The 139,348-nt window shown below is 48.1% G+C and overlaps 4 protein-coding genes across 8 annotated transcripts; 1 reads left to right on the top strand and 3 right to left on the bottom strand.

The window, feature by feature from the left end:
- Positions 1–43,368: 43,368 nt before the first annotated feature.
- Positions 43,369–77,059, bottom strand: CD2 (CD2 molecule). 3 transcript variants are annotated; one of them, XM_074598411.1, is made up of 5 exons: positions 76,898–77,059; positions 58,222–58,518; positions 54,914–55,156; positions 47,292–47,411; positions 43,369–45,324 (listed from the first exon to the last, which is right to left on the bottom strand). In XM_074598411.1, the coding sequence occupies exons 2-5, from the start codon at positions 58,493–58,495 to the stop codon at positions 45,116–45,118; spliced, it is 846 nt and encodes a 281-aa protein (XP_074454512.1). In that variant the 5' UTR covers positions 58,496–58,518; positions 76,898–77,059; the 3' UTR covers positions 43,369–45,115. The 3 variants fall into 3 exon arrangements, with proteins under 3 accessions (XP_074454512.1, XP_074454505.1, XP_074454496.1); XM_074598404.1 differs by lacking the exon at positions 76,898–77,059 and adding an exon at positions 70,074–70,181 and having other exon boundaries at positions 43,382–45,324; XM_074598395.1 differs by lacking the exon at positions 76,898–77,059 and adding an exon at positions 61,522–61,682 and having other exon boundaries at positions 43,382–45,324.
- Positions 75,632–99,648, bottom strand: LOC141747703 (uncharacterized). Of its 2 annotated transcripts, none has more exons than XM_074598373.1 (6): positions 87,357–87,551; positions 86,228–86,503; positions 83,993–84,241; positions 80,484–80,621; positions 79,746–79,865; positions 75,632–78,294 (listed from the first exon to the last, which is right to left on the bottom strand). In XM_074598373.1, the coding sequence occupies exons 1-6, from the start codon at positions 87,415–87,417 to the stop codon at positions 78,134–78,136; spliced, it is 1,005 nt and encodes a 334-aa protein (XP_074454474.1). In that variant the 5' UTR covers positions 87,418–87,551; the 3' UTR covers positions 75,632–78,133. The 2 variants fall into 2 exon arrangements, with proteins under 2 accessions (XP_074454474.1, XP_074454481.1); XM_074598380.1 differs by lacking the exon at positions 87,357–87,551 and adding an exon at positions 99,535–99,648 and having other exon boundaries at positions 75,645–78,294.
- Positions 99,649–103,197: 3,549 nt separating this feature from the next.
- Positions 103,198–126,269, bottom strand: LOC141737610 (uncharacterized). The gene is made up of 11 exons (XM_074572554.1): positions 125,580–126,269; positions 125,360–125,490; positions 119,741–120,024; positions 119,388–119,513; positions 114,058–114,348; positions 112,457–112,744; positions 110,557–110,856; positions 109,208–109,339; positions 107,803–107,907; positions 106,144–106,287; positions 103,198–104,953 (listed from the first exon to the last, which is right to left on the bottom strand). The coding sequence occupies exons 1-11, from the start codon at positions 126,267–126,269 to the stop codon at positions 104,565–104,567; spliced, it is 2,880 nt and encodes a 959-aa protein (XP_074428655.1). The 3' UTR covers positions 103,198–104,564.
- Positions 125,651–131,180, top strand: LOC141747691 (uncharacterized). 2 transcript variants are annotated; one of them, XM_074598351.1, is made up of 5 exons: positions 125,651–125,951; positions 126,772–126,991; positions 127,520–127,647; positions 128,793–128,882; positions 129,334–131,180. In XM_074598351.1, exons 4-5 carry the CDS (start codon positions 128,831–128,833, stop codon positions 130,251–130,253), a joined length of 972 nt encoding a protein of 323 aa, XP_074454452.1. In that variant the 5' UTR covers positions 125,651–125,951; positions 126,772–126,991; positions 127,520–127,647; positions 128,793–128,830; the 3' UTR covers positions 130,254–131,180. The 2 variants fall into 2 exon arrangements, with proteins under 2 accessions (XP_074454452.1, XP_074454460.1); XM_074598359.1 differs by having other exon boundaries at positions 128,796–128,882; positions 129,334–131,172.
- Positions 131,181–139,348: the final 8,168 nt, after the last annotated feature.

The following is a 139,348-nucleotide window of genomic DNA, read 5'->3' as shown; positions in this document are numbered from 1 at the left end:
ATTGGCTGTCTTCTTTCCTCTGTTTTGTTTTCACATCAGATGACCAGCTAACTAGCTATTGAGCCAGAAGAAAAAAAAAAAAAAAACAAAAACCGAAACAAAACCAAAAAACCAGGTCAAAACCTGCAGATGTCTCAGTGTTTGTGCCCAGGGGACATCAGATAACAAGCTGTTACAGTCTGCCTGCAAATCCACTGGTTGGCTTGTTATTCTTGAGTGTCTTCATAAGGCCTCATTGATTCTAGTTTGGCACTTTGCTCTTGACCCTGCAGCATTTTGGGGGCATCTGCAGTACAAAAGGCTCATCAGATCATCCAGCACTTCTCTGAGTCTTGGATAATGGTCAGGGAAGCAACTCAGATGCTAACATCTCAGAGAAAATTTATCTCACCCCAGACCTTCAGATGAACCATCAGCTGGGGGCTCCTGCAGTCTGCTAGGACGCTGCTCCATACATCTGTGCCTTTGCAAATCTTGCAGCCTTGAGGATGTTCACTTTTAGAAGGTGCATCTGTATTTGCAACACAGGGAATGTGCCTGCTGATCATGTAGTTTGCCAGGACAGACAAAAAAAGACCATCACAAGGTAAACTACAGCACAAAGTCTTCTTGCCTACTCTGTGGCCGCAGGGACTTCAAGCAAGGAAACACATTCACGTTCAAATCACGATATATGTGTCTCACTAATTTAGACCCAAAAGACTTCAGAAGAGGGCAGATTTTGGCTCTCTGTGAGAAAGCAGTGTCTGCATATAATGTCACTGGAAAATGCCCAATAAGGCTACATGTACTGTGTCCCTCAAAATACACTTCTGTGACTGGGGAGTAGTTGCTATTATTCATGAATTGCATGTCTTATAGCAGAATAAGAAGGTTTGGTAAAAACAACATGAATAAATAACCATTAGCATTGTTTTAAACAGACCTCCGACCTAGCGTTTGCACAGATGAGTGAGCAAAAATGGGCAGGGGAGGTCTGCATGGGGGCTTTAGCTATTTTCTTGTGTCCCCAAAGAAATCAGCATTTCTCTGTTGGTGGAAGGGATGAGAGCCTGTGCGTTCTCCGCCACTCAGACTTCCCACAGGCTTTCAGACCAGCTCTTCACCCACCACCATGGCAGCAGTGCTGTGGAGCGGTGTCTCCTGTGAGCAAGATGACCCAGGAGCAAGGGGGCTTGAAAAGCAAGGAAGGACTAGTGTGAAAGGATGTGTCACAGCATTTCCAGAGCTTGTCACGGAGGATCACGGCAGCTGGGTAGCCTTGGAGACAGAAATCGAAGGTGTGTTACGGGGATTTACATCCTGGGTTTGGAAGCCCTCTTTCAATTTAAGATGATTAGCAAAATCTGTGAAAGCCCTCAGGAAACTGACTCCTTTTGCGTTTTTATAAAGGCATCAGACAAGACATAGCCCCTTTCTTTTAGCAGGAATTCCCTAGCCAGTGACTGGAGAAATGTGTTGCTTTTCTTCTTGCTGAGACTAGGCAGCTGCTGCGCTCGCTAGATTATAACCCAGGCTGCATGAGAAGATTTGATTTAAGGCAAGCCTGGCTGATGACTCTCTGCATGTAAAACTTCCAAACAAGGAGGAGGGAGCAGCTGCAATTACAGTTTTCAATTCGGAAGTGAGAAAATAGAGATAATTTCCCTTTCTACAGCAATGTGAATAATTATCAAAAAGAAAATGGTTCACTGGCAGCCAGAAGCCTTGCTCCTACTACCTAGAGCAATGGGCCAACAACAGCAGCACAGATTAAATGCCTGGATGGAGAGGTCCACTTCTAAATGTTAAATCTCCTTTCCCCATTCTCACGTTTATTTGTTTTTCATTCTCACTTACTTTCAATTTACACTTTTCCCCCCAGAAAATACTATGTTTTACACGGTTTACACATGGATATCTCTTCTGTGATTCCATGTTGCCTCTGCTTACATCTCAACAGCCGATAGAACAAGACTGCAAGCCATTCAGGCATTAAGCCTCTATAAAACCCTGCATCTGTTTCTCGATTAAAAGCAACAATATTGATTCTCAAGAACATTTGAAAACCAGCCATATTGAGCAGGTGATGGGCACTCCCCACAGAGCTGCCTTCGTATAGAGCTAGTTTTCTGGTGCTGCCTCAGACAGGGACTCCTAGCAAATTTCCTCCAACAGGAGACTGACAAATCCATGGCAATAGCCTTCTGACATGTTAATAAAATGCCAAGCCAATTCTGGAATCATCTTCTGGTGTACGAATCCGGACTTCTTTACCTGAATGTTGCCAACACTTCTGCTGCCACCTAAAAGAAGGTGGTGCCCCATGTGACGAACACCAGCACAGCTGAGCTACCCGAATGAACACTGCAGAACAAGAAGTCCAGTGGTGCTCAGCTGGTCTACCTGAAAATCCACTGAAATCCACTTCGCTACCAACGCTGAAAATCCACAGGATCCGTATTAGAATGATCAAGCAGTCAACTTTAAAACATCAGGACAATCTGCTACTGAGCCCAAGGGCTCTCAGAAATAATGACTGTTAAAGAAAAAAACCCTCCTCAGAAAGGAAGGTCTCACTGATATCTTACATAGCAGGTAGTGCCTTTTGCATTTCTTGTTGAGCTTCTGTAGCCGGTCTTCTCTGACTGCTCCCGTCAGCACATGTTGGAGCACATCTCATGCCTATTCAAACAAACAAAAGAGGATGTCTCGTCTTTCACTTTCTCCTTCCTCCATACAGCAGGGAATTACTGCTCTTCTCCATTCTGCTTCTCATGTGGAGACAGTCATTTTTAATTTTTTATTGCAGTAAAAATAATACAAAGCTTCATGAATGAAGCTGGCAAAATACAGAATAGGGCTTTACTCTTCATGCACAAAGATAAAATGGTAACATAATATTTAATCAGGGAGTGAAAGAAAGAGAAGTGAGTTCATTAACTTTTCCCTTGAGTGAAAACTCCTGTTTTTATTCTTCTTTTATTTTTATTCAAATAATTTGCAAGAGAACACCATCCGTATGCAAATGCGTATGTGTTCTCAGAATACAGCTTTCTTTTATATAGACGATCGTGAACTCACTCCAATAAAGGGAAAGAGTCAGGATTTTTCTACAGAAATAATTGGCCAGGCAGCCAGCAGTAAAAGCTCTATTAACCTCCAATTATCTCTTCCACATTCCTGAGAGCTTGTATACTTCAGTGGACAGCATTTTACAGCACTGGACATCACAGATCCAAACTGCTTTCATCCCAGTTTAATTTTCCCTCCTCCCCTACCCACTAGTGACAGCAGAAGAGGAAGAAACAGCTTTTGCATTTAATTCCCATGCAGCAAGATTCATGGTCTTGAGGGCTTTGGAGGCTCCATGTTGGCTCTGTGAAGACCCATGTCTTCACTTCCGGATGCCAACAGGAGCTTTGGATTTTGCCTGGAGTGTGTTCAGAGGCAAGGCTGCCCGTGACACAGAAGGACAGAGGAAGGGCAAACAGGCTTTGATTTTGAATGATGGGCAAACATCATTCAAAAGATGATGTTTGAATTGTGCCCTCATGCACCAGAGACCTGGAAATGGGAATGTGATTCATTTTACAACCAGGGGCCAACAGCAGGGGAAAGGCTCAGGGTGACAGCTTCCAGACACAGTCTGGGGGGACTCTGAGCCTTGACGTGATTGCTCACCTCTACTACCCCCCTGACCTGTTTAACAACCACCAGTTACCAGCTTCCTGACTCAGATCGGGCATCAGCTCAGCTCTGACTCATTAGGAATCCTCATTATGGGGAGAAACATTCTTGCCGAGCAGGCATCCCAGTTAAAAGAAAGTGCTCAAGAAAGAACAGTGAAGTTCAGCAGAGAAGTGCCTGTTCAGAGACACTGATCTGGACCGTCCCACTGAACTCCACCCTGGAACTTCCCCGGACAGACTCTGATGGCAGCGCGCTCCAGCCCTAAAGCAGAGCACAATGACAGCATCGAAATAACTCCAGCGTTAATACGTCCTGAAGGTATGCTCCTTTCAGAGGAGCCTGTGTGGTGTCTTTTCCAAGTGATCCCTCTTATGGGTGTTGCCTCCAGATACACCCACTTGGAAAGCAGCTTGGTTGAGCGAAAGTTTTTAGAGATGCAAAACCAGTCATCAAAATAACCTAAGCAATTCCCACACCCTCTCTGTGACATAAAAACCATACTTGTCTCCCATCACCTGGGCCTGTTATTTCTGGATTCTGCCTGTTCTTGTTTCCCTTTAGATAACCACGCTATCAGAAGCTACAGATTTATGAGGAGCAGACGAAAACCAGGAGACCCACTCCCATCCTTGAAGACGTTACTTCTGTCAGATTAGTATGTGAAAAACAACCAGGAACTTCTCAATGAATCTTTCTGGAATATTTCCTAAACAGCTGCTGATTCTTTCTGAGTAATAACAGAAAAGAAATCTGAGAGGAGAAACTGCAGCTGCTGCCACAACAGAGAGAGCTTATTATGAGACATTGCGCTCTTTTGTTTTTTCACTTAATTTCTTTGGATTTTGGTGGGGTTTTTTATTTTTGCTGGAGTGATAAATTACTATGGAAAATCCACACCAGGAAATTGATATATACCCCTACCAACAGGCAGGTTCCCATACAACTGTGGATGATGTCAACTATTTTGGTTAGTAATGATTTTGTCCCCTGTGGCGTTTTCATTCCCTTGCTACAGGACTCAAATTTTGCGCTGGAGGCACCAAACTGGGATTTGAGGGATTTGCCACCAGTGCCTACCTCTTTCCAGCACCCACTGGCTCAAGTTACTTCCATTTACAGTGCCACAGTGCACCATAATCATAGGTATCTTCTTATCTGCCTCGATGCTTAATGTGTTTTGATACTAAACCTTTCCGAGAAAGGATCATATGTGCATTGGATTTTTAGGCCCTATTATAATACAATAACTGATAACAGGGAACACTGCCTACAGTAAAATACGATTCCCAAGGCTGCACTTAAGGCAACCTTTCAGTCCTTAATTAACCCACACAGAATCAGAGAGGAAAGAAAGAAAACACAGGAAAATCGGAGCTCCAGGCATCTGCTCCCACAGTCCCCGAGGAGGAAACCAGAGCTGCCAGCCCAGAGCACTTCACCACGCAGCGCTCCTCCTGCTCGGAAAGAGCAGGGATCTTATGCTTGTCTTATACCCAGGCCCAGTAGGAACCAAGGGATTATGAAATGCGATATTCTTGGGGCAGACCTAGCCCAGCACTACCAAGAAAGGAAATTCAGAAAAGCTCAGCTTTTTGAAAAGAATTAACAAAATTTCTTTGAGTTCCACAAAATGCCACTTTACATTCGTATTACAAAGCCATGTGTAGGCCAAGAACTAAAACGAGGGGGAATACCTCATTTTGTAACATAGATGGACTTCAGCGGGCATCCGGCCATTGTCCTGGTTTGAGCGAGACAGGACTAATTTCTCTTCTAGTGCTTGGGAAAACTGCACTTTCAGAAGGCTCTAGCGTCTGAATTTGTGAAAATATTTACTTTATAGCCAGCTATGGTATGCAGGTTTCAAGGTCTCAGTGTTTCAAGGTCTCAGTGTTTTCGAGCCTTGCCAGGTGCAGAGATGAGGAGGAGCAAGACCCAGGCACTTGACCCAGGCTGGCCAACAGGATTATTTCATACCATGAATGTCACATTCAATATAAATTAGAAAGTTTCCTGCAATGTTCTCTCTCCCTCGATGGCAGCGATCCAGAGAACTTCTTGCCCCCATGCCAGACCCCTGAGCCCTTCCCTTCCTCCCGAAGCCGTAGTGTTCGCAGTGTCCGACATTTGCTGTCCACTGCTGGGAGTGCACAGCTTCCTGCTGGTATGATTGGCTGAGTATAATCCTCGTGTATTTTATACTGGTAGCAGGATAAATATTGGTTCTTTAGTGTTATTAATGTTAATTTTCTAGTCTTATTCTATTAAATCTGTTTATATTTCAGCCCTTGGGTTTCCTTGTTTTTTCCCAATTCCCTTTCCCAGATGGGGAGGGGTCATTGGGTGATAGAATAATTGTCTAAACCACGATAAATTGTTGTGGGTTTCTCTAACCATAGCATACATGAAGGTGAAAAAACTTGTAGTCACCAGCAAGCTTTGCTGAAGCACCTCTGATGTTCCCCAACCTCCTCCTTCACTGCCAAGCACTTAAATGAAAAAAAAATAAATGCTACTGTTGAGCAAGTAGGTTATTTACCTCCTTAGATATTCCATGCTCTCCTCTGGAGGCTGCACACTCTTTCCTCCACCACAGTTCACTTGCTGTGCAAGTTCAGTTAGGCATTTGACAAGTCCTTTACAAATCTGGAAATACTGAGGTGTAGCAGAAATATTTCTTTGTTCGAGGGTTACTGGGTGGATTAGTTGCAGTAGTTCCTCAAAGGACAACTTAATCTGCATTAGCAACTCACCTGCATCTCTGCACAGCATGTGTTGGGAAGGATGGATGGGAAATTAGGAGGTTTTACTCTTCACGTCTCTTGATATGTCTTAAGCAACTTGCCTAAATGTCTGGCAAGCATTTGTAGTTAACTGTATTATGAAAGCAAGGCAACAGAGAACCTCTGGCTGGTTTGGGCATTTTTTAAAACTTTCTCAGGCAATCAGCAGCATATCCTTCTAAGCAGCTGAGTCCCTAAATTATTTGTTGATTTTAAAAAATGTAGTTTTAACCAGCAACGTGACTTTGCAAACAGTCTATTATATGTCTTGGAATCAAAACTGCTCTGTGCCACAGACATGTTTCATTATTGCTTCAACAAGTTTCAATTCCATATGGCTTCAGTTACAGAAAAACTAACTGGAGCCTTTCCTTTCTTGCACAAAAGCATCGTCAGCTAAACTCCAATAAGAGAAGCTTTATTTCAGGCATGTGCAAGGGGTGGAAAGAGCCTAATTGAATCTGATTTGATAGCTTTGCCAGTTTTAAAAATTAGTGTGGATTGCCATTTCTTCTAGATGAAGGCAAAAAAAAAAGAAGAAAAGAGGTCAGATTCTGAGCTGGTGCCTGAGTTGATGACCTAGTCCCATTTTATAAGTAGGAAAGCAGCAGTCATAGAAGGGTGACTTCCTAAGAATGCAACAGGATGGTGTGTGGGTAACTGATGAGAGTTACGGACTGGCACACAACTCCTCTACAGATCAGATGTGAATGGGAATACCACAGCATGGGATTTTGATAAATCCATGCTCCTAATTTTGGTAGCCATGGGCTCTCAGTTCTTCTGGCTCTGACACCAATGGCTTCTTACAGAGGCAAAGCCATCCCTTAATAGAGTCTTGTATGGGATCATGGCGATTCAGACTTCCTCCTGCAGCTTGTGGTCCTCAGCCAACGCCCACTCAAGTCAACAGGAATCTTTTTGTTGACTTCAAAGCACACTCACTAGGCCCTAATTTGTCATCAGATCCTTTGAGTGTAATTAAAGCCATATTGTGTAGAAATGGAGGGTGGACACTGTTCCTTGGATCATGCATTTTTCTATCATTGCTTGGTTAGTAGGACTGATGATGATAATAATAACAGTAATAGAAACATCCATTTTGCTTGTGCTGTGAGCCTGCCAGTGGCCTCCAGGTAAGGAATCACAGCCTTGCCTCGGTCACAGCTTTACAAAGATTCACAAGGAGAGAAGTCTAAACCTTCCCTGCCTTTAGCATCCCTTCACTTAATCGCATTGCCCCTTTCTTTTCACTGGATTGCTTGAGCCCTGGCTGTAAAGTAGGACTTTTCAAAAAGCTTGGTTCTAGAAGCCACTCTTTCGCTGAGATGTGACATCATTTGTCAGGGAGGCAGTGGGCTCCCAAGGAAGGGAACTGGGACCCAGATCACGCTGAGAATCAAACAAAATCTTCCTGTGGGGGGAAACAAGGTCTGAGGAGCTCTCTGCCTACAAGCTCAGTGTCTGCAAGGTTTCACTCCAGCTCTTTCCCCGATGACTCGTACTGCTTTTGACAAGTCACCAGGCAATCACAGATCAAAATCACAAGCGTAGCCCCAACTCCAGCTGGCAGTGCCTTAACTGAGACTGGCAGCAGCTGATTTCCAAACCAGTGAAAAGGTATAAGAACCTCACTAAAGTATTGCTGGGAGGGATGGGGCTGTGCCCCCGTCCCTGGCCAGCCATGAAGCATCGCATCTGTATTGCATGCAGAGCCAAAGCATGGAGAGATTCGTGGCCAGGTGCTGCTTTCAGGTCCTCCTCCAGTACAGAGCAAGCACGGTGGCAGCTCCTGTCTTCTAACCAAGAGGAAGCTCTTCTCCATAGCCTGCGGAATGGGGTGACAGCAGATCTATGCATCCTGCCTCTTGTTGTCCCATGGCAGAGGCTGCAAGATGCTATTCCCACCCATGGGAACTGAGCAGGGTGCCCATTCCCATGGAAGGACCGCCAATGGGTCCTGTGCAGCACTATGTTCATTGCAGGGACTAAATGGTTAGTTATCCCACAGCCTGTATACATTCAGAGATGACCTAAAAATGGACTGGATGTGTTTGCTGCATCTTTTTTAGCTAGAATTGCCTTGATACAGTAAAACATGACAGGCTGCTCCAGTTGCTCAGACTTGTATCTGTGTCTAATCAGCCCAGGTGCCCAGCTGTTTACTAAAGGAAATCCTCCTGGAAGCCACCGAGATGGGCTTTTCTTTATGAAATCTCATTACTGTGATAGGTGGTAGCAGTGTCTATTATGCAGGTTGGCATTATATTCAGTTTCTTCTAACGCTGCCTGACTTTAACTGGCTGGGCTGACATCTTCTGTGAGAGGTCTTGCCTGGGGCTGATGGATTCCTCAGCCTTTTGTACTACATGCTATTCAAATCCAGTTACTCTGGCCCTATTCATTTCCTCTTAGGTTCTTCAATAACACCATTATAATGCTGAAGTGCTTAAAGCAACTCCTGCATTTATATCACCAGCTCACCACCTGATGGGAAGAGGCAGTCATTTCCCATACCCTCGCGGAGCTGCCCAGGCTCTGCCTGCCCAGGGACCAGCACGTTAGCATAACGTGCATAGGTTCAGAGCAGGACCCTTGCTGATGTCCATCACTGCTGAGATCAGCATCTCCAGGATTTCAAGACGAGGCGCTGGGCAATGAGAGCACACAGAGGCGGTGAATACCTGCGAACACCTTTGTTGAAGTGATGTCCCACTGGCATGTGGCAGCGCAGGCAGGGAGAAAGTCCAGCTCTCTGGGACAGCACTCCAGTGTCTTGCCAATGACACAGTCTCTTCCTTCAGCCTCCACCTCAGCGATTATCCTCCCCCTCTGCTCTGCCCTGGTGAGGCTGCACCTGGAGTACTGTGTCCAGTTCTGGGCTCCCCGGTTCAAGAGGAACAGGGAACTGCTGGAGAGGGTCCAGCAAAGGGCCACCAAGGTGATTAGGGGACTGGAACACCTCTCTTATGAAGAAAGGCTGAGGGACATGGGTCTTTTTAGTCTGGAAAAAAGGTGACTGAGGGGGAATCTTATAAATACTTGAAGGGTGGGTGTCAGGAGGATGGGGACAGGCTCTTCTCAGTGGTGTCCGGGGACAGGACAAGAGGTAATGGGCACAAACTTGAACATAGGAAGTTCCACCTAAACATGAGGAGGAACTTCTTTCCTTTGAGGGTGGCAGAGCACTGGCACAGGCTGCCCAGAGAGGTGGTGGAGTCTCCTTCTCTGGAGACACTCAAAACCTACCTGGACGTGTTCCTGTGCAACCTGCTGTAGGTGACCCTGTTCTGGCAGGGGGGCTGGACTAGATAATCTCCAGAGGTCCTTTCCAACCCCTATCATTCTGTGATTCTGTGATTACATGCCTTCCAGCTTCTCCAACAAAAGTAGTACAGCCTCTTCCATTCTCATGTTTTGCCGTCCAGCCCCTCCACAGCTGCAGTCTGTGCACTAAGAGAGGCAGGGCTCCAGGGGCTAAAATAGCAGGCGAGTTAGACACTCATAGAGCCCAAAATAAGATTGCACAAAGCAACCATTATTCTGTCTCTCCTCCATTGCCTTTCTGCTTGTGGAGGGCTTGCTTTCGCAACCCTTAGCATTGTTCTTTTAGCAGCATTTTGCTGGGGTGTGTGTGCAAAATGTGTCTAACGGAAGCTGGCCAGCATCTGTAAAGACCTCTCAGTGGTAGCTCTGGGCCAGATGCCAGGATATATAGCTCAGGAGACAGGTATCGGTGTCCTTGGGAGGCCTGTCCTTCCTTGGGAAACCAGGGGGATGGAAATCTCAGCTCTTCTTCCTGTGAAACTCCAGATGAGATCAGGCTGCCAGAGCCCAGGCTGCCCAGGAGAGGTACTTGTATTTTAGAGCTGCCTGGAGAGTGCTTTGGATGTGTGCCGTGGCACTCCTCAGGGTCCTGGTGCACCATGTGGGTGAGCAGCCACTCAGAGCAACCACACCTCTCACCTGGAGCCGGCATGTCCTCCTGCATGGAAATCAGGTGTAGAGCAGTGGGGACCAGTAATCGCTTCTTACTGATAAGCTGGGACTTGGCCAGGATGAGCACCAAATTCAGGTGCCAAAAAGATCTTAGGCTGAAATAATAAAGATGTAGCCTCTGGTGCCAGAGATCATATGCCGAAAAGCACTGCTGTTTATCCATCCTGGCATCAGGGAGACTGGTTTTAATATTTAAAACAATGTTTCAAGCCTAAATTCTTCCTGTAGCCATGAAACAGCATACATGGAGGCTCCCAGCTGACATGCCATCTCTTCCTCCTCTTTCTGCTTGTGTCACAACTGGTCCTACTTTGTCAAGCCTAGCACCTTCACCTTCCACTTAGAAATGCCAGTCGGGATTTTACACTTATGAAAAGGCATCAAAGCGGATCTCACAGTCTATCAGGGCATGTGGTGCTCTGTACCCTATGAGACCATCTTCACTGCTGCGCTGAGCAAAATGGGCAATTCTCCTTCTGCAAGCCAGCTATTCAGATCTCAAACAGTTATTTTTTTTTTCCTGAGCTGCAGTTATTACAAGCTCTGTCTTTTACGGGCATGTTGTGGTGCTGGATCAGAAATAGCAATGCACGGCTGCTGAAGGTTGAGCCCTGTGTTTTGCTAACACTTTGGAAGACGATGCCATCTGTGACATGATTCAGATCAGTGGTTTAGTGAAATTCTGTTGGCAGGGAGTTATTCACCAGATTAATGTTTCAGAAGTTCTCGTGCTTCCAAAATGATGCTTCGCCTTCCCCCTCCCTCTGCTATTTTCTTTCGCATCTCTGTAGGTAGGCCCTGTCAGATGTCACAGGTGCCTCGTTAGCATGTCTGGATGAGGTAGGAAATAGAGCCTTTGCCGGCAAAAAAACCTGTGATGCACAGCTTGAAATGATGCACAGAGATGCTGCCCCTCTGGCTCCTTGAGCAGGGCATTGAGGTGCCGCCAAAGCCTGTATCATGGGCACAGAGCAAACACCCTCCCCTCACACGCCCAACGCATCCCCACGGCATCCCAACACAGAGGGGATCCTCAGAGCACAAGCAGAACACAGCGTGGAAAGAAAATTTGGTTCTTTCATGGGAACCGAATTTTGTCCATCTGGAGGCCACCATGGCAAGTTGTCATGTGACTGGGATGTGCCCCCTTCGCATAAGTGAGAAGAAATTGAAACCACCTCTGGCTTTAACACCGTGTCAGTAGTACAGCTCCCTACGTGCACCAGCCTTTTCTGGTTTACAAGCAGCCAAAGCAACCTCAAAACTCATTTGCAGAGATGGGCTTTGCAGAGGTCCCCTCAGGGCAGGAAGTCCCATTGCTTTAGGTGCTGCTCAAACACCCACAAAGCCAGTAAAGAGCTCACAGCCCCGTGAAACACCTCACAAACGTACACCAGACAATTTAGACAAGGGAAATAAAATTCTGCGGTGCTGTCGTGTGCACCTCTCCCCAGCTGTTTTCTGAAATACATTTTTTCCCATAAAATAGCTCTTGCGGTGGCAATTTTCTGCAGCACGCAAAGGTGTCTTCTTACAAAGCACCTGTAGTGTCAGACACTCTTCAGAGCTGCTACAGCATCTTAAGGACAGGGGGGTTGTTTTGCATTGCATCGGACCTTCTCTGGGTAAAATGATCTCCACATAGTGTTATTTGTAATCGAGAAAGAGATGTTAGAATAAATGAATTCTCATCACCATCGCAGGTCTTCATAAGCTGCCCACTGCCACAGTAATTGAGCACAACAATTAAGCAATAAAGACAGTTGTTTCTGAAGTACTTTGAACATCATAAAAATAGTCTTAATGGTTAAAAACCAAAGTGCTGGGAGCTATCACTGTGACAGCCCTGCAGACGAGAGCTACGTCTGGGCAGCGAGACGCAGTAAATTCACCCACAGCAACGTTGGATCACTTTGGAAAAAATAGTTAGGTAAAACAGAACATTTTTATACCTGTACATTTCTGGTTTGCTGTTGATTGGACAGTGTGTCTGATCATGTCGTGTAGCGGAGTGATAAATAACTTAAAAAATTATTTCCTTGAAACGGTTTGGAAATATACCTGTTCTTGCCATATATTTCATCTGGGAGGCAATTTTCCCCTGCCCTTCTCCACATCAGCCTGGAGTTTCTGTTAGAAAGATGTGGTAATACAGAGAGACATCAGCATCATTCACTGAATGAAAATACTGAAACAGCAAACAGTTTCTAAAAATAAAAATATAGTGAATATGTCTTTAGGTCTCTGAGGCATTATACGGTGACTAATCAGAGCAGTTTTCCTACGAAAAAGGGACAGAAGCAATAGAGATGGAATCAAATTTAATAGTACAAAATGTGAGGTCGTGCCCTGAGGGAGTAATAACGAGAATTTCTGCTACCAGCTGGGAGCTCATCAGTTGGAAGTGACAGAGGAGGAGAAAGACCTGAGCGCGCCAGCCGATCAAATGGCTGTAAGCTGGCAATAGCATGCAGATGTGAGAAAGACAAATGCGAACCTAAGACATGTCAGATGAGGGATTTCTAATAGAACTAGCAAGATTTTAATGCCATCGTAGAAGTACAGAATATCGTGTGCCCATATAAAAGATGAATTATTTTAAAATTGCCTTTTCTGTGCCTTTCTCTCTCAGGATGACCAGGGGAGGAGAGAGCTTTCTTCTACAAGAAGAGACTAAATGAGCTTGGTTTCTTGAGTCTAGCAAAACGCAGGCTGGGAAGAGATATATTTGTTGCTTACACATACCCCGGAGGGAAGTACCAGGAAGAGAGAAGAGCTATTTGAGCGAAAGGGCAGTGCTGGCACAAGAGCAAGTGCCTATAAATTTGCCAGGAATAAATTTCAGCTGGAAATTAGAAGAAGGTCCTGACTGTCCAAGAAGCGTATTTCTGGGATTGCCTTCCAGAAGGCTTTATCAGGACAAAAATCCCAACTTGTTTTAACACAGAGGTGAGGCAGTTCTTTACAGATACCACAGCTACCCTGAACAGCAGGGCATTGGGCAACATGATACAGAAGGTGCCTTCTTCAGTCCTATTTTCCACCATCCTCGTGTGTCTAGCTCATTCAACAACCTAAGATTTCACACCGATGGTATTCAGTTACCTTTGAGCTGTCAAAGCTGTCCGGTTTCCTTTGTTTTGCTGACTAAAAGAACTCACAGCTGAGGCCTGGTACTGTCCCCTGGCTACTTTCTGGCACGTTTCATTGTGGAAATTGGTGAGGACAATCCCAAGCCTGTTTCTAATGGACGCATGCCACATGAGTCACACTATCCACCACGTCTAGGGGGGAATGGGCCAAAGCCTCCAAGCTGCCTGTCGCACTGAGATCAGCTCTGCTTCTGCCCAGGGTGGAGGGAGATCGCTTATTATCCAGCCTTTACCGCCAACGCACGTAGAGACCTCACTCGGGCAGTGCAAGGTGCTACACGAGCACATCACAAATAACCCTCTGCATTGAAGAGCTAGAGATGAAGCTTGGGACAAAGGCATGGAGAAGGGTGGGAAACCATGATTTGCGAGCACCAGGTAGACGATGAGCAGCATCTTGCCAACTGCCCGGCACTCCATGCAGCACTCGCTCTAGTAAAGGCACCTGAAATCCCAAAGAAGGCCAGCCCACAAGTAAAAATTCAGGTGAACAAGTATGGCAGAGGATCAGGTGGTAGGGACTGGCTGAGGTTAGGCATGTGGCATTGGAGCACTCACTTGAGACAATTTAAATGGTGCCATTGGTGTAATTGAAAGCTGGGAACCTCAGCCTCAGCCTGGTGGAGGTTTGCGAGATGGCTCTGAAGATCAGTGCGTTCTGGCCACCCCTGAGGTGCAAGGAAGTTTGTCCTCCCTCTGCCTGTAACAGGAGACTCTGGGAATCAACAGATGATCTCAGAAAGTGTCTAGATGCAAAACATTAGATAAGGAAAGTATGTTTCTTTGCTTTCAGACCTTAATATATCAGCACTGACCTTTGTTTTCTTTAACCTTCTTCTCCCTGGCATATCACGGCCATCGGGCTGCAATACCATGAGGGCGATTGTTCTTTTCATGTAGCACTGTAACTTTACGCAGCAATTTGTCACTGCAGATAAACCATCTTTGCTGTCCCAGGCGGCATGCAAGCTAAAACAGGCATGGCATGCAAATTGAACTGAAAGTTAAGAGTTCAAGCGCGGAGGAGTCTGGAGGAGAGGAAGGAAGGGGGGAGTGCTTCAGAAGGACGGTTATGCCGAGCACTGCCAAGGAGGAGGAACAGTGCATGCACAGACAAGAGCAGGGAGGGCTCTCCAGGCACAAGAAACATGGCCCAAAAAGACAAAAGTGGGATGCAAGGACAGATATGGAGAAAGCCTAGAGAAATGCAGGGGAAGGAGGCTGGAGGAGGAATCTAGAGAGAGCTAACAGCCCTGCGTGTGCACTGCGGGGCTCTGAAAGGAGGAGAAGGAGCCCAAGGACATTGTAGATAACAGAATGGCTGCTACATCCCACCCCAGAGCTTCCCCTTCGTTGCTGGGCAAATGATAATATATACACACAGATCCACAAAGCATTGGGAGATGCTTGAAGGCGAAAGGCAGCTATAAAAGGACTTATTACGGTTGACGTGAAGAAGCTGTGGAAGTCTTCATTCGGAAATGCACCTGGGTTTTGTCTCTTTGCAGCACAGATGTTATTCAACTGCAAAGCTGCACAGGAGTTTCTTAAGTGCATATCTTTGTATTTAATTTGGACAGTTGGTTTGGTTTTGCAGCAGCAGAGTCCTTCCGGTGTGTTTGGACAGTACACACATAAAGCCCTTACTCTTAGCACAGCAGCGGAATGTATATGTTTAGTTCAGATTTATATTCCAAGCACTGAGCAAACCCTCAACAAATGCTGTCTTCAAAAATTGGCCGCACACCCACGCCAGTCAAACTTTCCATGGAGTCAGAACCTCAGAAATCCCTCACCAAGAAGGAAACATTGGCCTGGTCTGAATTCATTTAAGGAGAGGAGGGAAGAAAGAAAACACATTCATCAAGTTTTGTCTAGTCTGATGATACTGGCCTGAAACTCAACCTTCTGCTTTTGCTAGATTTTACACCCTTGCTGACCAGCTACATCTTACTCCAAAGCCCTAGACGGAAGAAAACTTGGAAGTAAGACTAAAAGAAATTATACTCTTACTCCATCTTTTGGGGTACAAATGCACCCTCCTGCAGTGACCACCCTGCGCTCAGTGCCCTGAGGAATTGGGGGGCTTCTGGGGGTATGTGAAACAAACCGGGATGGGGCAGCCCTTTGTCTCAGCAGGGCCTCCGGTAGCACAAAGCAGCTCTCTCCCTCCCTCTCCTCCCATGAGAAGGGAATTAATCAGAGAAGTTGTGCCACCCTGCAGCAGGGCAGGCGATGAAGAGAGAGGCAGGCAGGGTGTGCGGAGCAAGGCACGTTCAGGACATGGGTGCAGGAGCAGGGAGGGAGCCATGGGGCAGCAGGACAAGCAGGTAGCTGGCTGTGCATGGCTCCTTGCACCCAACGAGGCTTGGAAATCTCCATAACTGAGTACCCAGGGACAGCCCAACAAGCACAGCGGGGGCTTATGCTGCTCCATCCCTCTACTGCTCTTGTGACTCCAGGCTGATGGGGAGATACTTATGTTACCTTTTGGCTGGGGATAGGAGGAAAGAGTTGTACCACTGCCTTGTTGTTGATGCTATCTGCTGGTGAACCCACTGTGCCCTTGGAGAAGCCTCCGCTCTCCAGGGAAGGCGAGTTTTTGCTGTAAAGGCACTGTGTCAGGGGACAGAGCAGGGCTTCGTTTTCAGGCAGGCTACATTTGAATGATGCAGCGCAGAGCAGATGTCCAAGAGACAGCCAAGAGGTGGAACCCAAACAAGGCACGGAGAATGAGTCACCCACAGCTGAAGCCAAGCAAGGACTGAACATTGAAACAAATCGTATAAGGCGAGAACAGGGCCAGAGCAGAGTGGGAAAGAAAAGTCGTCCTAGCAGGGAAACGAGAAGAAGGAGGGTGAGCAAAAGCAGAAAACTGCAGAAAAGCGGGACGTAAGAATGACCACACTTCACCAGACTGGTGGGCATCCAGCTTGGTCTGCCGTCTGCAGCAGTGGCCAGGAGCAGACGTTTAAGGAAAAAGTGCAGAAAGGCCAGGACAGGCGTAGAGTGTGACTTTCCCCAGAGGACCCTCCCAGCCTCTGGCAGGCCACGACGCAGCAACTCCTCCAGCCAGGGGCTGCGCCTGCAACTTTAATAGCCTTCAGGGACCTTTTCTCCCCTGAACCTAATTGCTTTGCAAACCCCTCTGTGCTTTTGGCCTCCATCCTAACTGGCAGCAGTGAGCTCCACAGCCTGAGGGCGTGCAGGGGGAAAAGCACCGAGGGGAGGGAGGGAGGAAAGCTGCTGAGAAGTGAGGGAGGATGGAGGGGGATCCTTCTGGGAAAGGATCCACTGCATCAGCCAGGCCAGCTGTCTGCACAGCACTCCTAAAATGGCAAATTGAGGTCACATCACTGTGGTGTACTCCCAGTCTCTCATGCCAGTCTCTTGGAGGGTCCAAGACATCAGCAGTGCATCCAAGTGGACTGCCCCAAGCGTAGCACTGTCAAAAGGGACATTATTTCTGAGGAAGAAAATGCCAAAACCAATGACTTTCAGCATCAAGAAGTTACTTTCCCCATCCAGAGGCACAAGGAGCCCGCAGTCCATACAAGGCCAGTTCCTCTCCAAGAGAAGAGCTCCAGGCGCTTGAGCAGCCTGCACTGGAGCTCCTTTCTGGTCACCTCGGCACTAATCAGTGTTGGGGAGGCATAAACCTGCCCTGGGAGCTGCAAGAGGAGAGGACAAAGGCTTTTTTTTCTCAAATTGTAGAGCATTTCTTTTTTCGTCCAGGAAAGAGGCGGCAACCGAAGGTATTCTGTCCATTAAAAGAGATAGAGAGAGGAGGGGTCAGGATTTGAGTTACAAAAGAAACCGGCATGTTACAGCAAGGGAGGCTGCAAGGTACAAGGCCACAGTGTAAAAGCGAAGGGGGAAAAAAAAAGGTATTCAAAGCCTTTACAGCATCCATCAAAGCGATAACGTTATTGCACGATACGTTTATAGCTCCCTTGCAGCCGCAGCAGCAGCTTTTCAGTGGGGCTGGGCTTAAATCGAGACCAGAGCTGGTTCTCTGCTGCTCCAGCACCAGCAGACATGCACGGACATTTCCCGGCCCCTAGCAGTGACTCCGAAATTCATTTCGCCCTTTAATTGGATTTCACGGAGGAGAGTGAGGCAGAGAGGGGGGCTGGCCGGGGCTGCAGGGGTCCCTGGTGCCTGGCAGGCCAGCCGCGGCGCTGAGGATGAGGAGGGCTGGGATGGGGTTGCAGTGGCAGGGCGCTGCCTCCTGCACCCACCAACCCACACACCCGCACACACACACCCCCCGCCACGGTGGGCTCGGTGGCTGCGCTGGCCGGCAGAGCAGCAAATGCCCTATTTCTAGTGTCAAATTTCAGCGAGCGCTAGTCGCTTCCATTTCATCGCACGCAAAAACGGCTGGGCTTAACTAGGTCACATTTCCTAACTGTATCGGAGGCGAAGGCTTGTCTTGCTTGAGTGATTTAACCACTCTAGAAGAATTTTACGAAGCGGTAGTGGTGAGCGCCCGTGATGGGTGAGATGACTCCCCTTGCCTTGCTCTGGAGCAGTGAAAAAGACCTGTGCAGCCCCACTGCATGAAGATCCTAGATGAGAAACAGCCCCTTTTCAGTGTTACAAATATATGCAACTCTGAGACAAGCTATTTCAAACTCAGGTTTTTCTCCGTCAGCTGCCAATTCCCAACCTTTGCACGCTGCGTTTATCCCGCAGCCGTCTGCAGCGGGCAGCCAAAGCACCCACGCAAGGAGATGCTGCCACCCCGCTGCAGGGAGAAGACTGAGCCTCAGTCCTGGGTGCCGGCGGGGAGGTGGAGAGGCAGCGATTAGCAGGTGTTTTAATGTAAACCCCGATCTCTGCTTCTTTCCCCCAGCTTACGTTGGTGGCACGACCTCTTTTGTGAAGAAGCCAGAGGTGATGACGGCTTCCCACATGCTGGCTGGTGGCCTCGCACTGCTGGGGGGGCCACTCACCTGCCCTCCCAGGTCAGCATCGCCTTCGCACTGTGGCTGCTAGCGTGCCTCGGGGAAAAGCTGCAGGCAGCCTCGGGGGCAGCTCTTAGGAGCTGCGCCCCAGTGCCTGCTGTGCCGATTCCCAACCCCGACGCCGAACGTGAATGTCTTTGTGATTCACCTGCACGTCTGGTCCTACCCTGAATCACGGTGGACTCTTGGCATGCACAACGTATCTTGCACCATCTCATCCCCAGGGCTGATGATGCACGGCTGAAAAGAGTCCGTCCCTTTGCCCACATTAGCCATTTTGTCCATCAGTGTCAATGGATGTCTCTTTGATTGTGGTTTATTTAGGAGGATAAACTGATTTGTCTTCATTTTTCAAGCACCTCACCACAATCCTCCTCATACAGGTGGGAACAAGACAGTTGCTATTTTCAGTCTCGCTGCATTCATCATTTTCTTTGCCCATTTTTGCTCCCTGTTCTTCATCTACATTACTCGTGCAACAAGAGGATGACTCCAGCTCACAATTCACCTGCTCTGCTTAGACAGCAGAAAGGTGGTATTTTCAGCACGGGTTGTTTTTTTTTTCATCCTGTTCTTTATATAGCCAGCCATTTTGTTCTCTTTCGAGACGGCTGCTGCAGACTTGAGCAGATGTTCCCACTGAACTGTGTGCGGTGACACCCAGCCTCCCTCCGCCGTCACCCAGGCGGCTGTGGTCGATTGAGAATCCAGCGAGGCGGCGGCGGCACGGAGACAGTCTTCTCCGCTGTGTTTGTCAACAGCCAGGTTCGCCTGCCCCTTCGCCTACCTCGGGTAAGTCCCACCGGGTGCCTGCACAGTCTTCTCTACCCTAAATAATTTCTTGCCATCTGCAAAACTTGCTGCTTCGCTGCTTCCCCCACTTTTCCAAGTCATTAATAAATATTAAGCACCGGCAGCGGGCTCACAGCTCACTGCCCAGCCTGCTCTCCCCAGCCCCGCAGGGAGAGCGCATCCTCACCTCCATCGCTCCCACCACCCAGCCGGCCACCAGCGAGACCCCCGGCATCGCCTCCGGTCAGCCCCCACGTCCCCACCCCACTGTGGGGGGCTCCAGCCGGCGCACCCTGGCTCTGCTGGGATGGAGGGTTGTTTTGGCCCACAGTCTGCCAGCATTTCTAAAAGCAGAGCGCAGGCTGCCCGACCTCAGCTGGCTCGCTCGGCTCCTCCACGTTGCACAGCACTCAATAATTCAGAACGCTAAATGGCCCCTTTGGTTCAGATCGAGCTTCCCATCCCACGGGATGCCAGACATGGCACTGCCAGCTCCTATTACCCGTCCTGTCCTCCAGCCAGACCAGGACTGCAGCGCGTGACAGGGGCCTCCAAACTGAGCTCCCGAAGGTGTCCAGGTGCTCCCCAGCCCTCCGAGGATGCTGCTCCCCTTCACATGGTGTGGGGCATCAGTGGGCTATGGAGGGAAACAGAGGTCAAGTGGTCCAAAAGGACTGAACCTGGTAGAGATTTCTGTGCTGACTTGTTGGGCAGGAAAAATGTGAAGCAGCCTGCCTGGTTCTTGAGGGGGGGCACCGATGGGCAACCCACCTCCACTCCACCCACCGTGGCTGTACACACCTTCACATCTACAGACAAAGAGTGGGATGGGTTTGTTTCGTGCTGCTCCCTGCTGGCCTCACCCCCGTTTCTTCTTATCCCGCCTTGCTGCCCCCAGAAACCCCCATGTTGGGCTTGAGCCCCTTCCCCGCTTTGCCTGGGGGGCCGGCGACGGCCACGTGCATGAAGCTGGTGTCGGGGGTGGCCGGCAGGGCTGCCCGTGGGGCGCTCAGGGGCTAATGGATTTATCGCCTGTGGCAGATGCTGCCGCACCAGCGCTCGCCGAGAGAGAGACGGCGTGAGAGGAGGCAGCCTGGGGGAGACGGGCAGCCTGACAGCAAGGCACTGGGGTACAGCCCCAGTCCAGCAGCACGCCATGGCTCCGGCAAGTCCCTGGTACCCTACGGCTGCCTCCCCAACCCACCCTAGCTAGAAATCCTGCTTCCCATCCTGGAGCAGGCAGCCATTCCCCTCAGAGTCCATTTCTACAGTTTTCCCTAGATCGTGAAGAAGGGAAAGCTTGTTTTATTTTTGTCTTTAAAGAATAACAGAAGGAAAACAGGAGTTTCGTTCTGCAGGTCTCTGAGGCACTGCTGCCTGCCAGAAGTATCTGTGGACATCACCTCAGTTTGCCCAAAGAGCAGAACATCCCACGTGCTTTACCATCTCCCAGTGCCCTGGCTTTTAATGTCTCTTGCCCACCTCATTTCCCTGAAAGGTCTAGGAGAAGTCGTCCTCGACATCCTCCAGGACCACTAGCAGCTGCAGGGCTCCTAAAGCCATAGGGGAGGTTGTCTTCCCCAGCTGTCCTGCCAAGCCATTTCTGCAGCATGTTCTTTGACTCTGACAAGCACTAGGGAGCGGCGGTACAGGGTCTTCTGCCCCTCTCCAAGCTCTGCAGGGGGTCAGAGCGGGGCTCTGCGCGCATTTTTGCACAGCCCCGCGATGCATTTAACCGGACTCGTCACTGCGCAGGGAAATCAGCCACTCAAGCAGACTGCAAAGCCTTGTTCAGCTGCTCACTTTGAGAGCTTAACCACGCAAAAAAGTACCATGCACGTACAGTACATGACTTTAAAGCAATCAAAATGTGCTCAAAAGAAAGCCAACTTTGCAGGCATAAGCTGAGGGAGCCCTTCGTAGCAGAGGTTTACTTCCCTGACTAATTTTAGCCTTTCATTCTCCCGGGTTTTGGCCAAAAGGCTGCTAAGAACATGCGTACCCTCTTCCCAATAGTCGGTCAAACCCCATTTTTTCCAGTTTCCAGAGAAAGCAACCTTTCTGCACAGACCCAGACTGGAATTGTGGCCACTGCTTGAAAGACGAACATTTTGAGCAGGGGGCTAGAGAGAAAATGAGTGCCCCATCTGCCCCACAGCACCCTCCCCCCAGCTGCTGGGGTGTCCTCACAGACATGTCCTGTCCTGCAGCAGGGCACACGGTGAGCCGCTTGCAGGGGACATCTCTCTCTCCTTGGAAGAAGAACTGAGGGTGGAAGCCACGGTAAAGCCTGTTTTCCTAAACACAGAAGGGAAACAAAGGAGAGATTTCCCATTCACTGTTTCAGGCTTGTTTCCCCTAAAACTCTCTACAGTGGTGCTTTGATGTCTGCTTACATCCTCCTTTATCTGCTTCTGCGATATTTTTGTGGCTTTTCTGCACAAAATGATTAGAGCTCCCTCCCTCACTCCGCACTGGCCTCCTGTGCTTACACTCGGTTACTCTCTTCTCTGGTCACACCTCTCCTCCCATAGCTCAAATACCTGACCCACCTTTTGTACCGCTTGCAATTTGGATAGCAGCTCCTATCATTTCAGCTATGTATTTCATAAAGGGAACGTGTTTGGGTTTTTTAATATGCATCTCGAAAGAGAGTGGCTATTAACAACAGCTCTTGCTGACCTCCCTGCTGCATCCAATTCGTTCTTAAATAGCACAGCGAGCGGGACTAAAATCTATATAAAAATATTGCATGCTACCCGTTCCTGAACATTTGTGTCTAAGGTTTTCAGTTGTTTTGAGGTTTTTTTCCTAAGGTAGAGTCAGGAATGGAAGAAAAGCTTCTGAGAGAAGGTTTATAGATATTGCGTTATTTGCTTTATAACTACAAATCAAACAGGAGAGGGAGAGAATGAGTGAAAACTCTTTTTTTTTCCCCCCAAATCAATTTGTAGTGCAAAGGCATTCATTATTTCAGGGTAATCTCCTACTTACTATTAAACCTCACTATCAAACTTTTCCTAGACACATTCCTCCCTCATTGTTTAATGTTCATGAGATTGGCTCCTAATCTTATCACAGACTTCATGGCATTCCTTGGAGGAAGTCATGCCCCCATCCCATGGACCCCCTTTTCTACTGGTGACAGGCTGACGCTGCACCTGAGTACAACTGGTAATGTTTTTTCAACATAGATTCGGATCTGATGGCACCAAAACCTTCATGGGCTCATCACAGCCTGCATAGCTGTTTATGTAAAAACAAAAAAAGAGTGACCGACCAACCAACTCTTCAGGCAGCCAAGGGTTTTCATTTCAGTAGTGCCAAAATGAAGCATTAGGAACAATTTTTCATTCCTTTGTAAGCCAAAGTCTCAAATCCTCGTAGATGGAATAAAGAAACTGAAGTACACGGCTTTTCATCTTTGCTTTGCCATCCTTTAAGTTAGTTGGTGTTTTCTTAATTTATCGTCCTGCCGGGGGGTTGCCAGCAATCCCCAGTGGTAGCAGGCTCTGCTCAGTTTCCAGTGCGGAGGAATGAGGCGCTCACAGCTTCCCTCCCCATGGGCTCTGCTGCAGTCCACACTGCCCCATCCAGGCAGCCCCCCAGCTCTGCCCAAGTGCTTCTGCCCAAAAAGTGCCATTCTCAATCTCCCGCGGATGCTCTCTGCATCACCAAGGTCCGGCCCCTGCGCGGGGAAGCCCTTTATCCTGTGCTGCGCCGCACGCATAACTCTTTCCTGGGCTGGGGTCCGAGCAATGCAGGCTTCTCTCCTGCGCTTTACCAACGGGTCATTTCCACCAGAAGGCTATTCTAGCCGAGCAGCTTGCTTTGCTGGCCTTTTCCTCTGGAAACGACTAGCCATTTGGCAATACGGAGCTGGCCCTGGGATGCCTGGAGGGCACAGCGTTGTAGGTGCTGCCCCCAGGCGCGTGGTCCCTGGCCCAAGGCAGCGGAGTCCTCCTCTGGCCTCTCCGTTGCCCGTAATGGCCGAGCACTGCTGCCAGCATCCGAGTTGCAAGTTTAGAGCCCGGCTAAATTGCCGTCTGCTCCCCACAGATCTCATTCAGCATTTCCGCTATCACTGGCTATCTGTTTCAGATTAATTGGCCCGAAGATGGGGCAGCCTGCATTTGTCTGGATTATTTCCTGCCCAAGCTGCTAACCTCGGTAGATATAATTTTTTTAAAGGGAACACGTTGGCAAAGCATCAGAAAGGAAAACTCCCTGACGGTGCAATTATAGTTTAATGCGTAATAGCCACCCGGGAGACGCCAGGGAAAGCCCAGGCGTTTTGGGGCGTACGAAATACAACTTGCTGCTGCACACGGAAAAAATGAAAAACCCATCGGAGAGGACTCTGCACCAGCCAGAGGTGAATGGACTCTGTGTGAACGGAGAGCTCATTTCCACCTCCAGCCTTCGATACCGTGGGCAGGGAAGGCTGCCGAAGAGGAATGTAGGCCAGCACAGGGAAGGTGGGGACACCTGGGGGCAGGGAGAGATGTTCCTCTCGGCCACGGGCTGAGCGAGAAAATAACACCAACTTGCCCTGATCTTCGGTTCGGTGACATTGACGGAGGGATTAATTCAAACTGATTGACCACAACTTTACACTTCGCATTGCTGTCACATATGATTAAAGCTGATCAAATTGCTCGGTGCAGATAAATCCTCTGACAAACGCAGCCCCGTTATCTGTCGCCGAATTATCAGCCAGCAGCCTGTCTACTTACAGACGGGATTGCTTTTCGGATGGCTCTGACAAGCGCTTTGCGCGAAGGCATTTTAACATATGGCTTAGTTGGGACCCTTTTGCTGAAAACATCCTACCCCTCGCTCGCCCTTTACGTTATGCCATTGGTCACGTAAGTCATCCTATATCGCTTCTTGCTAGGCGCCATGCTTCATCCGCGGGAGAAACATCCTCTCCTTGTCGCGAGTTATTTGCAATCATGCTGAATTGTTCCGTGAGCCTATTATGCAACTGATAGGGCTCTTCAAAATGGCTTTGAGAATAACGCATTCAATTATATTTATTCACATTACTCTAAAAGATAGCTTGCTTTCGTGAACATCTTTGTGGGTAGGAATTTTTTTTTCAACAGAGTGTTTGGGAATAAAATGGGTCACAATCGCTAAGGAAGACAGTCTGCATGTTTTATTCACAAGCACATTTTGTGAACGTTTATTGCTACATACGCCCAGCTCTAGTGAAGATGGACATCCCTAGTTTTCCTCCTCATTTGCCCTCCCTTGGTTCTTATTTTTGTCTTCATGTTTTAACTGCAACCTATTGACATTTTCAGCTATCAAGTGGAGGAAAAAAAAAAAAAAGAGTTTCTGGGAAACTATGCAAAAGAAAAACTTTATTCTCTTCTAAATCTTTTCCTTAAATTCAATTATATTCCTCTCATCCGCAACAGGCTAATGGCCATTTCCAGAGTCCATATCAGATGCAGCCGCACAGTTTCTGCTGAGTGAAAATTTCTCTGGAAAAATGCCACTTCATTTACTGGCGAGTTGGTTTGCTCAGTGCACCTCAGCTTTGACAAATTTTCACCAGGCACCATGCAGGATGAGTCCCTGGCCCAGCAACAGCGCTGGCCCCATTCCTGCCTCCTGGGGGGGCTGCTAGGGGCCCTCTTTGGCACTGCTGACCCCAGGAGCTCTCCCAGCCATTTGGTTTCCCTGGCTGGGTAGTGGCCACCAGGGTCTTGGGGACATTTCCTTTGTGCAGCATCCTCACACTTCCAGGTTTTTAGGCCATCCTGAAATGTTGGGAGGCAGAGTTTTGCCCTGACCAAACGCAAACATCGCCGGTCACAGTGCAGCTCAGCCACCCTGCTGCTCAGGTGGCACCAAGAGGACTTCTTACAACCCCTGCCATAGAAGACAGGAGAGGAATTCCTTTGTTATGGGAGCCCAGGCTTTTGCTCTTGAAAGGTCTTGAGCCTCAAGCTCGTCACATCAGTTTGTTGGGCCCAGCAAGAGAAAACAGACCAAGAAAATATCAGCCAACCTGTGTGTGTGTGTGTGTCTGTCTGTCTGTCTGTGTGTGTCTGTGTGTGTGTGTCAGAGTCCGTCAATCAGGAAAGAGGACGGAGACAATGCCCTCCTCCCCAGAAACCAACGCCAAGAGCAAGGGATGGAGGGAGTGAGGACGCCGTGCCCTGGGTGAAGAGGAGGGAGGGGAGGGGTTTCTGCCTTACCCAGCCCTCTTCTCTAAAGGCTGTTCTTTTCATGTGCCTCAGGAAGGTCAGTATGGAAAAGGAAATTTATTTTTTAAAAACAGCTCTAAGATAAAGGTAAGTACTGCTTTGCTTGAAGGCAAAATAAAAAGCCCCACTTTTTAAAAAAGCAGGTGGTGGAGGAGGAAAAAATAAATAAATGGTCCCTTGACTTTTACTTTCTGTTAGTATCTGGGGAAATATTCTTATCTGTGGGGACTGTTTTCAACGCACTGCTCTGGGAATCAGCATTTGATGTAGAGCATATGTGTGCAAGGGCAGCTGCAGTTTTCCATGCGCACACTGAGAAACAGATCCAGAAAGCTGCGGGGACAGCAGGGCCAGAGAGACCATCCGACAGCCCCCCAAGTGGGACTGATCTCACCTCAGGTACTGTTGCCGCAAGGGCTATGGTGTGGCCATCGCACAGATGGACACAGGTGGGTCATTCCACTGCCATGTCCCCATCTGGTACAGCAGGACCCCCAGAGGTCCCCGTGTGGTCAGGGGCCACCGAGCATGCTGAGCACCCTATGCACCATGGCCTGTCCCTCAAACAGGCCACCCAGCGTCTCAGTTCCATCGGGTGCAAGGGAAGGAGACAGACAAGCAATGCTCCTGCAATTAAAAACACAACACCCTCCTGCTGTCCCTTCTGGATGAGGGTCTGTGAGCATTTCACAAATCTTAATTTGTTAAGCAAGCTCCACAACTCTTCTTTGAGGTACTGAATTATTCTTTCCATTTTACAGGCAGGGAAACGAGGACGGAGTGAGTGAGGGTGTTTGCATGAGATCCCATATGTTCTCCATTACCAACCACGGCGCTTCCTGGCTGCAGCATGACCTGACTGAAGTGCTAAATAACATCCAGCATTTGTTCTCTTCATACATCCAGACCAACCAGTAGCAGGAAGCACAGTCGCAAACTCAACAAACCTGGGAGGTCTGGGGAAGGGTTTGGGCCCCTGAAAGCAAGGGCTCAGAGACCCAGAGAACTGAAACACTGGGCGCGTTAACCTTCTGCACGACAAGATACACCTCCTACCAAGGGTATGAGAGGGCATGACTGCTTCTAGCTAGCAGGAACATCTGCTTTTTAAAGAGGCAGGTTTTTAAGCACCTTCATTTCTTCCCCTGGCTGCAGAAGGGTGGGAGGAGAGGTGCGTAGGACACCACCAGGAGAAGGGAGCACCAGCAGCAAGGCAAAACCACCAGCCACGTGAAGCTGCGGGACACCAAAGGTGGCCTCCTCCCAGCTGCTCTGCTTCTGGGTCCACGCATGCCTGCCCCGCACACCACATTCCTACCATCCTTTTGTCAGGGGGTCAAAGCAACATGTGAGGCACCCCTTGTGCTGCTTTCACTGCACTGCCCTATAGTCAATTCAGAGGGGGAAAGAGGCAATTATTTACCCAGCCAAAGCAAGGAGAGCACAACCATGATGACAGGGAGTGCTTTCCCAGCCAGATACGGCAGGGAACAGCGAAGGCAGCTGCGTTATCCATGATGAAGTGAGGGATTGTGCTTGGACCAGCCCCACCGCCCTTCTGGAGGGTGACATAGGCGTACAAGAGTCTGGATGTGATCCACAGCCAAGCCAAACCTCTGACCCCTCTTACATAACCACAAAAGTCCGGCTGAATCCCAATAAGCCAAGATTTATTTCCAAAGTTTCTCAGCTCAGCAGGACAACAATGCTTCACAAGCTGCCTGCTTCATTTGGGGGTTCATTGGCCTAGATGGCCTCCAAGGGGGTCTCTTCCAGCCTGAATTAAGCTTTGATCCTATGATTTTCCAATTTTGAGGGATGAGGTCCGAGCCAAAGCACCACTCGAGTGACAACACTTCTTCCAGCATAATCACTTTTATCCTCAGTGCATCTTTGAGGGAATTGTTCTTGGTTTCAGCTTGAAAAAACAACATCCCTGTGGAGACACAGCTGCAGCTGTGTTAATATGGCTGGTCATCCAGAAACTTCTGAGGAAAACTTGGACCATTTCAACTCACTTCACAAAGAGAATGCTGCCTCACCCTCTGCTTTGAGTCTCAAAGCCATGGCAGTGGTATGAGGGAGGGCTTTCAGTGTGTGAGTCCGGATTGCTCCCAACACGCACACGCAGAGCCTGACCAGATTTCATCAGGAGGCTAAAAAGCTGTGGCCTCCCCATTAGCACCAACAAATCACCCTGCTTATCACGTACATTTCACAGTATCCGTAGTCACATCCAGCCCGGACCCCAAAACATAGATTATGTTTGAAATGACCTTTTCGACCCGAATCACCTCCTCAGGATGCAAGGTGTTGTACAGAAGAGATTTTTCTCTCCTTGGGTAGTCTGGATGCTTATCTATCACACAATGTCAGTCCAGAAGCAACAAGGGAGGAGCTGTGCATCAGAAAGCACGTGCAACTGCCCGCTTATTGGGTTTATGTCTTTCACTGCAAAGATAAAACTGCAGGCGACAGTAAGCTTGTGCGAAGACCCAGTTAATGGTTACAAATAGAAATACACTGCACTATCAGCCTCCCGAGGCTGTGGGGTTTCCAACATCCTTTTTACAATAGCTGACATCTATGGCTCTTTCAGCTTGCCTTGGAGGTCACTCCTCAAAACGTGGCCGAGCGCCATTCACCCACATCCAGCCCGAGCCACTCATCTTCTCAGCCACAAGACAAATAACGTGCTCCAGCTCTGGCTCGCCTTTCTCCTCCGCGTCATCTGGGCTAACCTCTCGCCTTCCCACGCAGAACAGCTGGCTCCATCCGGGCTCACATGTTTCCTAAGGACCTTCCGGGGGCTGCACCAATTTTCCACTAACACCGCGCTTTGTTTATGCCCAGAGGCCTCCAGGTCAGCGAGCCGCTGGGGGTGGGAAGCTGGAGCCATTGCTCTACTGTACGCCAGATAGAGACTTGGCTCCTGTCTTTGGTTTGGCTGGGAACCCTGTGCAAGAGGCAAACCGAGTGGTGGAGCAAAATGAGCTGGAGATACTCCCCACCACGGCAGCACCGTCTGCCATCCATCCCCTGACTGAGCAGATGAGAGAGCTCGCTGAAAAAATAAAACAGCTTACACAAAACCTGCCTCTGTTAAGCATAAATAAAACTGTTGTGACTCACCACAAGGTTGAGATGAAGGGATGAAAAGAGTGAAGCAAGTGGAAGTAGCACTGGTGTCACTGGAGGTAGGAGGTAGGCTGTCCTGAGAAGACCATGCAGGACGGGCAGTACCTCTGCTGGACGTTGCTTCCTGCCTCATGTCTCTATTCTGAACAGAAAAGAATAAATAAGAAAGGGAAAAAAAGTGAAGGGCAGGTGGCTGATTTAGCACTCCAACCCAGCAGGCTGAGGCCGGTACAGGATGAAAACGGGTTCAGTATCAAGGGGGCTGCCGGCGCAGCACTGCAGGGACAAGCCAGTGGAGGCCAGCTTCTCAGAGAGACACCTTTGAATGCATTTCACGCACAGGTCTGCCACTAGTGTCACCTTCATGGTGAAAATACTGCTTAGCACAAGATGCGACCACCCTCAGGGGCACCACAGAGCCTGGCCATGCCTTCCCCAGTAGAGACAGAGGCATCCTCCAACACAGGATGGTCCTCCATCCTCCCTCCCACACCACCATCACGCCGCACCACATCCCTTTTTGGTGAGTTAGCATCCATTCATCCTGCTTCAGCAGAGCCTCCCACAACGCATGGATGCATTTAGGGTCAATGCAGACAAGGAAGAGGGAGAGAGGCCACTTGGCCCAGCTCCTTTTCCCGCACATGGCCTTAGCACCGGGACAGGACACCGTTAGCATTCAGGTGTGCAGAGCCAGAAGCTGTTTTCGCACCAGGCAAACCTCAGAGAGCCAACAATTCTCAGTGTTGTCTCCACACCTCCTGACAGCCCTGGTCCCTCAGCCTGAGGTGATTCACTCTGAGCAGCAGGAAGCTCTTATTTAAATGCAGAACGCAGCTGGGAAAGCACCTGAAATATATCTGGGGCTAAATCCCTTTCCCCAGGGCTGCAGGGGCAGGGGTACGCCACCCTACCTCAACCCTTGCAAAAGCCCTAGCAAGGCAAGGCTGGTCTTTGAGAGCACTGGACAAAGCAGGTGCAAGAAACCTCCGCAGGAATGGATGGAGAGCAGTGCTGAGCTCTCAGCATGGAGGTGAGGGGAGAACCTCATCACCTCACCTTCTCCGATGCTGCAGCACAGCACAGCACAGCCTGGCTGCCTGCTCCCCTTCCAGCAACAGGGACCCCCTACCATTAGCTGTGCCCTCCTAAAAGCCACAAGCCTTGGCTGATGACAGCGAGCCACCCTGAAACCCCTCCTGGCCACCCAAGCATCAACATCATTCACCACCACTGGTTGCACCCTGGCTTTCCGCTGCGCCCTCGACTCCGGCGTACAAGCAACCCATGTGTCAAATTAATGGAGCAGCAGCACATCACCCGGGGCCAAGGTGTGCGGGCGAGCCTAGGCAGGCTGGCTGCGGCCGCCCGGCCTGTCCTGGCACAGCAGGCTGTTTGCGAGAGTGGCTGTTCGGGGGTTTTGCTGTTGCAACAGCGACAGAAGAGATACTGCACCTCCCTGAGAAGGAGCCCGGTCCCTTTTCCCTACAAGATGGAGTGTCCCACCGGGGGGAAAATGTCTCCTCGAAATGCTGCATTTTGCATTTGTTACCCTAAAAATGGGGGCCGGGGTGGGGTTAACTGAGAGAGCACACGTGCAGCCCATTTTAACAAGCCTCATAACGCCCCTGGAAAAGGCCCTGGCCAAGCACCGTTTCAGGCGGCTCATCTGCAGCACCTCGCAGCTTAGCTGACATCCCACACACGCAGGAGAGACAAGCACGAGGGAAAACAGAGTCAGAAACAAGGAGGGTAAAAAGGACCAGAGGGGCAGAGACAGCCTTAGAACAACGGCTTTTTTGTTGCGGAAAAAGGAAAGTAAGCGTGCGCACGTGCGTCCGCGCAAAGCAAACGAGTATATTTGTACTTAAAGTTGTCTGGACTATGTGGAAAAGGTGCCCGTATATACACAGTCTGTAGCATGAATTTATTACAGAGCAGTCAATGTCCCTGTGCTTAAAAAGTGGAGATGAACACGTAAGCGTGAGTTATACGTGGGCTCTCTGGGCACTGCTATAGAGCATGAAATGTTTATTGTGCGCACGCCTTGCCTAAGAGAGCGGGGCGCTCACCTGAGGAAGGCAGTTGCAGGGAAGTGATGCAATTAGGGCTTAAGTGTATACAGCAAAGCCACACAGCAGAGCGTGTAAAAAGCATTTGTTGGTAGAGATTTCATGCTTGAATATGCAGGCACCGATGAGAAGCGAGGAGGAAACAGCACGCGTTTTAGGGGCTAGGGAGTGAAAAGAGTGCATCTCCGCCGACGTGAGAGAGGCAGAGGCCACGGGACGCTCACGCTGGCAGAAGGGAAGTGTGGCAGGGATGCTGCGCTGTGACTGCCTGCGTTAAAATTCACTCCGAACAAACCCCGGGAGCTTTATAATCTGGCTGATATTGGTGTTGCAGCCGGCCGCCCCTCAGCGCAGCTGGGCTCTGTACGTTTCTCAGGCCTGACACCTTTGATTTGAAGTCTAATGTGCAAGATCTCTGGCTCAATGTTTCCAGCGTTCGGAAAAACCAGGCTTTTCAAGGAGCAACATTCAACCAGTATTAGCACAAAGAGGGCCAGCGTGCAGTGACGTCTCAAAAAGACAGTCGAGCCCGGCACTGCTTTCAGCTTGACATTCTTGCTTGCTGAGGTGGCGTGCGTTTTTCCTTCCTCCAAAACCGTGGTTTGAACACAGGTGCTGTTTTAGTGAAATCTGCACGTTTCCGAGAGCTTTTCAAGAAAAAAAAATAATCCCGTTTTGGCCCCCGAATTGCTGTGTGGTTACAATACGCTCGCATGCGCCCGTGTGTTCTGTAGAGGAGCAGGTTGCTGGGCGCGGGCACGGGCATGTGTCTGGAGCCGGGGGAGAGAATTTGGGGTAAGAGGGGAGGGGAGCGGTGGCTGGAGGCTGGCAGGAAGCGGGGGGGGGGGACGCAACCCGCTGCTGCCCGCACACCGAGGGGGGCTTTGTGCTCTCCTTTCATGCCACAAAGCGGAAAATTCCCAGGAAGATGAAAACGGCTACTCAGGGGTTTGTCCAAAGGAAAGGCGAGGGCGGGGGGAAGAAAAAAGGAGAGGGGAAAAAAAAAAAAGAAAAATAAAAAAGAGGAGGAAAAGCCCAACGGCGGACACGGCCGTGCACAAAACAGTTGTTTGCAGGTGCCCTCTTCTGGCCTTGCTGGGCTTTCTCCTCGGATCGGGCCAGAGCCGCCGTCCGCGTCCGCTCCCGCTCCGCCCGGGCTGCCCCGGGGCAGGGGTGGCGCGGCCGGGGGCACAGGGGCAGCCCCGGACCCGGGCATCGGGCTCCCCTCTGGGGGCGGTGGGGGGGCTGAAATGGGGTCCTGGGCCGCGGGCAGGGGCAGGAGGAGGTGGTGGTGCCCTCACATGGTGTTCGTGGCTCAGTGCCGGCTGCTCTCTTTGGTACAGCACAGTCACGTTTTGGCAGCTTTCGCCAAAAGCAGTCATCCGGGGATGTTTAGCTTGGAGAAGAGGAGGCTGAGGGGAGACCTCATTGCCCCCTACAACTACCTGAAAGGAGGGTGTGGAGAGGTGGGTGTTGGCCTCTTGTCCCAGGTGAATAATGACAGGACCAGAGGAAACGGTCTGAAGTTGCGGCAGGGAAGGTTTAGGTTAGATATTAGGAAGAATTACTTTACTGAAAGAGTGGTCAGGCACTGGAACAGCCTGCCCAGGGAGGTGGTTGAGTCACCATCCCTAGAGGTATTTAAGAAACGTCTAGATGTGGCACTTCAGGGCATGCTCTAGTGGCAGAGATTGTAGGGGTTTGGGGTTTTTTGTGTGTGTATGGTTGGACTCGATGATCTCAAAGGTCCCTTCCAACCGTGAAGATTCCATGATTCTATGATCTATGATCAAATCTGTTTGTGGCTTTCTTTCCCTCTTTTTTTTTCTTCCTGACCCCCATTTCATCCCCATGTATGGAAAGGGAATCCCCCCAGGACCTTCCTCTACTTGCCATCAGCCTGCAACCCTGAGCTGCTGCAGCCACCATAGTTGACAGCATGAGCTGTAATAGTTCACCGCGGGGCAAGGAGTGCCTTACACGGCAGAAGAGAGTAAGAGAAATTAAGCTAGGAGCCCTTTAGAAACCGAATACTTACTGTACTTCAGCAGATGTAACCTGCAGGTTAATGCGCTTCCTGAAAAAGACTAGGAGAAGGGTAGGAAGGAAGGGTAGAAGGGTAGAAGTAAGGGTAGGAAGGAAGGGTAGGAAGGAAGGAATGGGGACCAACAGAGACACATACCTTCATAACTTCAGGACACCAGTTGAGATCATCCTCAATCACACATGAACAGAAGTGTTTCAGAGGTAGAAAGATGAAGGTTTTCAATCTAAACCACAAGGAAGCTACATGGAGAGGACAGGGGCCCATGGGTACAAATTGCACTGGGAGAGGTTTCATCTTGACATAAGAAATAAATTTTTTACAGTGAGAACAATCAATCACTGGCACAACCTCCCCAGGGACGTGGTGGAGTCCCCATCGTTGGAGGTTTTCAAGACACAACTGGACAGGGTGCCAGACAATCTCACCTAGGCTCCCCTTCCCACAAAAGGTTGGACCAGATGATCTCTGAGGTCCCTTCCAACCTGGCCTGTTCTACAGTTCTATTTAAAATACGGTTAAGAAATCCCTGCATCTTTAAAAACAAAAGCACGCCAGTGTTTTTCACTTGGGAGACTGCTTTCAGTTCCCTGTTACCCCCTGCCCAGGCTGCGGTTCGCGTTCCTGTTCCTCTGCCAGAATTAGCAGCATCAGCTTTTCCAGCACTCCCTCTGCTGCGTGCAGAACGAGGAGGCACTTACGGGACAAAGCCATTAGAGGCTGGGAAAGACGAAAGATGATCTGCAAGGCCCTACTCCCACCTCTGCCCTTCCGTTGCCACTCAGTCTTGACCACATCCCAAATCTGAGTCTCTGACATTGTTTTTTGTCTTCCGGAAGACAAGTCGTCTCAATATAACCTCTGGGAAAATTCGGGGCAGTTCACGGGGAGGTTTGCCACGTGTTGTGTAAGTGTCAGAACATGTCTGAGCGGCTGCAAGAGGAACAAAAACTTGAACCTGACTGCAGTGGAGATCACAAAGAGAAAGTAGTGACTGATGTTGTGTTTTGAATACAAATAACAGAAATCGCGTGTTTAAGAGAAGTCTCTATCCTTGACCATTCAGATCTTCTTGGATGCATAACAAGGTCTAAATTAGATGGGCAATTAACCGTTATTCTATTTGCACTGGGCTGATCCCTTTTACAAGCACAAAATACACTCTGCTGGGGGGAGGTACGTGAGGGCCATGAGTTTGGATGAGCTCCCTTCCAGCCCTGCCTGTGATACACAAGCCTTATAAAAACTGTGTATGAAGACTGTAACAATAACAGCTTTTCCGCTGCCTATTCTAGGGAAAAGCCTTACGGACCCAAAATACTCCCAGGCTTATTAGTCAGGATGTAAATTAGCGCAAGGGAGGAGTGAAAGGCATGGGAGGAAGGGCACAGGGCCATGGTCGGGCTGTGTGCATGTTGTCCCACTAGATGACAGCACCAACATGTTCTTGTGCACCCCGCGCTCACACCAGCACCAAGCAGGCTGCTGCAGGCAGGGAACCTGCTGCCGCCACTTGTCGCTGGAGACAGCCCGTAGCGCAGCGGGACAAAGCACTTGGGCCAAATCCTGCAGGACAGGGCTTTGTACAGGAGCTGCTCGGTAGTTCTGGGCTGTAAACTGACTTCCCTGCCCAGAGGCGTGCACCAGAAGCTGGCTAACAGGTGCTGCACTTAAATGAAGCATCCCTAAATTGTTGTCATCGTTGTATAGCTGGCCCACAAATTCCCCTTCTCCTCCAGTGACACCAAGCAGCCACCAGTTCCCTGAGCAGCAATGGGCTGGCTGCCCCTCGAGCACGGGTCCGGCTTTGTGTCCCCTCCTCCAGCCATGCTGTTCACCACCCAAGGTAGAGATTTTAGGCCAGGACGCCTGGAAAGGGCCGGCTCTGGGTGTAAAACAGGCATAGCACAAAATTCCCATGCTTATGCGCATGAGTTCCCCCAAGGAACATCTTCAGTGGTGTATTTTAGAAAGGGCATCCACCCTGGCCCACTCTGGGTTGTACCTGGCTAAAGGCTGAGCCTGAAGTGGTGGTAGCCAAAGCTGCCAATAGACCTATGGCAGAGATCCATGGGCTGGGTTCCTGACTGGGAGCTGCACCATCTGCAGACAAGTTTCTGCTTCCAAGAGGCAACTGCCCCATGAGACCATCCACTTGCTCTTCAGACACCTGGATGACACTTTGAGCTGGGAGAAGGTGCAGAGCAGCCAGGTCCCACATGAGAGATGAGCCAAGTGTCTCAGGCACAGGTAGCCATGCCTGTCCCCAGGCTCAGCCCGCAGAGGGTATCATCGGTATCATGTCTTTCACACCACCTTCCTACAGCAGGTTTTTGTTTTTTTTTTTCAAAAGGACGCAGCGTCTTCTTTTTAAACCTTTGAGAAGCAGAGTTTTTTCTTCCCCTCTGATCAATCTATGCCTGTAAACCATTCTTCTGTACAATTTCTTATTAGGCCCTCAGAAGCACATGTCCTTCAAAATTTCAGGAGAGGGAGAAGACCAACAGTTCTCACTGCTTAACATGCATGTGCCTGTGTTGAGTCAGTAGAGACAGCTGCTTTGGTGCCCACTGGTAGTGGTGCAGTTTTTCATCTCTAGATAAGATATCACACCTGGATTTGCCACAGGTGTTCTGTCACAGATGTTCTTCTCTAGCACAGATGCTTTGAGAGAAAGGAGATTCACAGCTACTTCCTCTACAGTTGCCATCTTGAAATGCCCTCTCCTCACTTGTCGACATCCCCTCTAACCCTGGCACCGTCTGTGGCTCTTCAGAGCTGCAATTTGGCCTTTCTCCTAAAGCTGACCCAATTTTCCTGATGTGATGTTCCCGACATCAACAGAGAGGGCTACTGCAGGTAACATCTGATATTAAGAGATGTACATATCCAGCCTCTTTTCCCTAGAAGATATCCCAGGCAAGCCATCCCTGTAGTACAGGGATGCCAAGGAAGAGGGGTGGGACAGGCAAGAATGAGTCTGGTAAGAGTCTGGTAAAGGTGTACTTCAGCAGCAATAGCCAGGGACACATTTGCTGTCCTCAGCAGCATGAGACCAGGCAGCCCATGTGCGTCCTGAATTTCTAGGAAAGGTGAGATGTCTGATAAAGAGATAGGATGGGGACACCATTTATTTCCATCCTTTTTTCCTTATTAAACAGACCTTCCTTTGGAGACCTGGGATTCCAGACAACTCCTCCAAACAGTATTCAATTTCCACTACAGGGCCTAAAGGATCCTACAAGACACTTGCTGTGCAGACATGTTTCCTTCCTGTCAGCTCTTTTTAAAAAAATTCACGTTACTCGGTTCCTCTTTTGCAATGGCTAACTTTTGACTAAGCTTGTCTTTTTTTAAATGGCTAAAAGAAAAATAGAGTCTAATAGATCCCATAGAAACTGTAAACTCAGCAAAAAGGTGTTGGAAGTTTTGCTGGTTGCATTTTGGGTTTGAGATACAGACATTTCCCCTGCAATAGGAACCACATCCTCATTCTGCCATTCACTCACATTGGCCCTGGCTACTGAAATCACACTGATGCCAACTAAAGTTGAAGTTTTGGCTACGGGTGACCAGTGTGCCTGCAGCACACGGGCCTTGCAATCACCCTTGTGTTGTAGAGCCTCTTGGCTGTAGAGCCATTCCCAGAGAGAGAGCTCCCTCAGGTGGTGCATTTAACAGCTGTAAAACGTTCAGGAAACGAGGTTTTGGGAGGTTTTTTGGAATGGAAGGACACATGTTCTTCAGGAAGGACAGGCAGGAGGGCGTGCCTCCCTCTATCTCAAGGACCAGCTGGAGTGCACGGAGCTCCACCTGGAGAAGGATGAAGAGACAACTCAGAGCTTATGGGTCAAGATTAAAGGGAGGGCAGGGACAAGTGACATTACAGTGGGGGTCTGCTACAGGCCACCCAACCAGGAAGGTGGGGTGGAGGAGGCCCTCTATAGACAGATAGGAGCAACCTCGCGTTCACAAGCTCTGGTCCTCATGGGGTATTTCAACCACCCTGATCTCTGTTGGAGGGACAACACAGCAGGGCATAAGCAATCTAGGTGGTTCCTGGAATGTGTCAATGATAACTTCCTTCTCCAAGTAATAGAAGAGCCAACGAGCAGAGGTGACATGCTGGACCTTGTTCTCACTAACAAGGAGGTGGGGAATGTGAAGCTCAAGGGCAGCCTTGGCTGTAGTGACCATGAGATAGCGGAGTTCAAGATCCTTAGGGCAGCGAGGAAGGCGCTCAGCGAGCTCACTACCCTGGACTTCAGGAGAGCAGACATTGTCCTCTTCAGGGATCTGCCTGGTAGAGTACCATGGCATAAAGCCCTGGGGGGAAGAGGGGCCCAAGAAAGCTGGCTAATACTCAAGGATCACCTCTTCCCAGCTCAGGAGCGATGCATCCCAACAAAAAGGAGATCAGGCAATAACACCAGGAGGCCTGCATGGATGAACAAGGAGCTCCTGGACAATCTCGAACAGAAAAAGGAAGCCTACAGAGGGTGGAAGTAAGGACGGGTAGCCTGGGAGGAATACAGAGAAATTTTCCGAGCAGCCAGGGATCAGGTTAGGAAAGCTAAAGCCCAGATAGAGTTAAATCTGGCCAGGGGTGTCAAGAGCCAACAACAAAAGCTTCTATAGGTATGTCGGTGACAAAAGGAAGAGTAGGGAAAATGTGGGCCAATCACCTCCTTATTTTCCATGTGCTTTAGCATGGTTTCCAGCAGGATCTGCTCCATGATCTGGCTGAGCACAAAGGTGAGACTGACTGGCACGTACTTCCCCAGGTCTTCCTTTTTTCCCTTTTTAAAAATGGGGGTTATGTTTCCCCTTTGTCCAGTCAGAGGGAAATTCACTGGACTGCCACCACTTCTCAAATATGATGGATAGTGGCCTAGAGTGATACAATGAGGGGTAATGATTTTAAACTGAAAGGGGAGATTTAGATGAGATATCAGAAAGAAATTCTTTACTGTAAGGGTGGTGATGCACTGGAACAGGTTTCCCAGAGAGGTTGTGGATGCCCCATCCCTGGAAGTCTCCAAGGCCAGGTTGGATGGGGCTTTGAGCAACCTGGTCTAGTGGGAGGTGTCCCTGCCCACGGCAGCAGGGTTGGAACTAGATGATCTTTAAGGTCCCTTCCAAGCCAAACCATTCTATCATTCTCTGATCCTATGAGAAGAAATGGAATAAAACAGTGATGCTGGTGTAAATCAATATCTCATGAGTACTTTCTTCTCAGACAAGAGGAGAAATCAAGTCCCTGTCCCCAGCAGGAACATGAACAGGAGCACCACAGTAGCATGCCAAGCCTACAGACTGCCCTTGCTCTCCCAGGTTTGGCATCTGCATAGTGCTCAGTGCAGGGAGAGCCATCAAGGGATGGGACACACCACCAGTGTGAGACAACAGGTCAGGAGTAAGAACAGAGTAAGCAAGCCCCCTTCCTCTGGCACAGAGCTCCTTTGCAGGGCAGGGTGCTTAGTGAGCTTCTTCCTAGCAGCACAACCCAGGTCGTCCAGTGAACCTGTCAGCAAACACGGGGGCGCTCTGGGACATCCAGCCAAATGGGGGAGGGACTGAGGCAGGCTTTGGGAAGAGCCCATCATGGAAGCAAGTGAGCTGCATGTATGTTTTGTGGAAGAAAAGCTGGAGACCAGGGCACCCTTACATAGGCACTTGTTGGCAAACAAGCACCCCTTTACTTCATTCCCATTCTTCACAGGAAAGCTCACCTTGCCTGCGACAGAGGAAGAGGGGTCTGTCTGCCTCCAGCTGCTGACAACGGCGGTCCCAGACTGTCCCAGCAGGCATTACATTTCAGCGTGAGGTTCTTCAAGGGCTAGTTGTCCTAATGCACTGGCCTTACTGCCTGTCCCCATTTCACCGGTGTCCGGCCAGGGAGTGGGAAGCCGAGAAAAGCAGTTTGGGGATGCTCGCAGACAGTTTTGTTTCAGAGCTGTTCGCTTCCAGTGGTCAGCAGTGCCCGTGCCACGCACATCTCTATTCGCACACACACCCCTGCGCCTTTGCACCACGCTTGTTCGGCTGCCCCACGGCACCCAGAAGGGCTGGAAATTGAAAGCGGGTATTTGTGTGGGAGGGCAGGCAGCAACCTGAAATGCTTGCCTGCTGTTGCTCTGTAGGCAGAGGAAGCGCGTGGGAAATGCAACCAATGAGCACTACTATGCGGAGAGCATCTCTGTTGTGGGGTTATCTCTTCCTGTTATCTCAAAAGCTACGTTTCAGAGGCACCGAAGGCAGAAACTGTCTAACAATATCACCCAAAACAAAGGCACGGGAGGCACCGTGTTGTGGTCACTGCTGCTGAGAGCCAGGTGGGCAAAACTAAACGCCGCCTTAGTCACTTGTCTGCCCTAGCCTTTGCCCTCTCCTCCCCTCTGTGTGTACTTCGACTGAACCGGCAACTTGCACCGGCGATGCACGTGCCGAGGGAGGGAGAGCAGGGCCTGATGGCACCACAGGCTCTGGGTGGATGGGGCTCACCGTGTGCCCAGCAAAGACGCGGAAAATGGGGAGTCAGCATCAGCTGTCACCTCCCGTGGCAGGAGACAGCAAAGAGGCGTACCCCTCTTCCATCTTTTTGGAGCCAGGGATCGTTCCCAATGGCACCGGCAAAGGCTGACAACAGCAAAGCAACCTGGAGAGGGCCCCCCGCGGCAGGCATGGTGAAAAGCAACCATGTTCTGAAGGCACAGTGGCGCCTTGGAAGTCCCCTCTCCTCCCTCTTGACAGGCACGCTGCCCTTAAGGCTGATGTGTGCATAGGTGGGGTACCGAGGTGTTATTCAAAGCGTAAAAATAAACCACCCAGAGTGGGTGTTTTGTAGGAAAGGAAAGCTAGAATAGAAAGTAACACTGCAGCAGTGCTGCCCAGGGAAATGTCAGAGGAGGTGAGAACAAGGCACCTGGTCTTCGGATCACAAAACGAGGGGGAAGCAGGAGGCCCAGCAAGGCATCCAATGCATGCCCCCTGCCCAAAGGGTAAATCGCAGTTCAGATGAGAGCTCTGCATGGAAAAAAAAGCCCCATCCCAGGACTGCAAGCATGAGAAAGTTACGTGACTCAAATCCTGCTTCCTGGTCATCCAGGCCCTCCTTCTCATGCAGCCATTTCTGTGCCTGCCCATCCTTCTCCACCTGCCCTGTTGTCCAGCATGCCACACGCATGGAGCCTGGCTCATTCCCTGGGCCAGCTCAGCTGGTCCCTGCCCTCCTCTGCCCCAAATCCCAGCTGGGAAGCCCTGTGCAGTAGCTGGCAGATGCTCATACTGATCCTGATTTGAGGTAGCTCCTCACCCACCTGCTCCCCACAGCTCCCCTTCGCACCTTCCCAGTTCCAGCAGAAGGTCAAGGGAAGCAGCAGCCATGTTGTGCTGCTCTGCCGCTGGCTTTGGGAAGGCTCCTTTACCCAGGTCCCTGGGGAGTTCTTGGGGAGGGAGCAGCTCCCCTTCACCAAGGAGGAGGAATTCTTATGAGGGGGCTGTAGGTTTGCACCCTCACCAGCTTGGGGTTCTTTGCCTTTGCCCTCACAAAGGGTGAGAAATTTTGCTCAGTTTCTTACTTTCACTGCAATCCTCCCCACCAAAAGGGAACTGGGAAGCAGTCAGGGTGTCAACTTCTTTCTGGTCTTTCAGGACAGATATGTCAGGGGTGGCTTCCTCCTTGGCAGAACATGCTTGGAGCCCAGCTGTGGCAAATCAGCCAAACGACTTCACCCGCTGCCTGTGGAGCTGCAGCTCTCCCCATCTCCAGCAGCAGAGCAGAGAGGAATTTTAGAATTTCAGGGAATTTCAGGATTTGGCATCCCCCCTCTGAGACGAAGGTGGGAGAGGAGGCCAGGAGGTCACTTCATTGGCACAGGGCCCCTTACTATGCTCGCCTTCAACTAATTCTTATCTTCCTTCCCACAGGATGAGATAAGACTCCCAGCAGGGTTATTTCACAAGCTTGATAGCTACTAGAAATTGATCTTATCCAAAAGTCTGAGGCCAGACCTTTTACATTATCACTTCCAGCACATGAACAAGCCCCTTGGTCCTTCTGGGCCCAGGGTGACCATCAGCCAGTTTGGGGATCAGATGGTGACAGCCAGCCTGCTCGCTGCACGGCCAGCACCTGCAAGGAGCACTGGTGGAGCACCTTGCCCACCTAGCTGGGCTCTGCTCCTGCCTGTTGCCCGTAGCACACCCCACGGAGGACTACAGTTTGAAAGACAAATCCAGCATTTCTTAAGCCTTTTGCAAGGCTTCAGCATGGCCGAGGAGACGATGTCTGCCACAATAGAGCAGGGAGCTGATGGGCAACGCAGTCCCAGCTGGGGTTTATCTCCACATCAGAGCCTGAAGATTTGTGGCAGAATAAGGACAAAATCAGTGTCTTTTGCCCGTAGCATTATTTTAGCAAGCATCCCAAGAAAGACATTTGAACTAACCATGGTTTCCTACTTGACCTTTTACAGGCTCTGAGTCTTATTTAGAAATGAAACCATCTAGCTGGCTGTAGCGCTGCCTGTGCCAGAAGCAAGCCTCCCCCTGGACTGGCTAATACCCAGCTGAGATACAAGCAGGTCTTGTCTACTTTACTAGAAAGGCCACGTTTAGGCAGCAAGTGCTGCTGATGCCACACGAGTTAAGACTGGGGTAGAAGATTTGCATCTTCTATACAACCAACCATTGCTCTTTTGGGTGCCTACTCATAACCGCATAACCAGCGAGCACTGCAGGACCACAGCACCGCTACTGACCTCCTTTGATCACGGGGCTGCACGTTCCTCTCATTCCTTCAGCATCAGCTCTGCAGCACATCGCCAAGCAAAACTGATCCCTGCTACCACCCGGGCAGCATAATCTCCATCTCTCCAAGCGGGGAGGACAAGGCAGCATCCTTACAGAGCACGGCTCAGCACGTCAGCCCTCTCGTCTCATCCCCCTTAAGAAGAACGGGGAAAAATGCTTCGTGTTGTGTGAATCACTGGTAGATGTGTCTACGAAAGAAGAACCAAGAAAGGTTGTAGCAAGTATCACCAGAGCCAAGCACTTACTGTTATTTCTCAGATCTTGCTGTCAGCTCGTTTTCCAGAACTGAAACATCCCCTACAGCATAAAAACCCGACATCTGAATGCTCCATGACACACATTCAGAAAAACTGCTGATTTCTCAAGTAGGCACAAAGTAGAACTAGGGACTGTACGAGTATCATCCGTTGCAGTGCATCAGGAACAAACACAAGACTTCGCACAAACAATGGTGACTGTATCAGAAAAGGCATCAATCAAAAATAAGTATTGCCCTGATGAGAATCCCATTGCGTGGGGGAGTGCTTGTACTCTTTCTGTGCTCCCTGTGCTCGTAGTATTTTCTTGTCTGCCTGACGGAGGACTCTTTTGGTGCAAATCCACCCAACAGGGCTAAACGCAGCTCTTCTTACTTAGCCTGGAGCCTCTTAGCACGCAAGAGAAAAACGTTTAGCTGAAGAGAGTCTAATAACCCAAAGGAGACCTCAGTGAATTGGGGGAGGCTCATGGTGCTTCTCTCAGCCCATGGTTACAGCAGCCAGGTGGAGGGCAGTATTAAAAGACACACCTCCACACTTCACTCATGCCCACTGTGGTGGCCTCTGGCCTGCCCTGTACTTAGGGTGCCTGCTGGCAGCCCCACTCCCCAGGAAGGGGACTCAAGGGCAGCTTTTGGGTGTCCTTTGGCCCTCACGTGCCTTTAACTGAGACAACAGAGGTTTCCACAGTTCACAGCCCAGTCTTGAGCCCAGTCTTGAGGGCAGGTTTGCACCCCGTTTGTGACCAACAGCAGAAAAGCTTCTTGCCTCCCGTTCCTATCCTGGGCATGACTTAGCTTCGTGCTGCAGTTTCTTGCCAGAAGAGCAAGCACACCTCTGTGCTGGGCCAGAGTCACCCTGGCACTACCTCGGGCACGCACTGGTGCTCCCCTACAAGGAGCTGTGGCAAGTGTCACCCCACCAGCACCAGCCCCAGGCACAGGAGGGCCCTGGGCAGCAAGCTGGTGGGATGCCCGGGAAGATCTCTCAGAGGTGTGACAGAAGCTCACCGAGCCTCAGCCTTGGGGAAGGAGCATCTCCAAAGCATTCCTGCAGCTCTGTTAAGCCCATGGCACAGAGAACGCTAATCAGTGGTGGGGGTGGGGGTGTCCCAGGAGGAGTCCACCCTCGTCTTCAGGTCCCAGTAACACTCCCTCTTTCCCAGGAAGGACCAGTGCCCCTGTAACGACAGAGGAGTCCCAGTGCGGCTGCTTGCTCTGGAGAGAGCACCAATAAAGCTCCGGCCATGCAGGAGAGGCAGAGTGTGCTGCCACAGCAGGCAGGTGGGCATGGCGGCTGCGCTCACCCACACCGACCTGAGCCCACCAGCACTCCGGTGGCAGCCGGTACCTCCCAGGGATCAGTGTGAAACCTCCTGCGTCCGTGTTTCCGTAGCTCAGGGACCAAAATGTTTTTCTTGCCTCCTTTGTACCAGAGATCCAGCTACTGAAGTACCAGCACAGGTGTGAAGTAAGATCCTCTCCACCCACTCTTACATTTATTCATTCACTACAGGGATATAGCATGTATTACAAAATAAACCATGAAACGTTTACTAAATGCAACTTTAAACAGCAAAAGCCCTAAAACAAGCTGCAAAAAGCGAAGGAGAGAGCAAGTACCACTCCCAGGGCTGTGTCCACCATCAGAGTTCAAGCAAAGTGACTGAGCTCTGGAGGAGGCAGAGACCTTCTTCCTGACAAGTTACTTCCCTGCCCTTGTACCAGAAGATAAAAATAGTCACATTTCTGAGGAGAAACAAAGGATGGCTGTTTTATCTGCACTGGCACGTGCAGGACAGTCAAGCCTGAAAGAGGTACTGCACGTTCTTCTGCCTAACACAACAACATGGTATCTGGATGTCTCGTGCTCTCTGGCTCTCACAGCTCTCTCCTCCTCCACCTGCGCTTCCTCTTACACCAGACAGGCCAGTATACCCATTTTGGCATTGCTCTAAAAAGGCCTGTTCTCTCTTGGCTCCTCAGCTGTCCTGTAGAGGCAGTTATGAACATCTCCAAGGACCAGAGGAGCGAGCAGAGTTTGTCCAGGACATGCAGGGTGATGCAGGCAGTTATTGTAGTCCAATCTCTCCCTTTGGGAGGGAGATCCCCCAGCAGTTCTCTGTCACCACCTGGTTATATATGAGGTGCTTACCATCAAAATCAAGGGACACGATGCCTCACCATCAGCAGGAGGTCCTACAGTGGAAAGTCACGACAACTCAGACAATGCCACTAGTAATCAGACTGCCTGGCATGAGCCAATGGATACCAGACCTCTTCTATGAAAAAAAAAAATTGTCTGGATAGCCATACAGACCTATGCTGACAATAAATTTTCATTGTATTTGCCAGCAAGGAGTTGTGGAAAACTGAGCTGAAACAGTCCCTGGAGAGGCCATGTAGGACGTTCCCCTGGCTCTCAGCAGGACGAGGATGCCTCACAGATGGCTGCCTCCTCTGCCCTTGGAAACCCCCAGTGCTGGAGATCCTCTCCCAGAAATCTACTTCAGTGCTTCGTTTGCAATAAAAATAAATCCTGGCCTAACTCTCATTGCTACAATTTAAGCCTGTGAGTCTTGCTCTAAACATGTTAGAGAAAGTGAAAAGTTTACTCCTTTCCCACACAGATGCTTCAAGGGTCTCACATCTCCTTTCAGTATTTTCTTCTCTCCATTAGATGACATCAATTCTTTCAAATTCAGACAAGCATTTAATTACATACAGCGATTTTTTTGATCCAGGAGGTCATGCATTTGATGCTGAAGCCAGAGGGCTGTCCTAATGTGTGGCAGGAGAAAGGAAAGATACTTGACAAAACCCTCTAAGATCCCTAGGCCCATGTTGTCTCACTAGAGCGTTAGCTCCTTCTTGATATAATCCATCCGAAAAGCACAAAGACAAGGTGTGGTAAAAACAAGTGAACCGCAGAAAGACACAGGTTTCAAGGCTCAATGCTCCATACCCAAACACGGAGACACTTGAAGAAAAATGGCCGCAGGGATGAATGCCCATCACCTTGAATCTCCTCCACTGGCTCTCTTCATCTCCATTTGATGCTCTAATTTCCTGCAACGAAAGCTGACGTTTCCTAGCTGAGCGTTACACGAGGCTGGGTGGGAGGAGTTCCTGACTATCGGAAACTTTCTTTTCCCAGTGAACGATGGAGCAGAGAGGCCACCGTCCCTCCCAGGGCAGATGTTCAAGGTCTTTCTCTCGGGTGGTTTGGAGTCCGCTGCTGAGTGCGGGGCCTGGGTCGCGGGGGCAGGGCTTGCTGATGGACCTGGGGCTGCGGCAGCGGCCGCTGCTGCACTCGCAGCTGCTTTGGAGTGGGATTGCACGGCGTCTGAGGGAGCTCCCGCACCACCATTTCACAGTCCACCTGGCGACCCCGCATCATTCCCTCTTCGTCTGCAAGGACAGAAGGATCACACAGTCAGGCACATGCTAAGCAAAAGTCGAGCAGACACGTAAAAGTGATTGGCCCAAGCAAGAAAAAGCCAAATACTGGTCTTACCTGGAAGGCCACTGTCACTCTCAGATGTTCCTGATACTCCACTGAACAACCAAAATCACCTCCACCTGCGCATCCCAGGCCGAGGTTAAGGTACCTAGGAGCATTTGGGGCAGCTCTGCCCTCTCTGTGCTGGGGGAACTGACTTTGCCAGGGAGGCCCCAGCAGTCACCGATGGACACCCGCAACCTGAGCTGCTCTTTTGGAAATGGGCCACTGAAGGGAAAGTGAGATGTAACCCCAGGAAGCAACACCAAAGCACTCTGCCCTGCCATTATCCGTGCTGCGATCTCCAGGCACCTGGGAGCCAGAGGTCCATTTTCCCAGCACGAATTTCGCCACACATAGAAGAAGTAAATTCATGCCAGCTGACTTTTGATCACTGACTCATCATTTCTGAAATGTCAGTCAGCTTATTTTAGGGATTGAGGGATGTACCTCTTGGGACACTCAAACACAGCCCACACCAAACTGTTTCAAAGGGGCTAGTCACCCTCTTATATTAGTTCTCATTTTCCAAGATTTCTCTTTTTCTTAATTCTTGCTGAATCCAGACCCAAGAATTGAGGATATGCTATCACTGTACAGTTAAGGGAGTAATGTATCCCACTCAAACAAGAACAGCCATAATGTAAAATAACACTCAGATGGCTACACTCACACCAGCGTTGCGCTCACGAGCTATGGCAAGCCTTCTGAGATGACATCCTGTGGTTGCACTGTGGTGAGCTCTCCCAGCGAACGGGGAAAGCTTCACGGTTGTAACTTCAGGGGAAGCAGGAGGGCCATGGTGAGTTAACCACACTCAGGTGTGGAGAGGTTTCACTCCCCTCAGCTATGGGAATGGTCATGCTCAGCCTTGTTGTCAGCCTGACCACTGGCACCTTTGAGGTATGAGCTGAGGTTTCCTTCAGGCATTGCCCCCTCTATTTTCACAAAAAGTATTATGTACAAAGGAGCTTTTACTCCCATTTTGTCACTCGAGAACTGACTCACACAGAGACTCACTGTTATTTGAGACCACACAGGAAGCCTGACACAGCGTGTGGGGGCAGGACTCTGAAACAAGCCTTTAAACAAGACCTGCCAGGACGACCTCCCTTCTGCTTCAGCCTCCCCTTCCAGGTGGGCCAGACGACTCTTCTGGAGTGGAAGCTCTGTATCCTCTGTCCACCCAAACTAGCAGCAACACCCAGGTTGTAATTCAAGGCGACCTCTCTGTCCAGACTGAGAGCCCACTCTCAGAGAAGACTCTGGCAAAGTATTTCCTACGGTCCTAAAGAGGCATGAATTTTGGACAACACATGAAATGTCTGCCCAGTCTGAAAACCTCAACTCTTTAAAGTGCCCTAAGTTGGACCTCCAGCATTGATAGGCCTCCAAGGACATTGTTTTGTAGAGAGGACAAGTTCTGTGAGATGCGTGAGGAAACTTACAGAGAAGTTGAGCTCTTCTTGCCCCGTCTCACTATCTACGATGTTTTCAAATGTGACTAATGATTTCAAAGATCATAATTTTACACCATATAAATTTAATGAAAAAATCTGCTGACGAGATATCTAATTGTATATTTTAGCATCATGGATGCTCAAGACAAGTGGCCCTGGCCAAGCTTTAGAGGAGCAATTCTTCCCCCATGAATAAATAAACAGGCTTGAGAGCAAGAAGTTTTTTGTTCAAAGCATGTATCAGGGACCGAGACAGGCAATGCCAGCTGATCTCCCGAGATTCACCATATGCCAAAACCAGGTTATTACTCATGCCAAGGCAGAGAGCACGCTCCTGCCCACAAGGCTGCTCTCAGCAGGAAGCTCTAAGACTTTAGGTGGCTGGATAGGCAACATAAAGCCCCTTAAACACTTACCTTCATCTTCAAGCCTTTCTGCTTTCTTCTTCCTGATACAATAAATAAGCAAAATCACAAAGATGACAAAGAAGATTGCACCTCCTGCTATGCTTAAGATGAGATAAAGGTCCAGCTGGCCTAGTTAAGGAAATGAAAGAGGATGTTAGCGGGAAAGAAATAACTTGCACAATGTCTACCTAGAATTCTGTATTTTCTTCCATTGACTGTAAAGGCAGCCCTAGTGAGACAGCCCACCCTTTGCCTTTTCTCTGTACACACCAGAAAGTTGCTGGTCCTCATTGTGGGGAATTTTCATAGAATCTTAAGAGTCACAGAATGGTCTGGGTTGGAAGGGACCTTAAAGATCACCTAGTTCCAACCCCCCTGCCATGGGCAGGGACACCTCCCACTAGACCAGGTTGCTCAAAGCCCCATCCAGCCTGGCCTTGAACACTTCCAGGGATGGGGCATCCACAGCTTCTCTGGGCAACCTGTTCCAGTGTCTCACCCCTCTCACAGTAAAGAATTTCTTCCTGATATCTCATCTAAATCTCCCCTCTTTCAGTTTAAAACCATTACCCCTCACCCTATCACAACACTCCCTGGTAAAGGGTCCCTCCCCGTCTCTCTTGTAGGCCCCCTTTAGATACTGAAGGCTGCTATAAGGTCTCCCCGGAGCCTCCTCTTCTCCAGGCTGAACAACCCCAACTCTCTCAGCCTGTCTTCACAGGAGAGGTGCTCCAGCCCTCCGATCATCTTCGTGGCCCTCCTCTAGAATCACTCCAACAGGTCCACATCCTTCTTATGCTGAAGGCCCCAGAGCTGGTCGCCACTTGGACATCAAGCCATTGACCGCAATTCTTTGAGTGCGGCCAAATTCCTTATCCATTGAGAGGTCCATCCATCAAATCCATGTCTGTCCAATTTGGAGACAAGGATGTCATGTGGGACAGTGTCAAATGTCCAGCATACCTGCATAAGTCCAGGTAGACGACATCAGTTGCTCTTCTCTTATCCACCAACACTGTAACACCATCATACAAGGCCATCAAATCTGTCAGGCAAATTTGGCCCTTAGTGAAGTCATGTTTGCTGTCACCAATAACCTCCTTATTTTCCATGTGCCTTAGCATGGTTTCCAGCAGGATCAGCTCCATGATCTTGCCGAGAACAGAGGTGAGACTGACTGGCATGTTTTTTCCCAGGTCTTCCTTTTTTCCCTTTTTAAAAATGGGGGTTATGTTTCCCCTTTTCCAGTCAGCAGGAACTTCACTGGACTGCCACAACTTCTCAAATAGTGGCTTAGCAACTTCATCCGCCAGTTCCCTCAGGACTCATGGATGCATCTCATCAGGTGCCATGGACTTGTGCACCTTTAGGTTCCTTAGATGTCTCGAACCGGATCTTCTCCTACAATGGGCAGTTCCTTATTCTCCCAGTCCCTGCCTTTGCCTTCTGTGACTTGGGCAGTCTAGCTAGAGCCCTTGCTGGTGAAGACCAAGGCAAAAAAGTCATTGAGTATCTCAGCCTCGTCCATGCCCCATGTGACCAGGTCTTCCGTTTCCTTCTGGAGAGGGCCCACATTTTCCTTAGTCTTCTTTTTGTCACCAGCATAATATAGAAGCTTTTGTTGTTGGCTCTTGACACCTCTGGCCAGATTTAACTCTATCTGGGCTTTAGCTTTCCTAACCTGATCCCTGGCTGCTCGGAAAATTTCTCTGTATTAATCTCAGAGAGATTAATAATAATGAGAGAGCTGGCAGATGTTATTGCTGGACCACTCTCCATCATCTTTGAAAGGTCATGGGGAACAGGAGAGGTGCCTGAGGACTGGAGGAAGGCTGACATCACTCCAATCTTCAAAAAAGGCAAGAAGGAGGACCCAGGGAACTACAGACCAGTTAGTCTCACCTCTGTCCCTGGGAAGGTAATGGAGCGACTCATTCTGGATGTCGTCTCCAAACACGTTGAGGAACAGGAAGTTATTGGAAGTGGTCAGCATGGATTTCCCAAGGGTAAATCATGCTTGACCAATCTGATAGCTTTCTATGATGTTATAACTGGTTGGCTGGATGAGGAGAGAGCCGTAGATGTCATTGACTTTAGCAAGGCTTTTGACACTGTCTCCCATAACATCCTTATTAGGAAGCTGAGGAAGTATGGGCTAGATGAGGTGACACTGAGGTGGATTGAGAGCTGGCTGTGTGACAGAACTCAGAGGGTTGTGATCAGCGGCACAGAGCCTAGTTGGAGGCCTGTAACCAGTGGTGTCCCCCAGGGGTCAATAGTCGGTCCAATTTTGTTTAGTATATTCATTAATGACCTGGATGATGGGACAGAGTGTATCCTCAGCAAGTTCGCTGATGATACCAAACTGGGAGGGGTGGCTGACACTCCAGAGGGTCATGCCGCTATCCAGCGTGACCCGGACAGGCTGGAGAGCTGGGCAGAGAAGAACCTAATGAGGTTCAACAAAAGCAAGTGCAAGGTCCTGCACCTGGGGAGGAAGAATGCTAAGCACCAGGATAGGTTAGGGGTGGACCTGCTGGGAAGTAGTTCTGAGGAGAAGGACCTGGGGGTCCTGGTAGACAGTAAATTATCCATGAGCCAACAATGTGCCCTTGTTGCCAAAAAGGCCAATGGAATCCTGGGCTGCATAGGGAAGAGTGTGGCCAGTAGGTCAAGGGAGGTCACTCTCCACCTCTGCTCTGCACTGGTGAAGCCACAACTGGAATACTGTGTCCAGTTTTGGGCCCCCCAGTTCAAGAGGGACAGGGAACTGCTGGAGCAGGTCCAATGTAGGGCAACTAAGATGATTGAGGGACTGAAGCATCTCCCTTATGAGGAAAGGCTGAGAGAGCTGGGACTCTTTAGCCTGGAGAAGAGAAGGCTGAGGGGAGACCTTATTATGGCATACAAGTATCTAAAGGGTGGGCTGAAGGAGGATGGTGCCAGACTCTTTTCATTGGTTCCCAGTGACAGGACGAGGGGCAACGGGCACAAGCTGGAACATAGGAAGTTCCATTCAAATACACGGAAAAACTTCTTTACAGTGAGGGTGACAGAGCACTGGAACAGGCTGCCCAGGGAGGTTGTGGAGTCGCCTTCTCTGGAGACTTTCAAGACTCGCCTGGATGCAGTCCTGAGTGATGTGCTCTAGGCAATCCTGCTCTAGCAGGGGAGTTGGACTAGATGATCTCTAGAGGTCCCTTCCAACTCTGAAGATTCTGTGATTCTGTGATTCAGGCTACCCGTCCTTACTTCCACCCTCTGTAGGCTTCCTTTTTCTGTTCAAGATTGTCCAGGAGCTCCTTGTTCATCCGTGCCTCCTGGTGTTTTTGCCTGACTTCCTCTTTTTTTGGGATGCATCGCTCCTGAGCTTGGGAGAGGTGATCCTTGAATATTAGCCAGCTTTCTTGGGCCCCTCTTCCCCCCAGGGCTTTATGCCATGGTACTCTACCAGGCAGATCCCTGAAGAGGACAATGTCTGCTCTCCTGAAGTCCAGGGTAGTGAGCTTGCTGTGTGCCGTCCTCGCTGCCCTAAGGATCTTGAACTCCACTATCTCATGGTCACTACAGCCAAGGCTGCCCTTGAGCTTCACATTCCCCACCAGCCCCTCCTTGTTAGTGAGAACTAAGTCCTCTGCTCATTGGCTCTTCTATTACTTGGAGAAGGAAGTTATCATTGACACATTCCAGGAACCTCCTGGATTGCTTACCCCCGGCTGTGTTGTCCCTCCAACAGGTATTGGGGTGGTTGAAATACCCCATGAGGACCAGGGCTTGTGAACGCGAGGTTGCTCCTATCTGTCTATAGAGGGCCTCCTCCACCCCACCTTCCTGGTTGGGTGGGCTGTAGCAGACCCCCACTGTAATGTCACTTGTCCCTGCCCTCCCTTTAATCGTGACCCATAAGCTCTCAGTCGGCTCCTCATCCATCCCCACGTGGAGATCTATGCACCCTCTCCTCGTCTCCCCTGCCTGTCCTTCCTGAAGAGCCTGTATCCTTCCATTCCAACACTCCAGTCATCCCACCACATCTCCGTGAAACCAGTAAGACCATAGCCCTGCAGGCGTGTGCATATCTCTAACTCCTCTTGTTTATTCCCCATGCTACATGCGTTTGCATAGAGGCATTTAAGTTGGGTGCTCGATGAAGCTGACTTACTGGGCAGAGCAGCTGGAATTCCTTTGTACTGCACTCCAGGTGCTCTCCTGTTGACCTGCAACCCTTGTCTAGGTTCTGGGCATCTATTACTGGTATTTGGCATCATACTGGTGGTAGGAGTGGGATGGATGGAGGTCCCCCTCCCCCAGCAATTTTGATTTCTGCCTGATGGATTCAAGTTCTGCAGAAAATTGGAACCAGAGCATTCATGTGTGCCAGCTCATCTTATTTAAATTACCACAAATACCCTGTTCCTGCTAGCAGTGGACCCTTTTAAGGACTATAAGCATCCAGGCAGTATTCAGCACCTAACAAAAATAAACTTTTAAAGTACTTCCTACTGAAACTAGCTTGCTTCATACTATTTTGGTACTTCCTCTTCAATTTTTGGCTGTATGCAAATTAAAAAAATAGTGAAAAGGAAAAAAACATAACCAAATATTCCACAGTCTCAAAATGAGAGTTCTGTTTGCCTGGTGAGCAAAAACTTATATAAGTGTTCCTTATTTTCACCAGATAAGGTTTGTTGGATGCTGGCCTTCCTTCGCCACCTCCTGCTTGGGCTGTTTTCCCAGCCTTCAGTGTTCACGCTCCAGCACGGGCTCATCTGTGGATCCGAACCCAGCAGAATTGCACCGTCTTTGGCTTCTTGGGAGACAAAGCTCCAAAGGGGACAACACCACTGGTACCACCCTTAACATTCACTGGGCATGCACAGAGGGATGACATCAAAGCCGAGATGTCTACAGTCTAGAGGCCACCACCAGCCTGGGCTGCCCCAGTGGAAAAAAAGACAAGTGATATAGTTCCTCTCACCTGTTTTAGCTGCCTGTGTTATACCAAGGTGTATTTTGCCCTTTCCGTGCCTGTTTCTCCCAGATGACTGTAAGGTGAGCCCAGGTAGATTCACGTGTAGTCACGCTTATATGAAAAACGTTAGTTGAGCTGAAGCCCACCTGAAGCACGCCTTGCCTGCTAAAGGTCAAAATTCAAGGTGATTGATAGGCCTCGAATGCAGGACCAGATGTTCACGGAAGGCAGCAGGGCTGGAAGGAGGTTCGACTGCAAACCGAGGGATTTTTAATCTGCTCTGGAGCTGACAGAGTCCTGCCACCACACAGAAAAGTTTGAGGGGTTTTTAGTTTGAGTAGGAAGGGTAGTGCTACATGGTTTTAGTGGGTGTCTCAGAAATGCTATACTTGCACCTTAAAGATCAGTGTGGGAAACCTTTTGTTTCTCTGTTAATGACTTGAGAAAAAACAAACGGTCACAGCCAACTCACCCTGTGACAGTACAGCACTTCTCAAGGGTGAGAAGTGAAATCAAAATATCTAGCTGATGGCTAATATCTGCCTATACCAGGCAGGCCCCACGCTTGCCTGGCTTGCACCCTGGGATGGCCAGCTTCAGCCAGCGTTTCCTCATTAAGACAATGTTTTGGGTGAGTTTACCCTGCCTTAAACAGACTTAATCCAGCGGCATGTTTTGCATCCAAAACATCCAAAACATTTGGATCCATCCACCTGGCTCCAAAGTCCATGCCTCATCCCACTCCTCCGCACCCCAGCCCCTTGGAATGCTAACACCAACAGGACTGCGCAGCCCATCAGGTCAGGCAGTTCATGCAGCAGAAAACAACCCTTTTTTGAGCTATTGTAGGCATCAAGGGGATCATTCAGGAGGCAAGGGCTGCACAGGAGAGCAGAGGCCACCCTATCCCTCAGCAATTTTCCCTTCGGTCAGCCTCATCAGACCTTAGATTGCTTCAGTAAGGCCTCTACACCGTAAGACTTGCTCCCTCCCTTCTCACACCACGGGCTGGTCTTCGGACTTGGACCTTCCCTAAAGTTACTACAGCAGAAATAACTGGAAATTGGAAATGCTGAGCCAGCTCTTGTGAGCCCCCCACTCTCCACTAGCTCTAGTGGGAATCTAGAGCAAGAAAGCGCTTTAAACCAAGTACTCGCAGTTAGGTGGGATGAGCCCAAGCCCAGAAAATTCAAGGACTTTTCCCCAGTACTGCACTGGAAAACTGAACTTTGAACTGAACACCACATCCAGTGTCATACCAGTATGATCTGTCACTTGCTTTTGCCTTAATTTTCAAAACTTTTAGTGGGGGGGAACAATGACTTCTTTTGCCTATCTCATCATTTTCAGCATGACTCTGCCCATTTAGAATACAGTTACTTCAGTTCTTTTGCTGCATCTGTGGTTTAGAAAGATGACACATCAAGTGACTAAGAAAATCCATGGTACATTTGAGCCATGCAACCCCAAAGCTCAGCTAAATTCTCAATAACCTCCCTCCTGATTTCTAGCCTAAGGTAGAGAGTACAAGCAGCTTATTTTTCCCCTTGTGAGCGCACCCATCCACAGCCACAGGTAGTGGGCAACCACCACCTTCACAGGCATAATCATGGAGAGTAGAAAAATAACGTGCAGCTGATTTCCCCACCATGAGGATTTAAATCAAGAGCAAATCCCCTGAAATCAATGCCATGACTTCATATACTTAGGAGAAGATCCCAAGCTGTATTTTTCAAAAAAATAAGCTGTTAATTTATGTCATGGTAGCTTGGGTAGTTTTATACTGTCTTACTGAACAGAGTCAACTCTTTGGCTTTGGACTGGTGGACTGAAGTCCTTTGGGAATTTCCATAAGTTTTAAAAGAATAAAGGAGGATAAAAATGAGGGGGAAAGTGCTTTCTGCCTTTTGCAGACTGCTGTGTTCGATTAAAACACTTTCAGGCCTGCTTTCTCCTTTACTTCATTGGTCTACCACTAGTGACAGTTGACACCACATGAGTCTATCAGGATGCGGACACCAAAAAGTCTGTCACGATACCTCTGGCAATTTTTGGAAGAAGAGTCAGCAGTGATGGAGGGAAGGAGAAAATGAGCAAGAGTATCTGTCTCGTTCACTCACCTCATAGACAGCCTGATCTCGCTGGCAGCCTGCAGCTTTCTCCAGAAGACCTCACCCCCAGGAGAAGCAGCATCTCATTGCACCCCAGGCACCTCCCTACCATCCACAAGGCTCTTGACTACAGAAAAACCTCTCCCCCTTTTCCAGAGACCCCTAGGACTCACTGAGCGGAAAACACCTCTGGCCGTGGGAGGAGAGGAGGAGCATGGCCCACCTCACATCCCACCGCCCCTGGTTTGTCCTCCCTGCTGTTAGAGCAGGGACGCCATAAGGGTATCAGTGGGGCAGGGAGCAGCAGGGCGGGGAAGGTGGAGATGCGACAAGGCTGGGGAATGCCAAGCAGAAAGCATGACTCGCATCCCAGCTACCACAGCAGCATCGGCTCCCAGTAACTGCAGCAGTGGTGGACTCGCGACACTGGGTACCAGGAGCAATCGATGCTCCTGGCACCTGGGCAAGTCCCACAGATGCATGCAACTGCGTTGCAACAGGCGTTGTGGGTCCACCCTAGCAGATTCTGGCAAAAATTGAATTTTTTTTACCTGAGCACTTAATTACTTCTTCAGCCATTTTTTCACTGACTTGGTTCTTAACAACACATCTGAACGTCCCAGAATTCTGCACGTGCATTTCCAACTTCGTTGCATTCTTCTGGATTTTTTTAGTTTTATCTTGTGTCAGTTCTATTGTAAATATTTCATCTTTAGTCTTCTGCTTCGCTTCACACTTGACAAATACAGTTTTATTCCTGCATTCAGCAGTGAGGATCGGCTGAGGGACACGCTCTGAAAAAGAAGAGAAGGGACAGGCACATCTGAGGTGGTTTCTCCTTTTGAAAACCTCCATTATTAAGCAGAAGGGAATTAGCCCCCAATAAGCAGTAAGGGAGTAACACCAACTAATGAATCCAGAGAATAACAAAGAGCAAATTAGACCTCTACTACAGAAGTAACATGGCAATAATAGACAAAATGCAGTATATTAACCTACATGTTTGGCGTAGCAAAGCAGAGCTGCACCCCCATGGCCGGACTACTTTCAGGCTCAGCCTGGCTCACAGCCAGGCAGGCAGGCGAGGGGAGGAACTGTGTTTTTGGGGAGGCAGTGGATGGGAGTGACTCATAGCCACAACCTGCTCTGACTCTGGCCCCAGTGTTTTGGTGCAAATGAAGTTGGCTCTGATCTGCCCCCGCCCATCAGGAGAGACTTCCTCCAAGGCGGGACAAACGGCTACTTACGATGCTTTATGTGATGCTTTAGGTACTACCAACGGCAGCCAGCTAGCATGACAGCCAGAGCATCAAAACAGAATGGAGAACACAAAACAGACACCTCTTTGCTCTCAATGAGGTTATGACAGAGAGAACTGATTTCTGTCTCTTTTTATGTCCTGCAAACAGCTAGCTACGTTTTTGGTTCCAGATTCGCTACCACTGGTGGCGCTGAAACAGCCAGAAAAGGCTGCGGGGCTTTCCTCAACCAGGGGCAACTGGAAAAAATTTAATTTCTACCTTTTAGACCAGGTAAACAAAAACATGCCAGGGTCACCTCTAGTTACAGGCAGCGTAAGTTATAGAGGTAATAAACTTTTAAGCCAATAAGGGCTGCTCGTAGTAAATGCAGTCTAGGTTCACGCTGTGACATCTGCAGCCCCCTCAGATGTTAAAGCCCACTCGGTAAGCCCACTCCTTTTCTGCAAGCTGCAACCTGTCATTCAGGGGAACATCCCAGCGTGAAACACTAGAGTCCAGGTACCAGTGATGGAGCTGTGTGACGGTATCATTTAAACTATTACGTTTTTGGAAAAAACTCTTTGTCCAACCCTAGTGACAAAGTATAATCTGGCTGACAAATGACTCTAGCACCCGACAGCTACTAAAGGACTTGACTTGCAAAACCGCCTATGGGAGGTAAGGCAACCTCTCTGCTGCGCAGTAGCTGAAATGATGCAGCACATAGCTCGGTTGGAACCTTAACCTGAAACTGAACCCAGGACAGCCCAATGACAGCTCAGTGGCTTAAACCATGAGTAAACAGCATCAGGCCCTGCTGACTTCCTGAATCTGTAGACAGTTCACAGTAACAATTCCCGAAGTAGTGAGACACCCTCACTGCTCAGCAGCCTGTTAGCCACAGCCAGGGCGGGGGGGGGCCTCCCACGGTGCAGAAACCTTGCTAAAACCATTCCAGCTGTCATTGCTGCCTCATCAAGGCATCACTTCTGCAGTGCCAGCTGGTGCCCACAGACTCAAGAGGCTGGCCGAGGTGTGTATGCTGGCTGAAGAAGGACAGAGCAAAACCATCCTCTTGCTGGGAAAAAAAACCCTTGCTGCCCTACAGCTTGGAGGTCTGGAGACATGGCAGCAGCCATAAAGGAGCAGAATAGCCATCCCTATCTTCCCTGCTCCTCCCAAAAGCTTTGGGCTGCTACCGCCCTGATCTCTCAAGATAAGATACAGCACAGGAACGGAGGCTGCCTTCATCCTTTGAACCCGTGCAGCTGAAATCCCCAGGAGTGTGCTTAAGTGTGCTTTGTACAGCATAATCTTCATATCTGTTGTGTTATGCTATGCAAGGGCAGGGTGCAGTGTCCTTCTTCCCCTGCAAATTCAAGGCCTATTGTGGTGTATCTCAGGGGAGGTGACTGCTGACTATTTTTTATGTTAGAGCCAAAAATGGAGTGAGATCGCATTGCCTAAATACAGACATTTAGTGCCCCCCGGGCTCCTGAGCTCTTCTCAGGACGTTGGCAGATGCAAGGCAAGGCGCCCGCCTTGCTGGAGCAGCAGCTAAAGACCAGAAGTCATAACTCGGTGCCCGTAAAATAGCACCAGAAGTGCCAGAGGGGCACAGTGCATCACGCAAAGTACCTCACGTAGGTCGCTGCACTTTGACAAGAGGTTTCTGGAACCACCTTGCGTGGTGCTGCCCTGGCTCAGGGACCGAGGGGTCCTGGCACCCCCGCGGGTGCTGCAGCACGGTCATCCACGCTTACCAACACCAATGCATTCACGGCTGCTCGCTCGGGCACACATAGAAACCTGGCGGCTGGCAGAGAGGGGAGTCAGAAAGAAGCAGCGGACCAGAGGGCATCAATAGGAGTGAGAGAAGAGCAGCAGACTGCGGGAGGGAAGAGGTACCTCTCACCAAAGTCCCCCCAGAACAAAAAGAGGAGCAATGAGGAGGAAAGACTGTAGGAGAGAGCAGGAATACGAAGTCTTATTCAGCTATGCTGGGAATGCGTCGTGGTTTCAGTCGGGATAGAGTTAACTTTTTTACTAGCAGCTGGTATAGTGCTGTGTTTTGAATTTGGGACGGGAAGAGTTGATAGCACACTGCTGGTTTTGGTTGTTGCTAAGCAGTCAAGGCCTTTTCTGCTCCTCACACCACCCCACCAGCGAGTGGGCTGGGAAGGCACAAAAAGTTGTGAGGAGACACGGCCAAGACAGCTGACCCCAACTGACCAGAGGGATATTCCATACCATATGGCATCATGCTCAGTATGTAAAGCTGGGGGAAGAAGAAGGAAGGGGACGGACGTCCAGAGTGATGGCGTTTGTCTTCCCAAGTAACCATCATGCTTCATGGAGCCCTGCTTTCCTGGATATGGGAACACCTGCCTACTGATGGGAAGCAGTAAATGGATTCCTTGTTTTGTTTTGCTTGTATGCATGGTTTTTGCTTTACCTATTAAACTGTCTTTATCTCAACTCATGAGTTTTTCCTCACTTTTACTCTTCTGATTCTCTCCCCCATCCCACTGTGGGGGAGTGAGCGAGTGGCTGCGTGGTCCTAGCTCCCAACTGGCATTAAACCATGACAGAATGGTACAGGAAGAGCAAAAACTCACCCTGAACGATGAACGCTGTATGTTCTTCTGCCTTCAATTTTCCATCCGGCTCATAAACAGTCACCGTGTACTTTCCACTGTCCTCTTTCACCACCTGCTCTATTTGCAGAGTCCCGTTTGGGAATATCTTACACCTGCACCGCACCTTGTTCTCATAGTACTTAACCTGCTTATCTTTAATCTGAAGCAACCTTATACCGTTTCTCACCCACGTTGCCTCATGTATGCTCCCAGTAGCAGTGACGCTGAGAAGAGCCGTCTCATTCGCAGCCATGTAAATCCTGTTGGTGCCGGAGCCTGTAAAGGGAACCACAACCAGACCATCAGCGTGTCTCCAGCAGTCCCCGCTACCATCCTCAGTGGCCACAGCAGTGACCCAAAAGGTTGTCACTGGCCGCCCCCCCTCCGAATTGCCTAAGCCTCTCCGCATTACTGATGCTGTCCTCCTTCCCCAGCTCCAAAGTACCTCTTGATTGTTCATTAGATAAATGTCAGCACCCTATTTAATTTTGAGACATGAGGAAGAGACGAGTCTGGCTTTCAGAATCTGGCGTTACACTCCGGCTGACTTATTTGGAGTGATTTTGGATGCCATGATTCCTGGCTGCCCATGAACTTAACCCTTGCAGAAAATAAGGTCACTTCGGTGTGTTTTGCCTGTGGAACAGGCTGGTACTCAGAGCGCCCACCACTGCAAACATTACTGCGGACAGCAAGAACACAAACTAGCAGCGGCCCTGGATAGGAGGATCAGTTCAGCAATAACAGCGATGGCAATAATAATAATAATAGTGGGCCATGTCAAGCAGTGAGTGAGTGTAAGGCATTGAACTTGAGGCAGACCCAGTGCTGCCAGCTTGCAGTGCCCCCTCCTCACCCATCCCAGGCACCCTGCCCCGCTGGAATATATCCACTTGATTTTTCTAGCACAGGATCATGATGGGGCAAGTAAGGCAGGGAGAAACAAACAACTAATCACATCCTGTGAACTGAGCAGGCACTGGAGACATCAGGAGATAAGCAAAGGCCAAAAAAATCTTTTCTCTTTAAAGGTCTCCTTTGGTGACAGGTCCCCTCTCCAGAACAGGTAGGAGTAGGTGCTTCCCAAACGTGCTACCAGGACTGGGCAGCATGTAGTGTGTGGCTGCTGAAGGTGATATTCAGGAAAGCCAAGGCTGCTAAGCATCACTCATGTTGCTACCAATGGAGATGAGGTACTCGTTGGGCTGTGCCCGGGTGGTGTGCCCTCTCCCCCTCCCACAGTTTGCTTCACAGCCTTTGCAAGGCCCATCTCTGGTGAACGGGGACCTCAGAGTGCAAAGTTTGTCAGAAGGTCACTTAGAATGATAGAATCGTTTAGGTTGGAAGAGACCTTTAAGATCATCGAGTCCAACCATTAACCTAACAAACACTGCCAAAACCACCACTAAACCATGCCCCTAAGCACCACGTCTACCCGTCTTCAAGTAAGGTACCGTCTCCACCCCTGTGGCAGCTGGAAAATTTGCTGGAGGAGGTAGAAAAGTGCTGACGAGTGTCAGGTGGGACAAGCTCACTGATAACCAAATGTGCACTCAGAGTCACAACATAATTCATCTGCCATTTTCTTATGTTCTTTCCTCTTCTATTTACAGGATAAAGCTGATAAGCAGGAGGGGATTTCTCTTCACATCACCAGATAGAGCTGATTCTGCTCTAATTTTACATATTTTCAGCACTTCTTCCCCCCAGAGAGAAAAACTATGTTTATGTGTATTTTTATTGCAGTCCTTCCTTCCTTCCTGGTATCTAGGACAATGATAAAACTGTATCACAGAGGGGAAACTGAAATCTAGTTGCTATTCCATGAAACTGACAATACTAGAGATAATCAAAGAACTGAAATAGTGTGCCCCTCCAACAAGAAAACTAATACTGAAGTGCTTTCGGCAATTCACCCCCAGTCTAAGGAGAGGCTGTTACTTCACTTGCATTTCTTACAAGGTATTTGACATATCTAATGAAATATTCTCAAATCAAGAGATCAACCAAACAGTCTTGGAAGCAGCTATCCTCCATGCAGATGACACTGCAGATTATACCCAAGTATTTGAATTCTGGTACTTGTTTCTGTTCAGTCACACACAGGTATTTAGAGCTAGTAGAGCTTTGCATAACACATACATCTATTTTTTTCTCTCTGGAAGAAAAAAAAAAACAAGTTTTCCAGGATATTTCAATGGCATCTCTACGGACAGACCACCTAGGCACATCTCTGGATGTTTATCTGATTTCCATAGTCTTGCTAATGGAAAGCTGAGTATCCCACACGTATGATACTAAAAGTCTGTTTAGCTAATGAAACAGCATTTCCGCTAATGCAAACTGAAATGCACCCCAAGGGGCAGAAAGAGCCACACTGGCAGCATAGAGCTCACTCGCAGTCACAAGAAAGAGTGAAAAGGAAAAGCTCCCATAGTAACTTTAAAGAAGCAGGGAAATCTTTGAAACAAGTTTTCCCTTTGAAACATTCAAGGGAATAATCTTCACTTCTGCTGAGGAATATGTTTTATATATCACATTAAAAAAAAAAAACCTTATTTATCTATTAATTTTGTTCTGGAGGAAAAGAAAAGCATTAAACTGCCGTACATAAAATCTGTAGTGAAATGATCAGAGGAAAAAAAAATAAATCTGTGCATGATTGTATTGTCTCCATCGCTTATAACCTTTCTCTAATCTATGAGTTAACACCTTAATTAAGTTTTTAGATTAATATTTTAAAAAATAATGAGAGCAATAATACACAAAATATAAAAGATGTATGTATTTGCTTGCTGTTTTCGCATCTTAGACTTCTTCAACTCCACTGAAGACACTGAGAAATATCACTCTCTCTGCTAATATTTATGGAAGAATATAATTTGCACTTTGAAAAGATTTGCTCATCTTTGATAAGAAAAGGAAATTACATGCGATAATGCACCGCGAACTGGATCTCTAATGTAGTACAAGCTACCTCGAGGGCAGAGGAAAAACTACACCCTGACGTTTCTTATTATACATGTGTCAAATTAAGGCTCATTAACTTCAAACCAAAACTGTTTACAGCTTATTATAACTGGAATAGGAAACTCAGGTCCTGCCCTCCCCCAGCTGAAAATTAAATCTAATAATAATAGCAATAACCCAAAGGTCTTCACTCATTGGGAAAGTGGAACTAGTTTCTTATCAATAACACCCCACCAAATTGTAAATGGTTTAAAATGCAATTTTAACAACGCTAGCCCGACTGAGCAAAAAACAGTACGAAAAACTCACATTTTACACTGGGAAACAAAAGCAGCAAGCACTTGACTAGGAAAATCCTCTTAAAGTTCATTTTCAGGTCAAAAAAATCCAGTGTCTCCTTGTCTAATGACAGCTCCTGGGAGGTGGAAGGATTTTCTGCTGTGCGCAAGCGGTGGTGGGATGTGTCGGTACAGCCCTCGTGCCCTCCTCCTCTCCTCCCAGCTCTCACCCCACCACTTCTCGTTTCTAGCACAAGCACAAAAACCACGGGCAGAAATCCCTCTCGATGGGGTGTTCTATCAGGATGGGGACAAAGCGCCGTGACAAGGAAAACACACGCTAAAATGCAGGAGTGCCCTCCAGGTCTGTCTGCCCAGCTGGAGGGCCAGCCAGGGCCCTCATCCTCTTCAATGTTCACCCAAAGAGTTCAACTCCAGAATCTGCAGGCCACCACCCTAGTGGGACAGATGTGGTTTTTGGGCTGGGTGGGGGGTGATGGGAATACTTCTGCTCCCCCATTGCCCCATCAGCAGTGAGGGGACGGCAAGCCCAGGGCCCCCAGCGGGTAGCAGGTGGCCGGTGGCTGTTGGACAACGTGTAGAAAGAAGACGCACTTGCTTCAGAAACCATCAGGATCAGCTTCGCATCAACATCTGATCTACGAGGGGCTGGCCGGCGCCACACGAAGGTGTCCTGCAGGCACGGCCAGCTGTTTGAGCAAGCTGCGGAAGAGGGATGAGCGTGGAAGGGGATGAAAAAACACTGCTTTGGGTCTAGCCAGAAACTAGCCCCGGAGCCGTTTGGTGTGGGAAAGACGGTGAGGAAAGAAGCTGGGAGGAGGCATGGGAGCTAGGTCCAAACACGCATGAGAAGCTAGCAAAATCTTTATTCCTGATTCCAATATAAAACAGACGGGGTGGTGCGGATTTTGAAATCACCATACCCAGCACAATTCCTCTGCTACAGTGGCAACTGAAATCTTCCAGCTTTTTATCGCAGATGTAGTCCAAGAAAGTCGACAGAAGAAAAGCTGTGGCACAATATTAGATAAATCCTTCTCACTCATTCACGTCGGTCTTCTTCCTTGAAGTTATAGGGAAGTTTTATAAGACACCTCCCCTTTTCCGGCTTTGTCATCTTCTAACTGGTACTAACACTGGTAAAAACTACCCCTTCTGGCATAAAAGGAGAAAAAGTTACCTGAGGTAAACACACTAAGATCGCAGTATTGCTGCCTCTGCTCATCACAGGAAAACCTAGCTTTTCTTCCTTCTTTTTGTTACTGTTTCTTTACAAAGAACGCACAAGGGAGGCACACGCAAAATAAGAGAGGAAGCAACAACAGGGAGATGACATTTCTGTGCCTGATCTCTATTCTCTGTGGAGAAAAACCAGCTGAGGGCAGGGGCTGCCGTGCCCAGGCATCTCCCCAGCCAAGCGGCCTGTGCCAGCCGTGACAGCTCTGGGGGGCTGTGGGGACCCCTCTCCCTGGCCACGCCGGCAGGAACACGCAAGGTCTGCACACTTGGACACATCTGCTTCCAACCCGAGCGCCTACAGGGCTTTGGGCAAAGGCAGCAACCCCAATCTTTCCCGCTTTTGGGTTTTTTTTGGCTGGGTCCATAGAGCGGAGTGGAGGGAGACCCCTGGGCATGCTGAAACCACTGCCTGCACTCTGCTCAACCTGGTCTCGCTTCTTCCTCAAGGCAACATCCCCCAAAGCCACCGCCTGCTTCCAGCGTCCTCCTGCCCTTTGTCTGTTTGTCGGCACACTCAGACTGCAAACGCGCTGGGGCAGGGACCGTCCTTCTGCTCCGCGCACAGAGAGAGCCTGCTCCACGCCGTCCTGCTCACCGCGTACTGCAGGCAGGAACTGGGATTGGTACAAATTAAATACAAATGAAAAGATGCATGCGTGTGCAAAGGTGAGAGAGAAAAGAGAGGTAAAGCTCCACAGCAGCAGATCAAGGCTTACAAGGATGCCACGTATTCATAATGAAGGCCACCTACTTCCATCTAGTCCAGTTTGTTATGCCCACATTCCTGTAAGATCACAGCTGAAATAACTCAGACTGGAAGCCCCCGTGCTCCATCAGACCAGTTATAGCACATCAAACATGGCATCCTTTTCCCTGTAACGGGTAGACAGGAGCGAGAAACTACTCCTAAATTATACGAAAAGCCTGTTCGAAAACGAGTTGTCTGTGAGCAGTGAAGAGGCACTCAAGAGAGGCGGCGAGGGCCCAACACCTGACGTCCCCTGCCCACCGTGCACCACAGAAGTGACACCAGACCTTGGTATTTCTGAGTACTTGGGTACGTGTGTGCAAAGTCAGCTTGCTTAGAGATTTTGTATAAAAAAGGCACAGCCGACCCAGCAAAGGAGCACACCACCCACCTGCAGCAAGGATTCCTCATGAGATCCTGGCATGTGCGTGGTCCATCCCACTGAGCAGACCCTTTTCTAACCAGTGTTGGAAACCTTCTGCACCATCAGATACGGCTGGAGATGGAGAAAATACCCTGCATCTCTAACCTCAGCCTTCCTGCCAGATGAGAAGTAAGGAAACGGCAATACCTTGGCAGCTTTACCCTTTCTCTCTTGATGGGCAAGACAATGTCGTGCTGCAGTCCTGACCGGGCTTTGATCCCCATTTTAGAAGAATGAAGGGATTTTCTGGATGTTACTGGGAGGGAAGCACTGGAAGTCCCTGCTCTGTCATCTCTGTTTCCCCCCAAGGGAAGGCATTAAGGAGAAGGTGTCCACCAAGGCAAACGGGCATCTCTAGAAAGCACAGAAGCTTTGGGCTACTGCCACAGAGGAGCTCTGGAGGCTGTAGGCATGTACCTACAGCAACACCGCGTGGGACGCACGTCCTGAAAACAGCTACAGCAGGGAGCGCTTGGCAGAGCAGCCCCCACACCAACCAGCGATGCTCCCCAAGCAGCGGGGCAGGCACGGCGAGAGCTGCTGCTCGCAGCTGCGTGCTGCCTCAGCCCAAACACCGTCCCAGGTTGTGCTGGGCAGGATGAGGTCTGCAGATAACCGTGCCCTCACACTCCTCTGCTCGCTGCAGACACCCTCTCTCCTGCCCGTTACACAGGAAGTAACGCTGCTGGGCTAAACGCAAGCCAGATGACAGAAAAAACAGGGCACTGACAGAAAAGGAGATGTCTCCCCGTGTGGTGGTGCTGGGCCTGTCTTCAGCAGGCCTCTCAGCCCATGGCTGAGGACGCATGGCCTCTGGTTAGCCCACTGCATTGCTAGACATCTCCGTTTCCTGAGGCACAGCAGAGCAGCGGACTGAATGCAGCCACGACTATGGGGTTGTTTCTTTGCAGCCGCTGCTATCTCTGTGGTATTGTTTCCACTGCAAAAGCCACAAAGTGCTCTAGTCACATACATTTGCTTTTGTTGCTTGCTCTCTCTTTTACTCTTCTGTTCTTTGTAATACGCTAAGCAGTTTCCTCACAGGGAATGTAAGTATCATACTTACATTTCCATGTAAAGGCGACAGACTCCCACACATCTGAAGGCAACGCCTCAACAGACAATATGTAACTGTTACCAGCTCTAAGTCTTCAACTTAGTGATGAGCCAATAAACACTCATGCCTAAGGTTCATAAAAAAAAAAAAAAAAAAGACTGTTATTAGATCTAGGAGAGAACGAAGGGTACAAATACACTTGGCGTGTTCTTCTCAGGGAAGTCAGCATGCAGTACGCCAGTGTGGATTTGTAGCCCATCTGCTAATTCGCACTATCTCCTCTGTATGAAGCTTAGGTCGTATTAAATGGCATCTGCATGGGATACTCTTCCCTGAAAGAAGAGTTAGACACACCGCACTCACCACCACCCGAGACCCTCACCATGAAAGATGACAAGAGTATTGCAAATTCACACCTCTAAATTTCTCACAAACACAGGCCTTTGGCGAGGCACGGTTTGTGGGGAGAAGAGTGAATGTGATCTTGATTGGAACACCAGATGTGTAATATCACGTGGAGGGGAAGTTTTGGATAAGGCTAACCTTATTCTTGGGAGCCCTCCTGGGTTTGCACCCTAGCCTGCAAGACTAACAGCTGGGCCCCATCTGTGTCGCCCTGCATGGTAGCCGAGGGTTTCACGATGGCACATTCCCTTCCCCTTTACTGTAGCTTTTTTGCAGGATGGGGGGAATTGTGGGCAGTGGCTGGAACGGGGAAGAAGCAAAGTCACCCCTGGCAGGAGGAGTTGCCCCTGCACTGTGAAATGCCGAGGAACTGCTGGCTTCCACACACAATTTCAGCCATTTGAATGATGAAGGCAACTTACCACCTCCCCTTCACTTCTGCCTTACACAGAGACAAGAAAGGAAGAAATCCGGCTTGAATGAAGCAGTGCAAATATGAAGATCATGAACTTAAAGCTTTGGCCAAGGGTTTGGCAGGGATGCAGACTCAGTGGCTTGGAGCCTGTTACATGCAAACCAAGACCGCTGCTTTGCCTGTACGCAGTGGAAATACTCCAAAAATAGTGACACAAGCTGTCAGCATTGAAACGGCTAGCTGCAGAAACTTTTTAATCCTGCTCTAAAAAAAAAGGTAAACTGATGCTTTGAAACCCTGACTTATGCAGATTATTTGAAGAGAAATGGTACCCCTGTGATGTCTGTCATACCACATCATCAGCCCCAGGTGTTCTCTCTCTCAGACTTCTTTTCTTCTTTTCCACCTGTAAGCATGTGCCAACAGCCAAACCTCATAAAAGACACCCAATTTAAGCCTGGTCTGAAGGAATGTAAGCTCCTTTTAGAGCAGTTTGACAATCTGTGGTTCACAACGACGACTGAGGCTCGAGCAGATATCGGCAACCCATCAGACGGTTATTCTTGCAGACGGTGCATTTCAGGCTTGCTTGTCTGACACTGATTTCCATCATCTATAATGATCCCAGATTTAGGATCTAACTTTCAGCATCTTATTCTAGTAATTTCAGTGACATTACTACTGCTGCAAAACATGTTGCAGACCAAGCAAAAGTTTGCTGGCATGATGCAATCAATTTGTCTTACACAAGAAGCCAGATAGATGAACAGAACAGCTTCTTCCAGTCTTAGCAGTGATAAATACACAAAGACGTGTAATAACTACGATACACCCCTTCATCACCAGAGAGGGGATGGACTAGCTACCCAAGGAAGACAGAAGAACAGCCACTCTTAGAAATATATCCACAAAAGACAACTTGTTACTTCCATCTAAGTAATCTTTTGGTCAAGATCTGACACTCTCCAGAAATCGTCAGCTTAACAAATGCATGAATAACTGATGTCTTGTACAGTGTTTTATACTATTATAACTCCAGAGAGGAGCGAGGGACGGGGTGGGAGGATAAGAAGTGATCCAGGAGACTGAGCACAAACAACTGGGTAATACATTTCAGTACTAAAGGCATTTATTCCTAGGAGGGGCCCTGAATGGCCTTTATACAGTTCCCACACACAAAGAAAGGTCTTAACTTCAAATGCAAGCCATCAGCACAACTCTCTTGATAAACTGCAGAGTCACTGCAGGGATTTGTCCTACCAGCGCAGCCCCTGGGATGCGTGCATGCAGGCACAACATGTCCCTTCTCCTAGAAGACCTTGGATAAGCCTCTCTGACACGTCACTGTGAAAGTCCCAAAATGGCTGTCATCTGTGACTCCAATTTATTTATTAAATGGTGGATCTATGACAGCAAACAAAAGTCCATTATGTGGCCCTGTACATACACGGAAGGAGGTTTTGGCCCTTATCAGCAGGAAATTAAGAGATAAACTTCTCAGGAACATCTGAGTGACCTGTCAGCACAGCCTTGTTGCTGCACACTGAAGCAAGAAGAGGATCCTGGTGTCTTTCTCATCCCTTATACAGATGCTCTTTGGACACGTACGTCTGCGGGCAGCACAGAAGCCCTTTTGCTGCCCAGTGTGGATCCCGACTTAGCAGCTCGGTTTCCCCTGCTCCTTCTCTGGTCTCACAAGTTTCCTGTGAACCTGCTTTTGGCCTCTCTGATATTTGCCTGTTCCTACATACAGCCATTTCAATGCATCGACTCGTCTAGCAAGCTGTGAGGACAGCAAGTGGGCAGAAAACAGGAGCTGAGACCCTTGCCACGGCAAGACAGGTTTTGGCTAGTTGGCGTGGCAGGACACCTTGCTTTTCCCTGAGCAAGCAGCGGTGGCAGACTGGGACCAGATCCCAGTCTGGCCAGACCGGGCAGCACCCTCCCTCTCGCCTGTGTGTCCCAGCCCCACATCAGGGCTGAGAAGCACCAGCAGACCCAGGTGGGCTGCTCCTCGGCGTGCAGGGACAAAATGGTCCCGAACACGCTCAGCTCTGCTGCCAACACGGCGCGCTTGCACAGGAGGCACCAGGCAGCCGCAGCAGGGAGCTACGCGAGCATCAGGAAAGAGTGGGCCTTTTCCACAGCAGGGGAAAGTACAGGCAACAGAGCTGCCCGTGCTTCTCAACGTTTACAGCCCACGGCTCCTGCTCTCAGCCAGGAAGGGTAATGGCTAAGGTGCTGTGTCATTGCATTTCTGAGAATTTCTGGGGTTTAAGATCTCAGTGAGGCAGGCAGGGGATGCTCTGCGTAATGCAGCTGAGCACCGGGGGACTGGAAGCAAGCTGTGGCTTTTCACAGTAATTCTACCAAGCCAATACATGAGGCCCAACTCCCTCTGTCACACTCCTGAGAGTCAGAAGGAAACCAGCATCTCGCAAGTTAGCAAGGTTAACAAGAGAGGCACCACCTGCCATAGCCATTTTGCTAAACCTCCTGCCTCATGTCCTGGGCAGCCAGACATCCCGTGGCAGCAGGACGCCAGCGCTCGCCGTGGACAGACCTCCACGGGCAGCGTCCCACAGGGTCTCCCAGCTGTCGGCCACACCAACATGCAGGTGCAAGGTGCTGCTGTGCATCAGCAAGGCTTACATTTTACAGAGGAGGTCTATATGATCACCCCAGTATCACAGATGGAGAAATGAGGCAGAAGAGGATGAAATGACTTGCTAAGGTCAGCCAGCCAGTCCAAACAGGGACAACAAATGGAACCAGATGCTCCTGTGACCCCAACTCCTGGCTCCCAACTACCTGTCTACAAGGCACCATTTAAAAGCACCTTCCATTCAGAGCATCTGTTGCCACAAGCAAGGTCTCAGTGGTCAGGATGGTGTCACCATTCTTTTCAGCCATCCCTTTTTGTCATGGAAGAGCGGGCTTTTTGTTGACTACATTTCCTTCGTGTCCCCCACATACACACTGTTTTCAGCAACTCAGCAACATTGGCTGAACCTTAGTGGCCACTTTGCAGAGCTGCAAGTTTATAGTGTGGCCTCAATGGAAAATTACTGTGCATGCCTCGTGCCCACACAGGTAACATGCACTGGGTTGGAACTACAGCTGCAGCAGTTATTTGTGTTAGCTTGGAAGTTCCTTTAAGCTTCGCAGCATCAGTAATTCGGTATCAACACAGGCATCTACTTTCCTCCCTCACTGAGGCTGTTTAAGCATTGAGGGTTTTTTTTAAGATAAATGATATCAAATTCATGGCAGTGTTGACTCCTACTAATCTTCTTTGCTTTGAGCAGCCTGGTCTAGTGGGAGGTGTCCCAGCCCACGGCAGGGGGGTTGGAACTAAGTGATCTTTAAGGTCCCTTCCAACTCTAACCATTCTATGATTGTCTCCAGCAAAGAAGGGTCTCTCCATCTACAGCTGGTTCTCCAGAGTAAGCCATAAACAGGCATTTCTATTTGCCAAATAACAAAGCTTTAAACTCTCAGCAAAAGGAAACAGAACTCCTTACCAGAAACTAAATCACCTGAAGAAAAATAACCCCAAATCCTCAACAGCTGGGCAGGAATAAGTACAAGCAGAAGCTTAAGTTGCACAGCTTTCACCATGGCCTCCGATGGCAGCAAGAGAAATCCTGACCCAGCTCGTGCACAGGAAGGAAAGGGGACAGGGAATTTCTTACCTGTATTCAGGGTACCTAAAAAGCTGGCTGGGGTCCTGCCTTCCCACCACCCTTCTCCCATCTCATTGGGCAAAACCCATACCAGAAAGTGAGGTCAGGAGAAAAATCCTGAAAGGGACGTCTAGAACTAGAGAAGGGGGGGAGGGGGTGGGGAGCAGCAGAGAAATAAAAGAAAAGGTATTTCCCATTTGCTGCTATGGCAAGATTTCTGTTTCCTCCCCTCCTTGGGCTTATCCAAGCTAGCACAGCACATTCCCTACAAATGGCTTATGAGATAGGCAGAGAGGAGTACGGAGCTCCCGGTGCCCCAGGCTGAGCATCGCCACAGGGGCTCGGAGGATCCGTGATCTACCACCGGGAGAGAAGAGCATCCCTCTGGGAACACGATTCATGCCAAATGTCAGGGAGAGTAGCCGTGAGGAGGAAGCGGCAGCAACTACTGCTTTCTGGAGGACAACATTTTATATTGCCTAAAGAGTTTGCAGGATGATGGAGGACAGGCCTTGCTTGAGACCCCTGCAGCCTCCCCACCCCTTTGAGGGAAGAAACAGCATCTATATATAAAGTGCCGTTACTCACCATCGCTTCTGGACCCTCAGTCATCCAGTCCTTTCTTCCTCTTGCATCCTCTGCAGCGGTCACTCTGCTCTCCGCATCCTCTTCCTCCTCCTCTTTTGGCCCTGCCACAGTTTGTCCCGTGATGACAGAGACACCAGCAGCAGAGGCTGTCCCACCCGGCAGGCAGGTCCTGCTCCAGGCTCCATGCGCCACCTCAGAAAAGCCTCCACCCACCCCAGCTTCTGTAGCTGGCTCAAGGTGAATTGAGACTGACTGCCAGGCAGTTGACTACCCATTCACACACGTCACTGAATCCCATCCCTGCTGTCCCCAGTCCCCTACCCACAGGTTTGCCTGTTGTTTCAGAGGAGAAATCTCCGAGGCTTATTGCTCCGTGATGGAAAGCTTTCACAGGAGAGCAACACAAACTCTTAACGCTCTTTGCTTCAAGTCATGCATTCAAAGTCACTGTTGCAATTGGGATTTCGGATTTGGATTTGGGTCTCTTCAGTCTGGAAAAAAGACGGCTGAGGGGGGACCTTAACAACACTTATAAATACTTAAAGGGTGGATGTCAGGAGGATGGGGACAGGCTCTTCTCAGTGGTGCCCAGCAACAGGACAAGAGGTAATGGGCACAAACTTGAGCATAGGAAGTTCCACCCAAACATGAGGAGGAACTTCTTTACCCTGAGGGTGGCAGAGCACTGGCACAGGCTGCCCAGAGAGGTGGTGGAGTCTCCATCTCTGGAGACATTCAAAACCCGCCTGGACGCGTTCCTGTGCAACCTGCTCTAGGTGACCCTGCTCTGGCAGGGGGTTGGACTAGATGATCTCCAGAGGTCCCTTCCAACCCTATGATTCTATGAATTCTTCTCACAGAGTCAAAAATATCATCACATCATCCTTTTCTTTCCTTTTTTATTTGACCGCGTATTTCTTATTACATTTAAAACTTTTAAAACTGCTTCACTCCTTGGTTTTCGGAAAATATGTTTTGCCTTCAAAGAGGAACTTGTATAAACCAACGCTGAGACAGCAATGCCTACAAGAGGATAGCCACTAAACTGTATTTCTTTGTTCCATTTGCGTATAACACGGGAACAGATAATAATTCTCTTAAATGTACTGTATTTGCAGTTCCAAAAGATTCACTGAAAATTGCCTCCAAGTAATTCTTGGTCTGTAATACATCTAGCTTCTGTAGTGTTAGGCAATACTAAAACTATCAGTAGCTGTCATCAGTTTAGGTGAGTTTTAAAAAATCCGCATGGAATTCAGGTTCCAAGTTTTGCTTTTCCCCCCCCATTTCTAATATTAACTGTATGTCCTGGTCTCAGCTGGGGTAGAGTTAATTTTCTTCCTGGTAGCTGCTGTGTTTTGGATTTAGTATGAGAATAATGCTGATAACACATAGTGGTTTAGTTGTTGCTAAGTTACGCTTATATTAAGTCAAGGACTTATTCAGCTTCCCGTAGAAGCTGTGAGGGAGCACAGAGAGGACAAGTTGGCCAAAGGCGTATTCCATACCATAGATGTCATGCTCAGTATATAAACGGGGGTTGGCCAGGGGACAAAAATCCACAACTGCTGCTCGGGAGGGATTGTGCAATCGATAATCGGGTGGTGAACAATTGCATTGCGTCATTCATTTTGTGCATTTTTTTTATTTTCTCTTCTATTACTGTTCTATTAAACTGTCCTAATCTCAACCCACAAAGGGTTTTTTTTTCCCCTTTTTCTCCCTCTTGTCCCTGTGGGCAGGAGGAACCACTGAATGGCTGCGTGGTCCTAGTTGCCAGCTGGGGTTAAACCACGACACTATAAAATACACACTATATACTATAACCCCATCCAATATTTTATCATGGATATTGGCCAAGTGTGACACGGTATATGCTAACCAGAAAAGTAAACCAATTAAAAATAAGCTGACGTTAAGCACCTGTATTTGCTACCTGTACAGATGGGAACCTTTCCTTACCATTAGTGTTCAGCACAACAGCATGATGGGCAGACTACAGATGTCTCCCCGTGCGCCAGGACCAGCTCCTGCCCCAAAACGCCCATAAACCAAGTGGGCATAGGCCAAGTATTCCCATCTCCCAGGAGGCAAAGACTCACCCCATCTTCAGAACACCAGCCCCTAGGGACCACATGAAGGGCGAAGGGAAAACCCACAAATCACTCCACTCACTGCCTCCAGACCCACAGCCAGCTCCAGCTGGGATATCGAGCATCCCTGCTCACAGCTCAGCAGGTGCAAACGCAGCTCCCGGAGCGAAGGGGAGGCACAGTGCTGGCTGACGGACCCTTCTCCAAGCAAAGCTTGAAGGCAACAGCAGGTGTGGACTGTAGAAGATGGCCACATTAGCTCCTGGGATAGGAACCAAGCTGCCACGCATGCACCTGTAGGTGCGTTGAGAGGTGAGGGGAACAGTCAGGTACCTAAACTTGCAAGTGTAATGAACGATTTGATGAAGTCAGGCCCCTCACGCCCTCGTGGTTGATGGGAGGGTGGGGGAACCCCAGGGACAAAGAGCTGTTTGCAGCTGAAATCCCACCTCCTGGCTGAGGTGGGGAACACCCCCATGAAGATGCCGACTATGTCGTCAGCATCCACGGGCAGAACTGCTCAGGGCTCTTCACATGCTACTTGAATGTAATTGCTATCCAGCTCCTGAGGGGTTTAGCCATATTTGAACACTTTAGGGGGGTGTCTCTGGCCTTACCCTCTTCACTCTCGTCTTCCTTATCATTAAACATTCTTTGCCCTCCAGGCATTTTTTTTAGACCCTATCAATAGTGGATGGACATGTGATTCAGTCACGTTGCTTGCTGGTGACCAAGAGGGCTGAAGGTAAGAGTCTCTCAGTCCCAGAGTTGGCCAAGAGCTCCACTTCAGCCCATCAGCCAGCCTGGAGCTGGAGCCACACAAGAGACATTGGAGGGAGGCCAGCCAAAAAGATGCCACACTTCCCAGTGGTCCTGCACAGCCCACAGACGTCTCTTAACTGACCATATCCAAGTTAAATTACTCTGGATATAAATAACACAACATCTGCCATCATTTGCTTGCTGGAAAAGTACAAATATTTAGAAGGGCTTTATCTAAGGGCCTTCTAGGTTCTCAGTAAAGACTTCCCTGCTGTCTCCAGCCACGTCCCCTGCCTGAGAGATGAGTCACATAACGTTGTGTAAAGGAAACGCAGCGCTCATTGTGAACAAAACCTATGCAGGATGCAGTCACTGGTTGTCAAAGGTCACAGTGTCCCCACTGGGTGATGGATGTTGTTTCCCAGCCTGTTTTACACCAGAGGACAAGAGGGGAGCATTGCATATGCTCAGGAGGGACTTCACCACCGCCAGCCTCGCACAGGCAGGGTTTGATTGCAGCCGGGCACTGAGCAGCCTGGCCGAAGGCACAAGCACTACCCAAATGCTTATCCAAGTCTCTGCAACGACACATCACCAAATTCTGCTTCCATCTCAGATAGAAATGGGCGATGCTGCTCTTCTTGCCCACTTCTGTTACCGGTTCTGTGTGTTTACCTATGGAAGTCCGTGGAGCACCTCATTCCTCCCCACCTGGTGGTAGCAGTACCTACTCTTCTGGATCTTATATCACCACCAGAATTTGTTGGCTAGAGTTAAGGAAACAGTTTGGAAGATACCTATCCGTGACATTGTATCCTCCAGCTGAGTTACACACGAACTTTTCTTGTTTGCTGATTTTGGAATTAATTGCAGTAACTCATAAGAAGTGCACGTGCCCAAAATCTAGAGGGTTTTTTTTTTCAACTACACCGAGATTTTCATCAGAAGTTAACAAAACCACTGCTCGCACGCCTCGTCAGTATTTACAATGAACGTTTCATTTGCTATTGTAAAACGGACCGTTATCAGTGTTGTCTATCTGGTCTCAGACTCACCAACTTCTACTCTGTTGTTTCTGTAGAGCTGATGGTGGCGGGGAGGGCTGGTCCTCCAGCTGCCCACAAACCGTTCGCTCTTGCGCTGGTGCCTCTTCCCCCATGGTGGGCTCCGAGGGAGGGCACCAAGGGTTATGTACACAGTCACCGGGACATCAGGCACGGTAGCCTGGGGTAGAGGTTGGAAAGCAGAGCACAAACTGTTTTGTTACTGGGATGGGGAGCTTTACTGGCATGGGAATTTTGTGGGGATGAGTTCTTCCTGAATGCTAAAAAAAATAATCTCTGCTTGCCATTGTATGTTTCTTTTCTGCTTTTCCTTTCACCTATATCTTAAGTCAAACAAGATCATTTTCTGTTCTCCTTTCATATTCGTAAACTGCATGAATTACATGATGGAAAGACTACATAGCACATTTCATGTCATTTGTTGCCTAGCATATGCCACAAGCAGAGGGAAATTTTTCTCTTCACACCAGGAAATATTGACATGGATACAAATCTAAGTGCCCATTCTGTACCGTATTATAAATCACTGGTGGTTTGTCTCAGCTGAGAAGAAACCACATCCCAAAACATCCACATTCCCCACAGAGCAGAGCTCTCCTTGCCTCGCCACTACTCGATGAGCAGAGGAACAGACCCTGTCCTACTCCCAGCCTTCCCCAGCCAGGACCAGTGGCCAGAGAGGACAGTTTGAATGGTAGCTCTCCATGCAGCTCCCCTCCCCTGGAAAGCAGCAGCTCCTCACAGGAGGCCAGAGGCAGAAAGAGGCACCCCAGCACCAAGGGCTTCCTCAGCAACCCAGAGAGAGTAGGGCTGGTGAGGCACAGCCTCACCAAGGCCACCAGAAGCCCCAAAAAGGCAGCACAGACATCTCTTTTTCTGGTCAAATTCCTGATAGCACCATGTACATCCATACCCGTTACTTTGCCAGATAGCCCCAGGCCCGAAAGTATCCTCACTATTGCCTGGGTGATGCAGCGCCATAGTCAGGATGGAAAACAACTGCCAATTCAGGCGGGTGATTCCTTGGGGTGCTGGGTTCACAGGCTGCAGGAAAGGATCGCCCATGTCCAGTCACACCAGTGTTCCAGGGCTAACCCTGTAATGGTAAAGTCAAGGGATTTTATATGATCACAAACCATCTGGACATTGGTTTTACCCACCATCTGGGCCCGCTTGTCTAAGGGTGAGCACAAGAGAGTGATGTCCTTCTTGCAAAAGGAGCTAAGCAGTCAAGCCACAGCTAAGGTGGCTTAGGTGTCACAAAAAAATACAGATGGATAAAGATGGGTAAAACAAGACCATCTCCCTGCGTCCCTTCCCTGCACCTCATAGTTCGAGCAAGGCACCAGAGCAGGGTTTGGTGAGCTGCTGGTGCACACAGATGTGCAGGCACACTAGCACACAGGCTCCGGTGGGGACTAGTTATGTGCTGCTGTCCTACAACCTCTCCTGGACTGATTTACAAACGGATGCCCTTGTGATGCCTGTTCCCTAGACTACCCAAGCCAGCTTTACTCAGCAGTAACTTGTTATCGCCCTTCCTTTATTTGGCCAGATGAAAAATTGGAAACCAGCCTGTACTTTCAATGAAAACCATAAAGAAACAATTATTAAATAACAGAACTTAAACATTTCCAAAACAAGTTAGAAAACAGATCTTTTTATTAGGAACAAAATCATTGCAGGGAAAAGAGAAAGAAAGAAAAAAAAAACCTCTGAAAAAGAACAATAGCTGAGCACAAACACATACAGCTGAAGGAAGAGCACAGGCTGCACAACTTCTCTCCTGACCTCACAATAACAGAAACCTTTGCCCTGTGGCTGAATGGCACCTTCAGCAGGGATGGACAGAAAACCAGCCATGTCCTATCTGCCTCATAAAGACTTCTCGAGTCTCAGATTCTCATCTCAATGGGAAAAAGCCTTCCCAGACTGGGGTTACACCACTGTTGGTGCTAACAGCTGCCAGGGCACCCCAGACCCTCCCGGGGCTGGCAGCAGCAAGCCAGCACTAGGGCAACCTGGAGTCAGGATACACCAGCCCAGCAGGACAAGACTGGCCCAGCTCTGTCACCCTCAGCATCCAAAACACTGGCATCTGCTCTGGTGCAGCTCAGAGCACCATTCAGCCTTCAAAGCATGTACTGGAGTCGACTGTCCCCTGCCTGCCCCTGCCGGAAAGTGCAGAAGAGAAGCAAAGCTGACTAAGTTCCTCCATTTCGGTGACGCTGGCCCCTGTTCACCCAGCGTCGCTGCCACTGTGCTGCCTACAAGCAGCTGCCACCCCAAGCCCTCGGCATCACATTTCTGTCATTCAACTCACAACCTTTGAGGAATGTTTGTACTGAAAGGAGATAGCGCAGCACCGTAAGGAAAAGAATTATTATCTCCCTCTTACCGTGGAAAATCTGCTTCCTACGGCAGCCTTAAAAAGCAGAGACAGGCTGAAATCACCACCAAACACAGCACACAAGATCCAAAAATCTTCTAAACAGAGTCACAGGACAAGGAAACAACAAGAAAAACCACCTATGGCTGGGCGTCACCGATGCAGAGCTTTGCCATGTACACAGACACGAAGGGCTTGCAGGTAAGCATGCAGCTCCCCCGCCTGGGAGAGAAGCGTCCAGCTCGGGTTTGATTTTGACGGGGTACGTGCAGACCTCGCTGGGTGGCATTTACAAGGCACACCTCAAATCCATTGCCAAGGCATTCATGGCACAATGTCAGCACAATATAAAACAGGGACAAAATGACAAGGGAAGAGAGGAATGCAATACACATCTCCCCATCCCTTTCGTCCCCGATCTGTACCACCTCTGCTTTTACTCTACTGCGCCTTTCTAGTCCATTAGGCTAGTTTAACACCAACGCACCTCACTTCCGACTACCAAAATGCACTTACACAGTAAATACCTTGCTCTGGCAGTGCATCCTGCAGCCCTCCCTTGTGGCCCGACAGCCCTGCAGCTCCTGGCAGCTTTGCCAGGGACTCAGCTACCTGCTGCCTGGGACCGAGTCCTTGCCCTCGCCTCGTCCTTCTCCCCTGCAGGTCTACCCCAGCTGCTCCACTCGCAAACCTCCCCTGAGCAGAACAGGACGTGCATAGCAGCAAGACTTGCATAAGAGACTCTAAAAATTGCTGCTGTCTGTGCAGATCGCACAGCGCTGAAAAAGCCTACACGCGCAGGCAGATGGCCAGCTTTATCAGCTTGTAGTAGCTACATCATTACACTAAAGGCACTAACGCTTGCACTGATGAACCATCTCAGCATTATAATCAACGTTTCTGCCAAAATTACACACCCAAGCCCGAAGCACCCTTCTGCTGCAAGCAAGCAAGCTAGCGACAGAGCTGTTTTAACTCACTGGCAACCCGAGCAGTTAGGTTCTGGCAAAAGGTAAAACCGGTAGCCCCCTGCCATTACAGGGCAGCAAAAGGCCTGCCAGCCAGCGTCACCTTCCGGGGTCTGCAGGCAGCAGCCCCTACCACCACTCCCGACCCCAGGCAGCAAAGCGGTGAGGGCCAAATCACGAAGGGTCAGGAGCTCAGAGGAGCGATTCAGATCAACACCCGGCACAGCAGATACCTAGCCGAAAACTCCACCGGGCTTTCTTTTTATTTACAGGGCCTGTGAAAGATGCCTTGAAATCTCCTGAGAAGAGACTTTCTCAGGAAATGTCTGGCAGGTCTTTGTTTCTGTCTGGGACCGGCAGGCCACCTCAGTCTGCCTGTTGTGCCTGTCCCTGGCAGGAACCCCCGATGGGCAAAGGCATGGCAAGGCGTGGGGTGGGCAGGGCGCTGAAGGAACCACCCACCTCATTTCAGGCTGTCCTCTAGGGCTCCCCAGTTCAGCTGCAGGTCTATTAACAGGCAAAGCATCAAAGAGCTGCCCAGTTTTGTTTGTTAGTGAACCTGTCAGCTGACGGCAGTGCGGCCTTGAAGCCACGCATGTGCTTTTCCTTATATTTTCTTTGTCCTTTTTTTTTTTTTTTTAAATGAGGTTACCAGGTCTGACACCTCACGTCTTTTCCCTGACAAAATTTTCTGTACCAATTCTTACACACAATGAGACTATGGGATGCAAAGGACAGGTGTCGTAGGCTTCAAGAGAGGGTAGGGAACAGCAAGCATGCCAGATCAGTCATCAGTTGGATCCGGGAAACAGTCCGAGGCATTTTCCTGGCTTTCCACATCAACTATGACCTCTGGGTCTGGCATTTCCTCAGGCTCTATCTCCACTGCTAAGTTTTCTTCCACCAACGGCTGGGGCTCAACACCTTGACCAGTCTGGGCAGCATCTGGAAAAGAAGGGAGAAACGGTTTGTAAGTACCCACTCATGGAAATCCTCCTCACGGTCCATGATGCTGCAGGCTACCTAACCCGCTCAGTCCCCTCTCCCCAGGCGTCTGCAAGCCAAATTTCAATTTTCTTTGTAACCACTCCTTTACTGAGCTGTCCATCGTGGCTTTAGACACTCTGGTGTTGAAGCTCTCTGTGCTCAACTGCCCAAAATATACCAAAATACCAACGCCAAATCTATGCGGTTACATCTGGGTAATTAAAGCTGGCTAACAGCACACATTTAGTATGTTCTCACCTAAATACTTTCCACGCGCACCTCTGCTTTTAACTCATTTGTAGAAAATTTAAATATGGGATATTCTGTTAGTCAAACTGACAACGTGTAAATTTTTTATTAAAAAAAAAAAAGTTCTACACTTTAAGTATATTAATATTAAACAATGACCTGAATGACTTACACCTTTTTCTTTTCTATCTTGCACCACGTTCATGAGTAGCATTTAATATTTTGAAAGCAGAGCAAAGCAGCATCAAAGTTAAGACATAAAGCATAGGCGAGCTGCTGAGAGGCTGTGCATGGTACAGTGAAGGATACCAGAAGTGGAGACAGCGGTGCTGTGACCAGGCTGTGACCTGTGTAAAGTTGCTCCAGTTCATGATATCTCTGCTAGACCTACTTCAGCTGATGACGGTGCATTACTAGGGAAGGCGTTGCCAGCATTCATGTTTGTGAAACAAAATTGAGGGAAGCATAATGCAAAAAGTGGAGTATTAATATCAAGCCCTCACAGAACAGGAGGTTTCTGAAAGATTTTTATTGCTGCATTCTCTTGACCATACTGTGCTAAAGCTGTGGGGTTTTATTCTCGATTTCTTTGAAGGATTTAAAATGTGAGCATATTCCCACTTTAGCCCCAATTTAAGGAAATACACAAGCCTTTGACTTTGATGGGATTTAGCTGTGTTTACAGCTGAGCATATTGCTGGATGCTGTCCTGAAGACGACTGCTTACAAAAACAATGCCGATTCTTACAAAATGTTATTGATGAGAAGGGAGTGTGTGTGATAAAATTGCAGGAAAACTGCTAAGTTTTGAAGGGTTGCTGTTTTTGAGATGTGTATTTTAGCACAGGAGATACTGGAACAGTCTGCAGTCTGCTGGCAGCACCCTCTGCAGGATGCTTATGAGATGGCTGCCACTACATCTCATGGCTGGGTGAGGGCAAGAGCTCCTCCTGCGCAGAAGCCGAGCGCGAGTAAGGTACTGATAAATGACCTGCTGCAACTTCTGTTGTCTGGACAAGACGCAGCATCTTCCCTGCGCTAGTGAGTCCCAGGCTCCTCTACACAGTCAGCTCCTCCCCCACCAGTCACACACATCCATTTTGTCCTTCACCCTCCCAAATGAGCTATCTGTATGACTTAAAACAAGTCACTGGACCCACCAGGTTTCGGAGGGCAGTCGATTTGGGCGGCTTGAGCCTCCACATGGTCTCCGTTGGGGGGGCTCTTCACACCTTCACTGGAGACCACGGACATGATTAGTCCATCATCCTTCTCCTCCTCTGTAAAAGCAAAACCGGAGACTTGAAGGAGGGAGGTCCCCCACATCCCAGCAGCCTTGGCACAATCGTTACGAGGCCAGACTACCAACACATGCTTGCTTCTCCTCCTCATGCAGCGCTGGCTCCATTCCCGGAGCAGACAGATGTCAAGTACAGGAGGCCACTGCCAACCTGTCAGCGACCATCTTGGCCATGCTGGCAGGATCACAGCTTGAGGTGGCCTCACTGGGCATGGGCAGATTGCACTCAAGGGCTGGTGCTGACAAAGGACTACCATCACAAGGCTTCAGGTCATTTCAGGATCAGACCTGAATGAGGCTCAATTTTTTTGCCCATAGAAAAGGTTTCACTGTGTTTCTCTCTGGCCAGGAGCACACGGTGGCTAGCGTGAGGTGAAAAAAAAAGGAAAAGCAAGGTTTAATTCAAGACCCTGCTACTTGTAACAGTTGCCTATCAGCAAGCAGCTTTTTGCTCTACCCGGGCAAGGGAGGGCTGGCTGGAAGACAAGTAGCCACCCAGCTGAAACCAGTTTATGTTGAGGCTATTTCAACCCCAGCCCGCACAAACACGCTCCCCTGTGAGACTCATCCCAGGGAGGAAACAGCATTCTCCACTCACCGGAAGGCACAGGGATGAATTTGTGTTTCCTCTTCATGCAGCAACATATGACTGAGGACACAACCACCACCAGGATAACCGCACCGCCTGCGCACCCTGCCAGGATGTAAATGAACCAGGGGTACTGCAGCAGGTCTCCTGCAAGAAGGACATGGCATTTTTAGTTACCAGGGTGGACAAGCTTTTCTCCAAACAGGAGGAACTCTGCAGCCAGATTAGAGCACGTAGGCACTACTGTTGCTTCAGTTTGGATCAGGGGAGCTGACACTGTGAACTGTGGCACATCGTGATTTATGTCACATCGTTTAATTATGGTATGGAATTTTTTGTTAAGGAGAAGAGGCTTGTGTGACTAAGCTGTGTGCATGTGATTCTGCCTAATCTGACCAGTAACACCTAAAATAATTCCTAAGTTTTAATCAAATTTAACAGGGAAGATGGCAGTTTGGAAGATATCACATTTCAACAAGTTTTATGAAAACTGGCATTTGAGGAAAGGGAGACCTAAGCAGCACCTCCTGGTGAAAGAAAAGCTGCAAAGTCTACCCTCAGAGCTTGTATTAGGCCGCAGAGAATTCACTCAGGACAGGCATGTAACAACTACGCCAACCTCTAAGCAAATCAGATCAGAGCCTGCAGTTCCTCAGGCACCAGAAACGCCATCCACCCGAGCCAGAGCTGCTGGAAACCGGCATCACTGCTGCTCGGGGAAGGATTTCTCTTTATTCCCCTTCCTAACCGAGATCACGCGAAATGCCTAGCAGGAGGCGAAGGCTGCAGATGGCTGAGCAGAAGGCCACACACAAGTCAGTGCTAATTACTACCTAGTTCAGAGCCCCTTGCTCAGGGTTGCTGTGATGGGTTGGACTTGCAGGTATGTTGCTGCTGAGCAGGGAAGCTGGTAGAGGGCATCACAGACTTGCAGAAGAAAGACACCCATCCAGACTTCCTCCCTCACCAAGACAATGTGCTCCAACCTGGGGCAGCCAGTAGGAAAACTTTTCTTCCCATATGAAAAAAAACCATACAGCTCAACTGTCACTATAATACAAATTCCTTAAAACTCCTCAGGGAAACCTATGCCATCGCTTTTTTAATCATTTGGCTTCTTTTTGGCTAATGCACACGCCCGCACAGGACTGCACTACAGAAACTAACAGGCTCCTTGGGAGCTTGTTTTCGAGACCCCCAAATGCACAAATTGCTGTGTGTCCCCAGAGGCTGGGAAGTGTTTCAAATATTCCAGGACATACTACATTTCATAGTCCACATACTCACCAGAACAGTAAAAACAACTGTAGACAGGTGCTCCTGTGCCTGAAATCACAAATACTCAAAAGTATTTTCGGAGTGCTTGTTCCAGCCTCTTTAGGAACAGTTACCAAGTTCAAGAAATCTATACTCAAACTTTCAGCAAATGAGAAATCATTTCCCAAGTAATTTTATTTCATTTTTGATGATAGCTTAGAGAATATTGTCAAAGGCATAAATATATGTTGGAAAAAAATTTTCCTGAATATTTTTTCCTAAAAATTTGCCATTCGATAAAAAGGTCTTCTCGACAGAAAATATTTTGTTAAAAATCAGTAATAAACAAGTAATAAAAAAGTACTGAATCAATAAAAGCCTTTTATATATGTTGACTTGTTAACTTCTGAATCCTCTCCTTTAGATCCTGCGTGATCAGAGCCCTTTCGTGCCTGGGAAGTTTACAATATTTCTGCCAAATTGTTTTACGCTGACAATTATTCAAAGTTAATTTCACCAACCAACAGGTTGCCTAAATAGGTGCTTTTACACAGATCTTATACCTACAGTGGAAAAACTATATTCAGCCCTTTGCCTGTAACAACCCACAAAAATAATGAATTAGTCTTTAATTAATCTAATTGTACTCGTTTCTCTCTTCGGTTCATTTTACTCTTCCGAACTGCTTTAGTTCACTTTTTACAAATGTGGTTGCATTTGGTGACTAAAAAGTAGAATCGCTGCTACTTTCTTGCTCTCAGAACCTTTCCAAGTATGTGTTCGAGCGCGTGTCCATCCCAGGAGCTATCACTAAACTCCCCTGTGGGCTTTTCAAGAGGAAATGGGGAACCGATATCGCACCCAGGGTCTGGGCAGCCACCCAGAATAAACAATACTAACTGTCAGCACTCCCGTGATTTATCACAGGGCTTGACTGAACAGCTCAGGGACGTTCGCAGCCTCACTCCCCAGTGCCTCAGCCAACTTGGGTCTGACTACACTGAACCACCTCTGACCAATTTAACTGGACAAAATCAACATCACACTGCTCCACAATCACAACTGCCAAACTAGTAGTACAGCTTGGTCAGCGGCACCAACATGATCAGGCAGGAACTGCCCACAGCGTGTTTGTACTGAATGCCAGCACACGATACCGGGTTTAAATCAGTAATTTTGCTTTCACACCAACTGTATGCCAAACATAGAACAGAAGACAGTTTTTGCTGTGGAGCTGGAGAAATTGCCTCAGACAATTTCTAAAACGCTAGGCTCTACTGCACAGTACAATTATTCTAGGAGCAAAGGTGATTAAATTAATTACAGCTAAATTAGTCAAAAACCTTATGGTTAAATTATGCCACTCTGATGTGGTTTTGATGACTATCTTCACTGACAGAGAGGAGAAAAACCTTCACTACCGGAGATGCAGCAAGTGAAATTACACCCAAGGATATCTAATTATTTTTTTAATTATTTTTTTAAAATAAATGTGAGCTTACAACAAGACCAGTGTTTTGCATCATTAAGGTCCATCAGTTTTGATCGGATATGGATTTTCTGTCTCATTAAACTATGGCTTCATTTGAGCAGGCTACTCGGCATTTATGGATAGCTTGCAAATGGATAAAGTCACAGCCTTCTCACAGAACTACACAGCCAAGGAGGGCAGGGAGGGAAAAAGCCCTACATTTCATAAGTAAATGACTTGTGTCTTTACCCCACCTCTGATGGTGTGGGGCTGATGGAAAGACATTTGTATAGACTGGTAAAACCCTGTGCAACCGGCCTAGATAAGGAAAAAAGGAGACAAAGCAAAGCAAAACACCTCAGCTGAGTCCAGCAGCAACAAGGCTGAACTAGTGGAGGAGTTTTTAAGAGATGTTGCAGAAACTGGAAGGCCAGCTGGGTAATGGATGAATGTCAGAGTAGGAAGCAGACTGTGTTTCTAAACCAGCATAGAGAACCAGTGCACAGGAGGGTGCAAGGTCTCCATCACTGGGAAGTAGGGAAAGAGATCCATTTTTGCTGCAGAGCTGGGTAACAAACTTTGATCCATTCTGTGGCCATAGGCTGTGTCAGTCTGAGAGGCAGGAGGGAGCAGGAAGTCAAGGGGACACTTTCTAAAGGGAGGATGTGGTAAGTCTGGAAAGCAGCTGCCAGAGGACAGAAGAGTTTGGTATTATGCAGACAGCAGCAATTCCTTAGTTTTATGCTGCAAGAGACCAAAAGGGAGATTTTCTGGAGACGCTGTTACTCACCATAGCTGCAAGACAGCACAACAGGCCTGGTCCTCGTGACACTGTTACCGTGGTAAACCTCACAAACAAACTCCCCAGGAACGGTCTTGTCCAGGCGAACCTTCTTCCCACCATCCTTAACACAAGCCTCAGGGGCGCTCAGCGCGGTGCCATTCAGGAGCCACCGAAAGCTGGTGCTCTCATTGCTGCTCACGTCGCAGGACAGCTCTCCAGTCCCATTAGGGAAGCACTGGATACCAATGGCTGGCTCTGGTCACACACAGCACAGGGCAATGGGGACAGGGAGGAAAGAGAGAAGTGAGGAGCGGACTCAGCAGTGAACATGAGCATCCCTTACTGGCAGTCTTACTACCACCACACTTACTGGTAGCCAGGGAGCACAAAAGTAAGTAACCAGACTCTTTGGAGCCTGCCCCCAGCCCCGAAATGCTTAGCAGTGCCTGCCCAACCTTGCTAGTGACTCTTGATCCCTATTTTGGGGGTGCCACAAAAATCTCGCATCTCTTCATTTTCCTTATTGAAATTGGGAAAAGCAAAAACTAAAAGCCCCTGATCTGGGCGGATGATGGAAACACCCAAAGCATCTGCCAGCCAGAGGCTTCTTCTGTAATCAGAAGATAAACATAGCTTCAGAGGAGACTCGGCACTCTCCTCCACCAGAGGTTTGTACTTTTGCTGTCAACTCTGCCTCTTTGTCCATTTTAGAGAGGAACGAGTACAAATCATGCCCAACATAGGTATCACCACCGGACACCTGCAGTTAGATAGGATGACCCAGACTAGGACAATTTAAAATGATGTAATGAATCACAGATTTTATTACATTTTCCTGAATTCCTCTCTCTCAGTCTACTACAATGAGCCAACCTATTTCCTGCATTTGCCACTTTGCAAATATAGACTAGGCAGAGAAGTGGTAAGGTTTTATGACAGTAAGAGTCACATTGAGAACGTCTATGCAAACATCTATGTAAATAAGCTCAGAAATCACCTTCTTCAACTAGGACATCATCTTCAGCTAAAATTCACTGCCTCCAGGAATACCTTTGCTGTGAAATTGTTGCCCTGACTTAGGTGTGGCAACAGAACACAGGGAGGACACAAAAGTTCCCAAAGCAAATCCACTGAAATGGAGGTTAAATCCAGGACACTTCTGCAGTCTTTGCCTACTTCCACTCTAAGCCCCTGATCTTGGTGCCAAGGAGTCACATCTTTGACCGACTCTCCGTGGCAGTTCCGCCTGTTCGCACCCGAAAGGTGTAAGCATTCATTCGTCTTCACTGAGACCAGTTTGCTCAGACATTTTCATTACCATTTCATACGCTTCAGTTTCTTTTAGAAGCTTGTGTAAGTGAAAGCCCTGCAAAAGGAATGGTGGACATGAGGACCAGAGCACTGGTCGCTGGCTGGCTGGCACACTATTCAGCAGGAGGGCAAACCCATTTAAGCCTTCTCCATATTAACCCCAGCAATAAGCTGGATCCTGTACTGAAGCGACTTTGTTTCTGTCTTCTCACCCTGCAAATGGATGAGCAGGCACATGAAGGGGAGCAGCCATTCTGAGGCCATGGGGAGGACAGCAGGGAGACTGGCACGGTAACGGACCTATTGCTGGTGTCCGAACAGACCCAGACGATGCTGACCTCCAAGCTGCTCGGGGGCAGATAAGAATCAGAAAGTCACACCCAGATTCCTTTAGTACCTTTCTTCGGCTGCATGAAGCAGGGGAAAAACCCAGCACATGTCAACCCAGACCTGCACAGAAGTCCAGTTCAGTTTCCAGAGCCAAATCAGGTAGGGTTAACTCCTTAAGGAAGCGTGCCCACAGGCAGCAAAATGCTGTCAGTGAGAGCTTTCATGAGAGCCATCAAGCAGAGTACTCTGCAAATGGACTGAAATCTCCAGCTACATGTCTACATACTGTAGGCTCAACTTTACAAACACTTCATGCTGGTGTCTCTTGCATCAGGGAAAAATAGAGTGTAGCTCGACTGACTGCTTACTTCAAGGAAGGCTCAACAGACAGAAGAGACTGCCAAGACGGATGCAAAAACGATCCCTTAATTTACGCTCACCATTACTGTTCCCTGAGGTACCAGAGACTTACAAAGCTGTTCCAGAGGCACCTATAGCTCCTGCAAGCTCAAGCGTTCTCTCAGGAAGAATTTCAAGGCACCAGCTTCCAGCCAGGCTCACAAGTTCAAAAAGCTGTTTGTTGCTAAGAAGGCCACTTACCAAATACTTCCAGTGTAAAAAATCTGGTGATGTTGTGAAAAACAAACTCATATTTTCCTTCGTCCTCTTTATCCACACTCCTCAGCACTAGGGAGCCATTCTGCAAGTTCAGGCATCTGGCAGAAGTGCCGCACTCAGCCAACAAAGTATCATTTAAGACAGCTGTGAAGCACCTCACATCCCTCCTGGTCATTTTGGAGAGGTTCTGCAGACTTTGAATTCCCACAGAAAAGACTGCTGAGCCGCCGCTGAGCACACCGGTTGAGGTAACAGAGCCTGAAAGGAGAGGCAGAAAGTGTGAGCAGCAAGCTTGCTGTGTCCATCCATCCCCTCTCAGATGCATCCCAGGAAGGAAAATGCCCAGGTGAGACGTAAGAGGAACAGACCCAGCCCTAGTGACAGGCTGGGGTCACCAGTAATTGAAAATCAGAGGGGTGGGAAGCCTTCTATAGAGGCCAACATTCCCTCTGGTAACATGGGAGTGGTGCACACACCACGCGCAGAGGCTGACAACAGGCTGAGCAGCCGGTCTTCTCTCTCCCCAAATTCAACATGACCATCACTACCACCCCCGCTCAGAGCTGAGAGACTGTTAAAAGGAAGATCCTCAGGGAGTCGATGCCATGGATCTTGTACAGAGGGTGGCAAAAAAAACTGCTGCCTGCACACCTGCTTTTACCCAAAGCGTAAGGTCGCAGTTTTAACTTGAAGCAGTCTCACAGTATCCTTGCACATTATTAAGTTGCTATACACAAATCAGAGACGGGTAAATGGCAAGGCAACAGCCGCTCAGCACCAACCCAAGGTCACACTGAGCATTAGGAGCAGGACCACGCTGCTCTTAAGCCCCTCCAGCCAGTGTCCTGCGTACAAGGACCTTACATTCTCCGCCGAAATGCTTTTACAGACGCAGTACGCTGAGAAAGTACTATATCGTTAGTTATCATTCGTTTACGAAAAAGATAATCTGTCTCACTTTGGTCTGACTGCCTCTTTCATGCATTAGCAGTTACACTATTTGATGTCTCCCCAAGTCTGGTAGAGTCCTTAAAAGATCCTGGGGAAAAATTAAGGTGTCTGTTCATCTAGGCAAATCTATGCCAGCTTCATAAAGAAAAATCCCACTTACCATGAGTAACAGTTATTATCAACAGCAAGCACTGCAGAGTAAAAGGAGAGCTGAAATCCATTTTAAAGAGCTCCTTGCATCGTATGCTGAAAAGGCGATCTGGCTACAGAGCTCGGTGAATATAGCGTTCAGGAAATGATGTCAGAAGCAAGAGTGAAAAAAAAAAAAAAAAGAAAAGAAACTCCATAGTGGACAGATTGAATAATGTTTCAAAACAGACTTGCAAGGTTTTGGGTGACTGAACTCGGGCTGAACCAACACGAGCCACAATGTGCTCTGCAAAGACCTTGGAGCTAGCTGCAAGTGTGAGAATAGGGCTGAGTGGTGAGGAGAGAGAAAAATATCTTCTGGTCAGCTCATCCCGTTTAGGAAGATGCTAACGCCAAGACTGGGCAAAGGCAAAACACTTATTTATTCTTTCACCTCTTTCCAGTTTATCAAAGTACAGCATCCCCAACCAGGAAAGAGGAATCAGTCCAGTCGGACGAAGCACTGCGCATGCAGACCAGCTGCTTTTCCAAAATGCCAACCGCAATCGATCACTCGTGGAGAGTCTCACCAGCAGGAGGTGTGGGAGAAGGCTCTCCCTCTGTACACAAAGGCTATGTCGCCAGCCTGAACTTTGCTGGGCTCTTCTGGTGACCAAATGGTACCTGCCATGCAGGAAAAGGCTCTGTACAGCTGCCCCTTGCATCGCAAAACTGGACTGAATGCAGCCCAAAAGCCACGCCGGCTCTGTTTGGAGTGAAGGTCCCAGAGATGAGTCTGAAAAGCCAGTCTTGAAGAACCACCATGAACCAGTTATCTACAGCACAGGACGAGATACTCCGTTCGCACTCACTGAGATGGCTTAAAACACGCTGGCATTTTGCATTGAGCGCCGAGGTGGACTACACAAGTAACAGAGCAGAAACCCTCTCTCTCACTGGAGGAAGTAAATCACCGTTGCATTAGAGCCAACAGCTCGACTTTTTTCGATGCTCTTAGCAGATGTGCTGGGGAGTAACTGTGGCAGCAGTTTACAATTTGTCTGGAAATCTTATACTTTTGTGCTGTTTCTCTGGACACAGACTTAGACATAGCCCAGTAAGGAAGTTCCACACAGTGGAATTACACGTATACACACATTTCTGAGAAACGGTTAAACCCCTTGTATTGTGGTCTGCACTATTTTTCAAACAATTTGGCTCTGCTTGATAATTCCACATTTCAACCAGTGGCTTAGCCCCTCTGGCTTCTTAGCAATGGCAATTACATCTCACATCCTGCTTCCAGTTTCCCAAATTTACAAGTTGGTTCAAGGCCACCATAGCACCATCCTGTCTTTATCATACGTGCATAAGACAAGCCAAGTTGATCTAAGATGTGACTGAAATAGCCTCCTCTGAGAAAAGCAGTGGAGTCTTCAGACACTCACAGCAGTGCAGAGGAAGGGGGAGAGAGAAAAGTATTTACAGTAAGAAACACTTTCATTTCCTTCTGTGCTGCTGAAATGACATGAAGAAAATCTCTCTCAAATACCACTGCAAGACTAGGGCTAACCATCTGCCTCGGATGTGCACATTCAACTTCATTTCACCTTCATGCTTGAAGGGCAAGCTGGTACAGCTTAGGGTTGCAGTGCTGCGGTGAAGACACGAGAGCATGTGCAGGGTCCCTTCAAAATATCACCCCAAAATGTTCAGAATCTCAGAAAAACAAAAAAATGCAAAAAGGGTCTGCATACAGCCATGTCCGGCAGAAGTTCACCTTCTCCTCCAGCCAATGATAGCAGCCTCGCAAACCTCATTTACAGATTTGCAGTAAAATCAAAGAAAAATATGGCCCTTCTACTGTAGCTCTGTTGTTAGAGAAGTGACTCTGCATGACTGTGACATTGCGGTGTCCTGTATTTAGTCTCCCTCTCGGTGACTCCAGGGCAAATGAGTACATTTATGAGTTCAATATTTCTGACTGCAAGTGCCCCATACATCACGCAGTATATGAAGTCCCATTAGGCTTAAAAAAAAAAAAAAAAAAAAGAAATCACAGCCAGGATAAAGATGACAGCACATGCACAATCTGTGTTGTCATCTATCAGCAGCCTCCTCTTAAGAGCAAACCTTTGAAGTTTCATATATAACGAATTTTTTAGATTAGACACCAGGTTTCTACCATTGACTCATGAATGCTCACAACACCCTTGGTTAGCTAGAGAACTCAGTTCCCCTTTTTATATAAAGACACATAAAGTTTTATGTGATTGTTGCAGACAAAAAACACCTTGTGAGACTTAACAGAAACCACAAGTAGAAGAAGGGGGAGGGGGAACAAGAACTTGTAGAAGTTGTAAGGATGGAAGGTGAACTATCATATTTTTTACTTGGTGAGATGCAAGCTCACAAGGCCATTCTGTCCTTTCAGCCACTGATGGCATCGGAAAAGGAGAAGGGAGATTCATTCCTTACATGACATGAGGCATTGACGGAGCACGGGATATTGGAAAAACTGATTTAGTAAGTAAAGCAGGAAACAAGCTGTGAAGTCTTACGAAGTAAATTTGTACATACCAACTCTGCACATCTTCCTTTAAATAGGCTGCTAAGCGTAAGCAGCGCACCTATTTTTGCTATCATTAACGCACGTCAGCATTAACTGGGGAAATACACAGGCCTCGCTTCACTCAAAGGGAGGCGGCAGAGCTAAATGCCAGAAACTCAATGCGTGGAAACAGAAAATAAACCTGCTGCTCCAGCGATGCAGAGAGCCGGCTCTGCTGGCTGCTGCCGAAGGCTCCCTGCCCCAGCACCACCCCCAGGTTGGAAATGCTGTTGGCTGCCGGCGGTCCGCTCCTCCATCTCCCCACCTCCTGAAATCACCCATTTGCCACAGTTTCCACAGGAAGTTGCAGCCAGGGAATTTCTCCTGACCAGCTCTCACCTGGATGCTGAGTAAGGCAAATCAGGAGGAGAGAAAGAAAATGGAATTTCATTCACATTCCTGCTATCTCTACCTCAGACACAACTTGCAGGTGATCCTCCTTTCAGTTCGATCCATCCAACTTCCACGGGGCTGGTCCCCTGCCCTGAGACAACACCCAGCCCTGTGTGGCACCTCACAGCCACCGACCAGCTGCACAACATGGGGGTTAATCAGAGACCACTGTAAGGGGAGAAGAGAGTGAAGGATATGCATTGCCACACCATTTCTCCAGCTTCCAGCACAAAGAGACCATAAAAAAGGCTGTTCTGAGTCAGATTAAAAGTTCACCTCAGCAATTAGCCTGTCTTCAAACACAGCTGATATCAGAGGCTCAATTAAAGATGCTGTCTCTGTAACTTGGCCATTTAAAGTAACCTACAAATTACAAAAAGCACATTGCAGAAACAGAAAGGCTCTGGACCTAATAACGGACAAGGTACATGTGGTTTCTCCAGTCTGTTGTACCTCCAGGAAAGGAACAGTCCAACACTTGGAAGAGTCAGAGCCAGCATTTCTGGAGCACCCAGGATGCCTGCACAGGGACTGTCAGCTCTCCAGTGACAGGGCCCATGGGAATGCTCTCTCTTCTTCAGAGCAGCCCTGGATATTTTCCGTTTTCTCTTGCCAGGGGATGGAAGGAACATCCAAGATCCTGCAAACACAGATGAGAACTTCACTGTTTTGGTGGGTTAGCAACAGGGCTGATAAAAGGAAAACCTCTATGGATACCTGCTCTGAGCCACAAAGAAGAACCTAGGAGACCTCCCAGTAGCAGGTCTGGCGCACCTCAGACACCTCTCCATGAGACACACACCACTGGCCCTCATCTCACGTTTCCTGCCGCAGCCTTTGTTTTCCCTCTGGAATACTGAAGCTATCAGGGACCCACCAAACCAGATGCTGCTGTTCTGTCTAGAATGTACCACTCAAGCAACGGCGCACGGCGGGGGGATCCTGAAGGGACAGAGAAGACAAGACTCTGCGTAGTTTCCAGGAGCAAATGGAGCACCTAGTCCACAGGAGCCCTCTGCTCAAAGTAACCCAAGTAGAAAAATTCACAGTAGCACTTTGATTTCATGCACATGATGCCCACCTGTCTCACGCTCTGGAGAGCTGACCTCTTTGCTGCCCTGTAATGCACAGCAAAACAGTGCCATGCCTTCAGAATATGGAAATAACAAGCTGCAGAGAGATCTTCTTCAGCTCCCATTTCTGACAAGTTAAAACCCATGTGCTTGTCATGGATCCCACAATTCATACACAAGCTCGCCCCTCCCAGCCCTCACTCAGATGCTGACTGAGCTTGATTAGGGTTACAGACAGCTCAGGGTGAATGTCATGCATTTAACTCTAACGCCACTACCACTGAGCAGCTACGGGGCAGGGGGCACCCTGGCAGGTCCACCGCAAAGCAGACACATGGAAGAGGAACCGTGTCACACTGCTTCTCAGGGTGCTGGAGCACAGAGCGCTAAGCTCCAGGCACATGGTCTGACAGCAGATATCATCCTGTCTCAACACTTCTGCCACATACTCCCACCCTTCCCACACATCCCGCTTGGGGCACAGGCTCAGGCTATGCCCGCTGAAGGCATCAACTCCGTTGCTGTGGGTCTCAGCACCATCTACCACCTGCCATCTCACCTTCGTGCTCCATTATCGCCTCACCGCTAGGTGAGACAAACAAGAACAGAAGGATCCCATTTGTCCAGGTCAAGCATACCAATCACATACAGTTTCTCTGACATAGCCCTCCTAGTTTGGCCCACAACGACAAAAGAAAAAGAAGAGTCCATATATGGAATAACTATTAGAAACGACACAATTTATATTTAGCACCACTGCATACAGGGTGAAATGCTTTGCATTTGCTTTGGAAAAAACCTCCAAATTTATTATTACAGAGCTATTCAGATGTATGGGTTCAATCATGCTGCTATATGAACAGAACTTAACTGAAGGACCATATCAAGGACAGAAAGCACAGCACCCGTATATGCTTTGGCCAGTTTCTCTAGAGTCAGAAGAAAATCTGTTTCTGTGAGTGGACAACAGTAGGAGAAGTCAAGTTAGGACCCAAGCTGCCACAGTTTGGTTTTTTTTCCATTCATCTCTAATATAAGTTAGAAGACTCAGACAAATTTCACCTGGGCCTTGCTCAGGGGCTGCTACCGTGTAGCTCTGCCACCAGTGCCCCCAGCTCACTGTCCTTGGCCTAGACTGCTCTTGAAAGGACAATCAAAATTGTCTCCGACAGAGATTCTCAGCCCCTACCAACCAGGACTTCTCTGCGGCCACCCACTCACTCCTGAAAGTACCAGACTAACTTGTTCATCTTTCCCCGTTTCTTCTTGCTTTGCCTTGCCTCATTTTGGTGAGGGAAAATCGATATGGCAAAATTCCAACTTGGAAGATGAACTTGGGAAATTTCACTAATGTTGCCATCTTCAAACTAATAAACTTTATTTTAAAAGTCAAAGAGATTTTCATTTTAAAATTTCCTTGCAGGACTCACCTAACAGTTATCATCTTAGCCTTACATCTGCTGTGGTCTGCTGTGGTTATGAAAAGGTTAATGCCAGGCTCATTTAAGAAAATCTTTCAACACACTACAGAATGGGGACAAAAGCCACCAAAACAGCTTTACAACCACAAGATTGCAGGTGGTTATGACAGGGATTCCCCATCCCGTCATACTGCAATACCACAGATAACTTAATGTGACAGTCAAAAGACTTGAAAAAGCAGCAAAAAACGCTCCATGCATTTTGTGGAAGCTTTGCTACCTACCAGACAATGGCAACCGCTGGTACTTGGCGGCAAATTAGAGCGTTCAAGAGCTTCAAGAATCTTCTTCTAAAAAGCACAGACATAGTCTTTGATTAAAAAAAAAAAATAAATCTAGCCCATCTAACTTTGTATTGCTTACTAGAAGTGCTTAGCAAACGCAGGCTAAGGTATTTAAAAAAATAGTAGAAAAAATTTAGGGGTCCACAAATTGAAAGAGGCTGAAAAGCAGTGTTGTATAGGATCAAAGCTGGAAACATGGCTTCAGCACACCGACTAGAACTTAAAAGGCAGGCTGAAAAGTCCCTGAGTCATGACACTCTTTAACGAGGTAGCCCTGGCTGAGGCCAAGACAGGAAATAAATACGACCTTTTCAGACTAGATTAAATTCTTGCATACCCTGAAAATCTGAAGTAAGATTTTCAGAAAGTGCAAACATTTCTCCTGTGTATTGGGCAATGCCAGAAGGTTGATAGGTGCTTCTCCCGCGCTCAGTGGAAGCAGATGTGGTCTCCCGGCCTGATGGCTCCACTCACAGCAGGAAGGACTGGGTCAGAACCGCGCGGAGGGGAGGGTGGAACAGCGTGATGCCCAGCTCCCACCTGATGGAGGGGTCCCTGCGCAGGTCCGAACCACGCTGCGACAAAGCAATTCAGCTCCACGGAAATACAACTGAAGTACTGTCAGACCCAAGACTTCTGAAACTGAGGAAAGCCAGAGGGAGACTGACTTTTACATCCTGAAAAATTAAGAATACGTAGGGATTTCTACATTACATTTTCCAGTCCGCTGCAGCAGCACTTCTGATCACTGGTGCATGGACAGTTACCGCAGTGGAGGCACCTACCCCATAAAGTAAATTTGTGACAATGCTGACAATGACCTTAAAGTACTCCCTGGACACTGAGAGGTGCACAGATCAAGCTGATACTCACCCCTGGTTCTTTCCTCTAGAGCCCTTCTTCATAAATATTTCTTTTTATATCCTTGGAGACTGCAACCTGGGTGTATTCACCAGAGGTTTGGAACTGGGGGTCTCTCCGCAAGTAGAAGTCATGAAAAAAAAGGCAACAGACTGGAATAACTAGTTTTTGCAGCCCTGTATGTGTTCAGAATTTGAATATTTCTGCCAAACAACACTTCTGCTGGGTCAATCTCAATTTATTCAGCATTCACCTTATGTGCATTAAAGCAACAGGTATAGCATCTGGCCATTGTAGCCTCTGCACAAATCTTTGATATATTTTTAAGGCTTTGATTCGTTCTTTCTACTTTCCCTGATGACTGAGGGTGGTACAGAGTATGCAACTGTTGCTCTATTCCTGTTTCTTAGTTGTAGGCCTAGGCATATCTTGGATAGTTTTTGTTCAGTCATCTGCTATCTTCCTGCCCTCTCCTGACAAAAAATATCCTAAATATCCTACCTTTTCTTTACAGAATTTTAATTTGGTCGGGGAGACTTGATGGCCTTTATCAGCCAAAGCAACCAGCATTACTTGTGTCTTCAAAACAATTTTTCCTATTTGTACTTCCTATTAGCACATCATCCACATACTGTATTAATGCAGAGTTATTGGTTAACTCTATGTCCTGTAAATCTGTCACTAGGATTTTCAAAAATAAAGTCAATGAAATTTTGAATAAATTTCAAAAATATTATTATAAAAAACAACATTTTATTTTTTATTCAAAAATAAAAAGAAAAGGTTTCCTCAAGTCAAACCCTTGAGGCGATCTAGTCCACGTTACTGTTTCCCTTCCCAGGTGAAGGCAAAATATACTGAGATTCTGGATGCACCACTATACTGAAGCAAGCTGTGCACAAATCAATTACTGTAAAACATTTTTTGTTAGCTGGTACCATGGTTATAATTGTTGAAGGATCAGAAACTAGTGGATGCAGTTACCCATTTATTTATTGCTCGTTTGTCGTGGACAAATCTATAAACAGTTTTCCATCTGAGCCTAGTTTAGGTTTTTTAACCAGCAAGATAGAAATATTACAGGGAGACTCGCAAAGAATTAAAATCCCTCTTGGCAAAACATCGTCAGTTATTGGTCTTATATCTTCCTTTGTTTGCTGAGATAATAGGTATTGTTTCACCTGTTTGTCATTTCTTATCTGTACTGGATTAGCTGACTTTAACAATCCTACATCCGCAGAACTCTGGGCCTGTAAAATCCTAGGTACATCCTAGGACTGGTTTCCAGTCCCAAAAGCAGTCAGCCAGCAGGTATCCTGACACAATTCCACAGCTCTTTTTCTTGACAACCAATGGGTATCCAGCAATTTTGCTCCAAGTACTCCAGACTTCCAATAACGAAGTACCTTTCACTACACCTTTTCCTGTTTCCAAATTAAAGTAATTATGTAGAATTACAGAAATTCCAACTTGCCACCACCTCACCTCCTTCTGGTTGACAGAGAGAAATGCACAAACTCACATGGTCTGCGGATCACACGCTTGCCAAGAGGTGCCACAGTCGATCAGTGGACAAGGGAGATCCCATTCTGGGCTACAAATTCTGTTGCAAAAGTGATGTGGGATGTTTGTCAACCTACAAAAGGTTTATTTCATGACCATGGGACCTCTCCTCCATAAAAGAAGTAAAGTATCCAAAGATATTTTTAAGGAGTTTGTATAGAAATTGAAACGAAAGGCTAAGCATAATCATCCAATAGCACACAGACACATTTTTGCCCTCTCCCACCACGTTCGGGACCTTTGAAGTATTCTCAGACATCCAATATTGTGCTGCCTCTGCCGCGGTTAACACAGGACCTTCTGAGGTCTAGATGTTCCCCTCTGATTGCCAAACACAACTTATTGTTTATTATTGTTCTCCTAAAGGCAACCTGCTAATGTTCCTTCTCACGATTGTTATCTGGCACACTAAGCTCAGCAGTTACCCCTTTAATCACAAAAGCCAGCAAAAGCATCTCCCCCTAGCCAGACAGATATAACATCTCTACTCAGGCCAGCAAGCCAGACGACCTACACGTGGTCATAAAGCAAGAAAGAGCCATGCAAGAAGACGGTGTCAACCGTGCACAGCTACAAGCCAAAACCACACTCCTGTAAACAGAAAGACAGAGCCACACTCTCCTTGCCCCAGCCAGCACACCAAAGCCCTAAACCACTTGTGTGGGACAGCAAGCCAGAGTGCTACACCCCTTGCCACGGCCAATAGCCAGAGCGCTACACCACTTGCCAGAGGCAGACGGCCAGATCACAAAAACCACTTGCCCCAGCCGGCTCACTAGATCCTTAAACTGCTTGCCCCAGCCAGATTGCCAGACCCCTAAAGCGCTTGCCCCTAGAGGCTAGCCAGAGATCTGCAACACCTGCCCCGGACACAGCTAGTAGTGTAGGGCTCTGGCTGACGAGCCAGGGTAAGTGGTTCAGAGCTCTGGCTGACCGACTGCCAAACTGGTAGGGCTCTGGCTGGCATTTCAGGGCAAGTGGCATAGAGCTCCAGCTGGCCAGCTGTGCCAGGTGGTATAGCCCTCTGGCTGGCCAGCCGAGGAGAGTGGTATAGGACTCTGCATGGCTGTCAAGGGGAAATGGGGTAGGGCTGTGACTGGTCAGCCAGGACAAGTGGTGTAAGGCTCTGGCTGGCCAGATGGGGCTATTGGTAGGGCTCTAGCTGGCCCGGTGGGGCAACTCTTACAGGGCTTTTTTTAGCAAGGCCAGGCCAGCCAGCCAGAGCCCTACACCACATGCTCTGGCCAGCCAGCCAAAGCCCTGAACCACTTGTCCCAGCCAGCCAGCCAGAGCCAGACAGTGCAGATATTGTAGGCCTCTGGCTAGCCTCTAGGGGCAAGTGCTTTAGGGATCTGGCAAGCTGGCTGGGGCAAGTGGTTTAGGGCTCTGGCTGGCCGGCTGAGACAAGCGGTGATAGGGCTCTGTCTGGCCGGCTGAGCAAGTGGTACGGCTGTGGTGGGTGTCCTGGTTTGAGGTAAAACAGAACCAATTTTCTGATCTGTAATTTTACTTTTTAGCTGCGCCTCTCCTAACTGACTAAAGTCTGAAATTAACAGCACATTGTTCAGAAACTGTTCACTCTCAGAGTGATAAGACCTGATTATACCAAGAAATGGTATGCACACAGGCTCTTGCTTATACTTATTGCTGTAACAACCAAGGTCAGCTAACTTCACTATCTGCCCCCTTGGAGGGTCGGAAGCGGAGAAGCGTAGAGGGGTCCCACCCGCAGGGAGGAGCGGACGGGACAGGTGACCCAAAACTGACCAACAGGGTATTCCATCCCATATGCATCACGCTCAGTATAAAAGCTAAGTGATCAAAGGGGCAAGGCTGCTCTGGCTCGCTCTCTTTCTTCAATAGCCGACGTCTGATGAGGGACCCTCTCTGTTTGTCTGCCTTTGATCCCGATCTGAGCATTCCTGACTCTAGTTCCGGAATTCAGCTCCTGTCCGTCGCTGACTCCAGTCTGTGACTTTCCCTGTGTCTGCTGGTCACGCAATCATCATCCTGGGAGCTGGATACAGCTTTGTATATATTGTATACTTTTTTTTTAATTTTTACTATTCCATTATTATTTACTGTTTTCTTATTTATTATTATTTTCATTAAAGTAGTTTAGTTTTTTTTCTAAACTCGTAAATCTCCTTATCTCTTCCTCTCCTCTCTGAGGAGAGGGGCGGGGGGAGGGCCATCTGTCATTCTGATTGGCCAATCCGGCCAAAACCACGACAGCGGGACAGCCAAGGCAAGTGTTGTAGAGCTTTAGCTAGCCAGCCGCAGCTAGTAGTACAGGGCTCTGGCTGACGCACTGGTCAAGTGGTGAAGAGCTCTAGCTACCCGCCCAGGGAAACAAGTGGTGTAAACCTCTGGCTGGCTAGCTAGCTTGGACAATTTTAAGGTTCAAGCTGCGCAGCCAGATGAAGTATTTTACGATCTGGCTGGCCAGCCAGGGAAATTAGTGTAGCTTTTGTCTAACCAGATGGGGTAAGAGAGATAGGGCTCCGGTTGTCTGGCCGGGGCAAGAGTTTTATGGCTGTGGCTGACCACTCCTGAAAGTGATGTAGGGCTCTGGCTGGCGCCCCAGACCAAGTGATATAGGGCTCTGGCTGGCCATGCGGAGTAAGTTGTGTAGGGTACTGGTTGGCCCACAGGGGCATGTGGTGTACAACTTTTGCATGCCAGTAGGGCCAAGTGGTATAGAGTTCTGGCAGGACAGCCAGGACAAGTAGTATAGGGTTATGACCTGACAACGAGGGAAAGTTGTCTAGGCCTCTAGGTAGCTGCAGAGGAAAGTTGTATAATACTGAAAGTCCAATACCACTTGGTGCAGGGATCTGGATGCTGGGCCAGAAGAAGTGTATGGCTCTGGCTGCACAGCCAGAGCAAGTGATGTCAGGAACTGAGCAGCTAGTTGGAGACAGTAGTGTTAGACACTTGCTGACCAGAAAAAGCCCTACATGACTTGCCCTGGATGGCCAGACATGTACCGACAACACTTGCCCCAGCTGGCCTGCCAGAGACCTAACATAACTTGCCCCCGATGGCCAAACTGAGCCCTAACATTACTTACCTTGGCCGAACACCAAGAGCTCTACAGTGCTTGCCCCCACCAGAGAGCCAGACCACTACTCTATTTGCCACGACCAGCCAGCCAGAGTCCCACCAACACACATCCAGCTGGCCAGAATGAGCTCTACACTATTTACACAGGTCAGCCAGCAAGAACCCTAACACTGCTTCCCGCATCCGACCAGCCAGAGCCCTACCACCACTTGCCCTGGCCAGCCAGTCAGTTCCAGACACAACTTGCACCGGATGGCAAGCCACAGACCTGCACAATTACCCCAGCTGGCCAGCCAGACCCCTACCACCACTTGACTCAGCCAGCCAACCAGATGCTTACACCACTTACCCCAGATAACCAAAACCGGCCCTAGAGCGCTTGACCCAGCCAGCAAGCCAGAGCCCTAAAACCACTTGCCCACCCAGGTAGCCAGAGCCTTAACGTAACTCCACCCAGCCGGCCAGCCAGAGCCATAGAGTGCTTGCCAAAGCCTGCCAGATAGAGCCACAACAGAACTTTTCCCAGCCGGCCACCCAGAGCACTTGCCCCAGATGGCCAGACAGAACCCTAACATCGCTTGCCCCAGCCAGTGCCCTGAACCACTTGCCCTGGCCAGCCTGCCAAACGCCTAACATCATTGCTATGACCAGACAACTAGAGCCCTATCAGCACTTGCCCCAGCTGGCCAGCCAGACCCTAACCCTTGCCTCAGCCAGCCAGAGCCATACACCACTTGTCCCAGATGTCCGGTCACTTATACAGACCGCCGGCAGAGTCCAGTCAGCAATAACAGCATCATGAACAAGCGAAACAGATATTAAATGGGTAATTCTAAAATGGATACAGTATGGAAACGATACAGTAACGCCACATTACCCTTCCAGTAGTTCTCCGGGTTCTTTTATTCTGAGCCCTGTAGCAGGTCCCACGGCATCACGCTGTCCCGGGAATCCCGCAGAGCAGGAGACAGAGTTTTGAGGCCCGTTTTGCACCTCCTGCTCCTCCCTCAGGCACGGCACGGCACCCATTGCATTCCCCTCCACAGGCCACACCGGCCCCTCAGTGGGTAGGGCAGCCCCACCCACATCCCACAACCTGCCAATCACAAGGCAGCTAACAACTACGAGCCAGCCAATCCGGAGGCAGCTGACAGGCACCCCAGAAGCTTCTGGAACCCACTGTGGAAAGCCGCCATTACGTGGGGTTAACAGCTAAATGAGGGCTGCTAGAATGGCGGGGGCGGGTGGCGATGGGGTGAAATAAAATAAAAATAAAACCCACGCAGAGAAGCTGCTGCCCAGAGGAATGATACAGCCACAGCAGCCGGCTGCTGGCGCACACCAGGCCCATGGCAGTTCCCCGCAGCCAGCCCTGGGCCGCTTCACCCCGGCCATCGGCACAGCACCAGGCCTCGCCTGGCAGCCATTGAGAGCAACCTGCTGCCGAACCAGGCCTGGCTGTGCTCTCTCTCCCTGCCACAGCCTTGCGCGCTCCTCCGGTGGCAGGGCTGGTGTTTGGGTACAAGAGGAAGAACAGGCCTGAAACCCGGAGGAAGCTGGCAGGTTTCTTGCTGACTTCACTGCACATTGCTGTTGATTCAATAGCACCAAGAAGTGCATTGCAAACCCAGAACGTTGGAGATCTTATTGATAAACACGACCCTTTAAAATAAAGAGTAATGACACACATGGAAAGTTGAGGAATGTCAACCTGAAATCTGCAGTCAGTCACTCTTTCCTTCAGAGACATGGTATAGTTACACCTGTGGTGCCCTCCTCGCTGAAGGCCAGCTTTCCTTTCCCCTGTAAAGCCACCTCCTTCGTGCAGCAGACGTGCAAAGTTCCTGTTAAAGGAGAAGCCGCTGCCTGAGCATTCACACACACTCTCGGGTGCGCTCCCTCTTTCTTCAGGCTTGACCCTAGGTTTCCCACAGCAGAGTCTGAGGTGTTGGATTTTATAAAATAATTACTTTAATTGAAAGGTACAACACCAAGGACAGCCCAGGCTGGGTGCCTCCAAAGAGAGGGACCCCAAACAAAGAAATCCCTGGGCAATTACACCCTTGTGATCCATACACCTGCTGCTCTCGCACTGTTCACATGTCTTTTAGTCCAATGGTGATTTTTGGTCTGGGATCTTCTAACACCTTATCAGATTCTTTTTCTGTGTCCAGCCAGGCAGGCTCTTATCTTGTTAATTTGCAGTTTCAGCCAAGGGTTGGAGACTCCTTGTCTTCTGGTTCACACTCCTTGTGCACCTGCACTCGCTGGCAGAACATGGAGAACTGAAGAATCCCAGACTTGGGAAAAACACTGCCAAAACATCAGTGTGATATCAACATCTTTCCCATACTAAAAGACTAAACGCAGCACTGTACCAGCTGCTAGGAAAATTACTAAGAAAAATAACTATCACAGCTTAAAGACTTCAGCAAATCTAAGTACTCCTGCTAAGTAAAGCTAGGCAAACAGCAGAAATCACACCATATTATAATCCTAAATAATTTATTCTAATTAAAATTTACGTATTTACATTAAACAACTAATATCCCTCAACAGTTCCCACCATTAAATACTTTGCAAATTTAAACTAATCTGATATAGTCAATGAAATTGCAATATTTACTTAGTTTTCCCCTTGTAAGCAGGAGGACATGCTAAGCACACAACCCATTTTGGAAACTTCTTTGCTGTGACCTCCTCCAATTTGCGACTTTGCGTAGCCTTTCTCAAATCCATCAAAGATTCCTCACTCGGTTTTCAGACACTTTGTACTCATCAGCTCTTCATTTTTCATCACACTACAAGATTGGCTATCTCCAGAAGTGTCATTCATTGTAATCAGATAGGGATGATTCTCAGTCTAAATCTAGACTCACCGAATTCTCATAGATCAGCAGCAGAATTGACTTTTCAATTTTTTTTCCTGTAAATACCCAATAGGAATTTAAAGAGCTCTTACACCATGAAAACGCGTAAGCTCACACCATAGACAGGAAGGTAAACCTGAATTTTGCCTTCAGACAGAGTGTTTTCTGTGGTCATCCTGAATGTGAGCTAGCACCTGATCCTCTTCAAAAAAATACACATTTCCTTTCTGAACACAGGGGGAGCAAGAGCTATGAAGACTAAGCAAAGCAAGAACAACCCTGTGGGAACAAGATGAGAAAGGTTTGTGGGTTTTCCCCCATGAAAAAGGGCAGTCAGGAAGTAGGATTGTAACCACAATCATCTGTTTGCTCTAAAGAGACACCAACCATGTGTCTTTGCCTACGGCAGGGTTAGAATACAAAGCCATAGGTTTTATCTACAGAAAGGACATGTGTTAAGATATACTTAAACAGCTAAATAAATTACATAAACAATCCCAGTTCATAATGACTGTGGTGGGTTGACCCTGGCTGGATGCCAGGTGCCCACCAAAGCTGCTCTATCACTCTCCTCTTCAGCTGGACAGGTGAGAGAAAATATAATGAAAGGCTCACGGGTCAAGGTAAGGACAGGGAGAAATCACTCACCAATTACCATCACAGGTAAAACAGACTCGACTTAGGGAAAATTAATTTATTACCTATCAAATCAAAGTAGGGTAATGAGAAAAAAAAACCATATAACACCTTGACCCTACCCCGCCCTTCTTCCCAGACTTAACTTCACTCACAATTTTCTCTACCTCCTCCCCCCAAAGCTGCACAGGGGGACAGGAATGAGGGCTGCAGTCAGTTCATCACATGTCTCAGCTGCTCCTTCTTCCTCAGGGGGAGGACTCCTCACAGTCTTCCCCTGCTCCAGCATGGGGTCCCTACCATAGGAGACAGTCCTCCATGAACTTCTCCAATTTGAGTCCTTCCCACAGGCTGCAGTTCTTCACAAACTGCTCCAGCATGGGTCCCTTCCACAGGGTGCAGTCCTTCAGGAACAGACTGCTCCAGCACGAGTCCCCCACAATGCCACAAGTCTTCCCAGCAAACCTGCTTGAGCATGGGCTCCTCTGTCCATGGGGCCACAGGTCCTGCCAGGAGCCTGCTCCAGTGTGAGCTTCCCATAGTGTCACAGCCTCCTTTAGGCATCCACCTGCTCTGATGTAGGGTGCTCTATGGGCTGCAGGTGGATATCTGCTCCACCGTTAACCTCCTTGGGCTGCCCAGGGACAGCCTGCCTCACCATGGTCTTCACCACGTGCTGCAGAGGAATCTCTGCTCCGGCGCCTGGAGCACCTCCTCCCCCTCCTTCTTCACTGACCTTGGTGTCTGCGGAGTTGCTGCTCTCACATATTCTCACGCCTGTCTTTGGCTGCAGTTGCTGTATTGCGCAGTAACTTTTCCCTCTTTGTAAATATGTTACCACAGAGGTGCCACCACCATCGCTGATGGGCTCAGCCTTGGCCCAGCAGAGGGTCCGTCTTGGAGCCAGCTGGCTTTGGCTCTGTCGGACGTGGGGGAAGCTTCTATCAGCTTCTCACAGAAGCCACCCCTGTAGCCCCCCTGCTACCAAAACCTTGCCATGCAAACCAAATCAATGACATTCAGGAACGCCTTTTCAGTAATAACAAAAAACCACCAACTTTTATTCAACATTCTGTAAGAAAACATACTTCATGAAACATACAAGCAACACCTTATAACTAAAATAAAGCCATCTTAAAATTACTACATACCATTTAAGATAAAATTTAACACAGGCATTGCAGAAAATACAACATTAATTACCAAGGCTCCTCATTAATTACATAGATGGCTATACCCATCTGCTAGCAATGTTCTGTTTTCCTTCCTTTTCTTTTTTCCTTCTAAAACAACAGTTCCTAAATCAAAGCTGCTGCATGTTCTTCAGTTCCCATCTCCTGATACAGTTTGAACTGACTGCCACCTAAGCAGCACATTCCTCTAAGCAAGCAACAGAAGTAAGATTATGCTTATATCTACCAAGTTAAACTGCAGTTTTATTAACATTGTATGTATTAGATGAAGGTTTAAGCAAACCACCCCCATCCACCGAGCTGTTAAGGTGCTTGCCCTGTTTCCCTGTCCATTCAGTCAGGTGCATGGACCACCCAAAAAGAGATGGGGACTGAGGTCAGAGCCCTGCTCTGGCCTCCTGAAATCCCCAAGGTCCTTCTCTTGTGACAGTGACACCCGTTAGTGGAAGCGAAGACAAGCAGGGACTGAACTCTTCTCAGGGATAATTACCATGTCTGCTTTCCAAGGGGTTCCTCATGGGTTCTCCTGGAAGACCTTCATAGAATCATAGAATCATAGAATCATAGAATTGTTGAGGTTGGAAGGGACCTTTAAGATCATCGAGTCCAACCTTTAGCCTACCCTGACAAGAGCCACATCTAAACCATGTCCCTCAGTGCCCCATCTACCCTTTTTTTAAACACCTCCAGAGATGGTGAATCCACCACCTCCCTGGGCAGCCTATTCCAATGTTTAATAACCCTTTCAGTGAAAAAATGTCTCCTAATATCTAATCTAAACCTCCCCTGACGTAACTTGAACCCGTTTCCCCTCGTCCTATCACTTGTCACCAGGGAGAAGAGGTCAGCCCCCATCTCTCTACAACCTCCTTTCAGGTAGTTGTAGAGGGTGATAAGGTCTCCCCTCAGCCTCCTCTTCTCCAGGCTAAACAACCCCAGCTCCCTCAGTCGTTCCTCATAAGGTTTGTCCTCCAGGCCCCTCACCAGCTTTGGTGATTCTTCAGCAGAGGGAAGAGGGCATCAGCTATGGAAAACAAACTGATCCACAGAGAGATTTCTTTTTAGGCTTCCAGCCAATTCTCAAAAGCAAAGAAAGAATCAGATTTATATGAGGAACAGCAGAATTGCAAGGTTAGCTCAAAGCTAGCTGGGAGAGACGGAAGAGTCAAAACCTGAAGTCAAATACTGTGGACTTTTTTTCTGGCAAATCAATGGAAAGAACTGCATACTGAATCTCCAGGCTTGTCTTCTGGGAGTCCCCTTGTGCTCTTGACCACAGCATACTGAGAGGACATGTCTCCTTCACTGCATTTGCAGGACGCTGTGGATCCTGAAGGCAAATAGTCATCCTTCAAGTCCTCAAGTCCTGGAGGACTGCACCAACTGAATTCTGCAGGAGTACAGCCATCAAGCACTGGGGGAATGGAGTGATCAAAATCTGGTGAAAAGCAGTCCTCAAATCCGTGAGGATTGCAGTGCTCAGATTCTGGACGGGTGGTCTTCTCAATGTTTGGGGCAACATACGCTTCATTAACTGAAGCCTGAGGCTTTACAGATTTCATACTTTTGAGCCCTGGCAGCTTGGGTCTTTCTCCATCTGGAAGGAAATGAGTCGGTTGCGTAGAAATCTCTTTAATGCCACTGACTAGACAAGATTATGATGCAGACATAGGAAAAACACAGGGCCAGAAGCTGGCAAAGGCTAGCCAAAGAATATGTGCAAAGCAGTCAAGAAGTATGTGCAAAAGAACCCCCATCTACTTCCCATCCTCCAGGAGGGAGGGAAGCATGGAGAGAGAGGGGCCAGGTCGGCCCCTCACCAAAGAAGCTGGTGAGCTAGAGGCTGCTGACCAGTTGATTGTAGACACTGGGGCACCCTGAGCCATATCTCACAGTGCATACTGTCATTGCTCGCCCACAGGGCTGGTTCACCCAGGGCCAGGCCTTCAAGAGGGTTATGGAGATGGGGGAAGATGACAGACCCCTAGGTGAGCACTTGCCTGCAGAACAGCCCCAATGGGTGCAAGCGTTCACAGTAGCTCCTCTATTTATATCGGCTGCTCCTTCCTGCCTCTCGCTAGCACACAGTAGGAGCGGACGCCTGTGGTTACTGCAGGGTTCAGGTGTAGCACACAGCCTGCTAGGCCTGGCCTGCCCACAGACCCCACACCCACAGGGTCTCCCTCAGCTCCCACCGCCTGTGTAGGCAGAGAGGCACAGCCGCCCCTGCAGGCTGCTGGCTCTGTTCATAGTGCCTGAGCTCAAGCCTTTCCCACAGCCCCCAGGGAAAGATGTGGGTGTAAGTGCAAAGGACATGGGGACACCCACAAGCACAGCCTGACCATCCCCTGGCAGGAAGGAGCACCACAGGGGACTCTCCCACCTGGATAGCCAAGCACTTCAGGGCACCGCGGCCTCACTGCCCACTCTCTCCTCCATGCTCAGGTGGTGGGAGCAGAGCTTCTGGCCAACAGCTCACTCCTGCCTGCACTGGTATCTGCCAGTAACGCTGAGCAGAGCCACCCAAGCATTTTGGACAGGGCTGGCTGCAGCTCTGCACGCCAAGAGGTAGAAAAGGCCTGGGCTTTAGTTCCAATGGCAGTGCATTCCCTGACCAGAGCATGAGCCAAAACACGCTGCCCTAAGCACAGGCCAGGTGCCGAGCACAGCAGCACTTCCCCTGCCCCAACCAGAACCTTGCTTCCAATCCATTGCACAATTCAACGGGAAATTCTGTTAAAGCTCTTTGATATTTTGAGTTCAGGTTTTGCTTTTGCTTCTGCATACCTTGAAATCTGGAGACAACAGAATACATCACCTTGTCAGCTGTTGCTGGGTTAGCCTCTTTGTTGTTTCTCAGCAAATCATTAGTCTTTTGCTCAGTGAAGTTTGTACCATCTAATCCCTGCACACTAAGATTTTCACCATTTTCTGAAAAGAGAAATAAAACACATTTAATTGAAAACAAACTCAGTGTGTGGACAACAAAGAAGGAGTTCGATGTCAGTTCCTGGTCTGACTTCTGACTGCCTTCCTTTAGACACTCTTCTGAAGCCACTTCTAGGACAGGAATGGAGGTTTTCATAGTAAAAAGAAGAAAAACACTAGCTCAAGGTTCAGAGTTCAGACAGGCAAAATGGCTTTGGCAAACACGCCAGGCACAGAGTTTGTGACCAGTGCCTACAGTTATAGTGTTTTCATCTGAACATCATTACAACTGCCCCTGCAAAGTGTTCCCGTAGTAGTTCAACTTGTTTCTCTCAGGCACTGTTTGATGAATCCAGCGCTGACAGAAAAGTAGTAACCAGTCTGGGGACTCACATGAGGGTAAGGAGCTCTACAGGAACCTCTATAAGTAATTACGGGGATCCGGGCTAAGTAATAACCTCCATGAGGAAGTATCTTGTTTAAACCAGAAAGCAAACAGAAATGTCTATATTTCACAGCTGAAGCCAAGTTTCTAAAATTATTAGATTTGTATATTCACTGAAAAGTCAGAAAAAGTGTAAATTGAAACCCAAGTCTCTGCCATGCCTCTCAAGTAGAACATCTGAGTTTCACTTCACTTTACCCACTACCTCCATCACTTCCTATAACTACAAAACAAAGCAGGCAAGGAGCCCAAGAAGAGACGTCTATTCCCTGAACCACACAGTTCACACGTGATGCCTCTAGTGTTGCAGTGCTCAGCACTCCAATGCAGGAATCACTTCTGGCCACCAGAGAAGCCACTGGGTTCCTCACGCACCCTCTTTAGGGGTGACACCGGGGTCTGCTCCCTTTGCTCCCTGCACATCACATCTGGGTGTCGAGCAGACAGGCTCTGCAGGCTAATGAGCCACATGTGCCAAACACTGCAATAGCCTGGCTCTGAGCTAGGGTGGAAACTCCTCCTGCCGAGTGGGAGGAACTGTGCAAGGATCACAAAGGGGAAGAAGGAAGAGAGCATGGGGAAGACAGAAGGACAGACAGATGGAAGGATCACTGCAGTTAATACAGGAGAGATACTGTCTGCCCTGCATAGTCTGAATCCAACCCCTCTGCCCAGAAAGCATGATGCCTAACAACTGTGCAGGCGATTGGAAGAAGGGAAAGCACCAGCCATCCCCAGGCAGTGAGTAGCTAAGTCTCTGCAAACAGCTGAAGAGCTCACAGCCCAGTAGATTAGGGTAGGAAGGACCTGAGACTGCAGAAAACTCATCATCTAGAGAGTCCTAGTCCAGCGCACATGAGATTACCCTGGTATTCATGCTGTCAGGAGCTCTAAGTACTTTCAGTAATTTGAATCTTTCAAATTTCAGATATTTCTATGCTAGGAAAAGATCCCTTTGATTACAGTAATCAGTTTAAATAAGACAATCAGGCCTCACTAAACCACTCAGAAAAATCACACTCTTGGCTCCCTCTCTATAATCGATAGGAAGCCACACAGTAATGGATACTCACGTGAACAAGGACTGTTTTCATCCCTTTCTTTATCTTCCTCAGGATTGTCTCTGTCATCTGTAAGTATCAAACTTGCATGTCGAATGCTTGGTACTGTGATCCAAACTTAAGCCAAGTCAAGTAAAAAGCAGACGAATACACTTGAAACGTTTGCAGGAAGAGTTGGAAGAATTCAAACCCAGCATATCTCTCAATTCCCTACAGCTCATCCCTTACTAGAGAAAAGTAAGGCTCAGAAGCACACAACTAAAGGTAATGGCTCTGACTTAAGTGCCCCTCACCACTCTGAACCATGGAGAATATTTTACCCACCCATCATCATGTATTTTTCAGTCTCTTCATGCACGCCCCTTCCTCCAAGAATGCACCCTCCCCCCAATTCTCTTTTTTATCTGACCTTTCCTAACCCCAGTCCTCTGTTAAGATTTTAAGTCTTTCAAATCACTACCCACTCCTTCACACCATATGGGACAAACTACCTTTTGTCTCCACTACCAATGTGCTGGGCCAATTTTGCATTTGAACCGCCTGGAGGCGCTTTGGAATAACTAACAGCTTCTTTTCAAAGAAGGCCACCATCTTCCACTAGGCCACACAAACCCACTCTCTCCTCACCTTACACATTTGCTGCAGGGACCATGATTCTCATTCCCATCTTGCCCCCATTTGTGTGTGAGCTACTTAAAGCTGACAAACCAGATCTTAAATTTGGATTAAAATCTCACACAGGCCTTGGTGCTAATGTGCAGCTCCTGAGCAGCAGCACAGCTTCATGCATACTGCACAACACTGCCATGGTTCAGCCCGGTTAACAAACACTCACCCGCACAGCTCCAGCAGTGACATGGTGTCTGGGCTTGGGGAGGTCACATCACATTCAGGCTAGGGTCACTGACTCAGGAGTAAACATGGGTGTCCCACCACGGCTGGCACTCACCAACACTGTGTTCCCAAAAGTGCCCGAACCCAGATGAGCCCCACCGGGCAGAGATATGAGGCCCTGTTTTAACAGCCAACATTCCACCTCCAATGACAAAACCATCTCTCAGCAGACCATGGAAACAGGAAAACGGCAGCTGCTGGGACCTTCTAAGGCCTTGCCACAAGTGCACCTTGCAGATGCGCAGGACCAGCCTGGACACTCCTAGCACAGGACTTGGCAGGAGGCAGGGCTGAAAGTCCTCTCATCAATGTGGGAAAGCCTCAGGCAGTCAGCCCCTGCAGAGCCATGTGCCATCGCCAGCCCTGACTGCAGTGTAAAGCTGCAGCCTGCTAGTCTTAACCCAACTCATATTAGAAACTGCACTGACAGATATTCCCTGAAATGCAGAGAACTGGATCTACACAGGAATGGCTATTTAAATAGAGTTTCTGTATTCTGAAAGCATTGAATAGGACTTCTTACCTGATCTGTCTTTGTGCTTCTGAAAATGCCATATCAGTGCAACCAAGACAGTAATAGTTACAACTCCTAGTGATACTATGAGAATATAGAATGGTACATGAAGAGGATTTCTTCCGAATGTCTCCTTTTGCTCTACAAGGAAAGTTCAGTTGTAAAAAAACACTTTACTGTACCTTCATCCTCCTGTACTATGTTAGCTTTATTGATCTTAACTATTTTTGTAACATCCTGTTAAGTACATTATTGTCGGAAAGCTGACTTCTAAAACTGAAGGTTCCTTTCTTTATTTTCTCTAATGATTTTACAATCAAAGGGCCTCTTTTCCCAAAGCATATATGGGAGCCTGTAACCCATGACATCGGGACAGACCTCAGCCAACAGCCTGGCTCACTGGCTCTTCTTTCTGCCTCACACCACCAACTGAGAAACATGTAAGGTGTGATAAGAACAGATACTGAGATATATTCACACACTAGGTATTTTAGTATCACTGTGTGATAGTCAGCTATACCAGTAAGTCTCTCTGTATCACTCTGATTGGGTTTCTGCATCACGGAAAAATCCAAAGCCTTGTGTACAGGGAAGCGCATGCAGCACTGAAGCAGTGCTCGTGTCATTTCATTGGGAACCTAAGATAAGATGTCACTGCCCAGAACTGCGCTGGCCCATGAACACAAGAGTCGGCATTAAATGTAGGAGAAGAGACAAGGAGGAAATGTGAGTTATTTTTTCACTACAGTTGGTTTTCTCTCTCAAATGTGTCCCTTGCCCAGTAAAGGCTAATTTTAGCCCAAATGAAAAAGTTGTATTGATGTGACTACACTGGTTGTATCTCTTACACTGTGAAATTTAGAAGAAAACTAGAATTGTAATTTAATTAAAAGTTTGCAGTTTCCCCACCACAGTAACCCTTGCAGATGTGAAAGCATATTTTTCCCCAACTTGGGGGAAACTCAAATTCACCAAAAAGTTCTTCAGATGCATCTAAACCAGCAATCATTAGAACACAACACATCTACTGTCTCAAAAAGTCATTTTTCTATCACAGCTCATAGTATTTTCAAAATATATTGGAGTAACAAACTAGAAACAAAATGACACTTTCTGCTGACTAGGTCGTTGGCTGGAACAGTCATGCTGGCAAGCAAACACCCAGCTTTACACACTAAGGCTTACCCTAGCTAGTCTTTGTTTCATCCATCTGTTAATTAGCTAATTGCTAGTGCATTTGGGGCAATCTCTTACATAATCCATCTGGGATTGTGTATTGAATCTGGATGCAAGAAAAGACAAAACAAAACAAAACCCCTTTGCTTAACTGAGAGCCAGCATTTTTACGTGATACTCACCAACTTTCACATTAGCAATGCATTCATAGACAGTTCTCCCATTTCTGTCATTCGCTTCTATAGAATATCTCCCACGGTCACGTTTCTGAATCCTGTCTAGTCTGAGACTGTAATTAGACACAATCTCAGACCTGTTACAATATTCCTCATGGTACCAAACCCAAGAACCATTTGTCCAAGCAATTTCTCTGTTTTCTTTTTTCCAGACTACCTGGAAGAAGTGTTTCAGCTTTGTCTCTGTTAGATTCAAGAACATGGATCCACCAATAAATTCTGTGATTTCTTTGAATGTTTCCACTCCTGAGGGGAGAAAAACATAACTGCTCATTATTGGGATATTTTACATTCCACAGAGAGTGACCACAAGCAGGAATATTCCTTGTATCTCTTGTTAATTGGACGTGTTCTTCCTTTTCAAATAGTTATTTGAAATATCAGCCTGAAACCAATACAGAGAGATGCACTATAAGACTGCTTTAATATCTTAACTTGTAATAAGACAGCTTTTTTCCATTTTAATAATGTTTCTTCCATTTCACGTGCCTACACAGATATTCCTCACTACAAGGTGGGCCCAGGGCTAGGTAAGCTATGGGTTAATGGACTCCACTCAGCCTTAAAACATTAATTGGTGCTGTCTGCACAAGACTTACGTAAATTGAGGGCAGCCCCTTCGCACTTTGTAACTCCATTATGGTCTCTGCTCTGCCTGTGGCTTATGTGCATACCTCAGGTAGTGGTAAAATACCACCCCCAGAATGCTGCAGTAGCGGCACAGAGCTTAAGGTGAACAGCAAAACCCCTAGGGTAGATGGGCACTGCTTAGCTCACGCTGACCTCTGAGTCTGCATGGGTAAAGGGTCACTGGTACCACAGGAGCTAACCCTGTACCTGCGAGTAAATTGCTCTGTGCTAGCTTGAAATTGTACCCAACATGCACCCTCAAAGCACCCCCACTGCCACCCTCCTCCCAACAAGAGATAAGGACAGAAAACGAAGGAGGACATTGCGTGTGCTGAAAAGAGCAAAGGGAACTTGAGGAAGGACACACACAGATTTGGAGCCAGAGTACTCCTTCAAAAAAACAGACATGGAACCGCTCATGCCTCTGTTCAACATTTGGTTTTACATCATGCCTAAGACCCAGGTCTTCTTGCAGACCATTGCACTTTGGAGAAGGCTTGAAATGCAGCTAGACTTTCCAAAATTAACTTCTAAAAGACTGTTTTACCAACACGAGAATGACCCTTAGGCACACAATTGTCCCCAACAGCCATTCCAGACATTAACCTGTACATATAGAGACCCTCTCCCACCTATGCAAACTATGACATGACACAGCACTGACGAGGGTGGATCAAAGTCTGGGTTCATGTTACAAAGGGCCATTTGAGTTGAAATCAAGCATTAGGCAAACCACAGAAGTCCGAACCCTGGTAGGACCCTTTCCCAATTCTGGGTTTTACTGGGTTTTCCCATAATTATATTTTTCTTCATGCTGGCAAGTAAACCATAAGCATGGCCTGGCCAGGGCTCTTGGCTTACCATCCTGTTGGAATTCAGAAGCCAGATACCTTCTGAACACAGGCCCTGGACAAGGAAACCTGTCAGAGTAGCATACACCATCTAAGTGTTGTTTTCAGGATTTGCCACACAAATGAGGGTATCTCCTTGCTCTGCTACCTCCAGGCAAACTACACTTCTAGATTTATGTCCTATGACACAACTATACTCAGAGAATGGAAGGGAAGAAATGTGGGAATGTTTCTCTGGATATTTAATTCCTCTACAAAATACAACATTTGGGAAAAGACCCCAAAGACAAAACAAGGCACACAAACAGTGCAAGGCCACCTACTGAAAATAGCTCATCACACATGCATTGCACGCTCGGACTTACTATGCAGTTCCAGGTTAAAAGTTTCCTGATGCAAATGGAAGCCATCCTCATCATATACTTCTGCCACATACTCTCCCTCATCCCCCCATTGTGTGGGGCAACGGCTCAAGCTGCCGTTAGGGAACACGTGGGCTCTGTTGCAGTAGATCACAGGGGCATTTTCTGCCTGTCTTATCTTGGCCACTCGCTGGTTTTCTTTCTTCCACATGATATGGATGTACCTGACTGATTGCACGCAGTTCAGGTCAAAAGTAACACAGTCACCTACATGCCCTCTGACAAGGTGCCCTGTTGAAAGGGAGCATATGCATATTTACTTAAGGGATGCACGGGACACCACACATATTTGTTTTTTGAAATCTCTTACTAACTTGGAAGCATTTCCACACAGGCTTACAAGTCATCTACCAGGAACCTGCATGCAGCCAGAGCTTGCTTTTAAGAGCAAGGCAGGTAACAAACTAAGTCCCTGAACAGTTCCTTGAGAACCATGAGAAGGTCCATTTCCTTGTCATGCTGAGGAAGCATTTTGATTGGATTTGATTTAGGAATGGAGAATCCTACTGGGAGGGCCACAAGACATATCAAGAATGTATTATGAATCGGCATCCATCATATATATTAATGCCTAGGGATATATCTAAAATATTGTCTTCAACACTGTTCAAAACCCAAATAGTAACTTTTAACAGTTTCCCTACAAAACTGGATCGTGTCATTTGCAATAGCTGCTATGTCAGAAGTGGAAACAAACCCTATGCCATAAGTTGAATTTGGCATGTCTAAGTTATAAAATTACTGTTGTCTCAAGGTCTGAATGACAATAACTCCCATGCAAATGATAACTGCTTGCTTCTGAAAGGCAACTGCTTCTGGGCAAAGATTGTTTTGCCCTGACAAGCAAAGCTTCTGCTTACATTAAAACCACCTGCCATAATATAGTTCAGTTGCCTAGCTATTTCAAAATAAGATACCATGCATCTCAAACAGCTTAAAACAACTCCTGTTTGTTTGTTTATCCATTCAATGGATAAGAAGGAAAAAATTTGTCTGGTTCCTACCTCCAGTAAACAGAGGATGGGCACTAACTAAAAGGCACAAAAAAGGATTGGCCACAAACAGCAGTGTAATCAGAACCCTGGTTGACCTCAATAGCTATGTTAACACATATTTCAAAATAAACTTCTAATTTTTCTAGTAAATTCCGGTAAATTTTCTGGTAAATTCAAGCACTGGATAAAGAGACAGAAAACCAAGATTTGAAACAGAGTCTAAAATTAGCACCCAGTAACTAAATAAGGAAGCTCATAAGAGCTCAGCACATTTAGGAGCTTAAATGGTTTGGTTTAAAAGTCTAATTGTAACATCTTGCTTTTAGACTTGTAGCACAAGCGTAGATGCTAATTGCAAGTGTAACAAATGTTTAATCAAAAATATAACATGCAAGTGTTCTCATCCAGATTATCAAATGAACTCAAAAACAAAGGCAGAAGCTGCCAACTGTGAATACATAATCTATACATCACTAAGATAAACAAGCGTCTGATCCAGGCAGCCCAACACAGAAAAACAAGGACTTTAAAGTGAGAGTTTACACCCACCATGCACACGTAGCTGAAATTTGCTTTGGTAGAGACAATGCTGAGAACTGTTGCACACTGTGGCTGTGTACCATCCTGCATCCTCTTTCCCAACCACGCGGAGCCCCAACGTCCCATTAGGAAAGACACGAATGTTCTGGCCATGCCTGGTGTTGCCATACGTCCAGCGCTGTGTGGACTTATTTCCCTTGTGCCAGCTGATCCAAAAGGACCGCTCCAATTGGGCATAGTCAAGGTCAAAAATAACATAGTCGCACACTCTCACATCTACCGTTGTCACATCCCTGCAAGCTGAAAACACAGTGCACACACAGAAAAAAGTTCAACACCAAACAGTTCAACATAATTACAGCCATCAGGCTGAAGCTCTGGCAATGACACGGGTTTGAGAACATCCCCTGAGAGCTGGGATTTGAGAGAGAAAATTGGGATTCGCTTCCAAATCCAGCTACTGAAATGTATGATCTCAAACTAATCACTAAACTCTGGTTTGTCCGAGTACCATAGATTATGCTCAGGTGGTTTTGTACTAGTCTTTCTCCTTAGCAGTTTCATAAAGCTTGAGAAATTTCTTTAAAATCTTGTAAGAGATTTTTGATGAAATAAAGCCACAAATGGCATAACCTGATACATGTTGAAAAGTATTCCTGACAGCTAACGAATCCACCGTTTTTATTATTTGTAAATATGAAGACACAACTCATACTCAATTAATAATATCTAGTAAGCCAACTCTGTCGAATTGTATTTGTTTTATTAGTATTACCTTGCTAGAGTTTACTACAGCATTCCTTCAAACATTAAATCTTTAAGAGGAAGCTGTAAGCTTAATTAATTAATATTCTATTTTTAATTGCTTGACTTTTTCATATTACAAATATACTGACGTAATTCCATTAGCTGAGGTCTTTTATTTCCCATTGGAATTAATTTCAAGCAGAAGATACTTAGAATAGCAAGTGCAGCAAGCTAAAACACTTTGAGAACATAATTTTGTTTCGACCCAACACTCAAATGTTGTCCTAGTCCTGCAGCTAATAAACTCAGCAGCATAAACCTCTAAGAACACATCCATACCAAAACAGATTTTCCATCCCAGTTTAGCATAAAAGCATGCTGCTAGTAGGAAATTATTAAGAATTAAATACATTTACTTACCTTCAAGAATAACAAGTGCACACAATGCAGCCTGGAAGGTGAAAATAGGTAACATTTTGGATGGAAGTGACCTTTTCTTTGCTATTATGTATACACTTCTTTATGGGCTTGTTCACCAGGAAATCTTTAAATCCTGCTAGCTTAGATCCCTAGTGAATGATACAGCTTGAAGTAAGAAGACGAGGAGAAATATTTAAAGTATTCTTGCATGCTAACCATTTCCTTACTGAACCTGACCAAAGAATTCTGAAATAGCTATTTTGTTAAAAAAAAAATCCTGTGGTTGAAACCCCTGTTAGAGCAGTATCAGCTATGAACTTGTGGGTATGCTTCCCTTCTTTCCAAGCCACAAGTGGAGGTTAGCACTATCAGACAATTTTTCACAGCAAAAAGAAATCCAGAGAAAAGGTGTAGCTGCAGGTCAGCAAAGGAGGATTTACTGCTGGAGATGGACTCACATGTTTGTACAACTGCTCCTCTGGCCCTCTGCGAAAATACTCCAACACTGCAAAAGCTCTTATTTGTGTTTGGTAAGGTGCGTAGTGGTGGCTTTATCATCAAAAGCATGAGAATGTCTACCACAAAGAACTACATTACAGTTACCTGCAGTATTGGAGCTTTCCCCAAGGAGACAAAATTTATGTGAAACAGGGCAACACCACACAGCAACCCAAAGCAGTGCCATGCGTCCTGCTCAACTTCCAGTTTTGCCTGAGCATGTACATGACCAACCAAACGAAGCCACAGGAGACAGCACAAAGCACTTCTTGATACACCAAAGGAGAGTATGTGAAGAAGCCAAACTCACACGAGTCTCTAGAGAAGCCCATGATTCCAACACACCTCTGTCAGCTGAGTGGTCACCTTAGAAAGTAAATTTATTTCTGAAGTTCAGAGAATCTGATTTCCCAGCCTGACAGAAAACCCATAAATTAGGGTGAAGCTTACCTTTGCAGTACGTGCACCACACCAAGGCTGCAACTTGAGCAGCAAATTATTGATTGAACCTGTCTTTGCTGCCTCTTGTTTTTCCCCAAATCACTGCATCTACTTCAACAAGGAAAACTGCACATGGGGCAGAGCTGACACACAGGATAAGCAACAAAATGGACAGAACTTCTGGGGAGGAGAATAGGTTGCCTCTCTTTCTGCTTGTCAAGCAACGCTTCGGGCCCACACTCAGCAAGTATAGGGTCATAGAAAAGCATGCATCCAAGAGCCTTAAAATGAAACAAATGTCAACTATCACACACTGACTATCTAAAATAACTGCCTGCTGTGGTTCCCACTCATATAGAAATGAGAGACATCTCAAAAGGGACCGCCTGAAAGACCTCAGCCTTACTAAAAATATATGCAGCCATTCAATCAACAAGTCAAGCACTTCTCATGTGCAAGCTTTACCAGAGAGCCTCCATAACCTTCTTTGCTACCTTCACTGGATATGTGTTTGACCACGAAATACAGCCTTGTGGGTCATCTTTACTGGCTTGTTTCAGCAAACATGGAAACTGTGAAAACCACAGCACTCTGAAAAAGAAAAAACTATGATTACACATTCAGAAGAAAATGGAGGAAAAACTGCAAACTAACTTCTTTCAACACAAAAGCATTCAAATTAATTGCAAGAAACAAGCACAAAAAGCCAGCAAATACAGTAAGTCTAAACCATGCACAGTCCTGCACCAACTCAGAGAAGCCAGATAAACAGCCAGAAGCCTGTCAGTGCCATCTGCAGCCAACATCATTCAGTTTCAAAAGATCTCTGAAGGAGAACAGCTAAGCCAATAATGAGCATCTTTCACCATAACAAAGATGGACAGCACGCTGCCTCAGATACCCCCTCCTCAATATCAATCCTTGTACGGTAGTCAACACCTAGACCAGTAAATGAGTCCCACAAGCAGTGCGGGTCCCCAGAGGCATCCATTTGACCTACTGCTGATATACTGGTGATGGCACAGATCCTCTTCCTTCCTGCCTGCCACACTAAACTGGTGATGGTCCTTGTTACGTGGAAAAATGGCAGCAGGTAGTTGGTAAGCAGCTAAGTCTTTACACAGCCCAAAACAGCAGCAACACTTGCTGAATAGTGGCAGTTGGCGTTTCAGCTATTGCTTTATCCTGGGTTCAAAGTGGAAAGATGTTGACTTGCCCCATTAGTCACACTGGTCTTGTTAACATCAGTGGGCCCTTCATAATTCTCATGGTATGATGAAGACGTGTATGCATGCAGGTGTATATGTGCCTATGCACGTATTTATGTGCAACTCTATTTAAGCTTTTTGTTTTAAGCTTTGTCTTGCTTGTTTGACCCTCAGGCAGTCATCATAATCATAGAAGGCTCAAAAGAAAACCAGCTGAGTGACTCCAGCCTCCCTTTGATAGGCTTCTCATGCAAAACCTTCATGGAGTACTAGCCCTCAGTATTCTCATAATTACCTTAACTGTTTAAAAAGTCTCCTTTGTTAATCATTTCTTCTCAGCATCCACAGACCGCTGAAGCCCAAATAATTTGCATATACCATTACCTTTGGGCAGATAAGGCATGCGTATGTAATTTCAGGTACACAGTTTCACTTAGAACTTGTCAACCGATCAGTTCCAATTGAAATGAAGCTGCAATGGGACCCGAGGCTGCTATCTTTTACTTTGCATAACACAATTACTCTGATGAGACCGACAAAATACATATTTAAACAAATAACCACATTAATATAGCTCAATTCCTGGATCAACCATTACCTAAAATGATGTAATTCAACACCAGACTGCCTGAGGGAAGAAATGGGGAAAGACTGCCCCCTTCAGTACACAAACACCTTATTCCCCAGATCTCCGAGAGCAAAATCTAGTTTTCTTAACACATGCTGGGACATTTATCTAATTGAAAAAAAAATAATAATAAAGCAGAGTTATTTAAAGCTGTACAAAGAACCAGTTGCAAGTTCTCTCTGGTGAAAAACAAGCTTTCAAATATAGAGAATAAGCATCTCATTCATGGTTGTTCTTCCAGTTCTCCCACAACTGTAGAAGACATTTCACCCATTCTGGTTGGCTTTCCAATGCTGTTAACTGCCTGATGTCCCTCCACACACAGGACTACATTAGCGCAATATTGCTACTTCACAGAAAACTGCTAGAAAAAAATGAATGTGTACCTGTCACTTCCTCTTGCCCAACTTCTGCTGCCCAGTATGCTCTTAAATGTGTTTTCTAAATACCTAATCAATGCCCTGACACAGACTCTACATCCCCAACGAAACTGATCTCCCAGCTCACTCTGTTTGACAAAAACATAAAAGAATGGGAGTACTGACTCACAAGTCACCAAGTATAACATTGAAATATATCTGGATATTAAAAATACAGTAGTAGACAACTGCAAGCTTCAGCAATGCCAGACTCAAAACACTATTACAGGGCAAAATCTATGACATTTGCCTTTTTCTTGAAAGTGTTTCATCCATGATGCTTAAGCGAGCCTTTTTTCTTCCTACAGACAGAAGTGTGAATTAAGTAAGACAGACTGCATTTTATTTTGAGCAGTCTGAAACACTTCAGCATAAAACATGAGGAACTACAGTGCTTTACTGCAAAAGTTTCACATTTTAGAAGCACTTTCCACAATATACGTTGAGTTCTTCCTCTAGACCACGAAGATTACATTTTCAGCTTAATTAAAACTGAGAAATCAGTAGGTAGTATTGTTTACAGATACAGAAAACTCAAGTGAGCGAGAGTAAGATGTTTACTAGAGTATCATGTTCAGACATTTGCAAGGAAAAGACTGTAAAAGAAATCTGTAAAACTGTGACGTAAATTATATCATAAGTTACACTCCTCAGATATATGGATCAGAGTACCGCAACTACAACCATGTGAACGCAAAGTTGCGGATACAACCTTTAGGCGAAGGTCACCAGGCCACAGATAAACTTGACTTGGAAGGGCCTTACACAGGAAGGAAGCGTCACTCCATGCTTTCCTTTCTTATAGGCAGGCCTTTAGGTGGGTCTTTAGTGTGACTCGGTATGGCAGTCCTTCTTCAGCAACCATGGAAACAGGCAGCACAGGCCAAAAGGAAAGATGGAGTACATGGCTTACATTTTGCCGTTTCCACCAGTGCCACACAGATGCAAGAGCTACTTTGCCCTCCCCTGAAGCCCCACACTCGCTCCCCACCGCCACGCTCCCTCGGCCTGCAGCCCCTTCCCACACCGCCCTCTCCGAACTGCTGCTCCCCTGCATCGACCCCTTTCCTTCCACATCTTTTCGGCCTTCCTCCATGCCGGGTCCTGCCGGGCCACGGCCACGACCCCGACAGCCGCCCCAGACCGCCTCCCTCAGGCCGCGCACGGCAAAGCGCCCCGCGGCGGCGGAGCCCCCCCAAGGGTGAGCGAGGAGAAGCGGAGTGGCAGCACCCACCAAGGGGGCGCGGAGCGAAGAACGGCTGGGGTCCCTAATGTATAATAAATACATAATGAAATAACTGGCGCCCGGACCCCGCCTGCCATGTCCCTACTGCGCATGCGCCCCCCCGGCACCTGTTCGCGCCCCGAGGGTAGGCGGTGCGGCCTCCCGCCCGCTGGTGTCTTCTGGGTATCGTAGTCCAGCACGGGGCGGCGGCGGGGGAACGGCGGCCGCCGCAGGACTCCGCTTCCCATGGTGCGCAGCGGCCAGCGGCGGGCGGCGGCGGTCAACGGGTGGCGCGCGCCTGGCGGGCCGTTAGCGGTTGGTGGTTGGCAGTTGGGCAGCCAGCAGTCGCCGCCAGGCGGCGTGTCCGGGCCCCGCTGCCGGGCCCTCGGGCTGTTAACGGAAAAAAAAATATTAACTCGGGCCCTTCCTCGTAAAGGGGAGCCGGGTGGCCCCGCCCGAAGGGCAAGGGCTGACGCTTGGAGTGCTAGCGGGGCTGCGTGAGGGCCGCGGGCTAGGAGAGTCGTCGTGGGTGGGAAATGGGCATGTAGTGCTCCTGTTTGTGAGAAATGTTCTTTCACGTGGCAAACCGCTTTTGAGAAGCCCTTTGTAACAGCTCCTTGAAAATTCTTGGTTATTCCTAGATATGGGGGGGTTGGAGGGGTCATCAATTACTCCTAATCCTTCAGTTACAGACGCGTTAAGGGAAGGCTGAACGCTAGAGCACAGAACTGGCCACAGCCATGAAACGGGAACTGGAGAAAAGGAGGCTGAGTGGGGACCTTATTGCTCTCTACCTGAAAGGAAGTTGAAGGGAGGAGGAGGTTGGTCTCTTCTCCCAGGTACCAAGCGATAGGACAAGAAGAAATGGCCTCAAGTTGTACCAGGGGAGGTTTAGATTGGCTATTAAGAAAAATTGCTTCACCAAAAGAGTTATGAAGCAATGGAAGAGGCTGCCCAGGGAAGTGATTGAATCACCATCCCCGGAGGCATTTAAAAGATGGGTAGACTTAGTGCTGAGGCGCATGGTTTAGTGGTGGACTTGCCAGTGTCAGGTTAATGGTTGGACTCAATGATCTTAAAGGTCCCTTCCAACCTAAACAATTCTATGATTCCATGACTCAAAGGGTCAAACGAGTCCTTGGGCAGCGCTCTGCTAGCACAGAGAAGCATCACCTGCCACCATCTGATGAAAGGCAGTCTCCTGTTTCCGTGGTATGAGGAAACAGGCCACATAGGGAAGTAAAAAGACTTAGACTGTTTAACTAGCAAACTATTTAAATCATATCTGTCTTCTAAAGATGTGATAAAATTCAGCATCTGTTGAAAGACTCTTCAATGCAGTTTCCCAGTTGCTTTTCAGTCTTTGGGGTTTCTCCAGTTCTTAGCCCGTACTTGGCTTTGTAAGAGTGTAGCCAAACCAGTAAATCTAGGTAACGGGTAATTAAGCAGTCAGCAACTGAGATAAAGGCAGTCACTCCTGTAACTGACAAGTTTTATTGGGTATGTACATAAGTACATAAAGCATAACCTCCATTACCAAGCTTGCACCAGTCCATTGGCTGGCTGTCCCAGGTGCCTCAGGAGCTGGAGGCTTGTTTCCAATTAATTCAAGCAGAGATTCACACAGGTGTGTTTGCTTGTTCTTCTAGTCCTCATGTACATTTTTTCCCAGTTACTCGATGCTGGGAATCCCTCTGCGTAGTCACCTCCTCCAGCTGTTATGCTCCTTTATCTCTACAAGGGCTTTTTTCCTTATCTCTTTCTGTTTTACTTAAGGAGTCTTAAAAATCACACAATGACAGCCACTCTCCATTTTGGATGAGGGAATGGCCCATCACGCGTTCCTTACGCTAATCTTCGTGCATGTCAGCTACACACTGCTGGTCTACAAGAGTGTACCAATGATTAATATGTTTTATGGGGGAGGTAAACATCAAATAAGAGTAAATCTCAGCTACGTGTTACTTGCCAAAGTAAGTAATGAATCAGGTGCGCAAACATAACTCTGAGTTTGCATCTCATATGTAATTGGCCAAATACATTGAGGTCAATTTCTTCAAAAACGGAGTGAGTACCATCATTTATAAACAAAATAACACATTAAAAATAGCAGATCCATGGATATGCACCCATCTATTTTTTTTATTTATTTCTATTTGGAAAATCTGTAGTTTATCTAGTCTGGGTAAGCTCGAATCAAACCTAGCGAGAATTTTGAGGTAACAAAGGGTTGCTGTTCCTGGGCTGCCCTGATCATGTGTTTGTAATAGCTTTGATGGTGGTTCTAGTCCCAGTCAGTCATAGGTGTCCTTGAGTCTCCTGGCAGAAGGCTCTTCTTTCTGCATCTATTTTTAAGGCTGCTAGCAGATTTGATTCAAAGCAAGAAGCATAAAGCAGCAGTTACTAACAGGACACAATATGAATACCTTAAGCTGGAATCCTCCCAGAGTGCTGGCGTGTATTGTAGTCTGAAGAATGTATATCCCTGAAACACAATGAAGTTGCCCTGATCTACTAAAAAACGGAACATGACACGGTGATGCTGCTAAGCTGTTTGACAGTTTGCTTGTTCGCTTGCTTTTTCCATGAGCACATGCCTAAATTGGGGCAGCTGCATTTTAGCATTGATATAGCATCTGCTTGGTTTCCAGTTTTTTAATCAATCTAATGATGTTTTGCTTCCCATCAATTTTTTTCCCTGAAATATAATGGACACGTGGAGATACTCAGAACCTGACTAGACATGGTCCTGGGCAGCCTCCTCCAGCTGCCCCTGCTTCAGCAGGGGGTTGGGCTAGATGATCCCCAGGGGCGCCTTCCAACCTCAACCACTCTGTGATTCTGCAATTCCCATATCAGAAACTATCAGGGCTGGGGGGAAGCTTTAATACTCCAAACCAAGGGATGTCATTATCTTCTTGGCAAGCACTGCACGTAACGTTTTGCAGTGGTAACAAACAGTCTTATCTAGGCTATGGAAAACCGCATGCGTTGATGGAGCTGAAATACCTGGAATAGTGTTTCCTGTCAAGTGGGTTTGAAGAAGAGTTAGACAGCAAACTGGCCACGTTGTTTTTTTCTCTTTTAGAGCAGTGCGGCATTGGTGTTCTACATATGAGTGATTAATGTATCGCTGCATCAAAAGCTCTTTCAGTGTAGGTGAAAATGGTTGATCAAGACTGAAGTTTAAAAAACAATCTTCAGTGGGCAGCCACAATCCTTCAAATGTCTTTAATAAATTTCCTACCTTCTATTCAGGTGGCAGTTTTGTTGAGTGTAAATTAATTGCTGTAAAAGCTGTGGGTAGGTATGGCATTCCTTTCGGCGCTACAATACCAGAGACCGGTAAAGCCGAAGGTTAGCTAGAGCTTACTGCAAAACGGGAAAATAGTTATTCCCATATGTAGTACTTCTCCTTATCTACTGTCATTCTCACGAGGGCTTTTTCATTGCTTTTCTCCAACAAGCTCTTCATTAGACATGGGGGTTTGGTCTTTTCAGTGATTTAAGCATTTTGGGCTTTTTAAAGACAAAATACTTTTAACACTAAGAGCATAGAACGTTTTAAAACTCCTATATTGGCTTTGTCAAAACAAAAAAAGGGAAGGGGTCTTGTAAATCACTAGCCAGCTGAAGTTCAAAGTCATCAAACGATGAAATTGCTCTGAAGCAGTAAAACAAGGAGCCAAGGCTTCACATGGTGGTGTTTCTGAACTAATGCAGCTATTTTGAAATGTAAGAACTTTTTCGATAGCATCTGTCTACATTCAGGCAGTTGTATTTTAACAGTGATCGAGTAAATGCTGGCTTACCATTTATGTCAACATGGAGACACTTTGCTTCTTTCCCTTTTCCTTGAAATGTGGACACATTACCCAATTTGTGTGCTTTATTGCTTTATGCGTTTTTAAGACAGCCAAACCCTTTTCTGAAGATTTCTCCCAAATTACCAACTTTTAATTACTGAATCGTCTGCAGGATGCTACATGTATGTTAACCCATAATTGCCCACATCTTGGTCACAGAATCACAGAAATGTTGATTGGAAGAGACCTCTGGAGTCCCACCTCCTTGCTCAAAGCAGACTATCAGCAGCACCAGATCAGGTCAGCCATGGCTTTCTCCAGCCACATTTCAAAAACCTCCAAGGACAGAGATCCAGTAACCAGGATTAACTTCCTCTTCCATTCTTTTGCATACATTTGTACTTTGATTGTGAACATATTGATCTTCAACCCCACACACACTTCTAAGCAACTGTGCTATATGCTACAAGCATAACAAGGATACAGCAATGGGCCCCTCACTTGCGCTGTTTTTAAACTGATGGGACTGTGTTTTCCCTTTCATTCTATTTCAGTATTCCCATCTTGTTTTGTTGATGACCATTTCTCCATCTGTCCACAGCCAGTGAAAATTACAGACTGCAAATCTAATGAGCCCGTAGCAGTCATCACTTCTCCAACAGAAAAAGTCTTTAATGCAAATTGATGCTTAAACCTTAATAAACAAAGCCTCGGCATGGCAAAACTGACCCCTGTTCATTTCTCTTATTGCAATTCCTTTACAGTTTAGGGCACAAGGTCACTAAGGTTTCTGACTAATTCAAATTGCTTGTGCCCTGATAACAATATTTTGAAGTGGAAAGGGAATCGGGAGGCTTTGAGAGTATTTTTCACTTTGTTAGTAGGAAAGATTTCCAGATTCCTGGAAAACCACTCCTTTCTGTGCCCTCATCCAAGTCCTTATCTCATGGCCAGCCTGTTTTGTACCACTGCTAAGCTCATACTACCTATTTGGGTGCTTTAGGTCCTAGAAAGGTTGGGTCATTTTCTATATTATCACCTTGGAGCAAGCACTGGCTTGAAAAAACCACCACCCAAAAAAGGCAGTGTATTTACCAGTTGGGATACAGGGGCCAAGGTGAAAAGCTACTTGTTTTTTATGACTTCATGGAGTGAAGCGCATCTGCTGTCTCCTGCCTGTGCCTGTGGCCACAAGGTGGCCTCCTCCGTGTTCAAGCCCACTCCTGGTCCCCTGGTAAGGTGTCAGGGAAACACAAATGTCACCGTAGCAAGAAAACAGCAAACGTCCAGGTCACCGCCACAAGAAAAGCTGTGGCCTCACAGATGGCTGGTCCCTGTCAGGCTTGAGGTGCAGTCCCCTGGAATCAGACTTTTGACTGTTCGAGGCCGAAGGAACAAACACCCCCACGCCACACAAGAAAGTGGACAGCTGCGATAGTGATAAAGGCCTGTGCTGCAGTGGGTGTATCCAGGTGGAATGGCCTGGTTTATACTGGTGAGCAGTAACATTGCCGGGACTGCTCTAAGCGCAGAGCCATGCCGGGAATTGCCTGGAGAGAGGGCTGGCTGGTGCACCTCAATCCACCAGCTCTCTGGTCAGGCAGTTGTGTTCCAGTGCCCTGAAGGGGGGCTCCAGGCGATGGTGTGAGTTCAGAACTGCAGAGGCCCAAGTTAACCCTTTCCTATGTCACCTACTGTGTAGGGAGAACTTCCTCTCATAAGTGAGGGAAGAATTCATTTACTTGGCCGAGCTCTCAGCTTTCCTACCACATTTCATGAAAACATGCACACTCACCTACCTTCTTCCCTCCAGGTATGAGTAACATAGAGAAATTAAGGAGAGCAAGCACCGTGTTGTAAAACCACATGTACATTTATTTCCGAATAATAATTCCAGAAAAAAGGGACTTCTCTCCCACCTTGCATGGCATGCTGTCCTCAGAAGGAGCTGCTGTGTGCTGTTGCGTGTCCTGTTGTCTACCACAGACAAGTGCTTCAGCTGCTTCCCTTCTGCCGTCGAGTTCATCTGGGCAGCTGGATGCCGAAGCACCTAAGGGAAAGCACCTTAGCAAAGGCAATTCTCTGCATACGGCCCATAAAACAACAGTGCTGTTTCAAAACCCTGGGGTGCGCCAGGACCCGCCTCTGGGCAACCGCCCCCTGAGCGGTGCTGGATCTAAGGCGAATAATCCATCCCTCCTGCTGCCAGACCCCGCCGAGCAGTCCTCCCCAGCGCGCTTCCTCGGGCACAGAGCTGCGGGGTACCCAGCCGAGAGGGCCAGGGCGGCGCGGCTCCCCCCGCAAGGACCGCGGGGAGCGGCTCCGGCCGCCGATGTGCTGCGCTGCGGGGTGCCCGGCGCAGGGGTGCTTCGGGGGCCTCCCCGCCGGGCGGCCCCGGCTCCCAGCCCGGCGCCTCCCGCTCCGCCCAGGAAGCGCCCTTTGCCCGCGGAGCAGGAAGCTGCTGCCGGCGCGCAGCGGGGCGGGCACCGGGCGGGAGCGGGCGCCCTGCAGGTAGGGACGGCTGGGCACGGAGCAGCACGGCGGGGCCGGGCCTCCCGCAGCCGCTCGGCTGGGGGACAGGGCGGCAGTGAGGGGCAGGGCCGGGGGAGCCCGCGGGGGTCGGCTCTCGGGGGAGGCCAGCCGCAGTGAGAGCCGGGCTTTAAAGCCGTGTCTGAGCCATTGTCTGTGGGCACTGTAGAGGAAGGAGGTGCCCGGAGGAGAAGAAAAGTGCAGCTCGGAGAACGGGAGGGACAACTTGCCCCTCATGTAGACCCGGCTCTGCTGTAGCTGCCATCCTTGGCTGCTTCCATCCCGTACCTGTAATGCCATCTCCCCTCCCCCATTCCATCCCTTTCACCTGCCACAGAGCAAATGCGTATCTTTCCCCAGTTTCCACCCAGTGCCTCCGATCGCTGTTGTGGACAGGCAGCTTCGCACCCCTGCCCCAGCTATGTGGAGAATCCTTGTTCCCCAAAACTACGCAGTACTTGCCCCCTTCTGCACACCCCCTGCCCTTGGGTGCTCTGGCAGTGCCCTCTGCAGCAGCCTTCCCGTTCCACCTCCTGTGTCTGTCCCCCAGTGCCTTCCCTGCATCCCAAGCTGGGCACGGAGCCGGGCAGGAAGGCAGTTGCTGACAGGTGCTGCTGTTTATGAACAACTCAGACAGTACAGGGAAAGGAGGCTCTCATGCCCAAGAGAAATGTGTGCACCTGCATAATTAACAGTTTTCTGTGATAAAAATGTTTTCACCTTTTGATTTTACTGCAAGCATTTTCTACCCCAGATAAGAGTAGGGGAGAGGAAGATTTGAATGTCGTCTTCTGAATTGCAGGTTTGAGCTGTTGTGCCTGGCATGGCCGTGCGGAGCCTGCTTAGCCACTGACAGCACTTCAGGAGCAGACTGCAGGAGCACAAGGAGCACGAGAAGCTGAAAGTATGGCATTCCACACCAGGATGGGTCCCATAACCTCCACAGCTTGGTACAGCCACGGGTGGAATACAGAGCTGAGTGGATGGAAGAGAAAATAAGTAGCTATTTGCAAATAGCTAAGGTAAAGAACATAAATTGTAGGACCCAGCTACAAAATCCATATATGCTGTCACAGTACTAAAGCCAAGGCCCCAGGAACAGTATGGTGTGTTTACAAAGCCCCTGCTGGGGGTCCAAATTAGATACTCTTCATATCTTGTTTTAGCAAAGCTGTGGATGTTGCATGCAGTAGCCCCACACACCCACATACACAGGTGTTCTTCCCGTTTGGGTTTCCACAGTCAAGCAATAACCCAATATGCCCAAGGATTATGCTTCTTCCAGTAACAGATGAAGTCCCTGAAGCAGCTTCCCCTCTGTTGATGAGGTTTGTCCCCTCCTTTCACAGACACATGACTGTGATCGTGGGAACGGAAGAAACTCTGTTTCTTACTCTGGACTAGCTTGTTAATTGTATAAAGGTTACCTGCTTTCTGCTGAGCTGCCATAGCAAATCTGAGCGTAGCACCAGTGTGTCAATGGCAACCTGAGCTATGAAATTGGCAGGGTCAGAAGGGAACTCTTTCTTCTACCTTGTCTCCTTTCTTAGATGTTTCCCCGGGTGGTTGTTATTGGATGTTTGTCGGATGCTGGTACCACCTCTGAAACGGTGAGAGATTTGCTCCTCCAAAGTTCCTGCTTGTTGACAGCTTTCAGAGAGAATCCCTGCGGTTTGTGGTGAGCTGCCTGGGGGAAAGGTCTGTGTGTGGACAGGGTTTTGACGACTCCTGCTCTAGAGCGGGGGTGAGCCATCTGGTACATATTGCAGCACGTAAATACCTTGAACGGCGCCTACTGCCAAACTGTTGCAGCAGAAATTCTCAGTAGTGGCAAAGTCCTGAGAGCTGTAGGGCTGCAGAAAGCAACCTCCCTTTGTATATCAGCTTGGAGCTGTTGGAAATGATCCATCTGCAGGGGTGGACCACTTCAGCGTTCAGCAAATATTTAAAGTAGGGACTCTGATGATTAAATTTTAAGGCTGCTTTTTTTTTTTAAGATTGCAGTCTTTCTCGTTTGCTTGCCCTCTTTCTTTCAGTCCAGCTTTGCCACCTAGGATCAAAGACTTCAAGATCAGTGGTTTTATAATCACTGGAAACTGAGGTTCAAAACTGTTCCCTTCATCTGAGTTGTCTCCTTGATTCTGACACTATCTGATCCCTTATTACCCATTACCTGCCGTTAAATAGCTGTTGGGGATGGATGAAGTGGTCCAGGCACCCATCAGTTTACCATTTACCAGAGCCCGCCAGTTAGTCAGTTCCACCTGGAGCTTGAGTAGTTGCCTGGAGGTATTGGTTGTCCAGGGAGATTGGTAGCTTGAAGCAGAGTTCAGGGAGTGTATTTTTGAAGTTAGGCAAACTAGTATTAAGTAGCTATAAAGATTAAAAGGTGGGGGGGGGGCGGGGGAAGTAATGTCTTAAATGCTTTAAAAATATTCCCATAAGTGATCTCAGCTTTAGCTGTGATGCACATCAGTTTCGGGTCCTAGATTCATCCACATGCTATCCTTTCCCTGCCATTTTCAATTCTTACTCTTACCATTGTATTTTTCTCTGTTCTTCTCCATTTTTTTTATGCAGCAACTGCTAATGCCTACTCTCTTGATGCTAACTGCTGTTGCTTACTGTTTGGCTGGTTTTGGCCTTAAAATAGTAAATACTGAAGGAAAAATTCTTGTCTTTGGTGATGACGGTGTGCTGATTCCATTCTTTTATGCAACCACTCTGCTTCTTCCCCATATTCAGCAGGGGCAGTAGATTTAAGACACATGAAAAGCTTTTGCCGAATATTTAACTAAGATTACTTTTGTTTGCTTTTGTAAGAAGTATCCCTGATTGCTGAACCTGACATAACTGTCCAGATGGACCAAGGAGAACAACAAGATCATGAGGCCTTGGAGGAGATACACATGGGTGAGGAATAAGTTAGATAAGTTTATAAACACAGTGCAAACAAAATGCTTTTTGAGCTGCCTCAGTGTTATTTAAGCCACTTTATTCCATGCAGCTCATATTGAGACCCGCTCTTTCCCCCCCAGGGGGGGCAGACAGCCTACCTTTGTCAGCCTGCTGTTAAGACTATGTATGAGAAGACAGAATATTAAGGAGACAACATGTGAAGATTTCTTGGGGGCAAGGAGACACCTGTAGCGTTGCCCTTGGTTCTGCTGTTTGTGGCACATCTGCTCTGGGTTGCATGATGACACCGTACAGCCTCTCTCACAGCTAGTTTTCTGTTTGCTCCCAGTCTTCCCTTTACTGCTTCTCCTACACAGTGCAGACCAGGCTCCCTAGGAGAACAGCTTGCCCGTTCTCTACTGTGCCTCTTCCCAGCGAGCATCACAGAATTGTACCTCTTTTCCAGGTGGTGACCTAGGTCCCCTTCCAGATCACCTTGCAAGCACAGATCAGCAGGATGTGTTGGCAGCAGGGTCCAGGGGAGGAGAGGAACAGTTGGGGGACAGCCGTGGAAGTCAGAGCAGTTTCCCAGAGGAGCGGCAAGGTGACTGTGAGGAGGAAGGGGAGGCTAAGCTGCCTTGCTCTGATATCAGCCTGGTGAAAAGACAGGAGAGAAGGGTGGCAGCAGCCTCACGGCGAGCCCCTCGTGCAGAGCGGCCCACCATCTGCTCTGAGTGTGGCAAGGGCTTCAGTCGGAGCATCCACCTCATCCAGCACCAGCGAATGCACACTGGGGAGCGCCCGTTCCTGTGTGGGGAGTGTGGCAAGGGCTTCAGCCAGAGCTCCCATCTCATCCAGCACCGGCGGGTCCACACAGGCCAGAAACCCTACACCTGTGCTGAGTGTGGGAAGAACTTCAGCCAGAGCTCCAACCTCCTCAAGCACCAGCGCATCCACACCGGGCTCAAACCCTACGTGTGCAGTGAGTGTGGGAAGATCTTCAGCGACAGCTCCACCTGCATCAAACACCAGCGTATGCACACAGGTGAGCGGCCCTACAAGTGCCCAGCCTGCGGGAAAAGCTTCAGCCAACACTCCCACCTCCTTCAACACCAGCGAGCCCACGATGGCATTCGGCCTTACGCCTGTGGGCAGTGTGGCAAATGTTTTGGGCAGAGCTCTGACCTCATTAACCACACTCGTACCCACACCGGTGAGAAGCCTTACAAATGCAGCCAATGCGGCCGGGGCTTCAGTGGCAACTCCAACCTCATCAAGCATACCCGCATCCACACTGGGGAGCAGCCCTACCGCTGCACCCAGTGTGGGGAAAGCTTTCGGTTCCAACCCCAGCTGGTGCGCCACCAGAAGCACCATACAGAGTAGATGGTGGAGAGGAGAGGGTCATGTGGACCATAGGCCGCCATCTGGTGTTGGGAAGACACACAGCTGCTCCCTGGACACCTCACAAAGGACATGAATTTTGGGGGAGGTAGCCCTCAGAGCCTGTCCCCTTCTGGGTAAATCTGTGAGTGCTGCCCAGGCACTTGAGCAAAGAGGGAGGCCACTGCCGAACGAATTAGTGTATGCTCACTGTGGTGCGGTACTTGTTCTGAGCCCCCATTTTGGGGATGGGGAAAAGAAAGGTACTTACGGTATGGTACGTTCAAGGCCAGAGAGGAGAACATAGAAACGTTCCAAGGATCAGTGCCTTTTTCTGTCACTTCTAGCGGGGAGTGATTTTTGTCCCAGTAAAAACCAGCTAAAATCTATACCTGTTTTTTGTACAAGCTGCCTGAGTTTTGCCCTCGCAGTAAGGCCACAGCCTGGGATAATCGCTCCCCTTAGAATCCATGTCTCCCGCTTGCTGGTATTCTTGGGTTTAGGCGGTATTAGCATCTCTTTATTTCAAAACCCCACAACACTTTGCTGGGTGTCTCTGCGTACATGTTGTGGGCCCAGCCGATGCTCTACTGGGGCCACGTCTATGGAACGATATTTTTGCTGGGTTGTATGGGTTAAATTGGCGGTTCCACAAATTACACTGCTGTTTGACAGCAGTAATTAAGTAAATTGACATTCTAATAAGTATTGCTGTCAGATTCTTGTTTAGGTGCTTTTGTGGGTAGCACTTTATGAATGTTTTTATAAGACTTTTAAAAATATTTAGGATGACTTTTTTAATTGTGATCTTCTAATTGTCCATTGATGAACAGAAAGAGGATGATGTTTGAAAAATAAGCTATGTCAGACTTTGATTTTATATTAAATATTAAACATTTTTCCTTGCATAAAAATTTTTAACTTAAATGCTATGATTTTGAGTTGTTAATGATTATGAAGAGGTAATCATGGCACTGATTTCTAGATTTTTCTGTGATAGTTTTGCAAGTGGATCGACATCTTTAATAATGACTTTCTAAGAAATATGGGGAAGGCAGGACTCTCAGAAAGCAGAAGGAACTGACCTCTGAAGACATCTTCTTCATTTTAAGGAGGAGAATACTACTACTGGGAGTCTGTCCTTAAAAGGAATTCTTGCTCAGGCAACCGCTTGGTACGGGGGAGGAGAGAACTGGCAGTAATAACAAAGATGTTAATATCTCTAGTGCGGAAGAACTCCCTGTAATCAATGTGGCAGTGTATACTGAAATGCCTGTTCCACCCACGGAGCCAAACAGGGGAAGAAATCACAGTGTGCTTTAGGCAAGAAAATGAAGTGATCAAATCTGTTGTGCTGTAGAATTTTTATTTTCAGCAGCGCATGTAGGCCTAACGCTAATAATGAGCTTTCACACGGAGATGAGCTCCCAAATGGGGGATATCACTAAGGGCAAAGAGAACGCCCAGCTTGAAGAGCACAGGATCCTGAGGAAACAAGCAAGCTGTGAACAGTAGCCATGTGACTGGAATTACTGGCTGAGTAATGCGGATACATCTATACCTCCCTTAGCCACCAACTGCTATCACAGAGGGCACAGCTTCATGCTTCATTGGCAGTAGATCTGGTTTAAGTCATTCGGTCTCACTCTACTCCCACCTTCACCCCTAGAGCCTGAATTAATACAGCTGTGCTGACTAACTGTTCACATGGCTGTGCCCTACATCAGATCCATAAAATGAGCCACATTTTTTAAATGACAGGTTTTGGAGAGTTCATTTTAAACTGCATTAGTCCAGTCTGGACCATGGCCTCACAAGCAGTAGGGTACACACCACTGAGAGGCTTTGTGTTAGAGAACAGACAGGCCAAAAAAGGAAATAAATAACATGACCAGTATTGCTGTTAGTTCCCAAGAAACACATCACTTACGATGCTTATTACTTTTCTTCTTTTTTTTTTTTTTTAATGTTTCTAGGGAGGGCTAGACCTGGAAAAGCCTTTATTGTCTTTGCATTCCCCACTTCATCAGGAAGACACATACCCGCATTAACACAGTATGATGGAAACTGCAATTAATTTATGTGGTGCCCGTGCCACACATACTGTTACCAAAGTATGTATTTATTTTGAATGGTAGTTCTCCCCCATAAACTGGCTGAAAACATGTCTCTTGCCTTGAAGTTGGACTGTCAGCCTATTACGGTTTGTTTGTGGAAGGAGCAAAACAATGCAATGAACAGAACTGTTACATCTACACAGTAAAAGGCGCCAGGGGCACAGAAGCCAAGTGCTACTAGCCCAGGTGAACTCCTTCCAAAAATGCCAGTTTGCCATCTAGCTAGACGTGGCCCAGGCTACATGTTAGTTTTGGTTGGCCTGTCCCGTAGCGCCCTAGGCACGTAGCTCCTGCAGGGTGCCCTAGAGGACAGCCTTGTTCAACCTTGTTCTAATTGGTCCTTTAGGAGCAATTAGAGTCACTGGATGTGGACTACTGCAAACAATTTTACTCCAGAATATAGCATAGAAATACACCAATACGTTATACAGAGCAGATGATCAGGGACTGAGCACCCAGCTTCATTCTCAGGGGCTATATTACACACTTCTGTAGATATAACCTAAGGCTACTAATCAGCTAAGATGATCAACTTTCATGCAGCATTTCTCAGTTGCCTGTGTTGCCACTTGATGTGTTGAAGCACACCAGCATGTTCCCCTTCATTTTGCTCCTGTGCTTGAATTCAGAGCTTATCTGCGGGCAGCTGTTTTCCTTCTCTCCTCCAGGCTCTCATTACCAGCTGCTTCACAAACACCAGTGTCCTCCCTCATTAGCTTAAACAGTTTGTCCAATATTTTGACCATGGATTCTTTCTGTTTTTCCCATTAATCGTAAGAAGTTTAATCATTAAATCAGTGTAATTGAGATGCTCAAACAGGAACTCAGTTAAGCTTAGCTGCAAGAGCTGCTTCTTAATTGATTTGCCTTTGAGTAAAGTTGAGCTTTTCATGGAAGTGTATGGATCTGAGGTCTCCCCAGCAATACTTGGGATGCTACCTGCAGTATTCCTTTCAAAGATCTTTGCAGTAGTAGAGAACTGTGTTCATGCCCTTCAAATACATTTGCTGCACGTGCTCGAGTGTTGAACTTTTAGACTTATAAATTTGTTTGAAATCCCCTAAAGCCTTTTGTTGGGAGCTGTGTAACTCCAGACACTCATTGATATGATGAGGGAAGCTGGGACACTTGGGAATTGTTTCAGCTACAATGTAGCATCTTTGCTTAATTAAGAAGTGTCTCTCATCAGGATGACAGGCTGTCCATGGAGACCTCTTGATTACAGAGCTCTGCTGCAGTAACTTTCCTTTTACAACCAGAACCAGCCTAACTTGCATCTTACTGAAACTGAGGAGTGAAATTTTCCACTCAGGCACCATGCTAACCTGAACAGAAGGCAGACACAGATCTCTCTTCTCAGAAGTGAAGATGAAAATTTCTATATATAAATATATATGTCTATTTAAAAAAAAAAAAAAACCAACAACAAACAATCCACATTTCACTCCCCCGGTACTACTTAAAACGTACCTTCAGCTCCGAGTGTGCTACCCACACAAGTTCTGTCACTCTGGTCATCAGGGGAAGGCCTATCTGTGCATGGGACCGAGTGTTCTCCTTGGGTCTTCGCAGCTCCGTCCAGCAAAGATACAGGTTCCAAGTAGTCGGTTCTGGCTGCTGGGGGGACACAGTGCAGTCTCTGCAAATCAGGTGCACTGGGATGCTCTGGACTGTAGTTTTGCTAATTTGAGTAGTTTTACCTTCTCAGAACTCCTGCGCACTTGACTGTGCTGGTAGTTTCAGCTCAAAGTGCTGGGGCTCTGAGTTCTAAAGAAAAACATTCCAGGTACCAGGCCCACACATCTTTCTGGCATGTACTTAGTAATAGCAGTTGAGCAACTGCATAAAAATTTGTAGGATCTGCATTTTAGGTAGGTATTCCTCAAACTTTAACCATGCAGGCCTACCCTTCAAAGTCTAAGATTGCCGAAAACTTGAAAGAGAAACCCAGGAAGAGCTTATATAGCTACGGTAGTCTTTGTTTTAGTAACCTCACCCTTCTTGCAGAATCTTACTGATCTGAAGATGAAAGAGGGGTTGCAGTTCCCCTTTGTTGGGGATGCTGACAGGGGGATGCTGTCAGCAGCAGGGCTGCTCCCTAAGAGGAGCCTACAGCCAGCAGCAGCAAGCCAGGCTGCACAATCCCACAGTGCCAGCGGCCTCTGGGCAGTTCTCGTTTGGCTGACTTGCTTTAACCCATACTTACCCCTACATCCTCCAGTTGGAGGTCCGTTTGCATGGACCACGTCTATTTTCTATGATTGTACGTGGATTTAGTGATGACAAATAGATGCAGTAGTCCTCTAGGTAGGACACAGCAGTGTATCTGCAAGACGTAAATCTTTTAGCTTGTTATACTCCAGTTTTACCTGATCTCCACCTTACTGGATGTTAAAGTCCTTGCCAAAACTTGCAGTTCCAAGGTGAGCAGGATTGAGGCGTGTAGAAATAAACATTCTGGCTTTGCCAGGAAGCAGGGACTAAATAAATTAATCATTTAGCAGGCTCTTGAGTGTAAAATGCATCCAATCGGAGCTCAAACTCTCACTACCCTGGAGTACCTATTCAGAGACAAGTGAGCTGACTAATCTGTTACACGAAGACAAGATGTGATAACTGGGACATGAAAATCACCAACACCTGCTCTAGAGGGGCTGATGGAAACAAACATGAGGTATAACCAGAAAGGATTTCTACCCCACAGCGAGCACTAACTGAAAGCACTACACCTCCTGTAAGAAGTGGTCCTGTGCCACTTCAGACAAATGTTTTCAGGCTCATGTCTCTAATTCAGAAATGGCCCTGAATCACAAACCTGTATGTACAGCCAAGAGCTCTGGACCAAGCGAGCCTGGGCACAAAAGAGCCTTACCTATATGAGAGGTAACCAGAAGTTACTGTGGGAGCAGTGGGGACACTTCTGGCTTCTACCTTGTCAGCATAAACATTTGCCCAGCCAGAAGCGACTTCCCACCGGGCTGGGTGACCTCTCAGTAGTTCTGCTGTCACACCCCATTTGTTCTCGAGGCATGGGCACCTTACCTTTCTCTGGTAGGTTTAGAGATTTCTTCACTGGGCGGGGGGACGGGATGTTGAAGGAAGGGGGAAGAATAAAGAGGTCCAAAGAAACACTGGAGTAATGACGATTTTCAGGCGCTACGCGCCCCATTCGACTTTCACCACACCTCCGACTCCTACCGCGCGGCGGCCGTTACCGGCCGTTACTGGCCGTTAACGGCCGTAACGGCCGGCGCGCGGCGGCAGGGCAGGCCGCCAGGGGGCGCCCCTCCACAATGCGGCGCCGGCGGAGCGGTGCTGCCCGGGCCGCCCCCACCTCGCCAGCCTGTGAGGGGGCGGCTGAAACCAAGCGGGACGAGCCCGGCCGGGCTAGTGGGCTCCATGGAGCGAAGCAGCAGGAGGTGAATCGAGTCCCCCCGGCTCCTCTCTCCAGCACAGAAGGGCGTGGGGGGTATTCTTTTGGGTTACTTGGGGGGGGTTCCCCTCAGTGCTGTGCTCCAAGCTGAGGGGCCCGGTGAGTCTCTGAGGAAAGAGCTTGCTTATGTGGTATTTTTGGCCCAGGAGCTACAGCTGTTAATTTAGAATTACAGAATCATAGAATAATTTGTGTTGGAAGGGACCTTTAAAGGCCATCTAGTCCAACCTCCCTGTGGGGACATCTTCAACTTGGATCAGGTTGCTCAGAGCCCCATCCAACCTGGCCTTGAATGTTTCCAGGGATGGGGCATCTACCATCTCTCTGAGCAACCTGCGCCAGTGTCTCATCACCCCACCCTCACACTAAAAAATTTCTTCCTTATATCTAGTCTAAATCTACCCTCTTTTAGTTTAAAACCATTACCCCTTGTCCTGTTGCAACAGGCCCTGCTAAAAAGTCCCTCCCCATCTCTCCTGTAGGCCCCCTTTAGGTACTGGAAGGCTGCTATAAGGTCTCCCTGGAGCCTTCTCTTCTCCAGGCTGAACAACCTCAACTCTCATCCTGTCCTCATGGGAGAAGTGCTCCAGCACTCGGATCACCTTTGTGGCCCTCCTCTGGGCTCGCTCTAGCAGGTCCATGTCCTTTTTATCTTGAGGGCCCCGGAGCTGGACACAGTACTCCAGGTGGGGTCTCACCAGAGGGAGTAGAGGGGCAGAATCACCTCCCTCAGCCTGCTGACCATGTTGCTTTTGATGCAGCCCAGGATATGGTTGGCCTTCTGGAGGGCTGCAAGTGCACATTGTTGGCTCATGTCCAGCTTTTCACCCACCAGTACCCCCAAGTCCTTCTGGGCAGGGGACTTAACAGAGTATGAATGTAAGGATTGAGCCTGTATTGTAATGCTTGTATCTGGATCCATGTTTGCCAAGGATATAAGGCTGGGGTGTTAGTTCAGTGCACAGCCAGAAAATTCAAGTGGAGTTGTGATGTAGCCCAGCATTTGGGAGAGGTGTCTGGAGCAGGGCTGAGCTCGCTGGGGCTTGACCAGCATTGCCCTAGGAAACAGGTGGCCCTGGATTGCTTCCCTTTCCACAAGGAGCAAACTGAAGAGCCAAGGGATGACGTGCGTTGCACAGGAAAATACAGACCAGAGCTGGGAGCTGCGTGCACTTCTCCTGCACCCGACTGCTGATAACACCTAGCGGATATGGATCTAAACATGTAAATGCTGTTCAGATTACATCTGCACACAGTGTGAGAGTCCACATCCATTATTTATAACAGGGAGATGGGATCTGAATGAAGTTACTACTTTATGAGAAAGGAAAAACATCAGTCCAGAGTACTGCAGACATAAGCACAAAGGGGTCAAACTGCCAAAAGGAAAGAATGCGTCTGTAGAAAAAAGATAAAGTTTCCCAATAAAATCCACAGGGAAAAAGCTTTTAAGGTCTGCAAAACCAGGGGAGAGTTTCTCCTTTCTGTGAAGTAGTGTGGCTCCATGGGGTGCTTCTAGGGATTTCTTGCATGAGAGGAGGCTGGGCAGAATGTGCTCGTGTATGTTATCCTGTGAGCTAGGTATGAAATTTATGGAGGGGTCTGCTGCTTCACTGGAAAATGTTTGGTTTGTCATCCATTAATCAAAAAGAGTTGAAAACTGCTCCTGTAAACCACTCCTTTCTTAGTAAGAAGTGGGCAAATTGTTTGCCTGCAGGATAATAAAAAGGCAGATTGGCAGTAGCTTTTCCTGCTTTTATTCTCCATGGTGACAACTCAAAAGCAACAACTTTGAAACTGCAAGCATGACAAATGTATAATGCTTGGTAATTGGGGATGGGGATTTGTCCCCAAAAGCTATAAAACTGTTGTATTTTCATTATACAGAGTATTTTTATGTCCTTCTCCCCCCCATTTTTAAAATAAGTTCATTACAGGAGAGAAGGGCAATTTAAGTAAAATAACAATAGCCGAGTACAGCAAAGAAAGCCACTCATTGCATAATGGAGAGAAAACAGCTGTTGCAGGCAAGCAACAGCAGCAGGAAAAAAAAAAACAAAACCAAAACACAGCTTATTAATAAACAGCAAGAGGATTATTCCCCTGAGCCAGGGCTTTCAACAGGGTCTATGAAAAGCCAGGAACAGCAGGCACCTATCTCCCACCCCAGAATGTGCGGACTGTAGCTCGTACAAACAGAACTGGAGGTGAGTCTGTTGGGCGACGTGATGGGGACAGTATTGGTGCCCTGCGGACTGTCTGCCCAGGACAGGGATGGTCAAGAGGCTCCTTTCACCTCTTAGTTCATTTTGGTGCTTGGGGCACAGAGGGCACGTTGTTCTTGGAGCACTCGTAGAGGCTTTGCAGAAAAAAATATATTGTTCTATATAAAGTGAGCAGGTGCGATGGACAGCCAGCACCAGGCATTAGAGATTAAAAACCTTGCCGTTTCCTTGAACTGAATTTTGCTTTTAAAATGAGCCTGTCAACTTTTAATTCATACTTATAAACTCAAACGTAACTAATAGCATCTTGGATTCCCATTTGCTTTCTATGACTCATGAAGTGCTTCTTCTCTCTGCCACTGCTCTCACCAAGGACAATGAAAGCTGAATACATTTGCTTCAGTTGTTTGCACTTCAGAGCTCTGACTGCAGCTGCCCTGGGGTTGAAAACAATACTTACTTGTTTTGAAATTATGTTCAGCTTTAATTTTTAAAATGTTTCCAGTAACATCCTTGCTTGGGCTTGAGAGAGTATCTGGAGGGCTTGGGGTTTTGTTTGGTGTGTTCTGTAGTTTGGGTTTTATAGGGGGTAAAAATGACTTTTCACAAAATATCACTCACTCTACATCTAAATTGACCAGAACCCCTAGGCGCACCGCTGAAGGTTAACTGGAAATAGCCAAGGAACGCAAAGGGGTCAGAGAGGGATGACAAGCATGACAAAAAAAGACAGGCAGAAAGGGAGAGTAGGTGAAGGTGTCTCCCGGCAAAGGCCCCCAATGACAAAAAGCAATTATGAAGGTCACAAGAGAATTCATATGGGGAACATGGCAGAGTCACTCCTTTACTGTTAGCTAACTTTATTCTTAAGATTTTTCTGTTTCTAATGCTGGTAACCCAGCTGGCATTTTTAAGATCATATCAAAATTATAGCCGTCCTGACACATTATGTAATGGATTTTCTAATCTCCCAGGCAATGGGAAAGGGGCTTTAGGAGCCCCAGGTGACTACACGGGTGGTTTCAACGTCACAGCTGTTGGAGAAAGCTCGTATGGCCAGTGTAGCCTGATGGAGATGCTGTATCACAGAGATTTCTGGAGTCATAGGGTCAGATCTGCAGCATCTGACTTATGCTAAAGGTCTCTTTGCACCTGGACCCGGTCAAGGAATGAGCTAAAGCCCCTTTAGCTTCTGTTTCCACATGTCCCAAACCCTGTACTTAGGGACGCAGAACCGATCCTCACCCACAACCCTGTGTGAAAGCTCCCTGGAGAAAACGGAAGATAGCTCCAAACGGTTTGTCACCAAAACAATCTCCACCA

Source organism: Larus michahellis, chromosome 1, assembly GCF_964199755.1.
Source record: "Larus michahellis chromosome 1, bLarMic1.1, whole genome shotgun sequence".
Classification (NCBI taxonomy): domain Eukaryota; kingdom Metazoa; phylum Chordata; class Aves; order Charadriiformes; family Laridae; genus Larus; species Larus michahellis.
The sequence above is the reverse complement of the archived record's forward strand: the minus strand, read 5'-3'. Positions and strand labels throughout refer to the sequence as shown.

Coding starts and splice junctions, on each gene's coding strand:
- CD2 (XM_074598395.1), bottom strand. CDS start 61,582: ATGAACTTTAAGAGGATTTTCCTAGTCAAGTGCTTGCTGCTTTTGTTT. Junction 58,519..61,521: donor TTTGTTTCCCAGTGTAAAAT/GTGAGTTTTTCG, acceptor TTCCCTTTACAG/GCTCCGGCACCAACAGGATT. Junction 45,325..47,291: donor AGAAAGGCTTGAAGATGAAG/GTAAGTGTTTAA, acceptor CTGTCCTTGCAG/ACGAAGAGGGAATGATGCGG.
- LOC141747703 (XM_074598373.1), bottom strand. CDS start 87,417: ATGGATTTCAGCTCTCCTTTTACTCTGCAGTGCTTGCTGTTGATAATA. Junction 86,504..87,356: donor GATAATAACTGTTACTCATG/GTAAGTGGGATT, acceptor CTCTCCTTTCAG/GCTCTGTTACCTCAACCGGT. Junction 80,622..83,992: donor TGTGCTGTCTTGCAGCTATG/GTGAGTAACAGC, acceptor TCCTTCTTGCAG/GAGACCTGCTGCAGTACCCC.
- LOC141737610 (XM_074572554.1), bottom strand. CDS start 126,269: ATGGCATTACAGGTACGGGATGGAAGCAGCCAAGGATGGCAGCTACAG. Junction 125,491..125,579: donor GGGCGGTTGCCCAGAGGCGG/GTCCTGGCGCAC, acceptor GCTTTCCCTTAG/GTGCTTCGGCATCCAGCTGC. Junction 110,857..112,456: donor TTTTAACCTGGAACTGCATA/GTAAGTCCGAGC, acceptor TTCTCCCCTCAG/GAGTGGAAACATTCAAAGAA.
- LOC141747691 (XM_074598351.1), top strand. CDS start 128,831: ATGGACCAAGGAGAACAACAAGATCATGAGGCCTTGGAGGAGATACAC. Junction 128,883..129,333: donor CTTGGAGGAGATACACATGG/GTGAGGAATAAG, acceptor CCTCTTTTCCAG/GTGGTGACCTAGGTCCCCTT.